Raw genomic sequence first — 107,117 nt, 5'->3', positions numbered from 1 at the left:
CTGGCAGGTGCAGCCCCAGGTACAGCCAAGAGGCCCCGCAAACCCGCGCTTCTCACGGTTGTGCCCAGCGCGAGAAACGCGCCCCGACCCTGAGGCCGGGCCAGAGGGCAAAGGGGGAAACTTTATGTTGAGTTTAGGCCATAGGGGCGCGGCCCATCGCGCCCTACCGTGCCCCACCGTGCCATGTTCCGGGCTGCCTGCCTTCTAAAAGTTCCTGCAGGAAGCAGGTGATGTGGCCTCCCCGACCCGGGCCCGCCCCCACCACTTTGCCGGAGGCGAGCTAAATTCCAGCCGGGGTTCCTAGCAGCAGCTTAGTGGCAGGCGACAGAAAAAGGGCAAAGGCCCCAACTGGCTGGAAGGCAAGCCCAGGGGCGGGACCTCCACGCGGGACGGCACGAGGCAGGAGCCGGCTCTAGGCTGGTCTCGGCCTGGTAATAATTTCACACCACCAGCCGGTCATTGTTCAAAGCACTGTAGACCATTTTACTAATTTAACCCACACGATCGCCGCATTTCCCAGCTGGGCCAACCGGTGCGGGGTTGACCCGAAGCGCCCTGTGTAGCGCTTGGCAAGTATACAGCAGGCACTAAATGGCTGCCGACTGGCTCGGTGGTAATTTTGAAAGTCGGCTTTGTGAAGTGTTGGGGTTGCGGCATCTGCTGGTGGCGCGTGGTATTACAGCCCAGCGCTGGCAGACCCCTTTGGGCTGGGGAGGGTTGTGAGATTATGGCCTGAGAGCCAAGGAGGGCGGTTAAGGGTCCCTAGAGACTGTGGAAGGCGGGGTAGCATAAAAGACAATGGGGGACTGCGGAGGAACTGAAATTTCGAGACCACATGGTTTTGTTGTGCACCAGAAGTTCATTAGAAGAGTTCCTTAATTGCTTCTCAACCCGCAGCGATGGCTCTCCACCACGCGGATTAATTTAACAACTCTAATGATTGCTCTGTGAAATTTGAAGAACAGTGGCTTAAGCAAAGACCACAAGAAAGAAGAATTGAGATCAAAGAGGAGTGTGTGCCATAGCTGTGGAGCAGTTTCAGCTGTGAACCATGAAATGTCCTGTAAACCATTTCAAGGAGTTTGGTTTTTATACCAAAAACAATGGGAAAACACTACAGGTTTTTGGAGCAGCATCTCAGACATGTCGAAAAAGATGTTTTGATCCCTAAAATAATGAGAGAAAAGACCAGAGAGAGGTCTTCTGACAAGTTCAAGATTTTACCAAATGTTGCAAGAACTCTGCAATCCTTATGGTAGTAAAATGCTGGAAAGAAAATTCTGCAATGAAAGAATGTCTAACAGCTCACTATAATGACCCAGCTTTTTATGAACAATACAAAATGGAATACCTGAAGGAAAAGGAAGAATTCAGAAAAACTGGAATTTCTACAAAAAAAAGGCTACAGAAGCTGCCCACAAGTGTGTAGACAAATATTCAGATGACATTCAGGAACTCTAATATTCATGGAAGTCGTTTATAGAATAAACCTTAAACAATGGACTCAAGAATGTGTGTTTGCTAATTATGTGTGTATCCTAATTATGGAAATATTAATTTTATCTGAAATAAAAATCTTTTTTTTTTTTAAGAGACGGAGTCTCGCTCTGTAGCCCAGGCTGGAGTGCAGTGGCGTGATCTCTGCTCACTGCAAGCTCCGCCCCCTGGGTTCACGCAATTCTCCTGCCTCAGCCTGACGAGTAGCTGGGACTACAGGCGCCCGCCACCACGCCCAGCTAATTTTTTGTATTTTTTAGTACAGACGGGGTTTCACCGTGTTAGCCAGGATGGTCTCGATCTCCTGACCTCATGATCCACCTGCCTTGGCCTCCCAAAGTGCTGGAATTCCAGGCGTGAGCCACCGCGCCCGGCTAAAAATTTTTTATTTAAAAAATGTTCCTTAGTTGCTCATAATTTAAGTTAGTTCAAAAATAGGTATAATGTGTACAAACACCACTCTTTGCTTGGAAGCAAGCAAAAAAGTAAGGGGTGCAGATGCGGCCAAAGTTATTTTTCCAAATTTTTTGGAAAGACAAGGATGAGGGATCTTTAAAGTTATTTGTTGAGGCCAGGTGCAGTGCCTCACACCTGTAATCCCAGCATTTTGGGAGGCCGAAGTGGGTGGATCACGTCAGCCCAAGAGTTCCAGACCAGCCTGGCCAAAAAAAAAAGAAAAAGAAAAATTAGCTGGGCATGGTGGTGCACACCTGTGATCCCAGCTACTCCAGAGTCTGAGAATCACTCGAACCTGGGAGGTGAAGGTCACAGTGAGCTGAGATTGCACCATTGCCCTCCAGCCTGGGTGACAGAGCAAGACTCTGTCTCAAAAAAAAAAAAAAAAAAAAAAAAACCACATGCACACACACACATATTTATTGAGTAAGCTTACTCTTTCACACTAAGAAATACAGTGGACAAATGCCTTTTGACAGTTGTGAGACTTTTCCCATCCTAGCGAGGGAATTTTCCCCTGGGGACATTGACAAGGCCCTGGGCCACAGCCATGTCAGGAATGTTTGCTTGGGGGTCAGTTTGCTGTGTTGGTTCATAATCATTGATGTATCTGCCACCATGCCGTGGCTTGACCACGCCACCAGCCGGTCATTGTTCAAAGGATCTAACTCAGCTCCCTTGTTCCCTAGGAGGCAATGGGGCAGGTACACTGGATGGTGCCCCAGGTAGCAGGGTTGGAAGGCTTCAAAGGACTGGATGGCCTGGACACGTTACCTCCTAGAAGTCACTTAATCTGCAAAATCAGGATAAGACCATTTTCCCCATATGACTTGACAAGACAATATTAAAGCTCAAGGTGATGCATGTAAAAAGATTGTGGAAGCCATAAAGCTTTGTAGAGATACATAATCACTGACTCTTCCTCATCTTCCGCCCCATTCTGCTACCCCTGCTTTAATAAAAAACTGTTTTCCCGAAGTCTCCATCGGGCTGGGGCATAAGCTTCAAGGAGCAAATGCACAGACCCTCCACTGACCACTACACAGAGAGTCCCACTCCCCCTCCATCCTTCCAGAACATCCTTGGCTTTCACTCCATCCATCTGAACCTTAACTCTTCATTTTTAAGTTAATCTCTTTTTTTTTCCTTGTTAATCTCTGGATATAAATGTATCTATTGCTTAATACATCGCTTCCTGGATAGAAGCAGTATTTTGTATTCTTCTGATAAAGGAATTTTCTACCCTCTCAGAAAATACTGACTCAGCAGTGTTAGCTAATGGCATTTCTACTTTACTACATTTCTAATTTCTAAATTGTTCCTACAACTTTGGGTGGGGTGAGGGAATAGCTTTTTTTTCTTTTTTTTTTTTTTTTTTTTTTTTTCCCGAGACTGAGTCTTGCTCTGTCGCCCAGGCTGGAGTGCAGTGGCACAATCTTGGCTCACTGCAACCTCTGTCTCCCGGGGGTCAAGCTATTCTCCTGGCTCAGCTTCCCAGGTAGCCGAGACTGCAGGTGTGCACTACCACACCGAGCTAATTTTTGTATTTTTAGTAGAGACGAAGTTTCACCATGTTGGCCAGGCTGTTCTCAAACTCCTGATGTCAGGTGATCTGCCCACCTCGGCCTCCCAAAGTGCTAGGATTACAGGTGTGAGCCACCATGGCTGGCCGCAAAAGACTATATTCTATGATCGTTTTATATTGTCACAGATCTGACGTTTTGGAACGTTATTTTATTTATTTATTTATTTATTTATTTATTTATTTTTGTTTATTTATTTTTGAAACAGAGTCTCGCTCTGTTGCCCAGGCTAGAAATGCAATGGCTGAGCAATCACAGCTCACTGCAGCCTCGGTCTCCTGGGCTCAAATGATCCTCCTGCCTCAGGCTTCTTAGTAGCTAGGACTGCAGGTGAGCCCCACCATGTCCGGATAATTTTTTTTTTTAATTTTTTAATTCTTAGTAGAGACAAGGTTGCTATGTTGCCCAGGCTGATCTCAAACTCCTGAGCTGAAGTGATCCTCCTGCCTCGGCCTCCCAAAATGCTGGGATTACAGGCATGAGCCACCATGCTGGGCTGGAACATTCTTAAAATATTGGAAATTAGGCCGAGTGCAGTGGCTCACACCTGTAATTCCAGCACTTTGGGAGGCCGAAGCGGGTGGATCACGAGGCCGGGAGTTTGAGACCAGCCTGACCAACATGATGAAACCCTGTTTCTACTAAAAATACAAAAATTAGCCAGACATAGTGGCATGCACCTGTAATCCCAGCCACTCAGGAGGCTGAGGCAGGAGAATTGCTTGAACCCGGAGGCGGAGGTTGTAGTGAGCCAAGACTGCACCACTGCACTCCAGCCTGGGCGACAGAGAGAGACTCCATCTAAAAAAAAAAATTGGGAATTAATATTATTGTCAAATTCAGGAAAAGCATAAAGGATTTGGGGTCCTTTGGGATGCAAGGCATAGGAGAGTATCTATGTTTCAACCTGCTGCTTGTTAATGTGACACTGATATTTTGGGGAACATTTCAACCTATTTCAAAGATTTTTTTTTTTCTTGAGAATAGGAAATAATACACTAAAACATGGAAATACAGCTGGGCGCAGTGGGCTCACGCCTGTAATCCCAACACTTTGGGTGGATCATGAGGCCAGGAGTTCAAGGCCATCCTGGCTAACACGGTGAAACTCCGTTTCTACTAAAAAAAAAAAAAAAATTAGCCAAGCGTGGTGGCACGCACCTGTAGTCCCAGCTACTCGGGAGGCTGAGGCAGGAGAATCGCTTGAACCCAGGAAGCAGAGGTTGCAGTGAGCCAAGATCGCACCATTGCACTCCAGCCTGGGCGACAGAGCAAGACTCTGTCTCAAACAAACGAACAAAAAAACACGGAAATGCTGAAGTATACATGTAATATTGGAAACCAGGATGCTCAAGTAAACATATTTTCAACGAATTTATTTTTCCTTTAACTTTTTCTTAAGGATATAGTTTAAATCATGAAAATGCTGATATTTGTCAAATTTGGGCCTATAAAAATGGCAATTTCATATGGTTGAACCTAAAGACTAACAGTATTTAAAAATTTAAAAATAAACATTATAGAATTTCTGCTAAGTGCTAAACATTATGATAAGCACTTCAAACAAGACACGAACCTGCTCTCAAGAAACAGTAAGAGGCCGGGCGCGGTGGCTCAAGCCTGTAATCCCAGCACTTTGGGAGGCCGAGACGGGCGGATCACGAGGTCAGGAGATCGAGACCATCCTGGCTAACACGGTGAAACCCCGTCTCTACTAAAAATACAAAAAAACTAGCCGGGTGAGGTGGCGGGCGCCTGTAGTCCCAGCTACTGGGGAGGCTGAGGCAGGAGAATGGCGTAAACTCGGGAGGCGGAGCTTGCAGTGAGCTGAAATCTGGCCACTGCACTCCAGCCTGAGCGACGGAGTGAGACTCCGTCTCAAAAAAAAAAAAAAAAAAAAGAAACAGTAAGAGGCCAGGTGTGGTGGTTAATGCTTGTAATCCCAACACTTGTGGAGGCCAAAGCAGGAGACTGCCTGAGCCCAGTTCAAAACCAGACTGAGCAAATATAGTGAGACCCCGTCTCTACAAAAAATCTAAAAATTAGCTGGGTTTGGTGGTGTGCACCTGTAGTCCTAGCTACTCAGGAGGCTGAGGTGGGAGGATCACTTGAGCTCAAGAGGTCGAGGCTGCAGTGAGCCATGATCATGCCATTGCACCCCAGCCTGGGCAACACAGCAAGACACTGTCTCAAAAAAAAAAAAAAAAGGAGTAAGAAATAATCACAGATAAATTTGAACCATCTGCATTTTTAAAAGTTATATGCAAAAAGGTAAAAATAATAAAAGTTCAATCATGTATTATGATGCTAGATGCATCTGAAACTGGATAATACAATACAGTTTTTTTTTCTTGAGACGGAGTCTCACTCTCAACGCAATGTCCGCTTGCTGCAACCTCGGCCTCCAGATTCAAGCAATTCTGCCTCAGCCACCTGTGTAGGTGGGACTACAGGTGTGCACCACCACACCCAGCTAATTTTTGTGTTTTTAATAGAGACAGAGTTTCACTATGTTGGCCAGGCTGGTCTTGAACTCCTGACTTCAAGTGACGCACCTGCCTCAGCCTCCCAAAATGCAGGGATTACAGGCGTGAGCCACCACGCCCGGCCATACAGTATAGTTTTATGTAATAAGACAACCTTACATGAAACCTTACTAGAAAATGCGTAAACCCGGGAGGCGGAGCTTGCAGTGAGCTGAGATCCGGCCACTGCACTCCAGCCCGGGCTACAGAGCGAGACTCCGTCTCAAAAAAAAAAAAAAAAAAAAAAAAAAGAAAATGCATAAATTTGGGGTCACCAGAGATATGGATTTGAGTCCTGGCTATGCCGTCTACTAGCAGTGTGGCTTGAAATAAATTCTTAATGTCTCTTAGCAATGGTTTTCTTGTCTACACAATGTGGCTCCTGCTACTTCCCTCCCAGGAATGCTGTCAGAATGAGGAACAATCTATGTAAAGCGCCTGGTACATCCTAAGTGTTCAATGAAAAGTGGCTTTTTTGATCATTGAAATTATTAAATTGTTACATTTGTAGCTCTTGATATTTTTCAAAGCATTCTCACTTATACTATCATTTATCATAACATCTCAAGGGAAAAGAGAGTCTAATTAATGTGATCTGCCTAAATTGGCTGAGCAAATTTAGATTTGGGACTAAGAGCCAGGCATCCTGAATGGTTCCATGCTCTCTCTTCCTGATCACAGGCACTGAAGAAATAAGCTGTATTGTAAAGCTATGTGTCAGCTCAGAACTGTGTCTTCAGTGACAACATAATGAAGACTAGATGTGACCCTTGATTTTAAGAGCTTGATGGTACATAGGAAGGACAGCATCTTGGAAAGCATGTTATAAGGTACAGAAATAGTACAATGGAGAGTGTGTTTACACCTTAACTTCTTTTGGGGAATTGTGAAAGGCTTTGCTGGAGATGTGACATTTGGCCAGAGTACTTCATGCTGAATAAAAGCTTGTCCTGCAGATAGGTGGGAAATGTTGCATGTGGCGACTTTCTGGGGCCACTGTCGTGAGGGTAGTAAAAACAGTTTACTAAGATAGTTGTAGGTAAGGAAAGGCAGATTTATTAGAGAAACTAGGAAAACCTGTTGCAAGGAAGCAATGGGCAGGTCAGCAAGTGAAGAGCTGACTGCAAAGAGACGAAGGCTTGCTGGAGATTTTACGGTATGCTCTTGTGCTGTGTGCTGAAGACAGCTTTGTGCAGTGTTGATAATGCCAAGGTTGCAGTGAGCTAACTTGCATTTTTCTATCAGCCGAGGGTCTGCTGATAAGTTGGGTGCAGGAAGATTGTGAATTATTCGTGAAGGAGAGCTGTGTGTCCTGGACCATAAACAAAGGCTGACTTACAGCTTATCTGCTTTCTCTTTTTGCTTTCCCCTGGTCCCGCTAAGCCTAGCTCCTTTTCCCTTGCTAGGACTCCACAGTAAGGACATTCTAGGCAGAGGGCACACCACGTGGAAAGGCATGTGGGAACCACAGGCAGCCCCACACTGCCGAGACACAGAGCGAGGTGATGTTACTGGGATATGGGGGAGGCGGGCAGGGCCCAGCTTGTGAGAGGGCCAATGGGCTTAGTCCAGGAGTTCGGACTTTATCTTAAGGAAAGGCGGTAGCCATCAAAAGGGCTAAAGCTGGACTGGGCCTTGACTAGGTTTGCTTTTCTTTCTCCCTTTCTTTTTTCTTTTTCTTTTCTTTTTTTTTTTTTTGAGACAGAGACTCTGTCGCTCAGGCTGGAGTGCAGTGGTGCAATCTTGGCTCACTGCAACCTCCGTGATATGGTTTGGCTTTGTGTCCCCACCCAAATCTCGCCTTGAATTGTAATAATCCCCACGTGTCGAGGGCAGAGCCAGGTGGAGATAATTGAATCATGGAGGCAGTTTCCCCCATACTGTTCTCATGGTAGTGGATAAGTCTCACGAGATCTGATGCTTTTATAAATGGGAGTTCCTGTGCACAAGCTCTCTTGCCTGCCACCATGTGAGATGTGACTTTGTTCCTCATTTGCCTTCTGCCACGATTGTGAGGCCTCCGGAGCCATGTGGAACTGTGAGTCCATTAAACCTCTTTCCTTTATAAATTCCCCAGTCTCAGGTATGTCTTTATCAGCAGTGTGAGAACAGACTAACACAGTAAATTGGTACCAGGTAGTGGGGTGCTACCTTAAAGATACTCAAAAATGTGGAAGCAACTTTGAAACTGGGTAACAGGTAGAGGTTGGAACAGTTTGGAGGTCTCAGAAGAAGACAGGAAGATGTGGGAAAGTTTGGAACTTCCTAGAGAGTTTTGAATGGCTTTGACCAAAATGCTGATAGTGATCAGGACAATAAGGTCCCGGCTGAGGTGGTCTCAGATGGAGATGAGGAACTTGTTGGCAACTGGAGTAAAGGTCACTCTTGTTACGCTTTAGCGCTAAGAGACTGGCAGCATTTTGCTCCTGCCCTAGAGATCTGTGAAACTTTGAATTTGAGAGAGATAATTTAGGGTATCTGTCAGAAGAAAGCAGCAAAGCATTCAAGAGGTGATTTAGGTGTCGTTAAAAGCATTAGTCTTGGCTAGGCGTGGTGGCTCATGCCTGTAATTCCAGCACTTTGGGATGCAGGTGGATCATTTGAGGTCAGGAGTTCAAGACCAGCCTGGCCAACATAGCAAAATCCCATCTCTACTAAAAATACAAAGATTAGCCAGGTGAGGTGGTGGTCCAGCTACTTGGGAGGCTGAGGCACAAGAATTGCTTGAACCTAAGGAGGCAGAGGTTGCAGTGAACCAAGATTGTGCCACTCCAGACTGGGTGAGACTCAGTCTCGAAAGAAAAAGAAGAGCGAGACTTGAAAAAAAGTGAGACTCAGTCTCAAAAAAAAAAAAAAATTGTTTTATGTATTCACAAAGATATGGTTTGGAATTGGAACTTCTGTTTAAAAGGGAAGTAGAGCATAAAAGTTAGGAAAATTTGCAGCCTGATGATGCGACAGAAAAGAAAGCCCATTTTCTGAGGGGAAAATTCAACCCACTGCAGAAATTTGCATAAGTAACAAGGAGCCAAACATTAATCACTAAGACAATGGAGAAAATGTCTCCAGAACATGTCAGAGGTCTTCATGGCAGCCCCTCTCATCACAAGCCTGGAGGCCTAGGAGGAAAACATGGTTTCCTGGGCTGGATTCAGGACCCCGTTGCTTTGTGTAATCTGGGGACTTGGTGCCCTGTGTCCCAGCCGTGGCTAAAAGGGGCTAGTGTAGAGCTCAGGCCATTGCTTCAGAGGGTAAAGCCCCAAACTTTGGCAGCTTCAACCTGGTATTGGGCAGGAGTTCGAGACCAGCCTGGTCAGCATAGCAAAACCCCGTCTCTACTAAAAATACAAAGAGTAGCCAGGTGAGGTGGTGTGCACCTGAAATTCCAGCTACTTGGGAGGCTGAGGCAGAAGAATTGCTTGAACCTAGGAGGCAGAGGTTGCAGTGAGCCGAGGGCACCAACTAGTAGAGCTGTGAGAAGAGGGTCACTGTCCTCCGGATCACAGAATGGTAGACCACCAACAGCTTGGACTTTGGGAAAGCTGTGGCCTGGAAAAGCCACAGACACTCAACACCAGCCAATGAAAGCAGCCAAGAGTGGGGCTGTACCCTGCAAAGCCACAGGGTGGAGCTGCCCAAGATCATAAAAACCTACCTCTTGTATCAGTGTGACCTGGATGTGAGACATGGAGTCAAAGGAGACCATTTTGGAGCTTTAAGATTTAATGACTGCCCTGCTGGAGTTTGGACTTGCATGGTGCCTGTAGCCCCTTGGTTTTGGCCAATTTCTTCCATTGGGAACAGCTGTATTTACCCAATGCCTGTATCCCCATTGTATCTAGGAAGTAACTAACTTGCTTTTGATTTTACAGGCTCATAGGCAGAAGGGACTTGCCTTGTCTCAGATGAGACTTTGGACTATGGACTTTTGGGTTAATGCTGAAATGAGTTAAGACTTTGGGGGACTGTTGGGAAGGCATGATTGGTTTTGAAATATGAAGGACATGAAATTTGGGAGGGGCCAGGGGCATAATGATATGGCTTGGCTCTGTGTCCCCACCCAAATCTCGCCTTGAATTGTAGTAATCCCCATGTGTCAAGGGTGGGAGTAGGTGGAGATAATTGAATCATGGGGGTGCTTTCCCCCATACTGTTCTCACAGTAGTGAATAAATCTCATGAGATCTGATGGTTTTATAAATGGGAGTTCCCCTGCACAAGCTTTCTTGCCTGCTGCCATATAAGATGTGACTTCGCTCCTCATTCACCTTCTTCCATGATTGTGAGTCCTCCCCAACCATGTGGAACTGTAAGTCAATTAAACCTCTTTTCTGTATAAATTACCCAGTCTTGGGTATGTCTTTATTAGCAGCATGAGAACACACTAATATACTCTATCTCCCAGGTTCAAGTGATTCTCATGCCTCAGTCTCCCAAGTAGCTGGAATTACGTGTGTGTCACCATACCTGGGTAATTTTTGTATTTTTACTAGATGGGGTTGCACCATGTTGGTCAGACTGGTCTTGAACTCCTGGCCTCAGGTGATCCACCCACCTCAGCCTCCCAAAGTGCTGGGGTTACAGGCATGAGCCACCATGCCTGGCCAAGTTTTGCATCTTAGAAAGATCCCTGTGCAACCTCAGAAACAGGATTAAAGAGGAAAAAAAGGCAAGGAGATAAATCAGAGTTTTGCAATAATTCCTGTGAGGGTGATCAGGGTCTAAACTAGAGCAGGGGAGGTAGAGAGGAGGGTTGGTGATTGAATGTGGAGGGGTTGGGGGATTTGGATAGGGTAGGAAGACTGAGTTGTGTCACCAACCTTGGGGAGCCTACCCAAATTTATTTCATGGCCCCTTCCTTGACAAAGCCTAGTCAGTGGATCAGCCACAAGCTTGGTAGAAATGCAGTCTCAGAACCCTCTCAAGGCCTACTTGAATCAGAATCTGCATTTGAGGCTGGGCACAGTGACTCATGCCTTTAATCCCAGCACTTTAGGAGTTCAAGGCAGGCAGATCATTTGAGGTCAGGGGTTTGAGACCAGCCTGGTCAACATGGTAAAACCCCATCTCTACCAAAAAAAAAAAAAAAAAAAAGAAAGAAAGAAAAATTAGCCAGGCTTGGTGGCAGGCATCCCAGCTACTCGGGAGGCTGAGGTACAAGAATTGCTTGAACTTGGGAGTGAGCCAAGATTGCACCTCTGCACTCCATCCTGAGTGACAGAGCAAGAGTCCATCTCAAAAAGAAAAAAAAGAATCTGCATTTGAACAAGGCCCTGACTGATTCCTAGGCGCCTTTAAATTGAAGAAGCAGAGCTCAAGAAAGCGTTGCTTTCATTCACCGTTTCATAGCCAGCTGGCCTCCAGCACGAGCCGCAATTTGGTAAAGATAGGTTTACTGTAAAGGTGCGGGATTAAAGGATGTATCACAATATATCCGTGTTCAATAGTGTCTGGCACCAGAAGTATCTGGGTAATGGAAGAGCAGCAGGTTTGAAATGTACAGGACTAGCCAAGTGACACAGAGTAGATAGCTGGCAGGAGGAAGCAAAGAGGGAGATTTCTTTGAGCCCCAGACTCTGCTGGTTCATTTCCAAATTCTAAACTTGTAGCATGTTTTCATGTGTAACAGTCAATAAGCAAGACTAATGTTTATTGTTTAATACCTAAGAGTGAGCACATTTTCAACAATGGCTTACTTATTTAAGGGGATTTTTAAAAAATCAACAGAGAAATGACTTTGAGATCTTGTCGCTGAAAAGTTTCCTATCATCTTTGCTCATGTAACTGAGGCAGAACAGGACAAAGCATTTTTAGGACCTGATGCAGCCTTTGAACGGGGGTCCTAACTCTGGGTTTCTGAAAACACCTTTTTATGAGTAAATGTTAAGATCAGGCCGGGCGCGGTGGCTCACACCTGTAATCCCAGGACTTTGGGAGGCCAAGGCAGGTGGATGACTTGAGGTCAGGAGTTCGAGACCAGCCTGACCAATATAGTGAATCCGTGTCTCTACTAAAAATACAAAAATTAGCCAGGTATGGTGGCACATACCTGTAATCCCAGCTAGGGCTGAGGCAGGAGAATCATTTGAACCCAAAAGGCGGAGGTTGCAGTGAGCCAAGATCGCGTCACTGCACCGCAGCCTGGGCAACAGAGTGACACTCTGTCTAAAAAAAAAAAAAAAACCCTAAGTGAACCACCAACAATATGTAAAAGTGCCACCAGAGGGGATTGTCAAACGCTTGAATCTTTGCAATGTGATCAATTAGAAATGGAGTCTCATAGTAGTTTTAATTTGCCTTTTCTTTTATTGCAAGTGAACTTAAACATCATGTTTCTGGTACATATTTTAATATCTCAGCCAGGTGTGGTGGCTCACGCCTGTAATCCCAGCACTTTGGGAGGCCAAGGTGGGTGGATCATCTGAGGTCAGCAGTTTGAGAACAGCCTGGCCAACATGGCAAAACTGTGTCTCTACTAAAAACACAAAAATTAGTGGGACGTGGTGGCAGGCGCCTGTAATCCCAACTACTCAGGAAGCTGAGGCAGCAGAATTGGTTGAACCTGGGAGGCAGAGGTTGCAGTGAGCTGAGATCATGCCACTGCACTCCAGCCTGAGTGACACAGTGAAACTCTGTCTCAAAAAAAAAAAAAAAATCTCTATTTGTGAACTGTCTGTTCAAATATCTTTTTTCCATTTATCTATAAGATTTTTGGACATTGTCAATATTTTAAAGATTTCTTCATATAAATTAGGATTTTTGCCCCTTGGTGATGTATGTCACACATATTTTCTGCCAGTTTATCATTTTTCTTTTGACTTTGTTTTTGCTACAAAAATGTTATGTATTGTCACATATTTATACCTGTCAATATGGTGGATTACATTGATTGACTTTTCAAAGGCTGAACCAGCCTTTGGGATAAACCTTAGTTGGCCATGATGATTTATTATTTTCATGTATCATTAGATTCAATTTGCTAGTAATTTGTTGAGAATTTTCACATCTATATTCATGACAGATATTGGCCTCTAGTTTTCTTTTTCTGTAATATTTTTGGTTTTGGTGCCAGGTAATGAGGACCTTAGCAAACGAATTGGGAAGTGTTTCTTCTTCTTTATAGCCTAAAAGAGTTTGTGTAGAGTTGATATTTTTCCTTAAATAATTGGTGGAATTTGCCAGTGAAGATATCTGCACCTGTAGTTTTTATTGCTAAAAGGTTTGAAATTATAAATTTAATTTCTATAATAGATACAAACTAACCAGGTTATTTCATCTTTCTTAAGCTGTATAATATCATTTTGGCTCTGTGTCCCCACCCAAATCTCATGTTGAATTGTAATTCCCAATATTGGGGGAGGGACCTAGTGGGAGGTGATTGGATCACAGGGGCCAGACTTCCCCCTTGCTGTTCTCATGATAGTGAATTCTCATAAGATCTTGCTGTTTAAAAGTGTGTGTCACCTTCCCCTTTGCTCTCTCCTGCTCTGCCATATGAAGATGTGCCTGCCTCTGCTTCACCTACTACCATGATTGTAAGTTACCTGAGGCCTCCCCTTGCTGCTTATACAGCCTGTGGAAATGTGAGTCAATTAAACTTCTTTTCTTCATAAATTACCCAGTCAGGTAGTTATTTGTAGCAGGACAAATGTCAGAACAAACTAATACAGAAAATTGGTACCAGAGAAGTGGGCCATTGTTATAAAGATACCTGAAAATGTGGAAGAAGCTTTGAAATTGGGTCATGAGCAGAGGTTGGAACACTTTTGAGGGCTCAGAAGAAGACAGGATGATGAGAGAAAGTTTGGAACTTCCTAGAGACTTGTTAAATTGTTGTGACCAAAATGCTGATAGTGATATAGACAATGAAGTCCAGGCTGAGGTGGTCTTAGATGGAGATGAGGAGCTTATTGGGAACTGGAGTAAAAGTCACTCTTGCTATGCTTTAGTAAATAGAATGGCAGTATTGTTCCCCTGCTCTAGGTATCTGTGGAACTTTGAACTTGAGAAAGATGATTTAGGGTATCTGGCCGAAATGTCTAAGCAGCAAAGCATTCAAGATGTGGCCTGGCTTCTTTTTTTTTTTTTTTTTTTTTTTTTTTTTTTTGAGACAGAGTCTCTCACTGTCACCTGGGCTGGAGTAAAATGGCGCAATCTTGGCTCACTGCAACCTCCGCCTCCCAGGTTCACATGATTCTCCTGCCTCAGCTTCCCAACTAGCTGGGATTACAGGTGCACACTACCACGCCTGGCTAATTTTTTTTTTGTATTTTTAGTAGAGACAGGGTTTCACTATGTTGGCCAGACTGGTCTCGAACTTCCGATCTTGTGATCCACCTGCCTCGGCCTCCCAAAGTGTTGGAATTACAGGCTTGAGCCACTGCACCTAGGCCTGCCTGGCTGCTTCTAATGGTGTGTACTTATATTCGTGAGCAAAGAAATGATCTAAAACTGTAACTTACATTTAAAAAGGAAGCAGAACAGAGAAGTTTGGAAAATTTGCAGCCTGACCATGTGATAGAAAAGAAAAACTCATTTTCTGTGGAGGAATTCAAGCCAGCTGCAGAAATTCGCATAAGAAAAGAGGAGCCAAATGTTAATAGCCAAGACAATAGGGAAAATGCCTCAAAGCCACTTCAGAGACCTTCATGGCAGCCCCTCCCAACACAGGCCTGGAGGCCTAGGAGGGAAGAATGGTTTCATGGGCCAGGCCCAGGGCCCTGCTGCTCTGTGCAGCCTCAGGACATGGCACCCTGCATACCAGCCACTCCAGCTTCAGCTGTGGCTAAAAAGGCCCCAGATATGGCTCAGGTCAGTGCTCCAGAGAATGCAAGCTGGAAACCACCAAGCCTTCCACATGGTGTTAAGCCTGAGGGTGCACAGAGGACAAGAATTGAGGCTTGGGAGCCTTGCCTAGATTTCAAAGGTTGTATGGAAACACCTGGGTGTCCAGGCAGAAGTCTGCTATGGGGGCAGAGCCCTCATGTAGAACTTTTACTAGAGCAGTACAGAGGGGAAATGTGGAGTAGGAACCCACACACAGAGTCCCCACTGGGGCACTGTCTAGTGGAGCTGTGAGAAGAGGGTCACTGCCCTCCAGAACTCAGAATGGCAGATCCACTGACAGCTTGCACCATGCACCTTGAAAAGCTGCAGGCACTCAATGCCAACCGGTGGAAGCAGCTGCAGGGGCTGTACTCTGCAGAGCCACTGGGGCAGAGATGTCCAAGGGCTTGGGAGCCCATCCGTTGCATCAATGTGGCCTGGATGTGAGATATGGAGTCAAAGGAGATTATTTTGGAGCTTTAAGACCTAATGATTGCCTTGCTGGGTTTCAGACTTGCATGGGGCCTGTAGGCCCTTTGTTTTGGCCAATTTATCCCATTTGAAATGGGAGCATTTAGCTAATGCCTGTACACCCGTTGTATCTTGGAAGTAACTAATTTGTTTTTTATTTTACAGGGTCATAGGCAGAAAGGACTTACCTTGTCTCAGATGAGACTTTGGACTTGGACTTTTGAGTTACTGGTGGAAAGAATTAAGACTGGTGGACTATTTGAAAGGCATGATTGTGTGTTGAAATGTGAGAAGGACATGAGATTTGGGAGGGCTCTGGGGTGGAATGACATGGTTTGGCTCTGTGTCCCTACCTAAATCTCATGTTGAACTGTAATCCTCAGTGTTGGGGGAGGGGTCCAGTAGGAAGTACTTGCATCATGGGGGCAGATTTTGCCCTTGCTGTTCTCATGATAGTGAGTGAGTTCTTGTGAAATCTGGTTGTTTAAAAGTGTGTGGCACCTTCCCCTTTGCTCTCTCTCCTTTTCCACAATGTTAAGATGTGCCTGCTTCCCCTTTGCCTTCTGCCACAGTTTTAAGTTTCCTGAGGCTTCCCAGCCATGCATCTTTTTTTTTTTTTTTTTTTTTGAGACGAGTCTTGGTCTGTCACCCAGGCTGGGATGCAGTGGCACAATCTTGGCTCACTGCAACCTCCACCTCCCAGGTTCATGCCATTCTCCTGCCTCAGCCTCCCGAGTACCTGGGACTATAGGCGCTTGCCACTACGCCTGGCTAATTTTTTGTATTCTTTAGTAGAGATGGGGTTTCACTGTGTTAGCCAGCATGGTCTCGATCTCCTGACCTTGTGATCTGCCCGCCTCGGCCTCCCAAAGTGCTGGGATTACAGGCGTGAGCCACTACACCCGGCCCAGCCATGCATCTTGTACAGCCTGCAGAATTGAATCAATTAGACCCATTTTCTTCATAAATTACCCAGTCTTGGTGATTTATTAGAGTAATTACCCAGTCTTGGGTAGTTCTTTATAGCAATGTGAGAACAGACTAATACACTGTGGTAGTTTGTGTCTTTCCAGGAATTTCTCCACTTGATCTAAATCCAAATTTTTGGGTATAGAGTTGTTCCTACCACTGCCTTATTATCCTTTTAATGTCTTTAGAGTGTGTATTGATGTTTCTATTAATTTTTCTATTCTTAATTTCATTGATTTGTGTTCTTTATTTTCTTCTATTTGAGTTTGGTTTAATTTCTTTTTCTAGTTTCTTTGTTTTTTACTTTTAAATTTATTTTCTTTTTTATTTTTTTAGACAGGGTCTCACTCTGTCACCTAGGCTGGAGTGCAGTGGTGTGATAATGGCTCACTACTGCCTCAACCTCCCAGGCTCAAGTGATCTTCCTGCCTCAGCCTCCCAAATAGTTGGGACTACAGGTGCACACCACTACACCCAGCCAATTTTTTAAATTCTTTGTATTAGAGATGAGGTCTCATTATGTTGCCTAGGTTTCTAGTTTCTTAAAGTGGAAACTTATATCATTGTTTTGAGGCCTTTCTTTTAGTTTTTTTTTTTTTTTTTTTTTTTTTTTTTTTGAGACGGAGTCTCGTTCTGTCGCCCAGGCTGGAGTGCACTGGCCGGATCTCAGCTCACTGCAAGCTCTGCCTCCCGGGTTTACACCATTCTCCTGCCTCAGCCTCCCGAGTAGCTGGGACTACAGGCGCCCGCCACGTCGCCCGGCTAGTTTTTTGTATTTTTTAGTAGAGACGGGGTTTCACTGTGTTAGCCAGGATGGTCTCGATCTCCTGACCTTGTGATCCGCCCATCTCGGCCTCCCAAAGTGCTGTGATTACAGGCTTCAGCCACCGTGCCCAGCCTTAGGTTTTTTTTTTAAACACCTTTTTTGAAATATAATTCAAGGCTGGATATGGTGGCTCATGCCTGTAATACTAGCACTTTGGGAGGCAGAGGTGGGTGGATCACCTGAGGTCAGGGGTTTGAGAACAGCCTGGGCAACATGGTGAAACCCCATCTCTACCAAAAATACACAAATTAGTCAGGTGTGGTGGCGCACCCCCGTAATCCTAACTACTTGGGAGGCTGAGGCACGAGAATCACTTGAACCCAGGAGGTGGAGGCTGCAGTGAGCCAAGATCATACCACTGCACTCCACCTTGGGAAACAGAGTGAGAGTCTGTCTCAAAAAAAAAAAAAAAAAAAAAAAAAAAAAAAAAAAAAAAAAGGCCGGGCGCGGTGGCTCACGCCTGTAATCCCAGCACTTTGGGAGGCTGAGGTGGGCAGATCACAAGGTCAGGAGATTGAGACCATCCTGGCTAACTCGGTGAAACCCCGTCTCTACTAAAAATACAAAAAAATTAGCCAGGCACGGTGGCAGCCGCCTGTAGTTCCAGCTACTCAGGAGGTTGAGGCAGGAGAATGGCGTGAACCTGGGAGGTGGAGCTTGCAGTGAGCTGAGATCGTGTTACTGCACTCCAGCCTGGGCGACAGAGCGAGACTCCGTCTCAAAAAAAAAAAAAAAAAAAAAAAGAAGAGAAAAGAAATATAATTCACATAGTATACAATTCACACATTTAAAGTGTACATGTGGGCCAGGTGTGGTGGCTCACACTTGTAATCCTAGCACTTTGGGAGGCCGAGGAGGGTGGATCACCTGAGGTCAGGAGTTCAAGACTAGCCTGGCCAATATGGCGAAATCCTGTCTCTACTAAAAATACAAAATTAGCCAGGTGTGGTGGCAGGCACCTGTAATCGCAGCAGACTTTTCAGTGAAACCTTATAGGCCACTCTCTGACATATTTAAAGTGCTGAAGAAAAAAAACTTTTTTTTTTTTTTTTTGAGATGGAGTCTTTCTCTGTCACCCACACTGGAGTGCAGTAGCCTGATCTTGGCTCACTGCAACCTCTGCCTCCCGGGTTCAAGAGATTCTCCTGCCTCAGCCTCTCGAGTAGCTGGCATTACAGGCACCCATCATCATGCCTGGCTATTTTTGTATTTTTGTAGAGACGGGGCTTTACCATGTTGGCCAGGCTGATCTTGAACTCCTGACCTCAGGTGATCTGCCCGCCTCAGCCATCCAAAGTGCTAGGATTACAGGTGTGAGCCATCATGCCTGGCTGGAAAAAACTTTTGTCCTCGAATAGTGTATCCAGTAAATACATCCTTTAAACGTAAAGGAGAAATAAAGACTTCCCCAGACAAACAAAAGCTGAGGGATTTCATCAACACCAGACCTGTCTCACAAGAAATGCTAAAGAGAGCTCACCAGTCTCAGAGAAAAGGATATTAATGAACAATAAGAAATCATCTGAAGGTACAAAACTCACTAGTATTAGTAAGTACACGAAAAACACAGAATATTATAACACTGTTAACTGTAGTAAGATGAAAAGATGAGCCAATCAAAAAATAATAACTAAACTTTTTGAGACATAACTAGTAATATAATATATAATAGAAACAACAAAATGTTAGAAAACAAGAAGATGAGGTAAAAGTGTAGAGTTTTAGCTAGGTGCAGTGACTCACATCTATAATCTTAGCATTTGGGAAACCAAGGCAGGTGGATCACTTGAGCTTAGCAGTTTGAGACCAGCCTGGGCAGCATGACAAAACCCTGTCTCTACAAAAAATACAAGAATTAGCCAGGCATGGTGGTGCACACCTGTGGTCCCAGCTACTTGGGAAGCTGAGGCAGGAGAATTACCTGAGCCCAGGAGTCTGAGGCTGCAGTGAGCTGTGATTGCACCACTGCATTCCAGCCTGGGCAACACAGTGAGACTCTGTTTAAAAAAAAAAAAGTGTAGAAGTTTTATTACTTTTCTTTTTGCTTTTTTGTTTATGCAATTGGTGTTAACTTGTCATTAATTTAAAACAATGGGTTATACCTGCAAGCCTCATGATAACCTCAAATCTAAAAACATACAATGATACACAAAAAATAAAAAGCAGAATATTAAAACATATTACCAGAGAAAATCACCTTCACTAAAAGCAAGACTGGAAGGAAGGAAAGAAGGAAGAGAAGACCACAAAACTATCAGAAAACAAATAACTAAATGGCAGAAGTTAAGTTGTTACTTATTGATAATAACATTGAATGTAAAAGGACTAAACTCTCCAATCAAAAGACATAGAGTGGCTAAACGGATTTTTAAAAAGACACAATAATCTGTTGCCTACGGGAAACACACTTCACCTCTAATACACACTCAGACTGAAAATAAAGGGATGGAAAAATATATTCCATGAAAATAGAAGCAACAAAAAAAGCAGGAGTAGCTATACTTATATCAGGCAAAATAAAATAGAGTTCAAGACAGAAACTATAAAAAGACAAAGGAGGTCTCCTTCATCTCCTTTAGATAGATAGATAGATAGATGGATGGATGGATGGATGGATGGATGGATGGATGGATGGATGGATAGATAAAGGGATCAATTCAGCAAGAGGACATAACAGTATTAATTATATGCACCCAACACTGGAGCACCCAGATATATAAAGCAAATGTTGTTAGAGCTAAAGAGAGAGACCCCAATACAATAATAGCTGGAGATTTCAACACTCCACCTTCAGCATTGGACAAATCTTCCAGACCAAATCAACAAACATCAAACTGAATCTGCACTATGGAATGAATGGACCTAACAGATATTCAGAGAACATTTCATCCAATGGGTGCAGAACACATTCTGCTCAGCACATGGATCATTCTCAAGAGTACACCATATGTTAGGCCACAAAACAAGTCTTAAAAAATTCAAGGCTGGGCGCGGTGGCTCACACCTGTAATCCCAGCACTTTGGGAGGCCAAGGCTGGTGGATCACAAGGCCAGGAGTTTTGAGACCAGCCTGGCCAACATGCTGAAACCCCATCTCCACTAAAAATATAAAAATTAGCCAGGTGTGGTGGCAGGCACCTGTAATCCCAGCTACTCAAGAGGCTGAGGCAGGAGAATTGCTTGAACCTGGGAGGTAGAGGTTGCAGTGAGCTGAGACCACGCCATTGCAGTCCAGATATTTCATATTCATAGATTGGAAGGATCAATATTGTTAAAATGTTCATGCTATCCAAAGTAACCAACATAGTAAATGCAATCTCTATCAAAATACCAGAGCCTGAGCAGCAGAGCGAGATTCCATCTCAAAAAACAAAACAAAACAAAAAACAAAAAATTTAAAAAAATTGAAATGTTATCAATTTTCTCTGACCACAATGGGATAAAAATAGAAATCAATGACAAGAAATTAAGGAAACTATACAAATACATGGAAATTAAACAACATGCTCCTGAATGACCAGTGGGTCAATGAAGACATTAGAAAGGAAAGTGAAAAATTTCTTGAAACAAATGATAATGGAAATCCAACATACCAAAACCTATGAAATATAGCAAAAGCAGTGTTAAGAGGGAAGTTTATAGCTATGAGCCCCTACATCAAAAAAGAAGAAAAATTTCACAACCTAATGGCATATCTTAAAGAACAAGAAGAGCAAGAGCAAACCAAACCCAAAGTTGGGAGAAGAAAAGAAATAATAAAGATCAGAGCAGAAATAAATGAAATTGAAACAAAGAAAATACAAAAGATCAATGAAACAAAAAGTTGGGTTTTTTTGAAAAGATAAACTTGACAAACCTTTAGCCAGACTAAGAAAAAAGAGAGAAGATCCAAATAAATCAGAGATAAAAAAGGAGACATTACAACTAATACTGCAGAAATTCACAGGATTATTAGAGACTACTATAATCAACTCTATGCCAATAAATCAGAAAGCCTAAAAGAAATGGATAAATTCCTAGATACACACACCTACGAAGACTGAACCATGAAGAAATCCAAAACGTGAACAGGTCACTAATAACAAGTAACAAGATCAAAGCTGCAGTAAAGTCTCCCAGCAAAGAAAAGCCCAGAACCCAGTGGCTTCACTGTTAAATTTTACCAAACATTTGAAGAACTGATACCAACCACTCAAACTATTCTGAAAAATACAGGAGGAGGGAATACTTCCAAACTCATTCTAAGAGGCAGTATTACTATGATACCAAAAGCAGACAGACTAATTCAAAAAAAAAAAGAAAAAGAAAACTACAGGCCAATACCCCTGATGAACATTGATGCAAAAATCCTCAACAAAATACTAGGACTGAATTCAACAACAGATTAAAAAGATAATTCATCCTGACCAAATGGGATTTGCCCCAGTGATGCGATGATGGTTCAACATATGCAAATCAGTCAATATGATTCAGTGTATCAACAGAATGAAGAACAAAAACCTCAGGATCATTTTAATTGATGTTGAAAAAGCATTTGATAAAATTCAACATCGCTTCATGAAAAAAACCCTCAGAAAACTGGATATAGGAGGAACATACTTTAATATAATGAAGCCACACATGACTAACCCACAGCTAGTATCATACTGAATGGGGAAAAACTTAAAGTCTTTTCTCTAAGATCTGGAACACGACAAGGATGCCCACTGTCACCACTGCTATTCAACATAGTACTGGAAATCCCAGCTAGAGCAATCAGACAAGAGAAAGAAATAATGAGCATGCAAATTGGAAAGGAAGAAGTCAAATTATCCTTGTTTGCAGATGATATGATCTTATATTTGAAAAAACCTAAAAGACTCCACTAAAAAGCTATTAAAACTGATAAATTCAATAAAGTTACAGGATACAAAATGTACAAAAATCAGTAGCATTTCTATATGCCAACAATAAACAATCTGAAAAAGAAATCAAGAAAGTAATTCCATTTACAGTAGCTACAAATAAAATTAAACATCTGGAAATTAACCAAAGAAGTGAGAGATCTCTACAATGAAAACTATAAAACAGTGACGGAAGAAATTAAAGAGGATACAAAAATAAAAAGGAAAGATGTTTAATATTCATAGATTGGAAGGATCAATATTGTTAAAATGTTCATACTATCCAAAACAACCTGCATATTAAATGCAATCTCTATCAAAATGCCAACATTCTCTGCAGAAATAGAAAACAAAAATCCTAAAATCTGTATGCAACTACAAAGACCCAGAATAACCAAAGGTATCCTAAGCCAAAAGAACAAAACTGAAGGAATCACATTACCTCTCTTCAAATTATACTACAGAGTTGTAATAACCAAACAGCATGGTACTGGCATAAAAACAGACATATAGACCAATGGAACAGAAAAGAGAACTCAGAAACAAATCCATACATCCAAAATGAACTCATTTTTTACAGAGGTGCCAAGAACATACACTGGGGAAAAAAGACAGTCTTTAATAAACGGTGCTGGGAAAACTGGCTATCTATGTGCAGAAGAATGAAACTAGATCCCTATCTCTTGCCATGTACAAAAATCAAATCAAAATGGATTAAAGACTTTAAGATCCCAAATTATGAAACTACTACAAAACAAAATTAAGGAAACTGTCCAACACATTGGACTGTGCAAAGATTTCTTGAATAATACCCACGAGTACAGGCAACCAAAGCAAAAATGGACAAATAGGATCACATCAAGTTAAAGAGCTTCTGCACAGCAAAAGAAACAACAAAGTGAAGAGACAATCCACAGAATGGGAGAAAATATTTGCAAACTACATATCTGATGAGAGATTAATAACCAGAATATATAAGGAGCTCAACTCCATAGGAAAAATGTCTAATAATCCAATTTAAAAATAGGCAAAAGATTTGAATAGATGTTTCTCAAAAGACATGCAAATGGCAAAGTTATATGAAATGGTGCTTGGCAGGGCATGGTGGCTCATGCCTATAATCCCAACAGTTTGGGAGGCTGAGGCGGGAAGCTCACTTGCGCCCAGGAGTTCGAGACCAGTCTGGACAACATGGTGAGACTCCTAACTCTACAAGAAAACAAAAAGCATTAGTTGGGCATAGTGGTTCATGCCTGCAGTCCCAGCTGATCGCTTGAGCTGGGAGACTGAGGCTGCAGTGAGCCATGATCACACCACTGCACTCCAGTCTGGGTGACAGAGCCAGTCTTTTTCTCTTCTCTTCTCTCTTCTCCTCTTCTCTCCTCTTTCCTCTCTCTCCTCTTTCTCCTCTCTCTCCTCTCTCTCCCTCTCTCCATATACATATGGTGTTCAACATCACTGATCATCAGAGAAATGCAAATTAAACTACAGTGAGATATAATCTCACCCCAGTTAAAATGGCTTTTATCCAAAAGACAGGCAATAATGAATGCTGGCAAGGATGTGGAGAAATGGGAATCCTTGTACACTGTTGGTGGGATTGTAAATTCATGCAAACACTATGGAGGACAGTTTTGAGGTTCCTCAAAAAACTAAAAATAAGGCCAGGTGTGGTGGGTCCGCCTGTAATCCCAGCACTTTGGGAGGCCGAGGCGTGCGGATTGCCTGAGGTCAGGAGTTCAAGACCAGCCTGGCCAACATGGTGAAACCCCATCTCTACTAAAAATACAAAATTAGCCAGGCATGGTGGCAGGCACCTGTAATCCCAGCTACCTGGGAGGCTGAGGCAGGACAATCACTTGAACCCGGGAGGCAGAGGTTGCAATGAGCCAAGATGGTGCCACTACACTCCAGCCTGGGTGACAAGAGTGAAACTCCGTCTCAAAGCAAAACAAAACCTAAAAATAGAGCTAGCATATGATCCAGCAATCCCACTGCTGGGTATATACCCAAAAGAAAGGAAATTTGCGTAATGAAGAGATCTCTGTATTCCCATGTTTGTTGCAGCTGTTTTCACAATAGCCAAGATTTGGAAGCAACCTCAGTGTCCATCAACAGACAAATGGATAAGCAAAGTGTACCATACATACACACAATGGGGCACTATTCAGTCATAAAAAGGAATGAGATCCTGTCGTTTGCAACAACATGGATGGAACTGGAGGTCATTAAGTGAAATAAGCCAGGCACAGAAAGAGAAACTTCACATGTTCTCACTTATTTGTGGGAGCTAAGAATTAAAACATTTGAACATGGAGATAAGAGAGTAGGAGGATGGTTATCAGAGGCTGGGAAGGGTAGTAAGAGGGTCAGGTTGGGGGGCAGGTGGGGAGGGTGGGGATGGTTAATGGGTACAAAAAATCAGGGGCTGGGTGCAGTGGCTCATGCCTGTAATCCCAGGACTTTGGGAGGCCAAGGCGGGAGAATCACTTGAGCCCAGGAGTTTAAGATCAGTCTGGGCAATGCAGTGAGATTCCCTCTCTACAAAACATAAAATTAGCTGGGCATGGTGGCACATACCTGTAGTCCCAGCTACTTGGGAGGCTGAGGTGGAAGGATCACTTAAGCCCTGTGATCACACCACAGTACTCCAGCCTGACCCTGTGTCAAAAATAAAATAAGATCTAGTATTTGATGGCACAACAAGGTGACTGTACTCAATAAGAATTTAATTGTATATTTAAAAAGAACTAAAAGAGTATAATTTGATTGTTTGTAACACAAAGGATAAATGCTTGAAGTGATGGATACCCCATTTACCCTGATGTGATTATTACACATTTTATGCTGGTGTCAAAATACCTGCATATACCCTACAAATATATATACCTACTATGTACCCATAACAATTAAGAATTTAAAAAAAGCTTCTGTTCTCTGGATCTACTGTTGGTATTAAAATAGGTATTAGTTTGCTAGAGCTACCATAACAAAATACCACAGACTGGGTGGGTTAAACAACAGAAATTTATTTCTTCACAAATCTGGAGTCTGGAAGTGCAAGATCAAGGTGTTAACAGGATTGGTTTCTTCTGGTCTGAGACTTTTCTCCTTGGCTTGTAGATGGTTGGCTTCTCCTCTCTATGTCTTCACATAATCTTCCTTCTGTGTCTGTCTGTGTCCTAATTTCCTCTTCTTAAAAGTATACCCCAATGACTCATTTTTAACTTAGTTACCTCTTTTTTTTTTTTTTTTTTTTTTTTTTTTTTTTTTGAGACGGAGTCTTGCTCTTTCGCCAGGCTGGAGGGCAGTGGCATGATCTTGGCTCACTGCAACCTCTGCCTCCTAGGTTCACGCCATTCTCCTGCCTCAACCTCCCAAGTAGCTGGGACTACAGGCACACGCCATTAGTTACCTCTTTAAAGACCCTGTCTCCAAATACCATCACATTCTGAGGGACTGGGGGTTAGGACTTCAACATACGAATTTTGGGTGTACTCAATTCAGCTTGTAACAGTATCTGTGTTGCAAATCAGTTGACCATAGACACATGGTTTTATTTCTGAACTCTCTGTTTCATTTCAATTGATCTCTATTTTTTTTTTTTTTTTTTTGAGACGGAGTCTTGCTCTGTTGCCCAGGCTGGAGTGCAGTGGCCGGATCTCAGCTCACTGCAAGCTCCGCCTCCCAGGTTTACGCCATTCTCCTGCCTCAGCCTCCCGAGTAGCTGGGACTATAGGCGCCCGCCACCTCGCCCGGCTAGTTTTTTGTATTTTTTAGTAGAGACGGGGTTTCATCGGGTTAGCTAGGATGGTCTCGATCTCCTGACCTCGTGATCCGCCCGTCTCGGCCTCCCAAAGTGCTGGGATTACAGGCTTGAGCCACCGCGCCCGGCCAATTGATCTCTATTTTATATGCTAGTACGACACTATCTTGATTACTCTTGCTTTGTAGTAAGTTCTGAAATTTGGAAGTGTGAGTCCTCCTACTTTTTTTTTTTAAGATTGTGTTAGCTATTTCGAGACCTTTGCAGTTCCATATGAATTCTAGAAGCAGCTTTTCAACATCTACAAATATGTCAGCTAGTGATTCCAATGGGGATTGCATTCCGTCTGTGGATCAATTTGTGGAATATTGCTATTTTAACAATATTAATCTTTCAATCCATAAACATGGGATCCATTTCCATTTATTTAAATCTTTAATTTTGACCAGGCCTGGCGGCTCATGCCTGTAATCCCAGCACTTTGCGGGGCCCCGGCAGGTGGATCACTTGAGGCCAGGAGCCTGGCTAACATGGAGAAGCCCCATCTCTACTAAAAATACAAAAAAACAGCTGGGCGTGGTGGAGTGCACCTGTAATCCCAGCTACTCAGGAGGCTGAGGCACGAGAATCGCTTGAACCCAAGAGGTGGAGGTTGCGGTGAACCGAGATCTCACCACTGCACTCCAGCCTGGGTGACAGAGCAAGACTCTGTCCCCAAACAAACAAACAAAACTTTAATTTCTTTCAACAATGTTTTTTAGTTTTCAGAGTATAACCTTTGGACTTCTTTGGTTGAATTTGTTCATATCTTATTTTTCTTTATGCGATTGTAAATGGAATTGTCTTAATTTTCAAATAATTCATTGCAATTGTATAGAATTACAATTGATTTTTTTTTTTTTTTTAGACGGAGTTTCACTCTTGTTGCCCAGGCTGGAGTGTAATGGCGCGATCTTGGCTCACCACAACCTCCGCCTCCCGAGTTCAAGCGATTCTCCTGCCTCAGCCTCCCAAGTAGCTGGGATTACAGGTATGTGCCACCACGCCTAGTTAACTTTGTATTTTTAGTAGAGACGGTGTTTCTCCATGTTGGTCAGGCTCCTTGCGAATTCTGACCTCAGGTGATCCGCCCACCTCAGCCTTCCAAAGTGCTGGCATGAGCCTCCGTGCCCGGCCTTTTTTCTTTTCTTTTCTTTTTTTTGAGACGGAGTCTCGCTCTGTCGCCCAGGCTGGAGTGCAGTGGCGCCATCTCGGCTCACTGCAAGCTCCACTTCCCGGGTTCATGCCATTCTCCTGCCTCAGCCTCCTGAGTAGCTGGGACTACAGGTGCCCGCCACCGCGCCCAGCTAATTTCTTTGTATTTTGCTAACTTTTTTGTATTTTTGACAGGGGTTTCACCATATTATCCAGGATGGTCTCGATCTCCTGAGCTCATGATCTGCCCACCTCGGCCTCCCAAAAGTGCTGGGATTACAGACATGAGCCACCGCGCCCTGCCCCAGAAATACAACTGATTTTTGTATGTTGATGTTACATCTGCAATTTTGCTGAACCTGCTTATAGTTCTAAGAGTTTTGTATGAATTCCCTAGGACTTTACATGCAAGATCATGCATCCACAAACATCTACAAACAGTTTTACTTCTTCCACCTTTTTTTTTTTTTTTTTTTGAGGCAGTGTTTCACTCTGTTGCCCAGCCTGGAGTATAGCGGCGTGATCTTGGCTCACTGCAACCTCCTCTGCCTCCTGGGCTCAAGTGATCCTCCCACTTAAGCCTTTTGAGTAGCAGGGACCAACAGGTGCATGCCACCATGTCCACCTAAATTTTTTTTTGTTTTTTGAGACGGAGTCTCACTCTGCTGCCCAGACGCTGGAGTGCAATGGCACGATCTCGGCTCACTGCAACCTCCGCCTCCTGGGTTCAAGTGATTCTCCTGCCTCAGCCTCCAGAGTAGCTGGGATTACAGGCACATACCACTATGCTAGGCTACTAATTTTTAAAATATTTTTTGTAGAGAAGGGGTTTTGCCATGTTGGCTAGCCTGGTCTGTAACTCCTGGGCTTAAGCCATTCACCCTCCTTGGGCTCCGAAAGTGCTGGCATCACAGGGGTCAGCCACTGCACCTAGCTACTTTTTCCTTTCTAATCTGATGCTTTTCATTTAATTGTTTTACCTAAATTGTCTGGCTAATACCTGCAGTAAAATGTTGAAGAGGCAAGAGACACTTCTTATTTCTGATGTTAGGTGGAAAACATCTAGTCTTTCACCATTATGTTAACTCTAGATTTTTCTCAGATGCTCTTTATCTGTTTTTTTTTTTTTTTTTTGAGACGGAGTCTCGCTCTGTCGCCCAGGCTGGAGTGCAGTGGCGCGATCTCGGCTCACTGCAAGCTCCGCCTCCCGGGTTCACGCCATTCTCCTGCCTCAGCCTCCCGAGTAGCTGGGACTACAGGCGCCCACAACCGCGCCCGGCTAATTTTTTGTATTTTTAGTAGAGACGGGGTTTCACCGTGGTCTCGATCTCCTGACCTTGTGATCCACCCGCCTCGGCCTCCCAAAGTGCTGGGATTACAGGCGTGAGCCACCGCGCCCGGCTCGCCCTTTATCTGGTTGAGTTTGTATAGTGTTTTTATCATGAAATGGTGTTGAATTTTGTCAAATGCTTTTTCGGCATTTATTGAGATAATCATGTGTTTTTGTATTTTAATCTTTTGATATGGTTTATTACATTAATTGATTTAAAGACGTTAAACCAACCATGCATTCCTGGATAAATCCCACTTGGTCATTGTATACAATTCTTTGTTGCTGGATTCAGTGTCCTAGTATTTTGTTGATAATTTTTGCAACCATATTCAGAGATATTACTTTGTAGCTTCCTCTTCTCGTGATATCTTTGTCTGGATTTTGTTATTAGGGTAATACTGATCTCACAGAATGACTTGGGAAGTGACCCCTCCTCTTCTGTTTTTTGGAAGAGTTTGTGAGGAATTGGTAAAATTCAGTAATGAAGCCAGCTGGACTCCAGGGTTTTTTGTGTGTGGGCATAGTCTTTTGGATTACTAATTGAATCTTTTCACTTGTTATAGATCTCTTCAAATAGTGTTTCTTCTTGAGTTAGTTTCAGAAGTTTGTCTCTAAGAATGTGTCCATTTAATCTGAGTTATCTAATTTACTGGCATACAATAATTCATAGTATTCCTTCAAGGTTGGTCGTAATGTCCCAACCAAATGTCTTTTATTTCTGATGTTAATAATCTGAGTCTTCTTTTTTTTCTTCGTCAAGCTACTGCTTCTGTGAACAACCAGGGGTGTGTTTTTTCCCTCCACTCCAAATCGAGTCAGCCACTTTCAGCAGTGAAGCTACTTGTTTTTAAGGCTATCCTGCTTAAGTAGAACTACCTAGCTGGTTGAGCTGAGGGGTTGGGAGTGGGGAAGGAAGGTGGCTTCAGGGGATGGGAGTAGCCCCGGGCCAAAATTCTAGACTCCCACTGTTCTTACCCAAGATTATTATTATTTTTTGAGACAGGGTCTCACTCTGTCACCCAAGGGGGAGTGCAGTGGCATGATTACAGCTAGTTGCAGCTTTGACTCCCTGGGCTGAAGTGATCCTCCCACCTCAACCTCCAGAGTATCTGGAACTACAGGGATGTGCCACCATGCCCAGCTAATTTTTGTATTTTTTTGAAAAGGTGGGGTTTTACCATGTTGGCCAGGTTGGTCTCGAATGCCTAAGCTCAAGCCATCTGCCTGCCTCGGCCTCCCCAAGTGCTGGAATTATAGGTGTGAGCCACTGCACCCAGCCCACCAAGATTCTTAACTTTTCTTAATTTGTTGTATGTCTTTGGTTGATTTCTACAGTCCTGAAATGGTTGGTTTTGGCAATTTTGCTGTTTTGTTTTTTGAGACAGGGTCTCTATCACCCAGGCTGCAGTGCACTAGTGAGATCATGGCTCTCTGCAGCCTCAGCCTCCCCCGCTCAAGTGATCCTCCCACCTCAGCCTCCAGAATAGTTGGGACTACAGGTACACCATCATGCCTGGCTAATTTTTGTATTTTTTGTAAACAGAGTTTCACCATGTTGCCCAGGTTGGTCTCAAACTCCTGGGCTCAAGCAGTTCGCTTGCCTTGGCCTCCCAGCGTTGGGATTACAGGTGTGAGCCACTGTGCCCTGGCCAATTTTGCTGTTTTAACATTGCTTTTTGGGGAGAGATTTGCCAAGTTCCTCACTCAGCCATTTATGGATGTGTAATCTTAATCAATATATTAATTCCCACTGCATAGACTATGAATGACTCCTAAAAGTAGATAATTTTCAGACTTGTTTGGACTATATTAATATATTAAATAGGTACTACTTAGTAAGTACCTACCATTGGGATAGCTGTTTTATATATACATATATTCCATAGCCCTCAATATTGTTTTGTGGGTATTATTCCTATCACAAATGAGAAAACCAAGGCTAAAGGAGCTTGTCTGCGATCTTCGTAGCAGAGTAAGAATTTAAACCCAGGCCTTTCTATGCTCTTGCCATTCCACTTTGTCCACTTTTCACTGCTGTCTTACCAGGAAATATGTTCTTGGAATCAATTTATCAATCAATATACAAGTATGGAACACATATTGTGGGATTTCCTGAGTGCTATTTAGCCTCTTTTATTTTGCACCCCAACTCCCTATCCCATTCCAGTCTTCCAAAGTAGGCCCTTGAAGGGCTTGAATTGGGGGTTTTGGGTGGAAGGTTTTCACTAATTCCTCATTCTCTGCCTTTGTTGAAAGCCACCCCAAGCATTCCAAAGGCCAAATATTTCTGGGCTCTTTGTTTTGGAGAGATTTTTACCTTTCATAGTATAAGCCAATCAGAATTATCTTGGAGGTTGGTTAATAAAGTATTATTATTTCTTCACCTTCCTTTAGAGCAATGGTCCCCAACCTTTTTGGCACCAGGGACTTGTTTCATAGAAGACAATTTTTCCACAGACGAGGGTGGGTGGGGGGATGGTTTTGGGATGATTCAAGTGCACTTACATTTATTGTACACTTTATTTCTATTATTATTGCATTGTAATGTAGGAAATAATTGAGTTATATAACTCACCATAATGTAGAATGAGTGGTAGCCCCAAGCTTATTTTCCTGCAACTAGACCGTCCCATCTGGGGGTGATGGGAGACAGTGACAGATCCCTTGCATGTGCAGTTCACAATAGGATTTGCTGTCCTATAAGAATCTAGGCCGGGCGCGGTGGCTCAAGCCTGTAATCCCAGCACTTTGGGAGGCCGAGACGGGCGGATCACGAGGTCAGGAGATCGAGACCATCCTGGCTAACCCGATGAAACCCCGTCTCTACTAAAAAATACAAAAAACTAGCTGGGCAAGGTGGCGGGCATCTGTAGTCCCAGGTACTCGGGAGGCTGAGGCAGGAGAATGGCGTAAACCCAGGAGGCGGAGCTTGCAGTGAGCTGAGATCTGGCCACTGCACTTCAGCCTGGGCGACACAGTGAGACTCCGTCTCAAAAAAAAAAAAAAAAAAAAAAAAAAAAAAAAAAAGGAGTCTAATGCCGCCGCTGATCTGACTGGAGGTGGAGCTCAGGTGGTAATGCAAGCAATAGGGAGTGGCCGTAAACACAGATACAGTTTGCTCATTTGCCTGCTGCTTACATCCTGCGGTGTGGCCCAGTTTCTAACAAACCATGGTCTGCTACTGGCCTGTTGCCCGGGTATTGAGGAACCAACCAGCTCATGACTAGGTCTGGTGATGAAAGTCCTACTTAGGGGCAAAGACCTATGACCAAAATGAACACTGAGCTAAGGAGTTACGGGTGCTGGGGCAGAGATGAATAAACCAGGAAAGCTTAAAGAAGTGGGATTGTAGGAATTGTTGATTCAACAAATGTTAGTTATGCCAGGGGGGTATTTTGGGCTTTTAGAATTACCCTAAGGTCTCTTTCTAGCTACAGTTCACTTAAAAAGGAAAAAAGAATTACCCTAAGGCTCACGGGTACAAAGGATAGGAAATTTTGTGGTCAATAAGAAGTCAAACTCTGTTTAAGAGCATCAGCTAACTCTTTCCTAGTCTGTATTCTGTGTGCACATTATTCAGTCTTTCCTTCATTCACCCAGATTACCCAAGATCTACCTGTGGATTCAGTGTCATGATAGATGCTAGGGATACAAAGCTGAAAAGGATATAGCTAGCCCCTTCCTTCGAGAAAGGAGTGAGGTGTCAGGGGATCACTTTTGAATGTTGAAAGAATGTAAGTTCATCAGCAGTCAAGGCAGGGAAAAGAGCACTCAAGAAAAGGGGCACAGTACAGGTAAGGGCAGATCCTTTAGGGCACAGCATGACTGTGTCAAGGACCTAACAAGAAATGTGGTCTGGCCAGAGCTTGGGAAGTTGAGTGCACAAAGGTGGAACCCTAATGAATCCCAGCATTGAAGGGGTAGAGAATGGAGACATCAAATTTGAGACTGGCCTGGGCAACATAGTGAGATCCCATCTCTTAAAACCAACTAACCAACCGTGGTGGCACTCACCTGTCATCCCAGCTATTAGAGAGGCTGAGGCAGGAGGATTGCTTGAGGCCAGGAGCTCAAGGCTGTAATGAGTAATGATTGTGCCACTGCACTCCAGCCAGGGCAACAGAGCAAACCCTGTCTCTTAATCACCACCACTCTGGGCAACATAGTGAAACCCAGTCTCTATACACAAATCAGCCAGGCGTGGTGTCACCTAACTAGTTCCAGCTACTCAGGAGGCTGAGGCAAGAGGGTTGCTTGAACCCAGGTCAAGGCTGCAGTGAGCTGTGCTCGCCCCACTGCACTCCAGCCTGGGCAATGGAGTGAGGCCCCATCTCAAAAACAAACAAACAAACAAACAAAACACGTGCAGACACCAAGACAAAGATATCAAAAAAACAGTGGTTGGTAGCTAATGCTGCCTCAGTGTCAAATAATAGAGAATGAAAAAGGATCCAATGAACCTGCAGGTAGGATGTCACTTGTACCAGAGCACTTTCTTTGAAATGGTAGGAGGCAGAGGAAATTAAATAAACAAAAGCCCATCTGGCATCTTGTTGAAGTAACCACTATTTCCTCTGAGTCCATGGAAGCACCTTTTATCCAGGAGACTGAAAAGGGTCAAGGAACATTGTCTCCAACAAGAACTATTTGAAGAATAAGACATCTGACTACAGCATTAACATACTTAGCTGAAAAGAGGATCTCTACACTTTTCTTTCAGATTTACCATTCTACAGAGCCAAAGTAAGATATTAAAGCTAAAGAAATAAATATAAAACTGAATTAGCATTGGGAATCACAACATACTGATGACTCATTCTCTCATATGCTCTCAAAGCCCCGGTGTAACGGTAGATGATAGTCCATACACAAAAATGTCTAGAATCTTCCTTGAAATAACATTGTCAGAAACAGTTAATATAATCTGAACAAAAGAATTCTGAAGGCCTAAATTTTCCTCCAAAAGGAACTCTGACAATGCCGTTTTAGCAATTATTTATGGCTAAATACTACAAATCTGACAACCTGAAAAAATCTCCACTTAAATCTTCCAGTTTAAACCTGTTGCCATTCTAATCTTGCAGCCTTTACAATGACCAATCGTTAAATTAATTAAGAACAAATAGTAGGGAATGTTTTCCCCTGCTCCATGCCTCCCCTGCGTTTCCAAATTCAAAGATTGACTTGCAAATTGGAGTTCTGGGAAAAATTAGATGCAATATCTGAGTATAATTGGACAGAAAAAAAAAAAGACACATCATTCTATTAAAAAGATGTCAAAGTGTTTCCTGCAATAATTATAAATCTTTTTCAGAAACTGTGTTCACTCTGGGAGGTGAAAATGTTTTCATTTTAAATACTGCAAAATGACCAAAAGTACCAATTGGTGTCATTAAGGTAGAGAAACTACATTCATGTCAGTTACCAAGACAGTATCTATGATTAAGGGTTTAGACTTTTGGTCAGGCACGATGGCTCACACCTGTAATCCGAGCACTTTGGGAGGTCAAGGCAAGGAGGACCACTTGAGACCACGACAACACAGGGAGATCCCGTTTCTACAAAAAAAAAACCAACCAATTAGCTGGGCATGGTGGTGTCCCTTTGGTCCCAGCTACTTGGGAGGCTGAGGCAGGAGGATCAGTTGAGCCTGGGACGTCAAAACTGCAGTGAGCCATGGTCATACCACTGCACTCCACACTGAGTGACAGAGTAAAACAAAGTATGGACTTTTAAGTCATATGGAACTGTGTGAAGTGTTGTATTTCTACCAATTTCTTTCTAACAGTATTCCTTCATAAGATGACAAGCTATTTCTAATCTCATTTCTCCTACTGTGTAGGTTTTAGGAACACTTGTGTCAGGTTTCTATTTCAGTAACCATAATCACTAATAACTAAGGGAACACAAAAGTCCATCAATGAAAAGTCATCTCTTAACTATGGAAAGCCAGCAGTTAATATACTGGACCACAAAATGAAAGCAAGTGATGCTTCTTCCCTCAATCTAAGAACCTGCAGAATACCAAGACAAGTATTTCAAGAATCACCCAGAAAGGTCAGTTTTAGACATATGTTTAAGGCAGAAACGTTACTTGACATGGGGCTTTTTAGGTAAAAAAGGAAGACATAATATAATTGGCTTAGATCCTAAGAGTTTTTCTTCTCTTTATTTGCAAGGTAAGTTAACTTCAATTATTAATAACCAAAACTTGTGCCTCTGAATTAGATCTATACTCTAGTGAGATATAATCTCATGCACCCAAAGTTTTTGTTGTTAAAAAAAATTAGCCAATAATAAAACTTTTAATGACTGTAGCAAGTTGACACTTTCTGGTTTTCTATCCAACTATTCAATATAGTCTTGTATTTGGTACCACCATTAGAATTTACTGAGGAATAAACAAGACAAGATAGAGAAGCACACAGTGCTTGCTAGATACTCAGTTAAAGTATATGATACTTAAAATAGCATCCTTTCCAGGATATGAAGTTTTACTCACATTTGAAAATATATTCTCAAGTTCTAAACTCTTCACTTTAAAAAGTGAGGGTAAATAGAGTTATTTTCATTTTCCTTGAAAGAATTTGATCACATCTAAGACAACAAAAAGAACCTATTTAAAGGGTGATGGTCCTCTGGCCAGGTATTTATTTAGAAACCACCACTTACAAGTCAAACTGGTATTCCAAAGGGAGTAGTTAAAAACAAAAACAAGAAACATACAACTAATACAATTTCTCTTACTCTTCACTTTTCTTTTTATTATTCAAAAGTCAAATGTTTTTAAATCATCCATCCTCAATTTTGATTTAATGTACCGTCATTTCCCCAAGAAAAGAAATTTCAGAATCTCTTTGGAATACTAATTTCATGTTGCTAGATTTAACAAAACTGTTGAAGTTTTAAATTCCACTCTATTTCCCTGAATTCTCAAGACAGTTGCTGATGTAAATTTTAATATAAAATATTTAGTCACAAAATAGTATTGCTTTTGTATGCACATAGTTGTAAGATTACTTTGCTTTTTGTCAATAAAAACTATACCATCTTTCATAAAACTCTAAACAAATTAAGAACTGTGATGTAGAACAAAAATTACACATGGTAAAACAGGTACCAGCACAACGTTAGGTTATATTACATCAAAAAAAGTTTTAATGGTCCCAAATATATATACTCAACAACTAAGCATACACTCAGGGGAGGAAAAAAAAAAATCAAAAACAAAATAAAACAAAAAATTATGACACAAATGACCACATCTAGAATTCCACTCAATCTTTAATCAAGTAGGGAGAAATCCCCACTTAAAAAAAAAAATCTGCAGTTTGAAGGGCAAAGGGAACAGATAAAAAAGAGGAAAACTTTATATTCGCCCCTCCCCCACAGAGGTTTTCCAAACCTGTTGTAGTTTGACTAAAATGTTCAGAATGTATGATTTTAAAGGCAGGTCTCTTTATACAAAGAAACTGCTGGCATTCTTAACTAGTGAAGAATTATGGCAGAAAGGCCCATTCTTCTGAGTCTCAAACATGGTCCAAGAAAGCGTATTCTGATTGTAGCAACTGACCAGTCAATCCAGAGTTCCACTTACAAAACCCCTGCCCTGTTGGCTTTTTGTTTCCATTTCCTTCCCTGAGAAAAGGGCAATGTGTGGTCCAAGCTGGAGAGCTCAAAGGCTTAAGTCTTTCCCCTAAATGTATGATATCCCCTCCTCCTGCTCCATTGAATTGGCACTTGATGAGCAGAAGTCAAGTGTAAGAGGCTGATCTGTGTCAGTCACATTCACAAGAGACCACTGCATGTTGTTGTGGATTTTGTGTGGGGGAGGGGTGGAGAATCAGTTTTTTTCAACAGGTACTGATCCTAGGCCGTTGCCATTATTATGAATCAAATTTTGCTTTCTTTGACAATGGTAACGTATCTTCCTTATCTTCATCCTCATCATCATCTTCATCATCATCAGGATAATCTACCAGACCCACGAGGCCTCCCTGTTCAGCAATAAGGATTAAAGAACAGAAAACAAAACACATATTAAAAACACCGGTGTTTTATGGCTGGAGAAAGAAAATAGATCCTACCAACACAGTACATTTTTTTTCAAAGTCGGAGTCTCACTATGTCGCCCAGGCTGGAGTGCAGTGAAGTGCAGGAACCCACCTCCTGGGTTCAAGCAATTCTCCCTGCCTTAGCCTCCCAAGTAGCTGGGATTACAGGCGCCCACCACCACGCCTGGCTAATTTTTGTATTTTTACTAGAGACAAGGTTTTGTCATGTTGGCCAGCCCGGTCTTGAACTCCTGACCTCAGGTGATCCACCCGCCTTGGCCTCTCAAAGTGCTGGGATTACAGGTATGAGTCACTGCACCCAACTTAAAGCAAAAACATGTAAGCAGTTTATACTAGCAAATTACCCAGGAGTTAGAAAATGAATGAAAAATATTTCAAGACTTAATAGCACATTAAAAATTTTTTGAACATAAAGTCTAAAATAGTATAAAAATGAGACTGAGAGTGGTGATGCATGCCTATGATTCCAGCACTTTGGGAGGCTGAGGCAGAGGGATCACATGAGGACAGGAGTTCGAGACCAGCCTGGCCTGTTAATTAACATGCTGAAACCCTGTCTCTTAATAAAATTACAAAAATTAGCCAGACGTGGTGGTGCACATCTGTAATCCCAGCTACTCGGGAGGCCGAAGCACAAGAATCGCTTTAATCCGGAAGGTGAAGATTGCAGTGAGCCAAGATCACGCCACTGCACTCCAGCCTGGGTGACAGACTGAGACTCTGTCTCAAGAAAAGGAGGAAAAAAAAAAGTACTAAAATGAAAGCTGCAGCAGATAAAGAGACCACCAGAAATGAGGGTAGACAGGAAGTTAGGAAAGCAATTCTACCTTGACTCTTCCTCATCATTTCATCTGGGTTTCCTTTTGGCCCTGATCCTTCACCAGAAACCACTGCCCCTTGCTTTATTTAGATGCTAAGGGAAAAATTCACATTGCTCTGCTCTCAAGCATGTCTCAGATTCACTTCTTAGCCATTAGGACTCTACAGCTCACGCCAGAAAAAAAAAAAGACTGAATGGGCATTACATGTCTGATTTAGATCACTGATTCCCAAATGCCAGTCTTTTAACTGCTAGTCTGCTAGCCCAAAAATCAATATATTATGTCTCAAAAGAAAAGGGTGGTTGGCCTAAGAAGCCCCCAAAACTGGTTTTATTCGGAGATTGCATGTTCTCTACATTTTTCTTATTAAGATTTTGTTGTTTTTTTTTTTTGAGACGGAGTCTCTTTCTGTTGCGCAGGCTGGAGTGTCATGGCGCCGATCTCAGCTCACTGCAAGCTCCGCCTCCCAGGTTCACGCCATTCTTCTGCCTCAGCCTCCAGAGTAGCTGGGACTACAGATTAGCTGGGACTACAGGAGCCCGCCACCACGCCCAGCTAAATTTTTGTATTTTTAGTAGAGACGGGGTTTCACTGTGTTAGCCAAAATTGTCTTGATCTCCTGACCTTGTGACCCACCCGCCTCGGCCTCCCAAAGTGCTGGGCCCTTGTAAGCCACAGCGCCTGGCCTTGTTCTTTTATATGAAATGTTAGTGACAGTAGATGTTTAAGTTTTCTTAAAAAAATAAACCATAACTGGCAAAGTAAAGTCAGAAGTATCCAAATATTTAGATTATTATTTCCCCACAAAGGCTTTATCTCGGTATTAGGAAAATTTATTCGAGAATAACTGAAAACCTTAAACATTTCTGTGAATGTTCTGACATACAAATTTGAAGTTGCAGTTCTAAAATGCAAAATACCCTAGTGAGAATTCACACTATATTCAGACTTTTGCATTGGTCATAAAAAGACTTTCAGAAATTTCTCAACATTTATATAAGTTCAAGTGGTGGGGGGGACTCATCCTCTAGTTCGCGAATGTTAAATCAGTTCTAGGTGGCAGTAACCAAAGGGAATCTTAGTAAAAATTATTGTTGAGAAAGCTTAAATTGGAAAAAAAGGGGGCAAAATGGGAGTAAAAAATGTACCTTTGTAGTAATAGCTGCCGTCTGAGATGTATTTTTAGGTACGGATCCAGGAGAGCCTGGAGATCCTGGGGATCCAGGTGATCCCGGAGAACCAGGCAGATTTGTTGTAGATGACTGGCTGGTGAGGTTAGTCTTCGTTCCACTGGACAGGGAAAGCTTGAAACTTGGGCTCTGCCGTCCAGAAAGATTTGTTTTCAGAAGCACTTCCTTTTCCTCACTTTCTTTTACTAAAAATGAGAATACTGTCAATAGTTGTCCCCCATACTCATTCTTTTTTAAATTTCCCCAAATGAGGTAACACTAAAATACATTTAACCAGCTTACTCCACTGGGTAGAAACACTGAAGTTCAATTTATAAATGAAGCTTACCAAAACACTAAACAAAATTCCATTCATTGGATCTTACTCCAGAGAAGAAGTGAAACCTTCAGAATCATATTCAGTATCGCTACCCTTCCTGAAATAGTATATTCCTTATTCAACTCAAATTAAGAAAACTTAGTCTATGCCTGCACAACACTGCTATTCAGTCACATCCCATAAAGCAATGGAGTCTTTAAAACCTATGCCATCACACATTCCAAGCAAATATTAACTAATCATTTTGTCAAGAAATAAGAATAAATCTAGAGTGAGAAAGCCTTAATTTTCTCTTGGCCATTTTTTTCCCACATACATTTCTTCCTTTCCATGAATTTACTTATTGGATCCATAATATCATCATCATTTTTAGTTTTGTCAGATGGAGACACTACAGCTTCTCCATCTTCCATGTCATCTTCATCTGTGTTAAACCACATCTCTTCTTCATCTTCTAGTGTTCTGGCATCTCTTCGATATCTATGATTCCTCAAAATGGAACGCATACTACGAGCAGAGAAGAAAGAGTAAATACAATCATATATGGACTTAATTGTACTGTTACAGATGACTTATTAAATTAACATAGGGAATTAACAAGCAATTTACAAATATTAAAATATCAGTGTAAATCCAGGTAGATTAATGTACAAAATTTTAAAGAATAATTTGTAACTTTAGTAACTTGTAAATTTAAAGCAAGTAATATAATGCTCTGATTTTATTTTGAACACATGAAGCCTCACTGCCACTGTTTGGTCTTTTTGTTTTTTTTTCATTATCTAGCTTGATACATGCCTAAGGTATTATACTAACAACCAGCTAAATCTTCAGGGAAACATTTATGCTGACCCTTACAGGAAGCTACAATTTCTATTTGCTATCTGCTGATTTGCCAGTTCCTTGTCAAGCCAAATAATATCAAATAGACAATAAAGCCACTACCACACAACTTGATGTTGAACGAATATGTTTAAATGTATGGTCATTTACCTGTCAAGTTTGGGATTATCTTGCCTTTCTCTTTGTTGTTCAAATCTCAGTTTTAATCCTTTAAATGTCTGTACATAATCTACATCTTCCAGTGCTTTCCAGTAATTTTCAATTACATGAGCAGTTAATGATTTTATATCTTCCTACAGAAAAGAATAGCAATGAAAAAATGATAGGAAAATGTCATTTTAGCAAGATGAGGCTTAATTTAATAAATTCATACCCACCAAAAGTAGCTTAATTTCATAAAATTACATAATCTTAGAGATAGCCAAACAATAAAAAATGGGAATAACATATATTGGCTACTAAAATAGTCCCCAATTTATCTATGGGTCTTTTTTTTTTTTTTAGATGGAGTTTTGCTCTTGTTGCCCAGGCTGGAGTGCGATGGTGTGATCTCGGCTCACTGCAACCTCTGCCTCCTGGATTCAAGCGATTCTCCTGCCTCAGCCTCCCGAGTAGCTGGGATTACAGGCATGCACCACTATGCCTGGCTAATTTTGTATTTTTAGTAGAGATGGGGTTTCTCCATGCTGGTCAGGCTGGTCTCAAACTCCTGACCCCAGGTGATCCACCTGCCTCTGCCTCCCAAAGTGCTAGGATTACAGGTGTGAGCCATTGCGCCCAGCTATCTATGGGTCTTTGGGTCTTTATCTATGGTCTATGGGTCTTTACAAAGTAAATGCCCAGGTCTTGCCCTAGGTGATTCTGATTCTGATGTGTGCGCTGGGTATGTGTATTTTATTTTTTTAAGAGATGTGGTCTCGCTCTGGCACCCAGGTTGAGATATAGTGGTATGATCATAGCTCACTGCAGCCTTGAACTCCTGGGCTCAAGCAATCCTCCCGCCTCAGCCTCCCGAGCAGCTAGGACTATAGACATGCACCACCATAAAGAAAAAATTTTGTAGAGATGGGGTCTTGATATGTTGCCCGAGTTAGTCTCTAACTCCTGGCCTCAAGCAATCCTCCCACCTTGGCCTACCAAAGTGCTAGGATTACAGGCATAAGCCACTATCCCTGGCCATGGACATTTATGTTTTATTAATCAATTTTTATTTTAGGTTCAGGGGTCCATGTGTGTATTTGTTATATGGGTAAACTGCCTGTCACAGGGGTTTGGTGTATAGGTTATTTCATCACCCAGGTAGTAAGCACAGTACCCAATAGGTAGTTTTTCAATGCTCACCTTCTCCCACTCTCTACCCTCAAGTGGCCCTGGTATCTGCTGTTATTCCCTTCTTTACTTCCATGTGTACTCAAAGTTTAGTTCCCACTTCCAAGTGAGCACACACAGTAGCCATGCATATTGTAAAAGCATGTCACAGGCTGGGTGAAGAGGCTCATGCCTGTAATCCCAGCACTTTGGGAGGCCGAGGTGGGCAGATCACCTGAGGTCAGGAGGTCAAGACCAGCCTGGCCAACATAGTGAAACCCTATCTCTATTAAAAATACAAAAATTAGCCAGGTGTGGTCGTGCATGTCTGTAATCCCAGCTACTCGAGAGGCTGAAGCACAAGAATCGCATGAACCTGGGAGGTGGAAGGTGCAGTGAGTCGAGATCATGGCACTGCACTTCAGCCTGGTAATAGAGACTCTGTCCCCACCCCCCAAAAAGAGCATGTTACAGAAAAGTTCTGGAGACGGATAATGGTGATGGCTGCACAACAATGTGAATGTATACTTTAAAATGGTTAAAATAGCTAGTTTAATGTTATGTATTATTTTATCCCAACTTTTAAAAAAGCATGACATCCAGGTACTATGGTATGCACCTACAGTCTCAATTACTTGTGAGGCTGAGATGCGAGGATCATTTGAGCCCAGTTGGGCAACATAGCAAAACCCTGTCTCTAAAAAAACGAACAAAACAAAAAGCCATGCCAGATAAATTTGCACAGCATCAATGAGAACCACTAGCTTATTACATTACTAGAGAATAAGGAGTATTATGAAATTGGTCTTTAGAAATGTGTAAGCTAAGAAAAACACATTCGAATGCTTATCTGTCAAGTGTAGTTTTGCTTTCTTAAAATGATTACTGTGACCATCTTACAAAGCAGCAGTCCCCTACAAAGCAGCAGTCCCTAACCTTTTTGGTTTCATGAAAGACAATTTTTCCACAAACTGGGGTCAGGGTGGGGGACGCACGGTTTCGGGATGAAATTGTTCCACCTCACAGTTAACCCAAGGGTTCATGCTCCTAGGAGAATCTAATGCTGCTGCTGATCTGACAGGAGGTAGAGCTCAGGCAGTAACGCCTGCTTGCCTGCAGCTTACTTCCTGCTGTGCAGCCTGGTTCCTAACAGGTTATGGACTGGTCCTCGGCCAAGGGGTTGAGGACCCCTGCTATAAAAGATTTGTAGCTGCTGAGAGGTAAGACGTAGCTTGAATCAAATCTCTCATAGGCTGGTGCTACTTTTTTTTTTTTTTTAAACTCTCCAAATATTATATAAGGAAGCTTATATATTATATGAGGAAATATTATTATAAGGAAGCAAATATTATATAAGGAAATATTATATAAATAAGCCAAAATAGTAGGTAATGCATATTCAATTTTCTCAAACAATTAAAACGAAAATTCTAATTAAAAATACAGAACCTACCACTCTAATAAATTCAAACATCTCTATTATGGCAGAGTTCATCAGATTGTAGCGGGATCCATTGTTGAGAAATGCTTTGACTACTGGTTCAAACAAAAAACTTTTCATTATATAGCGGTTGTAAAACTCATCTTTTAATCCAATAATCTTTCTCTTAAAACGAAGGGCACCTGAAACACAGAGGCATTGTTGTTTAAATCACATACCACGCTTCCATACTTTAGACTTACCAAACAAAATAAACCATCACACCAAGAAAAACTATTTAACATATATCAATAATTATTTGTGATGTTTGCACTTCCGGAACTGTGAACCTGAAGATAAGGATTATGAAAGTGTTATCAGAAAAATGTCTTCTAAAAGTAGTATATGTCATCATAGAACACAAGTCTTAGAAAGCCAGAAAAATTCTGAAAATAAACCAGTTACTAATGACCAAAATGTAATTTACATCTAAAATAAGAGCTAAGACAAACGAATGAACCTATCACACTACTTAAGATGAAAAAATTCAACATTACCTTTTATATCCACCTTAATAGAAAAAAACCAGTGTTTTATTAGGGCAATCCACTAATAATTTGATTTTCAATTATTTTTGGACACTCTTGGAAATTTTATTTATTTGTAGATGTGGCTGTCGAAAGGCCATAAACCCACAAAAATCTGCATGACCCAAAATTTGCCTTGCCATAGTTTAGAAATAAATTTAGAGGATATTATTTAAAATGTGGTCCTCTATGCTTATTGTAGCGAGTATGCTTTTTAATTTTTTTCTAGTTTTCATTTTCATAATTAATTAGGGTTTAACTTACAGATTAAAAGGTATATTTACATCTTGAGGTATGGGGAGTTACTTAAGTCACCATTCGTCAAGACACAAATATACTCAGACAGCTAGACTTCAACAAAGCCCTCTTTACCTAAATGGAATTATCAGTAAGTTAATGCCCCAGTTATTGTAAACAGTGCAAAAAAGCATACTCACTTCATGCAGTCACATCGTCTTCGGTTGGCAAGATTAAATATTGTGTTTGTATTTTGGTTTCTTTGGAGATCATGGAAGTGGCTCGTTAAATTGCCAATTTGCTATTAATCAAGTCCTTCATGAGCAGGTAGCCAGGCAACCATGCTGACACGGTTTCTGGGTGGGAAGGCAGAGGAGTAAAGCAGCTCAATTTTTCTTTAGTTGGCAGAAAAGAGGTCCACAAGTGAATGCCCAATTAGGTACAGTTATTAACTGCCTTAACAATGCAACTTATTTAAGAGTGTATCTTTCTTAAGAAACACTCTGGGCAGGGAGTTTCTAAATAGTTTATAGAATAATTGCATTTTGTTTTTTAAACTACTGAATATTTTTAAAAACATAATCATGGTGAACTAAGACATTTTAAACACTAAGAGGCATCTTTCTGTGTGATAAGTCAAAGCCTAACAAGGGTTTATTTTCCCAAAACAGTATTTTCAGTTTGCATTTTTAAGCTTATTTGACAAAGGAACTTACTGAGGCATTTCTGTTTGTTAAGAATAAAAATCAGTACTTTAGAGCTCATGCTAACAGACCACATTTTAAACTTGTAGTAATTAAGGCAGGAGTATTACTATTTTAAGAATTTGTACTCCAACTTTGCGGGCTTTGTGGAGACTTGTGTCCTACCATAACACACACACAAACACACACACTGACCCCTCTTGTCTGATTGTAATTCCTAGGTGAGTGAAAAACTCCTTTCCTGAAATTCACTAAGACAAGGGAATGCAGATGGGCACCACCGCACTTCTTTAAGAGCACTTCTATCCAGAAACTGCTGGTGTAGATAGAATGAGGTTCTAGTGGTCTTTTTGTTTTGGTCCTTATTTCCATTTGCGCTTACATTTTTGTATTATTACCACTCAAATCCATGCCTTAAAAGAAACCTGCATCAAAAATATCCAACCACTATTCTTTGCTGTTGAGTAAAAAGCTGCTTTCAAAATTTTACCAGTAAGATCTAGGAAGTCAGGTCACTCAAAGTAGAGTGGAGAAAGCTTTTAGGACAGGCCAAGTTGGCATTGCCACTGGATTTTCAATGTAAAGCACATTCTGCTTCCACTCACATCTCTAACCTTCATTAACATTTCCAGGAACCTCATGTACTTAGTTTCAACCATCTCAAAAAAACATTATTTATCTGTACTTTATAAAACGTGAGATTCCATGTAATAAATTTGTGACTTTTTACTTTGTAACTAATGATAGTTGAATAAATGCCTCTACAATAAAGCTTTATTTCATTCCTTTTTTAAGATTTCCATGTTTTTAATAAGAACAACAAAACACCCTCAAACAACATAAAAGTATGAGCTAAAGGGCTATAATTTAAGATCCAAGGAACTTAATAAGGCCAAGGAAATTGACAGATCTGACACCTAGCCTATAAAGACTGAGTTTAGAAAGGATTGCTAGATACACCCACATACTTAACTAGCTGTCTTTAAATATGACAAAGTATACTAATTAAGCAGCAGCAAATATAAAAAAAATTAAAAGCTCCCGAAATTCCCAAACTGTTACATTTAACTGCTCATTACTGTCTACATTTATGTATGTGCATCTAAACTTAAATATCAATAAACTCTCCCTTAAAAAATACTACACCTAATACTTCAAAGTATACTTTTTTCAGAAGAACCACAAATATCTTAAATTTTCTCAAATTTATTTTAGTTCTTAGATAGCTTTGGTAAAAACTCCTATTGCATACTGTAAAGCCAGTTCTAAAAAGCTTGTTCCTAATGACAGGCATCTCTGTTAGGAAGATACTTATATATCAACCCTGGGAAGAGAGGTACACCAAGAAGTCATTTCAAAGAGTTAGGTTTAATGATAACCTGACTCAGTTTGGAAAATATCAACAACGAAACATAACTAAGATTTTGCTAACATAGTTTCGAACAATAAACTTTCATTTACTTAAAAGATTCTCTCCATAGTTCTCATTAGATTTTGAGAAATTTTCTTTGTAATACTGCAAGCAAAATAATGAAATGAGGAACTGAACTAAAGAAAAGTTCTTTCCTTTCAGCTGCATTGTCCTGACTGTCTTTAAAAATGACCAAGTAGGCTAGGCGCGGTGGCTCACGCCTGAATCCCAGCACTTTGGGAGGCTGAGGCAGGTGGATCACGAGGTCAGGAGTTCAAGACCAGCCTGACCAACATGGTGAAACCCCATCTCTACTAAAAATACAAAAATTAGCTGGGCGTAGTGGTGTGCTTCTGTAATCGCAGCTACTCAGGAGGCTGAGGCAGGAGAATCGCTTGAACCCGGGGGACGGAGGTTGCAGTGAGCCGAGATCGTGCCACTGCACTCTAGCCAAGGTGACAGAGTGAGACTCTGTCTCAAAAATAAAAAAAAAAAGACCAAATATACTTTGTCCACATTTTTTTAATCCAACTAACATCTTAACTGTGTAGTCAACCAAGAACGCAATACTCTCCCATGACCAAGACACAACTCAAGTTACCACTTGTGTGAAACTTTTCATCTGCCTCATTAAACTGTAACGAATTATTTCCACTATGCATCCAAACACCCTCAATATAGTGCTTATTACGGTTGCATTTTGATTTTCACATGACTCTCTTCTCCCAATGAACTGATTCCGTTGATGGCCAAGTCCAGGTCATAACCATCTTCATTTTCCTAGTACACCAGATGTAAGACAGTAATCAAATCTAAGATGTCACTGATTGAGCTACCAATTATAATGACATGCCATGAATCCATTTATGCTAGAGGTTGCAAATTTTTTTTTGTAAAAAAAAAAATCAGACCTGGGTGATGACCTTGAGCAGGATATAAATAACTCCCACAAGCTTAGCATTCCAATAATGGAACACTAGGCATAAATAGGTTAATTGTAAGACTCATCTTGATTTCAGAAATAATGTGTAAAAATGCACATTTTTTGAATCAATATAGTAGTGTTTAATATGTTCGGTAAAATGAAACTAAATTTATTAATTTATTCAGTTTTTCTATTCTGTTCTCAAATTCCCTTTTCCACACTTGAACAAAACTCTACTGTCAACATAAAAGAACAAGTCAAAGAGCTATAAGCTCCCCCTCTAACCTTGGCCTTGGTGTTCTCACTTTTTCTATGATAGGTATATGAGAAAAATGAATATAATATTGCCCTGATAGGAAGTTTAATGCATTTTAAAAGAAATCAACGTTGCTTTTATAAAATTTATTATTTTTCTTGGGTGGGGAGACAGTCTCTCTCTGTTGCCCAGACTGGAGTGCAATGGCGCAATCTCAGCTCACCACGACATCCGCCTCCCAGGTTCAAGCGATCCTCCTACCTCAGCCTCCCGAGTAGTTGGGACTACAGGCATGCACCACCACACCCAGCTTTGTATTTTTAGTAGAGACGGGGTTTCACCATGTTACCCAGGCGGGCCTCGAACTCCTGACCTCAGGTGATCTGCCAGCCTCATCCTCCCAAAGTGCTGAGATTACAGACATGAGCTACTGCGTCTGGCCATTTATTTATATATTTTAAATAAATTTTAATTTATAATTATTTTTATAATATGTAATTATATGATTTAAGGATTTTTAAAAAAATCAATTAAGCAAAACAATTAGAAATGAAGATTAGCAAAAACGGATATATATTCAGGCCTCTAATTAGTGCATGACTATGACTGCTTAAAACAACAACAACAAAAAACACTGAAACTTACCTTTAAAAACCAAAAGGCAAAAATTAAATTACCAGCAGAAATCTCTTACAGAACCTCTAGGGTGCCCCTAAATTTGGTCTAACAACTTACCAATAAGGACCACTTACATACGGAAACTCATTACCTGAGATGTCTGGCTGTTGCTTGATAAAGAACATTCTGAATTAACCTATTTTCAATTCAGAAACATAGTTTTCTCTAACAAACTAGGGTCTTAAGAACATTGTGAAAGTCAATTTTTGAAAAATTTATGTCTAACAACAATCTTATTATGAGACTATACTGCTCTAAAAGAGTCTACAAACGTTTTCACAAATGTCCACCTAGTACATATTTTAGGCTTTGTGGGCCACATATGGTCTCTGTAGCATATTCATTTCCCTCTTCTCAGGTCACCTTTTAAAAACATAAACACGTTTCAGCTTGTAGGCTGTACAATCATAGGCCACGGGCTGGATCTGGCCTCAGCTGTAGTCTGCCACCCCTGCTATAAAATATCCAAGGTAAAATGATCAATGGTGCTGTTTTAGTAATGGAATATAACACTGTAGATACATTCTACTCCCTTACTGTATATTGAGTAAGAAGAGAGTCAAGAAAAACACCTGCTCAGTGTGGCAAACCAGCATAATCAGTGGCAGAGCTAGTATTACGTTATGACCCAGATCTCCTGACTTGTAATCAGTGGTCTTTTCATTTGGGCAATAAGATGTAAAAATATCAACAACATGACAATATACAAAGATGATAAATAATTCTAACACTTACATAATGCCAAGAAAGCATGCTTCGAGGCCATAAGAACTAGCACTCTCCGGAGGATATCCTTATTAATAATGTAGTTCTTTATGTGGTAGGTATGGTGCTCCACACAAAATGTTAACAATTCCAATACAAGTGCCAATAGTTGGGCAGTCTGAAAATCATCTAAAAGAAACCAAACACAACTAATTATATTTAATGACTAACATTTTTCCTTCTAAAATATAAGAACTCAAATTCTAATCAGGTAAAATCCCTTCTATTAACCGAAATATATTAATTTTAGGGAGGAGGAAATCAGCATTTACCGAACGCCTACCATGTGCCAGGAATGATGCTTTACTTTTTAAATTTAATTTTAACAACCCTACAGGGAATTGGTTTCACATTATGAGCCTATTAAACTAACTAGACCCAAGTTGGAAAAGTTAGTAAGGCAGAGTTAGGAAACAAATCTAGAGTATCTGCCTTATTTCAAAATTCAAGGAGCCTCTACCAAGTATCTTAGCATGTTCTCCAACAGATACACTATATGAGGTTCTGCCAGACACCGTGTCATCTTTGGTGCAATTACTCTGTCTCCGTGTTCCCTTGATTCCACAGTGTGTTTTGTGCCTCCTTTACTACTTGTAATGAGTCTACACTGAATTATAATAATTGAATTATCTTTACTCCTCACCAGGCAGCAAACCTCTGAAAGGCTTTTTGTTCATTCCCCCACATTTGGATTATAACACAGTCACTGCTTCCACAAAATCACAATGAGTTCTCATCTTAATAAAGGTTGGAGGAATAGAACATGTGGTTTGGAAAGAAGCCTCAAGCTTTACCCTAATATGAATAAAGCAGGTAAGAAAAATGGACATTCACATTTCATGGACTTAATTCTGGAGTTATACAAAAAGTAAATTTAACATGTATTTTATGTGAGTGCTATAAGTTAATTATGTTATAGTAAGAATTCAAGGCTGGGCGTGGTGGCTCACACCCATAATCCCAGCACTTTGGGAGGCCAAGGCGGGCAGATCACTTGAGGCCAGGAGTTTGAGACCAGCTTGGTCAACATGGTGGTAACCCCACCTCTACTAAAAATACAAAAAATTAGCCAGGCATGGTGGCGGGCACCTGTAATCCCAACTACTCAGAAGGCTGGGGCAGGAGAATTGCTTGAATCTGGGAGGCAGAGGCTGCAGTGAACCAGTGAGCCGAGATCACGCCACCGCACTCCAGCCTGGGCAGCAAGATTCGGCTCAAAAAAAAAAAAAAAAAAGAAAAAATTTCAAACAACAAAATAATATATTTACTTCTAAAGCTTAACTAAGCAATTTCCGAATGAAGACCTAAAACTACCTCCTAAATTAAACACACACACACATATGCGTTAAAGCTCTAATGAATAAAATGCAAAAATAACAAACCTTAACATATCTTCAATATAAATAAAAGTAGCTTAATACTGTGCAAAAATTCTAGCTCTGTCTATACATCTGGAATATAATTTAAAATGAATTTTTTCATAGCTACTGCCTTCTATTTCACCAGTGTAGATGCAAACTGAATACAAATATTGTTCAACAAAAAATTATCTTATTTCTTTTACATGTTTCTGTTATCTGATTACAGTACTTTTAGGGAAAAAAATTTTTTTTTTGAGACAGAGTCTCGCTCTGCTGTCCAGGCTGGAGTGCAGTGGCACGATCTCGGCTCACTTCAAGCTCTGCCTCCCAGGTTTACGCCATTCTCCTGGGACTACAGGTGTCTGCCACCACGCCTACCTAATTTTTTTTTGTATTTTTTTAGTAGAGACAAGGTTTCACCATGTTAGCCAGGATGGTCTCGATCTCCTGACCTCGTGATCCATCTGCCTAGGTCTCCCAAAGTGCTGGAATTACAGGTCTTTTAGGGAAATTTTTATCATGAACCTTTCTTTTCAAAATACATTATTAACACTCCAGGTTGCTTTTGATAAAAACAAACAAACAAACAAACAAATTGTTAAGACCTCTATGTTAACCTGATGGTTTGAACTTTTAAAGACTACTACTTTTTAAAAGGTGCGTCCTCCCAGCCTCTACCTCCCGCTAACTGCGTCCTAACAAGATTACTTAACACCAACTTTGAATTCAGCATTCAAGAACAGAGAACTTAACTACCAACCTGAATTATCTTACCTTTACTAGGTTTGTCTTCTGTTGTATTCGCTAGTAAAGGAGCAGTGAGAACATGCATACAGTGCTTGTAGAAGAAACCCAGAAATTCAGTCTTTTCTGTTTTCTAAGGAATCAAAAACATTTCCATGAACTTTAACCGCACCGGTTCCCACCAGCAATACACAATATACTAGCTATGAAAAAGAATAAAAATGCTCATGGCTTACATTGGCAGTGGCTAGCATGTTTTCCGGGTCAACTAAAGTTCGAAGCAGGCCCATAAGTTGGACTGCTCCTCCAAGTTCAGGATCTGTATCACAAATCATATGTTCTATAATGAGGTTGATGAGCAAAATATCCTGGAGAGAAAAAACAGACATACTCAGAATCACTTATTATGAAAGAATGGAAAAATCAAAAACTAAGACACATACCACAGCATTATACCTAGGCTCAAGGTGTTTTGTTAACTGGAAAGTGAAATGTTTAACTCAGTTATCTGATAGGACATATGACTGTTTCATTCCCCAAAGTGTGGTACAGGGACATAGCCCTAAATATAAATTTCTTGTCTATTATCTTTAAATTCCTCTGATTAAAGCAAAAGCAAGGTTTTAGTTTGGTGATAATAGATCTTTACAACTTTCTAATAACGTAATCTACCTTTTGAAGAAAGCCAGTGGGTTTTATGACCATAGCTTTAACAGTAAGAATATTTAGGTAGGATTTACATCATCATTCTACTTTCATTGCTTTTATTTTTATGTTATCTTATTTTATCTTATTTTATTTTGAGATGGAGTTTCGCTCTTATTGCCTAGGTTGGAGTGCAATGGCACAATCTCAGCTCACTACAACCTCCACCTCCTGGGTTCAAGCGATTCTCCTGCCTCGGCCTCCCTAGTGGCTGAGATTACAGGCATGCGCCACCACGCCCAGCTAATTTTGTACTTTTAGTAGGGATGGGGTTTCTCCATGTTGGTCAGGCTGGTCTTGAACTCCCTACCTCAGGTGATCCACCCACCTGGGCCTCCCAAAGTGCTGGGATTACAGGCGTGAGCCATCGTGCCCAGTCTATTGCTTTTATCTTTACAGAGTCCTTCTATTTATGGCCAATGATATATGTTCTCCATTTGTAAAAGTGACATAAAATTTCCTTTTAAAATAAATTTAGGAAAAAACTATCTGAATGTCTGAAATTGGAGAAAATGAGACTATGGTATTTAGAGAGTGCAGAGAACAAATGGATTATACACATTCTAAATATCAAAGAAAATAGATGGCTGGTTTTCCTGAGGTCCTATTATGACTGGTATTCCTCACCTAAGTAGTAAGATTGAGAGGGATTCAGTGAGAAAATCCCTGCTCTTGCCTATGTGTATGCAAAGGCAGGATGGACAAGGGATAGAGAAAATGGAGACAGTAGACCGAAATGATGATCAAGAAGAGTGGGAATCAAGAGTCCTATTGACTGAAATGTTATTCTGCTGCAAAACAGAAAAAAAAAAAAAGAGTCCTACTGTATGTATTTTGAGGTATATCCATATATGTTCCTATGTTCAGCTCATGGGTTAAGGGGACCAACAAAAGCCTTTATTTTCAATAATACAGATACTTCGGTTGTAGCAGAATTTTTTTTTTTTTTTTGAGATGGGGTCTGGCTTTGTCACCCAGACTGGAGTACAGTGGAGCAATCATAGCTCACTGCAGTCAAACTCCTGGTCTTAAGATACCCTTCCTTCTCATCTTCCTGAGTATCTGGGACTACAGGTGCATGCCACCATACCTAAGTTTTAAAAATTACTTTTGTAGTAAAGGAGGGTCTTGCTATGTTGCTGAGGCTGACATTAATATTTTATAAAAGAAAAACATGATATAACATTCAACAGTTCAAACTGGTGCTTTTTTGCACCTACCCTGCACTATAATTTAAAAATAAAAATTTAAACGTAACAGTTACATGGCATTCCATTTTTTTGACATCACAATACATAAAATAGGATCTTTTCAAAAAGTAAGACAGTCTATTTTCTTATTTTGTAAAAATACCACAGGCTGGAATTCTAAACAGATTTTTTTTTCCCTTAACGGTGCCTTTTTCCCCTCCTCCCTTTAGAAGAACCTAAAGGCAGAATATCTTATTCATTCTTATGTAAAAAGTTGCTTCCAAATTGTTATAGGGGAAGCAGGAAAACATCAGAATCATTGGTTCAATTATTTTAAAATAAAGGAGAAGAGCACACACATTTAGTGCTCTCACATGTCACGCACTACATGATCCAGGCGCACCCTTCACATTACCAGGATATATTCTCTATCACTTTAAAATATGGTATATCTCAGATGCTAACATGTGAGTGTTTGTGAACAACTAACAGCTTGTTCTCCATGGCAAGGCAGTAAAGAAACAGCACCCTACATATTTTAAGGGACTGTGCTACATTTCTTCATTCTTGATGATTTTGAGAATCTACCCTAAAGTCAATGTTTCCCTAGGTAACTTATTTATAATTCCCCAGATACAAGAACTGATTGACTAAATGATTTAAATAAGACAACATAGCAAGTTGACTTCAGAATTAAAAAAAAAAAAAAAAAAGTGACATTAACATTTTAAAAGGCAATTTAAACGAACATAAATAATTTCTGTAGGACAAATTGATAAACTGAGACAGGAACCAATTTAGGGGAACAATAACTCATCTGATATTATGGCTACACTTTTCCCAAACAGCAACAATTTAAATCTTAAAAGTGAATAATAAAAACAGTTATAGCTTCCTATGTATAAATACTTACTATTAGTACAAATAATATTTACCTTGCTGGTTATTTTTTGCTCTGTTAACTTCTTACTTACATCATCATTCTGTTGTGCCTCCTGCATGACAAACTCTCGTACCATGGATGGATTATATTCAACCAAGTATGAGAATATATCAGTAGCAGCACTTCGCACCTGTGTATCATCCATGCCCTGCAGAAAAAAAGCATTTATTTCTCCTATAATTATAAAAATATGGAACCTATAGCTATGTAAATATCCAAACCTAACAAAACATATGAAAAAACCGTAATGTAAAAGAAAGGTCAAAGAAATTCTTCTGCATATAAAACTCTTATCGTATGGATAAAACTATATTTTCTAAATCATGTATTTTTGTTTGCCTTTCTATTTTAACACTTCAGCTAATAAGCTGCAAAGCTGACAAATTATCATTAAATTATGGAAAATTCCTTTAACTGCATTCTTTCAATACTGTGTGAAAACTGTCTAACATTGCAATTTTATAGCTTCTTTAACTTAATGAACTACCCAGCTAAGATGAAATATTGGCTATAATAGAATATTTGCATGTTACATTAAAAATATTAATTTTGGGATTAAAAAATGGTAATTAAAAATAAGGAGACACAAAACTTACAAGGATGACTTCTAAAGCTGGTAATATGCCCATGTTTGACAAAGTCTTGAAAAAAGCATCTCTGTTTTGAGGCTGTAGCGTTTGGGAAAACGCACAAAATTCTTTTAAAAAGTTAACCTGAAATTAGAAAAAAGGATAAGTGATATAAAAAGTTTTATTTATTTATTTATTTATTTATTTATTTAGACGGAGTCTTGCTCTTGTCGCCCACACTGGAGTACAACGGCACGACCTTTGCTCACTGCAGCCTCTGCGTTCCGGGTTCAAGTGATTCTCCTGCCTCAGCCTTCTGAGTAGCTAGGACTACAAGTGCCTGCCACCATGATTGGCTAATTTTTGTACTTTTTAGTAGAGATGGGGTTTTGCCATGTTCGCCAGGCTGGTCTCTGACCTCGTGATCCACCCACCTTGGCCTCCCAAAGTGCTGGGATCACAGGCGTGAGCCATCAAGCCCAGCCAGTGGCTTTATTTTTATGCCTTTCATAGTATCTAATTTCTTACCAATTCCTGTCTTTTTTCCTCATCTGTTGCTTCATCTGTTAGTTGTGCAAACAAATCTGTCAGAAATTTTTCATCTTCCTGTGAAACAAAGGACAAATGCAATTATGTTAATGCTAAGATTGTACTAAAATATAATTTCAGGACGCTTTAATATAAATGGCAATAACTGAAAAAAGGAAGGTATTGGCAATGCTGTTTTTTTATTTTCTTAAAAGAAAGAAAAACCACACTATTAAAGTATAAAATTCTGTCAAGGTTCTATTTTCTAAGCCTATTTAAAGGCCAGGTAGTAAATATTTTGAGCTTTGTGGCCCATGTGACCTCTACTACGAGTACTCAAACCCTGGTCCAGTAGTATGAAAGTAGTCACAGACAACTGTAAATGAATGGATATGGCTGCATTTCAATAAAATATTATTTACAAAAATAGCAGGACCAACACTTGCTGACTCCTCACTTTCATAGGTTTTATAACCTTAACTTTTAAAGGGTAGGTTCTACAACCTCTCAAATGAGAATGAAAATGAGGACAAAGCTACTTTAGTGTTTTAAAGATACAGAGAATGACTCAATTATTTAAAAAGCAAAATTTAGAACTTTTTGTTTTACTTCATTTTAAAATTGAGACTTGGATTTTAAAATTCACCCAAGCCCAATTAAGGTGGTGGAGTCTTCATGATTGCCCGGTCAACGCTTCTCATCTCTATTTTTTCATCGAGATCCTGGCTTTTGTTTTGTTTTGCTTTTTGAGACAAAGTCTTGCTCTGTCACCCAGGTAGAGCACAGTGGTGCCATCTCAGCTCACGGCAACCTCCGCCTCCCAGGTTTAAGCTATTCTCCTGTCTCAGACTCCTTAGTAGCTGGGACTACAGGCACACACCACTACACCCAGCTAATTTTTGTATTTGTAGCAGAGGCGGGGTTCTGTCATGTTGGCCAGTCTGGTCTTGAACTCCTAGCCTCAAGCAATCCACTGGCCTGGGCCTCCTGAAGTGCTGGGATTACAGACATGAACCACCATGCTCGACAAAGATTTTATTTAAATTACATACTACCTCAGCTAGTGGAAGTAGATTCAATACCACTCCATCCCTAGACATGCCTCACTCTAAATACACATACACACGGATGTGTATACAAGCTCCCAATAGATTACTAGCTCCACATTCACTGTTGTGAGTGCTCTAGAAAAATCTTCTGTGGCACTAAGTTAGTTCGGTTATTCCCACCTTTACTTTTTCTAAAATGTCGAAACAGGTCATACCTCACTAATACGATCTTGACCATGTTCGTTACCCAAATGGCATCCAATTTCAAGACACTCCCCAATACACTATATTCTACCAAATGGATATCAAATGGTTAAAAAAGATATTCTCTGAACTGCTGCAGTTGGGGGTACAGAAGGAGAAAATAAGAATGTTTATGGTACTACAAAGGAAGCAGTCAGTGTTAAGAGGGCGTGATATTATGTGTGCATGGGGCTACACAAAGTGGGCAGGAACCTGCATTAAACTATACCTCAATCACTTCTTGCCAAAACATTTGTAAAATGCTACAGCCTTCACAGCAGCACTTTGGATAGAAATGTCCAGCATCAAGAGAAACAGACGTATTGGCAGCCAATATTTTACACAGCATATTGCAGGGAAGCAAAGATTTAACAACTTGAAATTATTCATACTTAATGAATAAAACTGGCATTTTACATGTACGAAGACCAAGAAAACACAGAAGTGACAAATCCCCACATAACAAAAACAGAACCATATGGAGCTGAAGAAAAGGATCAGGAGAACTCAGTATTTTAATTCATACTTTTCCTTTTTTTGGCTATCACTGGCTAATACTTTAGAAATACAAAATTTTCTAAACAGGAACAGACATATGATTAAACATACTGCTTTGTATGTAATGTGTACTATCAAGCAGCTCTTACTACATTTATTGTCTTCCTTTCTATACTTAACAAATGCAGGTTTCAAATAATTATTTTATTTATACACCTGAGGTAAAGTCTTAAAAGATCTTCCAAGTCATATTACACTTATCTGCAGCGGTGCGACCTTGGCTTAATGCAACCTCTGCCTCCCAGGTGCAAGTGATTCTCCTGTCTTAGTCTCTGGAGTAACTGGGATTATAGGCATGTGCCTCTGCATCCCAGATTCAAGCAATTCTCCTGCCTCATTCTCCTGAGCAGCTGGGATTACAGGTGTCCACCACCACGCCTGGCTAATTTTTTAGTAGAGATAAGATTTCACCATATTGGTCAGGCTGGTCTTGAACTCCCGACCTCAAGTGATCTGCCCACCTCAGCCTCCCAAAGATCTGTTATTCTTACAATATCATAGGCATCAAAGAATAAAAAACAACATGGGTGTGTGTGTGTGTGTGTGTGTGTGTATACGGGTGCAAGTAACAATTCTTTCTTTGTACTACATAAACTTATTGCTTTGTTGAGATAGGATCTCACTCTGTTGCCCAGGCTTGAGTGCGGTGGCATGATCATTGCTCACTGCAGACTCGAACTCCTGGGCTCAAGCGATTCTCCCAACTCAGCTCCCCAAGTGGCTGGGATTATAGGCATGCACCACCATACCTGGCTAATTAAAAAAAAAAACAAACATTTTTTTTTGAGACAGAATTTCACTCCTGTTGCCCAGGCTAGAGTGCAATGGCACTATCTCAGCTCACTGCAACCTCCGCCTCCCAGATTCAAATGATTCTCCTGCCTCAGCCTCCTGAGTAGCTGGGATTATGGGCGCCCACCATCACGTCTAGCTAACTGTTGTACTTTACTATTAGTAGAGACAGCCTTTCGCCATGTTGGCCAGGCTGGTCTTGAACTCTTGACCTCAGGTGACCCACCCGCCTTGGCCTCCCAAAGTGCTGGGATTATAGGCATGAGCCGCCACACCCAGCCCCAGGCTAGTCTTTAACTTCCGGGTTCAATCGATCCTCCTGCCTTGGCTTCCCAAAGTGGTGGGATTACAGGTGTGAGCCACTAGGCCCAGCCTACGTAAACTTCTATTTCAGTTAGAATAGATGCACACACTGGGATGACACAGTAAGAGGTTTTCTAACTTTGAGGGTGTTACAAACGCAAATTATTGTCTAGCTCTCAGAGACTTCCACTCTGTTTTGTGCAGAATTCACCATACTGCACCCTAGAGGATTGTGATGCAAACACCCTAAAACACCAGATCAGAGAGACTGGGCATACTATAAGAAAAAAAAATCTACATTTTAATAAGCAATTATCCACAGATACTTTAAAAAATTCCCATGAATCTTACATCATACTAAACACTTTCTTTACATGCCTGACCTCAGTTAATTTTCAGACAACTTTACAGGGTAGGCATTAATGTCACCATCCTTCAGATGGGGAAACTGAAGCTTTAAGAAGTTAAGGCTGTCCAACTCATATAGCTACTGAGAGTTTTTAAGTGACAGACTGAGCTGAAACTCAAATTCACATGGGTTCATGGGTTTAACTCACCCACAGGCACACTCCTTAACAAAACGTGGCTTTTGGTAGGGATACATGCAGTTATCATTTGCCTCCTCTGCTACATTTCCTAGACCCTGAAACTGGACCCTTACTGTATCATTTTCTGGGATTTTACAAATTCGCCTTAAATTTTATTTTATTTGGTAGAGACAGGCCACAGTGCCTGGCCCACAATTCTCATTAGAATTTATATTCTGTATTTAGTGACATTTCTCTTGGCTTTGTGCTTCACTCTTTCCTCTTCCAATCTCTTCTATTCTATGCATAATTCATAGAGTAATAACCCCAAAGTTCAGCATTCAACCACTTCATTAATGTTATCCTCCTGTAGTTGAGTATGGTGGCTCACACCTGTAATCCCAACACTTTGGGAGGCTAAGGTGGGAGATTTGCTTGAAGCCAGGAGTTTGAGACCAGCCTGGGCAACAAAGTGAGATCCATTCTTTACAAAAAAAAAAATAATGTTAAAAGGTGGGTATGGTGGCATGCATCTGTAGTCTTAGCTAATTGGAAGGCTGAGGTGGGAGGATGGCTCAAGCCCAGGAGTTCAAGGTTGCAATGAGCTATGGCTGTGCCACTGCACTCCAGCCTGGGCAACAGAGCAAGACCCCAACTTTATTTAAAAAAAAAAGAAAAAAGTCAGGCTGGGCCCAGTGGCTCACATCTGTAATCCCAGCACTTTGGGAGGCTGGGTCAGGCAGACTGCTTGAACTCAGAAGTTTGGGGCCATCCTGGGCAGTACGACAAACTCCATCTCTACAAAAAATACAAGAATTGGCTGGGGGTGGTGGTGCACACCTGTGGTCTCAGCTACTCAGGAGGCTGAGGTGGGAGGATTGTTTCAGCCAGGAAAATGGAGGTGGAGGTTGCAGTGTGCTGAGACTGCATTACTGCCCTATAGCCTGGGCAACAGAGCAAGACCCAGTATCTAAAAAATCATCCCCTTGTACCATTTCTTCAAACTACATTTATCACACTTACCTCTCCTACCCGAGATACAGTAACCTTCTGGTCTCACAGTATTATTATATATTATAATCTCTTAAAATATCTCACAAATACTTAACTTTATACATTAACAAAATTAAAACTTAATATATGTATTTAAAAGGAGCAAATTGTTTTTGCTGCATCTCTTGAAGTATGAAAAAAGGAATGATCTAACTCACCTGCAACATGCCAACAATCTCTACCTTATTGAAAAAGATAAAAGAGTGAAGTGTTGATAACATGTTTTCTTCAAAGACTGAAGGAGTTGGTAGAACCATATCTTGTATATACTGAACTCTGTATGTCTGATGAATTTTTTGTTTCAGCTCAGGATCTGATATGGGAATCACTTCTTTAAACTTGGCTGTTTTCGTTAGAAATTCCCTGTGTTTTCGTGGTTGTGATAAAGCAGGATCATATTCTAAACATCCAATGACGTCCATTATACATTCTTCAGAGAACATAACTTCAAAAAGAGCAGTTCGATTCAAGAGGAAGATGCCTTTGATAATTTCATACAAGTGGTGTAGTCCTTCAATATTTTCCAAATCCTCACACACATGAAAAAGCTCCAGGAGCTTTTTAATATAACCCTCATTTTCTAGTGCCAGCGCAAGTTTTTCACGACGAAGAGGTGAAGGTAAAGATGATGCCACAAGTTCTGCAATTTCTTCAAGGCGACTTAATTCACAAGATGGCAATTCTAAGCCTGGTGATGACATATCATCAAAACGCTCCTCTTCAGATTCATCCACAAGGTCCTGAGTGATGTCCACGGAAGGGTCCTTTCCTTGAACCTATGGAAAAAAAATTTAATTGCTGACTAAATATATAACAACTGAATAGCAAGCCTAAATGATATTCTAAGATGAATACAAGAGATGCTGTAAGAAACCCATAATGATAATTTTCAAGACAAAACTGCCTATTTTTCTACATTACATTTCTCCAAATAACGTATACTTTCAATTTTAAGGAAGTTAGTCAAAGTTCAAAAACAGACTGAGCTTCCTTATAAAGCATGAGGTCTGCTGGCAAGAACAACTTTCTAGGACAGGCTAAACTAAGTGAGACTGTTATGAAACAGACCTCTGCAGACTCACAACAGAAGCCTGATGCTAAAACAGCCACTAACATCTCATATCCCTGGCCCTCTTTTCCAGTAGACCAGGGCAAGTCTCAGCAACAGTGCTAGGACTGTGCTAAAGGATAGCTGCCACCACCAAGCTCTTCAATATTTAACTCTGAGGTGACGACCGAACAAACACCAAATATCATAACGTTATGATCACAGAAAATATATATAATTATAAGCAAAAAGTAAAATACTTAACATCAATTGATTGTAGAAACCAAGGGCCAAAGAGCATGAACAAACTGGCTTTGGACCAAAGTGAGTCACTGATTTGCTATAAATACTGACAGCCCAAAAATAGGATTTAAAAAACACTAGGCAGAATACAAGAGTACCTACATAAAAATGAAGCCACATATAAAGTAAATACAACCTATATGTAGTACGAGTTATCTCCAAAAAAGGTCTGCTGAAGGTTAAGTAACCAAACCACGAAAATATTTTCCTTTCTACACACCCTAACCTGTAGCCTTCAGGATCCCTCTAGGAGCCCGAAAATCTGTCATAAAACCTAATTTTATGCCACTGGAAGGGCTCTTATTATAAAAAGGTAACTTACATTAACTACATTTTAAAGTAAGGCATTTTTTTGTAACAAAAGGTCAAGGATAAACTTTGAAAGGAAACCAGTTTTGTTATTGTGGCACTACAATTTGAGACAGCGACCACTAAAGCAAGTAGAAGGCCAAGTAGAATGTAAAGGGATGAAAAAAATTAGACCTTGTATGAAAAAGCCAAGAAGCTTAAATTGCTTAGTGTAATAAACAGATGCATTGATAGACACTAGAAGAGATGATGACCTGGAATACTTTTCTTGAAATGTGCTGCAAGGTGATATGGTCTTGACCTCAACCAAGTGGACAGCAACACTGAAAGGAGGCAAGTCAAGTCACATTCATGGCTTGTACCTGACATGGTCTCACATTGGCTCTGAATTTGTTAATTATGTAAGCTCTCATTATAATTTTAAGTTCCTAATATCCAAACCATGATTTTACCACAGAAAAATGTTAGATTTTGATTAGCAAACCAAATGAAAAGAGAGGAGTACCCTTATTATATTAAAAATGCCATCTTTTTGAGTTCAGAAAAAAATTGGTGAACATGGTTCAAGAAACAGAAAAACATTTAACATCTCAGAGAGCAAAATGTAATGACTTTCTTGGATCTAGAAAATGATTGAGAAGTTCAGACAGAACCCATAGTGACTGAGAAATGACACCTTGAACATAAACTATGTAAATGTTGAAAGGGAATACCAGAAAAGAATATAACGCAGTTAGTGATAAAATTATTATAGAGAAAGCATGCAAGTACTACTATCTGTGCCCCAACTTTAGATGACGGAAAACTTTATAGCATTCAAGACCGAACAAAGGTAAAGATCAGACAATCTTAAAGGAGAGACAGGCATGACAATGACAGATCGAGTTCAGGTTTGAGTTGCACACTGGCATAAAGGAAGACCGCATCCAGAGTGGGACTGTTTGATTCAGAAACATGAAACAGAGGAGAACAACATTTGTCTGAATAACAGATGCTATTAACATAGCCTGAACTCATTAAAGTCACCTCTCTCTCTTTGGGAGAACTCTACAAGACAAAATCTAGAGAAATGTGCTATAAATAGAATTGTTGGACAGAAAGCAAAGAAGAACTAAAAAGATGGATGGTATTCAGATATAAATGTTAGTCCTTTCATGTTTCAGAGAAGGGACAGCTTAACAGACAGCTTAATGTATGAAAATCACAGCTAAGTAGAATATATAGTTGAAATAAATTCCACAAGTTAAGAAAAAACTGTGCTAAGGACACTAGATCTTCTATGAATGCTATGGCTGTCAAACTTCAGGGTGCATCAGAATCACCAAAAGCAGGGGGCGACAAACTATAGCCGAATTTGGTCTGCGCCTGTTTTTGTAAATAGAAGTTTTACTAGAAGACAGCCCCTCCATTCATTAATGTGCTGTCTACGGCTACTTCCCAACTACGATAGCAGAGTTGACCTAGCTGTGACAGAGACTATATGGCCTGCAAAGCCTTAAATATTTGCCATCTTGTCCTTTAAAGAGAAAAGTCTGGTCTACAGGGCTTGTGAAAACAGAATTCCTAAGACAGGATTTTAAAAAACAATTATTGGACACTACTTGCAGTTTTTGATCCAGTAGGTCTAGGGTCGGCGGGAGGGGAGCTGGTCTCAGAATTTGCATTTCTGTCAGTTCCCAGGTCATGCTTGTGCTGCTGGTTTGAGGGCCACACTCAAAGGAATTAAGGAATCTGGTGAAGATTATTCTCCAGATAAAGTAAACATGGAGATGGAGAAATCTTCTCTGGAAAGAAATGGCCTAAACGAGTGTATACCAAGAGCCAATGGCATCAGCAACTAGAGCACATACAAATGCAAATTCACAAAAGGTTGCGATTATGTCACTAGGGAAACTCCAGAATAAATTAAGAACATTCAAGCCTAGAGGCAGAGTAAGGCTGAATCGTCAGCCAAGAGCCATACTGCTCAAGACAAGTACAAGGGTGGGTTTTCTTTCAAGAGCCACAAGAAGTTATAAACAAAAGAGTGATGTGATCAGACTTGCATTTTTAAAAAGATCACCTAATCACTGTAGCTAAAATGTTGATTTAGGAAGATCAGTCAAGACAAAACCAATAAACCAGGCAAGAAATGATGGTGGCTTGGAAAACTATAATAGTAAAAATGAAGATAAACCAATGGATCAAGATTTATTATCGAGATAATAAATGGGGGGACTGAATGGATAAAAGCGACGATTGAAGGATAAACATGATCCACAAGTTTCTGACTTCAGCAACTGGATGGCACTTAGAAGAAGATGGGATAGATGTACGTGGGAAGGTTATGTTTGGTTTTGGAGTACTAAATTTGAGATGCTAGTGAACACACAAGGAGAAAGTTTCAAAAAGGCAGGTGGATATAAAACACTGGAGTTCAGCAAAGGTATGAGCTAGAGAGTTTAGTGTCAATAAATTATACCTTCCTTTAAATCAAGTTCAAAGCAGCAGTGAATTCAAAAGATCAATCTGAAATTTATTTAAACTCTTGGGCATTAGTTGAAAGCATGGCGAAAAATAAACACTTAAAGAAAGCATGTTGATTTTTTATTTAAAAAATTACCTGACATATTTTCTCCCAAATTTCATCACATCCAGCTTTTTCTTGAAAGCTAAGGGCCAAGTCATAATTTTCTGCTTCAGACCACACAATCAGAGTGTCCTTTGGAAACATAAAAGGAGTCTGAATGATTAACATACACTATCACAAACGAAAATGAACAAACAAAAGGAAATAAAACTGTGCTCATTTTTACTTCTTGCAACACTAATACTGGCAATTATCAATGTCTTTCTTTTTCAAAACAATGACTTTTTACACTTCACTTCCCCCAATCTATAAAACAAAAATAATGTTTCCTTAAGGACAACTTAAACCAATATATGGAATATATTCTTTTCATGCACTGCAAAAGATGAAAACATACCAATTACACTAACACTATCCAATCATACTGACTTGTATTTTATGCTGTCATTAAAATGTCCAAAGAGGAAATCTAAGTATAAAATAGCTAGGGCATGTTAGGACGATAGGGTTAAAACAACTCTTTCTCTCTTCCCTCTATTGTCAGCAGGTGTTTTTCACCAGGGGCTTCTGAGATCCACGAAGCCCTTGAAATTATTGGCTAAATTTGTAGTATGTGAGCATTTACCTGTACATAGGTTCAAAAAAAAAAAAAAAAAAAAAAACACTTAGCGAAGTGCTATGGTTCAAGCAGCAGCACACTCCTAGCACCTACCACACTTTCATTCCTACTCAGAACTTCTTAGTTTTTTGATGGAGGTCTTGTCATGTTGCCTAGGCTGGTCTTGAACTCCTGGCCTCAGGCCGTCCCGCCTTGGCCTCCCAAAGCACTGGGATTACAGGCATAAGCCACAGTGCCTGGCCATCTAGACAGAACTTTAATGAAAATTTAATGAATAGTTTGACAGTTTTTATTAAGATGTAATCTCAGCAAGACACTGCACATACAATACTGAGACCATTTTATATTCCTCATAGTACCAACAGCATATATTCTACGATATGCATGGTATGATAAAAATATATGGCTGGACGCAGTGGTTCACGCCTGTAATCCTAGCATTTTGGGAGGCCGAGGTGGGCGGACCACCTGAGGTCAGGAGTTTGAGGCCAGCCTGACTAACACGGTGAAACCCCATCTCTACTAAAAATACAAAAATTAGCCGGGCGTGGTGACGTGTGCCTGTAATCCCAGCTACGTGGGAGGCTGAGGCAGGAGAATTGCTTGAATCCAGGAGGCAGAGGCTGTAGTGAGCTGAGACTGCGCCACTGCAATCCAGCCTGGGTAACAGGAGCAAAACTCTGTCTCAAAAAAAATATAAAAAAATAAAAAAAATTAAAGAGTCAAACTATTTATTAAGGCCTAATATGTTCTTTTGGCAGGGTGTGGTGGTTCATGCCTCTAATCCCAGCACTTTGGGAGGCCAAAGCAGGTGGATCACCTGAGGTCAGGAGTTCAAGACCAGCCTGGCCAACATGGTAAAGCCCTGTTTCTGCTAAAAATACAAAAAAATTTTAGCCGGGCATGATGGCGGATGCCTGTAATCCCAGCTACATGGGAGGCTGACGTGGGAGTCACTTGAACCTGGGAGGCGGAGGTTGCAGTGAGCCGAGATTGTGCCGCTGCACTCCAGCCTGGGTGACAGAGTGAGAATCTGTCTCAAAAAAAAAAAAAAAAAAAATCCTTTCAAATCTTACCGGCAATAAATAAATATACATACTCTTCGATAGCAATCAACCATTTCAAAAAAGGGCCCTCTCATTGACAGCAACCTATAAATCATCTCATACAAGAAATACTGAATGGTACTAGGGAGAGTCACATTTAATGGCTAACTTCCAAATCTGAAGGGCTATGCCACTCGGTGTTTTTTCAAGCTGGTACAAAGAGAATTTAGAAGAGTAAAGTTAGATGGATTGGAGTATGGTATAAAGAAAAAAATAATTCAATCTTACTAGTAAGTAACCAAAAACAGACATGCAAAACCTGACTGGGCATCCATCGGGATGACAGTGGTTCCCGTATTGAGGAGGAAACAGGACTAGCTTAAGGTACTTTTAAGGACCTGTGATTCTACTGCAGCAGTTTCTAATCTTTCTCACTAGCAAGGACTTCTGTTTTTTTTCTTTTGAGATGGTGTCTCCATCACTCAGGCTGCAGTGTAGTGGCACCATCATGGCTCACTGTAGCCTCTACTTCCCTGGGCTCAGGTGGTCCTTCCACCTCAGCCTCCCAAGTAGCTGGAACTACAGGCATGTGCCACCATGCCCAATGTTTGTATTTTCTGTAGAGGTGGAGTTATGCCATGTTGCCCAGGCTGGTCTCAAACTCCTGGACTCTAAAAGTGCTAGTATTACAGGTGTGAGCCACCACTTCTAGCCAAGAACACATCTCAATATAACACAAATGGATTCCATGTTTAAAAATGTGTCTAAGCGAGGCACAATGGTGTATACCTGTAGTCCCAGCTAGTTAGGAGGCTGAGGAGGGAGGATTGCTTGAGGCCAGGAGTTGGAAGCCGCAGTGCACTAAGATCACACCTGTGAACCAGTACTCCAGCCTGGGCAACATATCAAGACCCCACCTCTAAAAGAATAAAAATGAAAAATTTATCTGCTAAACTGCATATTAACTCTGTTCAGTCATTTATACAACTGTCAATCAAGAGACCAGTAGTCTCGCTGGACTAAAGTGCTGCCAGTCAGAAATAAATAAATGAGAATCTGATTTGGTTGTGCAGTATTACTAAGTCTATAATTTTTATTCAGAATTTTGGAAAATACCTCAAACTCCCCTTTTTACACTATCTTATAGGACTTCCAGCTATCACAGATCCCAGGCAGGCCATCTGATCCAGACTGAGTAGCAGTTCAGGCTCAAAACTATTAACATTCTAAGATTAACATGCCAAAAATTAGTAAGGTTTCATTTTTAGTTTACCTTTATAATTCACCAGAACAGAACAACGGGTAGAAGAATTTGCAGCTAATCTATAATTCTGGCAGCCTAAATACTTTACAAGGTTATCTGCTCAGTAGATACTGAGCATTTATTATAAGGCTCCATGTAAGACAAAATTAAATTACATTATTTTCCGTCAAAATAGCATGGAATGAAAATACTAAGAAATTTAGGAGGTAAAGAGGCCACAGTATAAATTCTAATACCACCATCTATGTAGCAGGTGATGCTTAAAAAGTTAGGTAACCTTTCTGAGCCTCAGTTTCCTCATGATCAGGATGGGAAAGATACATCCTGTTATGAAAACTAGTCATAATATAGACACTACTTTTTTTTTTTGAGTCGGAGTCTTGCTCTGTCACCCAGGCGGGAGTGCAGTGGCACCATCTAGGCTCACTGCAAGCTCCGCCTCCCAGGTTCCCGCCATTCTCCTGCCTCAGCCTCCCAAGTAGCTGGGACTACAGGTGCCCGCCACCATGCCCGGCTAATTTTTTTTGTATTTTTAGTAGAGACGGGGTTCCACTGTGTTAGCCAGGATGGTCTCGATCCCCTGACCTTGTGACCTGTCCGCCTCGGCCTCCCAAAGTGATGGGATTACAGGTGTGAGCCACCGTGCCCAGCTGGTACTACTTCTTAGTGATGAAAACAAAGTTGGGGGAAAATAACAATCATCTTGGGGGTGCGGGGAACAACTTGCCCAAATTAGATGGCTCCTAAAACTCTGATAAATACTTAGGATTATCAGCTCAATAAAGACTACTAGGATAAGCCTAAAGCCAATAACACATTCTGCTGTAATGTATATTCAGAATCATTTGGAGGCTGATGCTTAAGTCAGGGTATAGCCAGACATATGCTCTTAATTACCTATTTGACAAATCTAGTAAGTTTATAAAATTTTAGAAACTGCTCTTGTTTTCCTTGAAGATTCCAAATGCAACTTTTCTCCAAATTATCTTGCTTATCACCCAACAACCTATAGGCTGAGACACATGAATTTGTTCACTAATTCTCAAAAGTTTCAATCTTTCCTTTTTCTTAAAATGTGCTTTTACTCTTCAGCTGAATACAACTTCAAAATATGAATTTAATGTATTTCAGTATGGAGGGATCAAAGCCAAAGATTCCAGGCTCTCATTTTTCCATCAAACTTAAATTTTCTTAAGAATACTAAATGCAACACAGTATTATATCAGACTATCAAATTATCAAGAAAATATATTGTATGAATGTTTGGTGGACAAATAAATCACAACTAAAGATATTTAGGAGTTGATACCAGCATTCCTATCCACTATTTGGGTGATGTCAAACAAGTCACGACCTTTACGCATCATCTATGGGAAAAATAAAAACAATACCAACTTCTTTCTAGTATTTTCAAGATCAATGATGAAGCAAAGCACTTTAAGAACAAGCTGGTAATCTTCTTTCTTTTAAATTAACTATTTTGTATCTGCATCTTCCGGGCAATGAGGGAACTGATCTTGACTTCATTGGCTATACAGAGCACTCATCTTGTATGTGTGTGGGTGGACATGAAGCGCAGGCGCGTGTGTACTGAATGAATACCATTTAATAACAGCACTAGTTGATACTAAGTGAAAGATTTACTTTCTGATATTTCATCGCATATTAGAAAGGCTTAAGAAACAGTGTATTTTGAGTACACTGTACTGTTAAGTACAGTTATCTTCAAAACTGTAATATCATAGTAAGACTCTATTCGGGAATCTGTAAAAGAAATCAGATTCATATGACAGAGTCCTATCTACACAGTACTGCTGTAGAGGGAGATACTGATGTTCCTTCTGCATTATCATCTACAACAGCAAAAGAAGGAATTTTCACGTTTAACTGTGTTAGTAGCAGCTTATCACACCAATGGTCACCTTTTTATTAAGGTAAAAACAAGGAAATTTTAGGGCTCAGTTGCTATAATAGGTGGAACACAAACTCCATTTTAACTTGTGGCAAGCTTTTTAAATTTAAAATTATTGTGTTAAACACTACAGGAACTGGCAGAAATCCTATTTTAGAATTTCACTGGCAAACTGTTGTAATCTGTTCTAAATTTTTCACTATAAGCAATCAGATTATAAACTTTCATTTACTCAAAAGGAAAATATGCAAGATAAAACACAACATCTTCAAAATTGTACCTGTTGTTTCTGGTATGCGGTGTTAGGATTTATTTTGGACTCTAAAAGTAGAGAACCTAGGAAACAGAAAAAGACATTCCATTATGTTACTATAAAACAGAAAAATTGTATTCCCTTACATACATACATATTTCCTTAAATTTTTTTTTTTTTTTTTGAGACAGGGCTTCCCTCTGTCGCCCAGACTGGAGTGCAGTGGAGCGATCTCAGCTCACTGCAACCTCCGCCTCCCATGCTCAAGCGATTCTCCTGCCTCACCCTCCCAAGGAGCTGGGATTACAGGTGTGTGCCATCACACCAGGCTAATGTTTTGTATTTTTAGTAGAGATGGGGTTTCACCATGTTAGTCAGGCTGGTCTCGAACTCCTGATCTCAGGTGATCCACCAGCCTTGGCCTCCCAAGGTGCTGACATTACACCTGTGAGCCACTGCGCTTGGCCTCAAAAAATATTTTTAAAATTTTTTTCATTTTTTGTAGAGATAGAGTCTCGCTACGTTGCCCAGGCTGGTCTCCAACTCCCGGGCTCAAGTGATCCTCCCACTGCCCCCTCCTCCCAAAGTGCTGGTATTGCAGGTGCAAGCCACTGTGCCTGGCCATATTTCCTTTTTTGAACATTTGATGCACACTCAACTTCAGTTATAGAAAAACTATTATTATTTGAGACAGAGTATCACTCTGTTGCCTTGGCTGGAGTGCAGTGGCATGATCTCGGCTCACTGCTACCTCCGCCTTCCGGGTTTGATTCTCCTGCCTCAGCCTCCTGAGAAGCTGGGACTACAGGCATGCGCCACCATGCCCAGCTAATTTTTGTATTTTTAGTAGAGACGGGGTTTCACCATGTTGGCCAGGATGGTCTCCATCTCTTGACCTTGTGATCCGCCCACCTCAGCCTCCCAAAGTGCTGGGATTACAGGCGTGAGCCATTGCGCCTGGCCTAGAAAAATTATTTTTAAAACAACGTAAGTTTAATTACAGTAATTTGTAACCTAAGAAATGTTTTTCTGAGACAGGGTCTCGGCTCTGTTGCAGTTGCGCGATCTCAGCTCACTGCAACCTCCACCTTCTGGGTAGCTGGGATTACAGGGGCCAGCTACCATGCTTGGTTAATCTGACGAGTAAGGACTGGGTAACAATAGAAATCTACCAATTTATGGACAGCAGAAGGTAATTAAACAGCACAGTGTGAAGTCCGATGATCTGGGTTAAAATCTCCGATATACTGTATGACTTCCCATACCCCTCTTCTCTTATCAACCAGTTCTAGTTTATACCTGCAAGTACTACCTGAAGACAAACTCTGGCCTAAAAATATTTGAGAAAAAGCAGTTTTCTCTGCAACCGTCTCTCATATGGAGCTTTCATTTCTTCTCGTATTACACTTAACAATTGCTTTACCCATTCCAAATAGTGGCTAAATGGCTGAGTGTTCTTAACATTTCCAAATTTAGTTTGCTTTTTCATCAAAATTCATTTGTTTTACAATACTGTCCAATATTGATTTACTGACCCTTCACTACTGTGTGCTCAGAACAGTACCAAATAATACCGAACATAGTAAATTAACCAAGCTCTGATAACTCAATTTGTGTTATGTCCTATGCACATAAACAGCTTTCCACTTCACACCAATCCTCCCACTATGTCTAGGACAGGTGACCTAATTAATCCAAAATCTCTTTCTTATCCTTTGAGTACTTAAACATTCTCCATATTATTTTTTTCCACCTTATTCCCTACAAACCCCATTTCTTTGAGTTTTCTTTCTTTACAAAAACTGGTTTTGGCTTAGGAGGCTCAGATAAGCATTCTCACGTTTTAGAGAAAATACTGTTTTAATCTTCTTCCTCTTTTTCCAACTTTTGCCAGATTAATCAAAACACATTTTCCAGTGCCCCTTCAATTCTCTTTATGCTCAATTTTCAAGATTTTATTTTGGTAATTAAGAGCTGTGCTAGTGATACATTCATAACAAGAAAAAGCAGCAGGTGACCAGGTACGGTGGCTCATGCCTATAACCCAGCACTCTGGGAAGCTAAGGTGGGAAGATCGCCTGAGGCCAGGAGTTTGAGAACAATTTGGTCAATAAAGGGGGACCTTGCCTCTGCAAAAATAAAGTAACAATAAAATAAAATAAAAATAAGAAAAAGTAGACCGGGCTTGGTGGCTCACGCCTGTAATCCCAGCATTTTGAAAGGCTGAGGTGGGCAGATCACTTGAGGTCAGGAGTTTGAGACCAGCCTGGCCAACATGGTTAAACCCCATCCATACTAAAAATACAAAAATTAGCCAGGCATGGTTGCAGTGAGCTGAGATGGCATCACTGCAATCCAGCCTGGTCAGCAGAGACTCTGCCTCAAAAAAAAAAAAAAAAAAGAAAAAAAAAATTAGCTGGATGAGGTGGTGGTGCATGCCTATAGTTTTAGCTACTCAAGAGACAGGCAGGAGGATTGCCTGAGCCCAGGATCTCAAGACCACAGTGAGCCATGATTGTATCACTACACTCTAGACTGGGTGATAAGAGATCCTGTCTCAAAAAACAAAGGCAAGGTGCAGTGGCTCATGCCTCTAATCCCAGCACTTTGAGAGGCCAAGATGGGAGGACTGCTTGAGGCTAGCCTGGTCTCAACAGTGAGACCCCATCCTATATATTTTTAATACAAAATTTTAAAAAAAGTATAAACATCTCCAACTATCTTTGTAGTCTTTCATTATTTTAATTACTAGAATAAAAATGGCATTCTATTATTCTCCACGGAAATAATAAACTATATACAGTACATTATGGATCAATATTACTTTTTTTTTTTTTTGAGACGAAGTTTCACTCTTGTTGCCCAGGCTGGAGTGCAATGGTGCGATCCCGGCTCACCACAACTTCTGCCTCCCGGGTTCAAGCGATTGTCCTGCCTCGGCCTCCTGAGTAGCTGGGATTACAGGCAAGTGCCACCATGCCCAGCTAGTTTTGTATTTTTAGTAGAGACAGGGTTTCTCCATATTGGTCAGGCTGGTTTTGAACTCCTGACCTCAGATGATCCGCCCGCCTTGGTGGGCAGGTGGGTCACTTGAGGTCAGGAGTTCGAGACCAGCCTGGCCAACATGGTGAAACCCTGTCTCTACTAAAAGACACACAAAAAATTAGCTGGGCATGGTTGTGCACGTATTTAAACCCAGCTACTCGGGAGGCTGAGGCAGGAGAATCACTTTAACCTTGGAGGCGGAGGTTGCAGTGAGCTGGGATTACATCACTGCACTCCAGCCTGGGCGACAGAGACTCTGTCTCAAATGAAAACAAAAACCAAAACCACAAATGAGATACCATTAAGTACCCACTAGAATGTCTACGATCAAAGACAAGACAACAACAAGTGGTGACAAGGCTGTAGAGAAATGGGAAGCTTCATACATTGCTTCTGGGAATATAAAATGAGGCATCGATTTTGGAAAAGTTTGGCAGTTCCTCAAAAAGTTAAGCAGAGTTACCTTGCAATTTCCCTCCTCGGTATATATCCAAGATAAATGAATACATGCCCAGACAAAAACATGTACATTTATATTCATAGCAAGGTTATTTACAACAGCAAAAAATGAACAGATAAATTCAATGTGGCACATACTCAGCTACACAGAGTAATGAAAACCTAACACATTACAATACGTATAAACCTTGAAAACACATGAAATTAAAGAAGCCCATCACAAAATACCACATGTCCATATAGGTAAAGTTACATATATACACACACGCACGCACACACACACACACACACATATATATATATATTTTTTAGATGGAGTCTCACTCTGTCGCCCAGGCTGGAGTGCAGTGGTGTGATCTGAGCTCACTGCAGCCTCTGCCTCCCAGGTTCAAGCAATTCTCCTGCCTCAGCCACCTAAATAGCTGGGACTACAGGCATGTACCACCATGCCCGACTAATTTTTGTATTTTTAGTAGAGACTGGGTTTTACCATGTTGGCCAGGCTGGTCTCAAACTCCTGACCTCAAGTAATATGCCTGCCTCGGCCTCCCAAAGTGCTGGGATTACAGGCGTGAGCCACCGTTCCCAGTCCAGACAGGTAAATTTAGAGAGGGAAAACAGATTAGTGGTTGTTTAGAGCTGGGAGGAAGTGAAAGTGGGTAGTGATTGTTAATGGGCACATGATTTTTTTCAGAGGAGACGTGGTGATGGTTGCAAACCTGTGATTATATTAAAAAACAATGAATTGTACATTTTGAATGGGTGATTTATATAGTATACAAATGCTGTTTTAAAAAACCAAAAAAACAGGTAATGTGCAGCCTAGGCAATATAGTGAGACCTTGTCTCTACAAAAAAATTTTAAAAATTAGCCAAGTGTGGCAGTGCACGCCTTTAGTCCCAGCTGCTCAGGAGGCAGAGGTGGGGGGATTGCCTAAACCTAGGAAATGCAGGTTGCAGTGAGCTGAGATTATGCCACTGAACTCCAGCCTAGGCAACAGAGCAAGACCCAGTCTCAAAAAAACAAAACAAAACAAAACACACACAAAAAGGTAAACTGTAAAGCATAAATATTCATACAATGGATACCATGAACAATGTGGCAAAATTAACCTATCATTAGGCTAGCAGTTTTCTCTGGGTAGGATCGTGACCGGGGAGGAATATGAAGCAGGCTTCTAGAGTAATGGTTATGTGGTTTCTTCAATGGTGTACCGGTTATTTTTTGAAAATTCATCAAATTGAATACTTATGATTTGTGTACCTTTCCGATGTATTATACTGCAATTCAAAAGATTTTTCTAAGTTTAAGAAGTCAAAAACACATAGCACAGGGGATTGAGGTTGTTATTCAAGTTGTGCTTTCAAGAAACACACGCCTGACTTTTACAGTCACTAAAACAAAAAACATGGCAGTGCAGTGGTATGACATTGTCAGTCGCCTAATACCTAATGGCAATTATTTCTCAAGTACCAGTCTCTTTGACATTTTCTTCAAAACTCTCTTAGTAGTGTTTACAGGATCAGACTAATTAGAAAGTGGGGGAAAAAGGTTTGACGTATTCCCTTCCAAAGTTCTGGCTAAAACAAGGACACACTATAAGTTTCTGGGGTTGGGAAATGTTTTTCTGGACCATTCAGGATATTAGAGGAAAGCATCCCCTGAAACTCTCTTTTCAATCATATCACATGGTTTTGGTCTAGGAAGTCCAGCTCTGATTCCCAATACCATATTCCCAAAGAGATAAGTAGGCTGTAGACGCTAAAACGTGGGAAACAGTCTTTTAACTTGAGGGCTCAGTAAGACAATAAATAAAAGACACAATACTATATTTACTCCTAGTCTATTAGGTTTCTCTCCATCATCTAATAGGTTTTATTGAGCCAAGTTATACACTACACCAATCAACTATAAAAGATCCAGTTCAGTGTTAATATCAATTAACACAATCCTTCCCCCCAACAAGTTTGTTTGTATTTTGTTGCTATAGCTACAGCATTAGGCACAGTAATTCTATCCTACTAATGTATGGGTATGGATGGGGTATAGAGTTCAACTTTAGGAGAGGGATTTACTAAATAACATGGTAGCAGAGATGACAGGGGAGAAATGATGATCCTTAGCAGAAGATCTCAGCAACATTAAGGGGAGGCAGAGAAGGTTCTAACTAAGAACAACACGTTTCTGATAACAGTTACGTCTAGTGGAACTCAGTAACTGAAGCACACTCAAGACAGACTCCATTCACCCCAACTCATTTGAGAAACACATCTACCCTCTCTCCAATGAAACAGATTCCCTTATTTCCCAAGAGGAATCTTTTACTTACACACACACACACACACACACACACACACACACACACACGATACCTTTTCCCACACATCTGAGAAAGACATTGTAACAAAGACCAAGGAAAGGAAATCCTACACTCCAATTCAAGAAAACTCCAATACTGAGACTTGAGAAAGATCTCCCCACTTCCAACCTGAACTATAAGAAAGGAAATACAGAGAAAAATGAAAATCAGGAGTGCTCAAGCCAAGCTGAATGCATCAGTACTTCTAATTAAATCTGTCACTGTGGAAGCTATCATTCCTAACAAATTCTCCTGTCTACTAATTCATATATGCACTTGGACTTTCTCAAAAACATAAGAAGTCCTAAATACTCACTTAGCAGTACAAAGACTGAAAATTGAATCATCTTCACCTACCCAACTTTTAAACACATACTACTCTTTGGGCCAACCATTCTTCTCCTAGGAAATTACCCTACACCCTCGGATAAGTGCCTCGGTATATGGATAAAGATTTCATTAGCAGAGTCTGTAATGGCAACACACTAAAAACAATCTATACCAGCCGTTCTCAAAATGTGATTTGGGGACACTATGGGGCCTGCAAAGTCAAAATTATTTTCAAAATGATACAAGGTTATACGCCTTTTCCACCACCAATTCTCTCAGAGTCTACACTGATACTGCCAAAGATTCAATGCAGAAGCAGATGAGAATCTTCCCGGTTTTTTAAAAATTAGGCCAGATGTTGCAATTCGTAAAAATAGGCCAGGCATGGTGGCTCACACCTATAATCCCAGCACTTCAGGAGGCTGAGGCAGGCGAATCACTTGAGGTCAGGAATTCGAGATAAGCCTGGCCAACATGGTGAAACCCCATCTCTACTAAAAATACAAAAATTAGCCGGGTGTGGTGGCCCATGTCTGTAATTCCAGCTACTTGGGAGGCTGAAGCAGGAGAATTGTTTGAACCCGGGAGGCAGAGGTTGCAGTGAGCCGAGATTGTGCCACCGCACAGTGAGACTCTGTCTCAAAAAAAAAAAAAAAGATACTCTTCTCATTAAACTCTTATTTTAGAAAAGTTATTTCTTCCTTAATGTTATTTTGTTAACATGCTATGTTAAAACATTATTTTTTAAACATTATTTTTATTTTAAACATTAAACATTATTTTTAAGTGATTTTTTTCCAAAAGTCTGTTTTAATTTCTAATATGGTAAATATTGATAAACACAATTCAAATGAACATTTGGGAAATCCTAAATTTAACAGTATAAAGGGATCTAGCTGGGCGTGGTGGCAAAGGCCAATGACCCCAGGTACTTGGGAGTCTGCTAAGGGAGGGTCACTTAAGCCCGGCTAATTTTTGTATTTTTTTTTTTTTTTTTAGTAGAGACAGAATTTCACCATGTTGGCCAGGATGGTCTCGATCTCTTGACTTCATCCACCCACCTTGGCCTCCCAAAGTGCTGGGATTACAGGTATGAGCCACCACCTCCAGCTGAGACCCCCATCTCTCCAAAAAAAAAAACCAAACAAACAAACAAAAAATTGCCAGGCATGGTGGTGCAGGCCTGTAGTTTCAGTTGCGTGGGAGGCTTGCTTGAGGTCAGTAGGTTGAGGCTGCAGTGAGCTCTGACCACACCACTGCACTTCAGCCTGGGCGACAGAGCGAGACTCTGTCTGAAAAAAACAAAATAAAAAATAAAAATGAAAACAAAACAAAGAAAAAAGAGTCTAAAGGTATCCTGAGGAAAAAAGTTCGAGGAACGCTACACTGTGCCACCAAGAAGATACCGTGTGAATAAGTACAGTGGAATACTACGCTACTTTTAAATGAGATCTGTGTATCCTGACATTAATTTATGTCCCAAATACACTGATAATAGGTGTTTACAATTAGGAAATGGGAAAACAATGTCAAAAGGAGAAATGCCGCTCAGAACATCACCAAGACAAGTGCAGGTAGAAACTGACCAATAGCAAGAAAAAATATAATGAAGGCCAAGGCAGGAGGATCACGAGGTCGGGAGTTCAAGACCATCCTGGCCAACATGGTGAAACCCCATCTCTACTAAAAATACAAACATTATCTGGGCATGGTGGCGTGTGCCTGTAATCCCAGCTACTCGGGAGGCTGATGCAGGAGAATCGCTTGAACCCAGGAGGCAGAAGTTGCAGTGAGCTGAGATCGCACCACTGCACTCCAGCCTGTGTGACAGAGGGAGACTCCGTCTCAAAAAAAAAAAAAAAAGGCCCCTCCCTGCTTCACATCTTGGTTCTTCCTATAAAATGAAATGTGAGGGCCTTTCTTGTAGGGTGTTGCCAACCCCCACCAAAACACACCACAATACTACACTTCTGGGGATTAGAGATAATGATGGCTGGTAGTACAGAGTAAGGTATCCTTCTAACAAAGTCTACATTAGAGAGAACTCAGCAAATATTTTTAAAAGGAAAGATTTTGCATAAAAATTATAGATTTCTTGCTGGGTGCAAGTTAATACAGCAAGATTTGTAGTTTAAAAAAAAAAACCTACCTCACAGGGCTGCCACGAGCATTAACTGAAATTTTTAATTCAAGTGCCTGTTCCAATATAAAGTACATAACCAGCACTCAATACTTTTTGTTTTTGAGACAGAGTTTCGCTCTTGTCACCCAGGCTGGAGTGCAGTGGCACGATCTCGGCTCACCGCTAACTACGCCTCACAGGTTCAAGCGATTCTCCTGACTCAGCCTCCAGAGTAGCTGGGACTACAGGTGCGCACCACCACACCAGGCTAATTTTTCTATTTTTAGTAGAGACGGGGTTTCACCATATTGGCCAAGATGTTCTCGATCTCCTGACCTCGTGATCCGCCTGCCTCAGCCTCCCAAAGTGCTTGGGATTACAGGCATGAGCCACCGCGCCCGGGCTCAATACTTGTATTTTTAGGGCACCATCATACAATCTTCACTGTTAACACTGTACTGTTGTATAGCAGGAAAACGAGTATTAATAATGACCCATAAACACATTATGAATAAGAGGTTAACCAATATATTCATTTACTGTTTAGGAAAAACATTCTAGTACACATTTAGTCAACATTCCATAAAAAAATTACTGACTTTTAAAACTTATGATAGGCCAGGCATGGTGGCTCATTACTGTAATCTCAGCACTTTGGAAAGCTGAGGTGGGTGGATCACTTGAGGCCAAGAATTGGAGACCAGCTCAAGACCAGCCTGGGCAACATGGCAAACCCTGTCTCTACAAAAAATGCAAAAATTAGCCGGGCATGGTGGTATGTGCCTGTAGTACCAGCTACTTGGGAAGCTGAGGCAGGAGGACTGCTTGAACCCGGAATATTGATGTTGCAATGAGCTATGATCGCGCCACTGCACTCCAGCCTGGGTGAAAGACCGAGACCCTGTCTCTAAAATTTAAAAACAAAAAAACCCAAAAACACCTTCTGGTAAACAGTTTTTATTCATCTGGAAAATCCACTTGTTTAGAAGATTTAACTTCCTGTTACTGAAGAAATGAGATAGTATACACAATTCCTGTAATTTTTATGGTTTTATCTTCACTATCAACCAATTAGACTCAGGTAGCAGGAAAGTAATATGGGAGTGTTTTGGTTTAAGTAACTTTGGTCTTCGCCACAGCCCTGATTCGGATAAATACTGAAGGATTTCAGAATGAACAGCTACACCCTTGTCAGCTTCTAGAGTATATTGTCCTTATCAATATTCAAAGCTTAAGGCAGGGACTTATGTACTATGCCTCATTAGTAGAGAGAAAGCACCATCAAAAATGAGTTAATGCCAGCCTGGGCAACATAAGGTGACCCCGTCTCTACAAAAATAGAAAAAATTAGCCAGGCATGGTGGTGTACACCTGTGGTCCCGGCTACTCGGGACGCTGAGGTGAGAGGCTTACTGGAGCCTGGTGGTCAAGACTGCAGTAAGCCCTGATCACTGCACTCCAGCCTGGGCAACCGAGTGAGACCCCGCCTCAAAAAAATAAAAGTCAGTGGGGTCCAAAATCTTATGTAGGTGGGAGACTAAAGTATGCTTTAAATCTCTAACAGGCATATGCTCCAAGTCCTTTTTTCCTGATTTTTTTGGGAAAAAATTTAAATGCCTCATTACACAATGGCATTTAAAAACTAAAATGGGCCAGGTGTGGTAGCTCACAGCTATAATCCTGGCTACTCAGGAGGGCGAGGCAGGAGGATGGCTTGAGGCCAGAAATTCAAGACTAGTCTGGGCAACACAGTAAGATCCCACTTCCCCTCAAAAAATTTAAAAATAAATCAACTGTGTGTGGTGGCATGTGCCTATAGTCCCAGCTACTTGGGAGGCTAAGGCAGGAGGATCACTTGAGTCTTAAGAGTTTGAGGCTGCAGTGAGCTATGATCGTGGCACTGCACTCCAGCCTGGGTGACAGAGCAAAACCTTGTCTCTAAACAAACACTTTTCAAAGTTAAATACTTCCCCTTGTACCAAAACTGAGCTCTTCTTGGTAAATATACAGAATGCTTGGCATATACAAGATTCTATACTACTGACTTAATTGTTCATTTCTCTCACAGCCCTCACCCCCAAAAGCTTTTCCACCCTATGTGTTCTGACCTCCTTTTCTAATTATAGTAGGGGTAGAGGGAGACCCACCTACAACGAACATGGAGTTCTATCAAGAGGCAGAAACAGCACAGAATCCCAGTTTCACCATTCGCTAGCAGTGCTGCCTTGAACAAAAACATTTCTCCATGTCTCATTTTCTTCATGCCTTAAGTATTAGTGAGAATTTAACCTGTTTAACTCTGTAAGATGTGAGTCAGAGAACAGATAAACTATACTGAAATGTAAATAATACTTTATAAAATTCAAGGTAAAAACTCAATGTAAGCACACTATCCTGCATGCCTTGGCAAGTAATTCATAATAAAGAGCACAAATATGATTATGGCTAAAGACACTCTTCAGTGTGTGGAGGAATTCCAACTTCCTTACATTTCTTTCTTTTAAAAATTTGTTTTTAGAAATAGGGTCTGTCACCCAAGCTGGAGTGCAGTAGCACAACCATAGTTCATGGCAGCCTCAAACTCCTGGGCTCAAGCAATTCTCTGGCTTCAGCCTCCTGAGTAGCTGAGACTACAAGTATGTGCCATGTGACCGGCTAATTTTCCAACTTTTTGTGGAGACAGGGTCTTGCTATGTTGCCCAGGCTGGTCTCTAACTTCTGGCTTTGAGCAATCCTCCCCCAGCTTGGCTTCCCAAAGTGCTGGGATTACAGGTGTGGGCCACTGTGCCCGGGCTCTCGCTCTCTCTATATTTATATATATATACACACACACACACACACATAAATACACACACATATATATATATTTTTCCTGATACAGGGTCTTTCTTCATCAGTCAGGCTGGAGTACAGTGGCTCAGTCACAGCTCACTGTAGCCTCGACCTCTGGGCTCAAGCAATCCTCTTGCCTCAGCCCCAAGCGGCCGGAACTACAGGTGTTTACCACCACACTTGGCTAATTTTAAAATGTTTATTTTGTAGAGATGGGGGTCTCACTTTGTTCCCCAGTCTTACATTTATCAATTGGAAAACTGGCAGGTGGATGTGGTAAAAATCATAATGGTGAAAAGTAGTACAGTGGGGCAGAGGGAGAGAGGGTATTAGGAAGAACAGCTAATGGATGCTGGGCTTAATACCTAGGTGATGGGTTGACCTGTGCAGCAAACCACCACGGCACACATTTACCTATGTAACGAACCTGCACATGTACCCCAGAATTTAAAATAAAAGTTGAAGAGAGAAAAGCAGTATAATGATTTGACCACAAAGGGGGAGGACAAATAAGGTATGAAATTATTATCCTTACTTCAAGTCAACAGACACAGCATACACTGAAGTAATTAAAAATAAAAACAAAATTATCTGAAATGGAAGATGGAACTTTGCAGGTACATGGCTATCATAAAAACTGAGAGAAAATAAGGTAATCTATCTTCATTAAAGAAAAGCACGGGCTAGGTGTGCGGTAATCCTAGAACTTTAGGCAGCCAGGTGGGAAGGATCACTTCAGACCTGGAGTTCGAGACCATTCTGGGCAACACAGTGAGAACCTCTCAAAAAATTCAAAAATGGGGCCGGGCACAGTGGCTCACGCCTGAGCCCAAGAGTTCAACACCATCCTGGGCGACAAAGACCCACCCCCTTCCAAAAAAAAAATTTTTTTTTTAAATTACGCAGGCGCAGTGGTGGGCACCTATAATCCCAGCTAGGCAGGAAGATCAACTGAGCCCAGGAGTTTGAGGTTACAGTGAGCTATGATCCTGCCACTGCACGACAGCATGGGCAACAGAGCTCTTAAAAACAAAAATTAAAAAAAAAAAAAAAAAAAAAAAAAAAAAGAAAGGGCAGGGTGTGGTGGCTCACCTGAGATCAGGAGTTCGAGATCAGCCTGGCCAACATGGTGAAACCCTATCTCTACTAAAAACACAAAAATTCACCAGGCATGGTGGCAGGCACCTGTAATTCCAGCTATTCGTAAGGCTGAGGCAGGAGAATCACTTGAACCTGGGAGGCGGAGGTGGCAGTGAGCCGAGATTGTGCCATTGCACTCCAGCCTGGGTGACAAGAGCGAAACTGTCTCCAAAAAAAAAAAACCGAAAAAACAAAAAACAAAAGGGATGTGTTCTTCCAACCAATTTTGCCAGCAGAAACCTGCTGGATGAGGACGCAATCCAAGAAATGGGCCCAGAAGCTTAGTGGGACATCCCTTTTCCTCTAAAGCAAGTTAGGCTGAGTGCCAAGTTTACTCAGTTTTGGAAGGGAAGGGCATACAGTACTTACCCAGACAGATCTGCTCTGTAATATGAAGACCACAAGTACTTCCATTTATAAATTCCCTTCTGTGATTTTTAGATGAGCATATAAGCTCCCCTAACAGGAACTGAGCCTACAGTTGAGATAGCATTATCGTAGCTTCCCCTTCCACAAAGATAGACCCAATAATGAGAAAATTTTAAAACTACCCAGCCTTTCTATAACCATGCTACAACTATATACATTATAAACTTCCCAAACACTTTGTCATTACTAAGTAGTGTTTACAGTTTAAAACGAATTGCCTGAATTTGAATCCCAACTCATACCATCTTAATAGATGAATGACTTTGGACATGTTGTCATCGTTTCTGAGAGAACTTACTAAAAAAAAGAAATGAGGCCAGGTATGGTGGCTCACGCCTGTAATCCCAGCACTTTGGGAGGCTGAGGAGGGTGAATCATCTGAGGTCAGGAGTTCGAGACCAGCCTGGCCAACACGGTGAAACCCCGTCTCTACTAAAAACACAAAAATTAGCCATGCAGGATGGCGGATGCCTGTAATCCCAGGCTTGAGGCTTGAAGCATGAGAATCCCTTGAACCTGGAAGGTGGAGGTTGCAATGAGCCGAGATCATGCCACTGCACTCCAGCCAGGGCGACAGAGATTCTGTTAAAAAAACAAAAACAAACAAAAAAAATCCATCATTTATTTCACAGATATGCAAAAGCCCCATCACCCTATCTCTAGCACTGACCAGTTTCTCACCAAATTAGCTGACAGCCTATTTCTAAGGTAGATGATTAACACATCACAAAAACTTAATTTTATAGAACATAAAATATTGCAAAAGTGTTAAGAATCAAGTATTTGTTTTGTTTTAAAGAAATAATCTGAAAATCAACAGATTTTTTTTGGGAAAAGCTACAAGTAATTTAGAAAAAAAAAACTTCAACACAACCATGACTAGGTCTAGCCCAAATACGGAAAAGCGCAATAATTTTAAGTTTCTATTGGACAAATGACTCAGTTTATGGAAAATCAGAAATACTTTCCACTTTGCTCATGACAATAAAAAGAAAATATCAATCATCCTATGATGGAGAATGGAGCAAGCACACAGTAATGGCTGACCCCAACTAGCACTCAACACAAAAACATTCATGTAAAGCTTGTAGACAAACTACAATTGAGATTTTTATTTGAGAATCAGTCTTGCTCTGTTGCTCAGGCTGGAGTGCAGTGGCGCTGATCTCAGTTCACTGCAAGCTCCGCCTCCTGGGTTCATGTCATTTTCCTGCCTCAGCCTCCTGAGCAGCTGGGACTACGGGCGCCCACCACCACACCTGGCTAATTTTTTTTATGTTTTTAGTAGAGATGGGGTTTCACTGTATTAGCCAGGATGCTCTTGATCTCCTGACCTTGTGATCTGCCCGCCTCGGCCTCCCTAAGTGCTGAGATTACAGGCATAAGCCACCGTGCCCAGCCGAAAATATCTTTAGGCTGAGAGTTATTTTCATTTTCTTTAAAATACAACTTCAGGCTAATAGAGCAGCAAATGCAAGTAGACAGTAACATGGGGGTTTAATAGGGCTAACAGCACTAACTAAATCAGAGCACTGTTGTGAGAATTATGTAAGTCAATGTAAGTAAATTGCTTAGAGTTTGGCACACAGAAGGTACTCAGTAAATTTTGACTTATTATCCCTACTTAGATGTTGGAAGAAATGTTAATCATCAAACTAATTACTGACAATATCTCACAAGTATCCTGGAATTTTTTCTAAGTCCAGGGTGCGTGTGTGTGTGTGACAGGGTCTCCCTCTGTCACCCAGTGCAGGGGCATGATCATAACTCACTGCAGCCTCCACCTCCTGGGCTCAAGTGATCCTCTCACATCAGCCTCCAGAGCAGCTAGGATTACAGGACCCTGCCACCGCACAAGCTAACGTTTGTATATTTTGTAGAGATGGGGTTTTGTCATGTTGCCCAGGCTGGTCTCGAACTCCCGAGCCCACGAAATCTGTCTGCCTCGGCCTCCCAAAGTGCTGGGATTGTAGGTGTGAGCCACCGCACCCAGCCTTTTTGGATTCAGTTTTCCTTACAGCCTAAACTTACAAGGCACATCAGTAATTGAGTTAAGCTATCTCCCTGCTAGATAAAGACTAAAGTCATTTTGTTTTAGTCATTTAACCTCCAACCTGCGAAATGGAGGAAGAGAGATTTGTGGCTATTTCCAAAACGGTAAAAATATAAATGGAGGTTGGGCGCAGTGGCTCACGCCTGTAATCCTAGCACTTTGGGAGGCCGAGGTGGGCAGATCACCCGAGGTAAGGAGTTCGAGATCGGACTGGCCAAAACGGTGAAACCCCATCTCTACTAAAAATACAAAAAAATTAGCCAGGCATAGTGGCACATGCCTGTAGTCCCAGATACTAAGGAGCTAAGGTAGGAGAATTGCCTGAACCCAGGAAGTGGAGGTTGCAGTGAGCCGAGATCATGCCATTACACTCCAGCCTGGGCGACAAGAGCGAAACTCCATCTCAAAAAAAAAAAGTATGTATGTGTATATATATATTATATATACTATATATGTACTATATACTGTATGTACTACATATTATATATACTATATAAGTACCATACGCTATATGTACTACATAATATATATACTATATATGTACCATATACATGTACTATGTATTATATATACACACACAGAAAAAAGTTTTATATTAACATACAATTATATTAACATAGAATTATGCAGAAGAGCATATTTCTGATAGTATGACATTAACCTTTTATGCTTAAAAATATCTTAAAGGATTTTTTGTATAATGAATCAAATTAAACCCATGATGTGAAGGTTATATGTATTATTTTTAACATGGAGTTCAAAGAATTGATCTCAAATCTACACATGCTTTCAGCCGGGATGGTGGCTCACGCCCGTAGTCCTAACACTCCGGGAGGACTAGGCGGGTGGACTGCGTGAGGTCAGGCATTCCAGATCAGCCTTGGCAATAGGACAAAATCCTGTCTTTATTTTTATTTTTTTGAAAGTAAAAAATTAAGAAGAAACCTACAGATAAATCTACTAAAAGCCCATACCTTCTAACATACTATGTAAAGTTTGCCAAATGTGTGAATGATCTAGAGTAGGTTATTACGTGAGTCACATACAAAATTACACTAACACTTGACATTCAAATTGTATTTTAAGTAGCCAATAATAACTCAGGCCCAGAAAAATACACCCAACATTCAAAAAATTTTAAATGCCCCCAAAAGGAAATAATTTCTCTCCAGATTTAAGTCATTTTGGGTAACCTTATAACCTGTGGGCAATATACTCTAGATTACCACTTTCAATTTAAATAGAACATCAATGTTCCCAAAGTCTTCAACTACAGAAGGGCTAGTCTTGTTGGTTTTTTATGGAATTGGAATTCTGGGTAGAGTCCAACTGAAGAAAATTCCTTGAAATTAGTCTGTAATAATTCAGACACAGAATCACTACAATCATAATAAACTGACCTCGTTAGCAACTGTAAAATATAAACCAATGTACCAAAAGAGGTGGAAGAGAACTTACTTTCACGTTTGGAAGTAACAATTTGACAACAGTTTTACCCCACTTGAATATTTTAAGTGAAATTCACTGTATATCTCCAAAAACAGTGGCAATCCCTAGAGAGAATAAGTCTTCTAAAATATGAAACACTCAGAAGATGTGGAAAAAAGAAAAAAAGGGAAACACTTATTTTCAAACAACTTAGTCTTTGAACCTTGAGGGTTGTTTCAAAATGTGTGAAACATAAACACTAGGGAAGATCCGAAAGGTTTTAAAAATTATCTGCCAACTTCTCTGCACCTGTTAACGAAATTATGAACACCCATTTAAGCAATCAAAAAAAAAAAGCTCATATAAAATTATTCCAAACTCGCAAGATGTTTATATAGCGAGCTACACACAAAATTCTGCATTACTATAAAAAAGACAACCAACACTGGTGAACAAAAATCTCTATCTTCTCAAGGTAAAGCGTTTTCTCTTAGTGTAGAGTTGCCAGATCCAGTGTTGCCAACCTCCAACGGGATCAGAAACATGTAGCAAAAAGACGTTTAAAAAGAAAAAGAAATCACAGCAAAATGTTCTTCAAATTATGAAAGGTCCAAGAACTTTCTTAGCTCCAAGCAAAGTTTCATGCCTGCTTTACAGATGGGTGAACTAAGGCAGAAGATCGGATTAATCAGTGTCTTTCTCAAGGTCACTCTAGTGCAAAAGAACAGTACACTCCGGACTCCCCATCTCAGGTCCTCGACCTCACACACTCCAGGGCGGCACAGCTCAACACGCTTGGCTCTCTTCGTACCCAAAATGCCACCAGGCACTCAGAGAAAGGAAACATTTCAGGCGCTCTCCGGGGAGCTCCCGCAGGACTGGGGTGACTGGGGTGACTGGGGTACCTGGGGCCCGCCCTCCCCCGGGGTGGCTGCCGTCCCCAGCCGTCCCTCCGTTCTCGTGGAGCGAGCGCCATGCCCCGCAAGAACCAGGGAGGCGGCCCAGGGCCGTGGGGGCTGCGAAGGGCCCGCCACGAGGGGCTTCACTTACCGTCGCTCTCAGCCCTGACAAGCAGGGACATGCCCTTCAGCCGCTCCACGTAGCCAGACGACACATGCCCGGTGCCCCGGTCGTCCCACTGCCGGTCCTCGTTGAGCGTGTACACCTTCACCCGCCGCCGGGTGTCGGTCATCGTGCCGCCCGGGAACCGGGGCGGGGGCCCCGCCAGTAGACGCCCAGGAAAGGGGTCCTGGAGAGGCGAGGGGCGAGGCGTGAGGGCGCCCGCGAGCGGAGGGCTCCCCGGCCTCACTGCCGCCGCTGGGCGCCGCGGGGCCGCGCCGCCGCCTGCATGGCCCGCTCCCGGGACCGAGTTCTGGGCCGCCGCCTTTCCTCGCCTCCGGCTCCCCGGCGCTATTGTCCAGGCCCGGCGAGCCCGGCGCCCGGCAGCCCCGAGGGGGCCGCGCAGCGCTTCGTAGCCTCCCGCCCCGCAGCGCTAGGAACTCGGGGCTCCCGTCACTGCCCTGCTCCCGCCTCCGCCATGATCTCCGCGAAGCAGCTTCCCGCGCCGCCGCCGCCTCCTCAGGCCGCTGCCGCCGCCGCCATATTTTCCTTCCTTATACCTGGCCCTGCCACCGCGGCCAGTGGCTCCCTTCCGCTCCCTGCTTCAAACGTCAGAAGCCGACAGGCGCCTGATCCTTCTGCAAATGCTACCACTGCCCGGGAGACTCTGAAGGCCCCCGGCCGCCCGACCGCCCCGGACTAGTGGAAGTCGGTTTCCCTCCGCCGCCGCCTCTTCCGTCTTCCTCACACAGCCAAAACCGCCGCCATCTTGGTTCGCCCCTCAAAAGCGGCGCGCGGGGCCACCCAGGGAGCAGCTGCAGGGGCGGCTCGGAGCCCCACCATTTAAAGAGACAGCAGCGAGACCGGGAGCCTTACTGCGGCGGAGGCTTCCGACGGAGGCGGGAGGCGGGCGCGGAGTTGCCGAGGTGGCGGGAGCGCAGGGAGCGGAGGAGGCGGGACGCTGACTGCGCCGGTGACAGCCCGAGGCTCCCTCGCGCCTCCCTGCACGCACCGTCGTGCGAGCGCGGGGCGGTGTGTGCGTCCGTCGCGCTCTGTGTTCGTCATCAGCCCCGCTCCAGGATGCGCGAGGGGCGTGGATCCGTCTGCGGCCTCTGCGAGCGGGCCCCGGCGTCTCGGCCTCGGGTCCGCCTGCCGCCGCCTTCTCTTGTTCCTTCCCCTGTCCCTGGCCTGCGGACGCCGGGCGGCGTGGGCCCGGGCCCCTACCCGCTTCCGAGAGCGTTTTCCCGGGGCCGCCTTTGCGGCTGAGTCGGGCGCTCGGGACCCACCCGGCCCCTTGCAGACTTGAAGGAATGAAATGGAAACGCTTCCGGGGAAGGTCGCGGGTGTGGGCGGCTAGGTTGGCGCAGCCTTGGGAGCCGCCATGGGTCGCGGACTGGCGTGGCCAGTGTGGAAACTTGGGACTGTTTGCATTTTCTGGGCGTGGGACCGAGTCCGAAGTGACAATTCTAAAACTTCACCTTACAGCCTAGGCAAGCCCCAAGTGCTCCATTCCTTCATCCCCATCAGAACTGTCTGCGAGCCTTGTCGGAAAGGAACTTAAGGCGCTCACAAAAACAAATGCGACACTGCAAAATCGGGAGGAGTAATTCTCAGCATTAGGTAGTCCTGTGCTTTGAAGAGCTACTTGATGTCATGTATTGCTAATCTTCACAGAGGAATAACATTCTGTTTCCTATCATGCAGCTCATATGCCACTATTTTGGTGGCTTTTACCATTTGCTAGGCCTGGTAGGTCGGGCTTGTCCGCTAGGAATATAATGCGAGCCACACACGTAACTTTAAACTTTGCGGTAGCCACAAAAAGCACGAAGAAACTGATGAAATTAGTGTTAACGTTTCAGTGCGGTATTTTCAAAATGTTATTTCAGTAATCAAATTATTAAAGATATACGTTCCTTATTAACCTTACGATGTCTTTAAAATGTGATATATTTTGTCCTTCCAGCAAGTCTCTGTTGGGATACTGAATTTTCATCAGAAATATCTGTGTTTAGATTTTATTGGAAAAAAAATTGTTTCTGAGACAGGATCTCTCTCTTGTCACCCACCCTGGAGTGCAGTGGCTCAGTCTCGGCTCATTGCCGCTTCAACCTCGTGGGCTCAAGCGATTCTCCCACCTCAGCTTCCCAAGTAGCTGGGACCACAGGTGTATACCACCACTCCCAGTTAATTAATTAAGTTTATTTTTTTTTTCGGTAGAGACGGGTTTCACTGTTGCCCGGACTGGTAGAGTATATTAAATTTACAGTTGAGAATGTAGATTCACATACTCTGTTATTCCAATCATACTTAACTTTTCCAAAAGCTGAATCAAGTGTCAATTTTTAAATTTAGCTGGGCGCGGTCACTCACGAGGTCAGGAGTTCAAGACCAGCCTGGCTGACATAGTGAAACCCCATCTGTACAAAAAAATACTAATTAGCCGGTCATGGTGGTGCGTGCCTGTAGTCCCAGCTACTTGGGACGCTGAGGCAGGAGGATCTCTTGAACCCGGGAGGCAGAGGTTGCAGTAAGCTGAGATTGTGCCACTGCACTCCAGCCTGGGCAACAGAGCAAGACTCTGTCTCAAAAAATAAAATAATAATTTAAATTTAAAAATCAAGTAAAAAAATTCAGCTTGTGAGTAGCACTAGTCAAAATTTGAAGGCCTGGTAGCCACATGTGTCTAGTGGCTACAGTTTTGGAAGATTCGAGTGCTTGACATTGCCAGGAATCTTTTAAACCTGCAATGTGGCTGGGCGCGGTGGCTCCCACCTGTAATCCCAGCACCTTGGGAGGCCAGGGCAGGCAGATTGCTTGAGGCCAGGAGTTCGAGACCAGCCTGGCCAACATAGCAAAACCCTGTTTCTACTAAAAATACAAAAATTAGCCAGGCATGGTCCCAGCTCCTTGACTCTGAGGTACAAGAATCGCCTGAACCTGGGGAGGTGGAGAGTGCAGTGAGCCGAGATTGTGCCACTGCACTCTAGCCTGGGTGTCAGAGCAAGACTCTGTCTTTAAAAAAAAAGAAAAGAAAAAAAGAAACCTGTAAAGTATTGGTGTTACTATACCCATCTATTAGGAAGGAAGCTAATAGCATGAACAGGGCTGAGGGGTTTCTAGGATACAGGACTTTCAGTTTTAAATTCCTTTAGAAGTTGGGACCTTCCTCCCCAGCAACTTAAAATATAAAGATATAAACAGGGCGTGGTGACTCACAGTTGTAATCCCAGCACTTTGGGAATCCGAGGCTGACGGATCACGAGGTCAGGAGTTCGAGACCAGCCTGGCCAACATGGTGAAAACCCCGTCTCTACTAAACATACAGAAATTAGCAGGGCGCAGTGGCAGGAGCCTGTAATGCCAGCTACTCAGGAGGTTGAGGCAGGAGAATTGCTTGAACCCGGGAGGCAGAGGTTGTGGTGAGCCAAGATCACGGCCATTGCACTCCAGCCTGGGCAACAAGAGTAAAACTCTGTCTCAAAAAAAAAAAAAAAAAAGGCCGGGCGCGGTGGCTCAAGCCTGTAATCCCAGCACTTTGGGAGGCCGAGGCGGGTGGATCACGAGGTCAGGAGATCGAGACTATCCTGGCTAACATGGTGAAACCCCGTCTCTACTAAAAATACAAAAAACTAGCCGGGAGTGGTGGCGGGCGCCTGTAGTCTCAGCTACTTGGGAGGCTGAGGCGGGAGAATGGCGTGAACCCGGGAGGCGGAGCTTGCAGTGAGCCGAGATCACGCCACTGCACTCCAGCCTGGGAGACATAGCCAGACTCCGTCTCAAAAAAAAAAAAAAAAAAAAAAGGTATAAACGAGTGCTTGAAAGACCAGTCGGAAACTCGCTGTTCACAAACAAAACTGGAAAATTATGAAAACAAAGCAATAAAGCAATCGCTTTTTCTTTTTTCTTTTTTTTTTTTTTTTTTTGAGACGGAGTCTTGCTCTGTCGCCCAGGCTGGGGTGCAGTGGCCGGATCTCAGCTCACTGCAAGCTCCACCTCCCGGGTTTACGCCATTCTCCTGCCTCAGCCTCCTGAGTAGCTGGGACTACAGGCGCCCGCCACCTCGCCCGGCTAGTTTTTTGTATTTTTTAGTAGAGATGGGGTTTCACCGTGTTAGCCAGGATGGTCTCGATCTCCTGACCTCGTGATCCACCCGTCTCGGCCTCCCAAAGTGCTGGGATTACAGGCTTGAGCCACCGCGCCCGGCCGCTTTTTCTTTAAAAAAAAAAAAAAAGGCAACAATTTTTTTTTTGTTTATTTATTAATTTATTTTGAGATAGAATCTCCCTCTGTCGCCCAGGCTGGAGTGCAGTGGCATGATCTTGGCTCACTGCAACCTCCGCCTCCCGGGTTCAAGTAATTCTACTGCCTCAGCCTCCCAAGTAGCTGGGATTACAGGCGCCTGCCACGATGCCCGGCGTGGAGGCAGGGTTTCACCATGTTGGCCAGGCTGGTCTCGAACTCCTGACCTCAAGTAATCCATCCGCCTCAGCCTCCCAAAGTGCTGGGATTACAGGTGTGAGCCACCACGCCTGGCCAACGATTTCAAGTATTAGGGCATGAGAGCAATTTTGTCAATTTTTGATGCAATTATGACATTGGTAAATTTATTCGTATGCTAATACTTATTTGATCCCCAAACCAAACGTGAAATACTTTGTAGAAAATAATAAAGTAAATGAAAAAGTAATAAATGGAATAAGGTTAAAAATTATAGTTTATGGAACATACCATAAAATATTAGATTTAAATGAAATTTAATACAATACAATCTTAACAGTTCTATCAGTCTGGATTCTACCAGAGAAACAACCAGTAGAATACATCTACACAAAGATGGAGTGAGTTATCTCAAGACATTTGTTTACATGATACTGCAGTCTGGGTAGGCAAGTCTAAAATATGTAGGACAGGTCAGCTGCAGAGGGGAAACTGAGGCAGGAGCTGACACTGCAGTCAACAAATTCTTCTTCCTCAGAGAAACATATTAGCTCTTTTTTTTTTTTTTTTTTTTTTTTTTTTTTTTTGAGACAGAGTCTCACTCTGTCGCTCAGGTTAGAGTGCAGTAGCACAATCGCAGCTCACTGCAACTTCCACCTCCCCAGGTTCAAGCGATTCTTGTGCCTTAGCCTCCCAAGCAGCTGGAACTGTAGGCCTGCGCCACCATGCCCTGCTAATTTTTGTATTTTTAGTAGAGATGGGGTTTCACCAAGTTGGCCAGGCTGGTCTCGAACTTCTGCCTCAAGTGATCTGCCTGCCTCAGATTCCCAAAGTGCTGGGATTACAGGCTTGAGCAACAACACCCAGTCCTGATTTGCTTTTAAGGCCTTTAACTGATTGGATGAGACCCACCAAGATAACCTGAGATAATTTTCCTTTAAAGTCAACTGGTTGTGGATGTTTAATCATATCTACAAGTACTCCCACAGCAATGTCTAGATTAGTGTTTGTTTGAATAACTGGGTGGTATAGCCTAGCCAAATTGCCAGAAAGGCTGGGTGTGGTTGTTCATACCCATAATCCTCGCATTTTGGGAGGCTAAGTGGGAGGATTGCTTGAGGCCAGGAGTTCGAGACCAGCCTGGGAAACAGCGAGACCCTATCTCTACAGAAAATACAAAAATTAGCCAATTATGGTGGTGTGTGCCTGTGGTTTCAGCTAGTCTGGAGGCTGAGGCAGGAGGATCCCTTGAGTCCAGGAGGTAGAGGCTGCAGTGACCCAAGATCATGCCACTGCACTCCAGCCTTGACAACAGAGTGAAACTCTGTCACTGAGAAAAACAAACACATGCAAAAAAATAAATTGCCACAAAACTGACTTATAATAACTTAATCATATTCCATGCACAAATCGTGATATGGTTAAGAAAATACCTAATGGAATTCAATAAGGGATGTTGCAAATCACAAAAGGCTGAGAGACGCTGTCTTAGTGGTCAAGCATGTAGAGGATGGATCACCAGTCCAGGTCCTGCCTCTTAGCAGTTGTGTGACATTTCCAAGCATCTTCAGCTCTCTGTACCTCAGTTTCCTCATTTGTAAGATAGGAATAATGTTAATTTCTAGGGCTGTAAGAAATAAGAAACTGATTCTTCATTCTTCCTGTGCTGTAAATATAAAGCTTTCCCGCTGAACCTTTTTACCTTCACCTACATGCATAACATAGATTTGTAAAGTATGTACTGGAAGGAGCCTGTTCAGTACATAGTATCTGTACCTATTTATGTTACTTACCTTGATCCATGTTGCATTCATCATTTTATAATATTGCCTGCCTTAGGTTTAAAATCCTGGAAAGGTCAGCGACAAGGCTGCTGGCTTGTATGCTGTCCATATCCAGAAGGTGCCACCCACGTAGATGAGCTCTGTGTTTGCCGGTGAAGATAATGGTGTCTGTATGGTGAAAAGGGCATGCCACCAGAAGTTAGAGGAGTTGAGTCTTTATTTTGGTTCAGCCACTAAGTTGGTGGTCTAGGATAAGAACTTGGCCTTTTTTGACCTTAGTTTTATCATCCTGATAAGATGACTTAAAATTTTTTAAAATTTATTTTTATTTTATAAATATATTTTTTATTGACACATAATATTTGTAAATATGAGGTACAGGTGATATTTTGTTACATGCATAGAATGTGTAATGATCAAATCAGGGTATTTAGAATATCTATCACCATGAGCATTTATCAATTCTGTGTGTTGAGAACATTTCAAGTCCTCACATGTAGCTATTTTGAAATGTACAATACATTGTTGTTAGCTATAGTCACCCTACTGTGCTACAGAACATTGTAACTTATTCCTTCTGAAACCACCTTTGCAAAATTATGAGAGTAAAAGAAATCTGACATAGTCGACTCCATCTTGCATCTGACCCCCAAGCTGCCCTTGGCCATTCCTGGACATAGGCCAAACTAGCTTTGGAAGGAATTCAGTGTATAGTTTAATTTGAAAACAAGGACATTAACAATTCCTCCCTAAAACTAACCCCTTTCTTGCTCAGGGACAGAAAACTGCATTTTTAAGAGTAATGAAAGGCCACAAGAATAGCATTATGGGAGGGGCATGAACTCTGCTAAAATGCAGGCAAAATTTCTATAACCCATAACTGCTCAGGAGTCCTGTGGCCAGAGGTCACAAGACTTGTGACCTTTCCAATTGCTCCTATAGATAACAACAGTATTGTTGAACCTAAGATTGTTTTTTCTAAGATGTTTTTCAGACTGACCCCACCCAGACTCATGACTCATGACTCAACTGGTCCTGTGACCCCACCCAGAGGCGGACTTACACACACCTTTATGATTTCATCTTCAAGCAGTCAGCAGCACCCATTCCCTAGTCTCCTGCCCACCAAATTGTCCAGAAAAACCCTAGCCTCTGAGCCTTCAGGGAAACTGATCTGAGTGATAACTCCCGTTCTCACAGGTGGATGGCCTCTAGTCAATTACACTCTTTCTTTACTGCAGTGCTGTGGTCTCAGTGGATTGATTTTGTCTGTGCAGCAGGCAGGAAGAATCCCTTGGGCGATTACATTTCTATTTATTATAACTGCATGTTTGCATGTTTGTATCCCCCTTTTCTTCTTTTAGGCAGAGTCTCACTCTGTCATCCAGGATGGAGCGCAGGGGTGTGATTTCAATCACTGCCTCAGTCTCCTGAGTAGCTGGGAGCACAGGTGATCGCCACCGTGCCCAGCTAATTTTTGTAATTTTTTTAGACACGGGGTTTCTCCATGTTGCTCAGGCTGATCTCAAACTCTTGAACTCAAGCGATCTTCCCACCTTGGCCTCCCAAAGTGCTGGGATTACAGGCGTGAGTCACTGTGCCTGGCTGTTTGTACTCATTAATTAGCCACTCTTTGTCCTAACCCTCAACATCCTTCCCAGACTCTGGTAACTATCGTTCTACTCTGTACCTCTATGAGATCCGCTTTTTTAGCTCCCACACCAGTGAGTGCTTGTGATATTTGTCTTTTTGTGTCTGGCTTATTTCACTTAATATAATGATCTCCAGTTCCATCCATGTGGCTGCAAATGACATGATTTCATTCTTTTTTATGGCTGAAAAATACGCCATTGTGTAAATATACCACATTTTCTTTATCCATTCTTCTGATGATGGACACTGTTGTGAAGAATGCTGTAATAAACATGGGGATGCATGTATCCCTTTGAAATTGTGATTTCCTTTCCTTTGGTTGTATGCCCAGTAGTGGGATTGCTGTATCGTTTGGTAGTTCTATTTTTAGTTTTTGGAGAAATCTCCATGCTGTTCTCCGTGGTGTCTGTACTAATTTACATTCCAACCGCAGCGTATGAGAGTTCCCTTTCCTCTGAGTCCTTCCCAGCTTCTGTTATTTTTCTGAAACGATGATGATTTTTAAGGACACTTCTAGCTTTCAGATTCTGTTAAGTGTGCAATGATGGTTGTAAGAACAACAGAAATCACTAAATTCTCCCCATAAAGGTGGATGTCAATCTGACCACACATGAGCATTTTTATGACATTCGTTAGAATCTTACTACAAAGCACCATGCTATATATATATATATATATATATGAAAATAATCACCAGAGAAAATACTCAACAAAATAGGTATTCCAACAATCATCTCACCCATTTTTGTCCTATTTTCTTTTTTTTCTTTGAGATGGAGTTTTACTCTTGTTGCCCAGGCTGGAGTGCAATGGCACGATCTTGGCTCACTGCAACCTCTGCCTCCTGGGTTCAAGCGATTCTCTTGCCTCAGCCTCCCAAGTTGCTGGGATTACAGGTGCACGCCACCACGTCGGGCTAATTTTTTGTATTTTTAGTAGAGATGGGGTTTCACCATGTTGGCCAGGCTGGTCTTGATTTCCTGACCTCAGGTAATCCACCTGCCTCAGCCTCTGAAAGAGCTGGGATTACAGGTGTGACCACCGTGCCCGGCCTTTTGTCCTATTTTCATAAGTTATGTACATACTTAATTTACAATGTAATATTTGTGATAAAATTATTAAAGAAAAATTCATGACACTATTAAACATGATAAGGCAGACTTTATTCAAAGGGAGCCATGGTGATAGGTATAGGGACGATTGCAGTGGGGTCTCATAGTTGGGGAAAGAGATTGGACTCAACTCTGTCTCCAACAAGGACGAGTGAGGATTTATCACCAAGGAGCGAGGTGGGAGTGGGTGGAAAATTACTAAGAAGAAACATGAAGGATAAGGGGTTTCTGGCTAAACCAACTTGATAGGTTTATTGCTAAAGGCAGTTCAGCGTGATAAGATGTGGAGGCTGGTCAGATATAAGCGTGGAAGATTTTTCACTAAACCAATTTATCAGGATTCTTGCTCAAACTGAATTCAATAAGGACAGAGAGAGAAGCCCAAGATTGAGCCTAGTGCGGGGAGGACTCAGAGGAGCCTCACTGAGGTTTTGGTCAAAGGAGAGTCTTTGTCAAATGTTGAAGTTTCCCTTATCCTACCCTTAACATAATGACATTGGGAACAAATCAGAAAAGAAACATAATTTTAGATAAAAGCTGGAGCAGCCACAAACTAACAGCTTAGAACTCACTACCATTCACAATTCATTCCTTTGTACATAGAACAACCTCACAACGTGCTGACAGGCAAGCATTCCTAGTTAACAATAATCAAAACAAATGGGAAATATATTTGTAAAGACCAAAGCGAATTAAAGAGATTCCTTAAGTCTGTCTGTCATTCAGCTAGCATGCTTGGGAATTATTCAAAATACTGCTAGGCTTGGTGCAGTTGTCCGTGCCTACAATCCCAGCACTTTGGGAGGCCAAGGCAGGAGGATCATTGCTTGAGCCCAGGTGTTTGAGAGCAGTCTGGGTAACAAAGTAAGATCCTGTCTCTATTAAAGTAATAATAATAATAAATATATAAAATGCTTCTGGAGGGCTGGGCGTGGTGGCTCACGCCTATAATCCCAGCACTTTGGGAGGCCAAGGTGGGTGGATCTCTTGAGGTTAGGAGTTTGAGACCAGCCTAGCCAACAGAGCCAAACCCCATCTCTACTAAAAATACAATTAGCTGGGCGTGGTGGCATGTGCCTGTAACCTCAGCTACTTGGGAAGCTGAGGCAGGAGAATCGCTTGAACCCAGGAGGCAGAGGTTGCAGTGAGCCGGGATCATGCCATTGTACTCCCACGCTCCAGCCTGGGTGACAGAGCAAGATTGTCTTTTTTTCTTTTCTTTTTTTGGTAGAGACGGGATCTTACTTTGTTGCCTAGGCTGGTCTTGAACTCCTAGACTTAAGTGATCCTTTTGCCTTACCCTCCCAAAGTGTTAGGATTACAGGCATGAACCACTGTGCCTGGCCTAAAATGGCAAATTTTATGGTAAGTATGTTTTACCATGACAAAAGAAGTCTACACTTTAGAAGCTGAATTCTGGTGGTGATATTAAAGACAGATTGAAGAAAGTCAAGAACGGAGTCCGGGAGGCCTGCTTGGACATGATGTCCTAGCCAGCAAGAGATTCTCAGGAGGGCGTGCACCAGCACCAGGGCAGAGTTTTGGAAACAGAATGGTGATGACAGAGCTATTTTAGATGTACAGTCAAGAAGAATTAGACCACTCACTGACCGTCGAGGTGGGGAGGAGTCATAGATTTCTAATATTTCCAAGTCACATGACAGAAAGAATATGGGAAAGGGAACACAAAAGAAAATTTGATAGAAATAAGTATAATTTACAAAATAAAGAATACGAAAGCGGTTTTCATTAAAGGATTGTGAAGCAATCATTGCCTCTTTATCTAGGTGCAGTGTAGTCAACTCTGTTCTGTATTATTTGCAGGACCAAAGTTCATTAGTGGGGCTAAGAGCAAAGTTCCAGATTCAGATTGCACTCTGCCATGCTTTATTCTTTTTTTCCGGAGACAGAGTCTTACTCTATTCCCCAGGCTGGAGTGCAGTGGTACGATCTTGGCTCATTGCAACCTCTGCCTCCCTGGTTCAAGCAATTCTTGTGCCCCAGCCTCCCGAGTAGCTGGGATTACAGGTGCCCACCACTACGCCTGTCTAATTTTTGTATTTTGAGTAGAGACGGGGTTTCACCATGTTGCCCAGGCTGGTCTTGAACTCCTGACCTCAGGTGATCCGCCCGCCTCGGCCTCCCAAAGTGCTGGGATTATAGGCCTGAGCCACCACGACTGGCTGTAGTCTTTCTATCCCTAAATGTGTTGACATCAAGGTACAACAGATAAGTCTATCAGATGAGTTTAAAGTCTGTTTTAAGTTATGAAATGTATTATACATACACAAAAATATATAAACACATTGTACAATTTATTAAATAAGATGAACTGTGAATTGCCATCTAAAATAGATCTTTCTTCTTGTTTTGTTTGTTTTTTGTTTGCTTGAGACAGAGTCTCATTCTGTCACCCAGGCTGGAGTACAGTGGCGCAATCTTGGCTCACTGCAACCTCTGCCTCCCAGGTTCAAGCAATTCTCATGCCTCAGCTTCCTGAGTAGCTGGGATTACAGGTGTGCACGACTGTGCCAGACTAATTTTTTAATTTTTTGTAGAGAGGAGGCTTTACCATGTTGGCCAGGCTGGTCTCAAACTCCTGACCTCAAGTGATCTGCCCCCCTTGGCTTCCCAAAGTGCCAACCCCCGTGCCCAGCCTCAGATAGATCTTTACCAGTATCTTAGAAGTACTCCGTGTCACCTTTCCTTTCCATCCTCCATCAGGAGAATCACTTGTTCCTTTGTTTTTGTTTTTAGTGTTAACTCCAACATATGAATTTCTGGTGATGGAAGTCCTCATCTGCACATATCTTCTCAATGAAACTGGCGATGAACCCTTCCGGTACAAAAATGAAGTGGACTAGGCCTCCAGCCGTGGAACCTCTCCTAGCTCTTCATCCCACTCCAACAATTTCCCCTCTCCCAGTTGTCCCAGTTGTGACTCAAAGGGTGGCATATCAAGGTCTTTAAATATATATATGAATTTCTAAACGATATGCTATTTACATGTAAAGAACCAAAAAACAGGCACAAAATTAGCTGTGTAAAAAAAAAAAAAAGACTACTGCCACTGTTAGAAAAAGACTCAGTCATTGCTATAGACTGAATGTTTTCATCCCCCAAATTTCATATGTTGCAACCCTGATTGCAAAGCTGCTGGTATTTGGAGATGGGGCCTTGGGAGATCATTAGGTCATGACGGTGGGGGCCCTTGTGATGGAATGAGTGACCTTATAAGAAATGTGAGGGTTTTTCCTCTCTGTGTTCTCCGCCATGTGAGGATATAATGACATGCACAAACCAGGAAGTAGCCCTCACCAGACACCAGATCTGCTGCTTGATCTTGGACTTTCCAGCCTCCAGAACTGTGAGACACTCAGTATATGGTGTTTTGTGACAGCAGCTTGAGCACACTAAGACAGTCATAGTCTGGGTAACTGCCTGGATTCAGTTTTCCTCAGAGTTCCTAAATGCCCCTTCTGGAGAATTCAGCAGGCAAAGCTGAGTGAGTCCGGGGAAACAAAGACTTCCCCTTCTGGAGCATCTGCAGGTTCCCCTTCTGGAGCATCTGCAGGTTCCCCTTCTGGAACATCTGCAGGTTCCCCTTCTGGAGCATCTGCAGGTTCCCCTTCTGGAGCATCTGCAGGTTCCCCTTCTGGAGCATCTGCAGGTTCCCCTTCTGGAGCATCTGCAGGTTCCCCTTCTGGAGAATCTGCAGGTTCCCCTTCTGGAGCATCTGCAGGTTCCCCTTCTGGAGCATCTGCAGGTTCCCCTTCTGGAGCATCTGCAGGTTCCCCTTCTGGAGCATCTGCACGGCTGAGCATGGGGAGGGGAGAGGTCAGAGGAGTGACCACTTCCTATTTTCTACTTTCAGGAGATTTCTCAACTCTTCTTTACGACCCAACTATTAATTTCTTTTTCTTTTTTTTAGAAACAGAGTCTCACTCTGTTGCCTAGGCTAGAGTTCAGTAGCATGATCATAGCTCACTGTAACCTTGAGCTCCTGGGCTCAAGTGATCCTCCTGTGTCAGCCTCCAGAGTAGCTAGGACCACAGGCCTGTACCACCACACCTGGCTAATTTTTTTTTTTTAATTTTTGTAGAAATGTGGTCTTGCTGTGTTGCCCACGCTAGACTCAAACGCCTGGTCTCAAGTGATCCTCCCACCCTGGCTTCCCAGCTTGTGTGGAACCACTACACCAAACTGAATTTTTCATTTTTTAAATTATACTTTTATTTTCCAAGATCTCTATCTCTCTTTTGTTCTCTAAATGTTCCTTTCTTTCCTTCTTTCCTTGTCTTTCTTTCTTTCTCTTTCTTTCTTTCTTTCTGTCTCTCTCTCTCTCTCCCCCCCCCCCTCTGTCCCTCCCTCCCTCCCTCCCTCCCTTCTTTCCTTCCTTCCTTTCTTTTCTTTTTGAGACAGAGTCTCACTCTGTCCAGGCTGGAGTGCAGTGGCACGATCTTGGCTCACTGCAACCTCTGCCACCTGAGTTCAAGCAATTCTTCTGCCTCAGCCTCCCAAGTAGCTGGGATTACAGGCGCCTGCCACTGCACCTGACTAATTTTTGTATTTTTAGTAGAGACAGGGTTTCACCATCTTGGCCAGGCTGGTTTTGAACTCCTGGCCTTGTGATCCACCTGTCTCCACCTCCCAAAGTGCTGGGATTACAGAAGCCCCTGCATCTGGCCTGTTTCTTTCTTAAAGTATTTCATTTTTGTTTTATGGATACCACATCTTCTGTCTCTGAGGATATTGGCAGGTTTTTAGAAATTTTCTTTCCTTCTTTCTTTCTTTCCTTCCTTCCTTCCTTCTTTTTTTTTTTCTTTTGAGACAGGATCTTGCTGTGTTGCCCAGGCTGGAGTGTAGTGGTTTGATCATAGCTCACTGCAGTCTCAAACTCCTGGCCTTAAGTGATCCTCCTACCTCATCCTCCTGAGTAGCTAGGACTACAGGCATGCACCACCACACCTTGCTAATTTTTAATTTTTTTTTATGGAGACAGAGTCTCACTTTTTTTGCCTAGGCTGGTCTCAAACTCCTGGTCTCAAGCAATTCTCCTGCCTTGTCCTCCCAAAGTGCTCAAATTGCAGGTGTAAGCCACTATACCCAATCAAATTTTTCATTTTTTAAATTATGCCTTTTAACTTTTAAGATCTTTCTTCTGTTCTGTGAACATGTCTTTCTTAAAGCATTCCAATTTTGTTTTATGAGTACCACATCATCTGTCCCTGAGGATACTGATTGGTTTTTTTAGAAATTTTCTTTTTTTTTTTGAGACAGGGTCCTGCTCTGTTGCCCAGGCTGGAGTGTAGTGGTGCAATCATAGCTCACTGCAGCCCTGACCTATGGGCTCAAGTGATCCCCTCACCTCAGCCTCCTGAGTAGCTGGGACTACAGGTGTGCACCACCACATCCTGCTAATTAATTTTTTTTTTTTTTTTTTTTAGACAGAGTCTTGTTCTTGTTGTCCAGGCTGGGTGCAATAGTACGATCTCTGCTCACAGCAACCTCTGCTTCTGGAGTTCAAGTGATTTGCCTGTCTCAGCCTCCTGGGCAGCTGCGATTACAGGCACCCATCACCACGCTCAGCTAATTTTGTGTTTTCAGTAGAAACGGGGTTTCTCCATGTTGGTCTCGAATTCCTGATCTCAGGTGATCCGCCTGCCTCGGCCTCCCAAAGTGCTGAGATTACAGGTGTAAGTCACCATACCCGGCCAATGTTTAAATTTTTTTTTTTTTTTTTTTTGAGATGGAGTCTTGCTGTGTCGCCCAGGCTGGAGTCCAGTGGCGCAATCTCAGCTCACTGTAAGCTCCGCCTCCTGGGTTCACGCCATTCTTCTACCTCAGCCTCCCAAGTAGCTGGGACTAGAGGCGCCTGCCACCACGGCCTGCTAATTTTATATATATATATATATATATATATATATATATATATTTTTTTTTTTTTTTTTTTGAGACGGAGTCTCGCTCTGTCGCCCAGGCTGGAGTGCAGTGGCGCGATCTCGGCTCACTGCAAGCTCCGCCTCCCGGGTTCACGCCATTCTCCTGCCTCAGCCTCCCGAGTAGCTGGGACTACAGGCGCCCACAACCGTGCCTGGCTAATTTTTTGTATTTTTAGTAGAGACGGGGTTTCACCATGGTCTCGATCTCCTGACCTTGTGATCCGCCCGCCTCGGCCTCCCAAAGTGCTGGGATTACAGGCGTGAGCCACCGCGCCCGGCCTATTTTTTTTTATATTTTTATTAGTGATGGGGTTTCACCGGGTTAGCCAGGATGGTCTCGATCTCCTGACCTCGTGATCCGCCCGCCTCGGCCTCCCAAAGTGCTGGGATTACAGGCGTGAGCCACCGCGCCTGGTCTTTAAATTTCTTTTTTTGTAGAGACAAGGTCTTGCTTTGTTGTCCAGGCTGGTCTTGAACTCCTGGTCTCAAGCACTTCTCCCATCTTGGCCTCCCAAATCACCTCCCGGGATTGCAGGTGGGAGCCACCACACTCAGCCAGAAATTTTTCCTAAGAACAGTCTCTGTTTCCTCCAAGTTACTCTTCTACTTGTTTGCTGTTTGGCATCGTCTTCCATGTTACGGACTTTTCTCAAATATCTGATGGTCCTTGGCTGCCTACTCATGTTTAAGAACAGGGCACTTCGGAGCCATTTGGAAGCTACATGAATACGTTAGATTTATCAACTGTGCATGCATTGATCCGGCTGGACCATTTTGCTGAGAAACATAATGATTTAACATCTTTAAAACGTTTTTCTCTGTGATCAAATTCTGCAGAGAAAAGTATGCCAACTGCCTGCATAGGAGAGGCAAAAGGCTTCTCATCAGCCCCAAGATTTAATGGCAAAACTTTCACCTTTTAAAAAAGTAGTCCTTCTTCATACTCTCAGACTCACCTTACTCTTATTCCAGGCATCACTGCAGTGACCAGAGCTGTATGGGCACTCATCAGATTCACACAGATGCACCTTCACAGCCTCACCACAGTCCTGTGTTGCATGCTTCTCACCTCCCTCCCCGGGGCTCCTCTAATGCTGTAGGTGGTGATGCTATGAGAACCTGCTCTTTGTCCATGAAAGCATAACCCATAAGTGCAGGATAACTAACACCCCATCAGGTCCACTTTGGATTTAGGAACATTTGAACTAATGGACAGATGCTATCCCTTTCTCTCCACTAGACCAATGCTTCTGAGGGCTCAAGCAATCATCTACCCATGGCAGTGACCGTCTTTGCTAACACCTCAGTCAACTGACTCCTCCTCCTGGTCTGCAATGTATTCGTCTTTTTTTTTTTTTTGAGACGGACCTTCACTCTGTTGCCCAGGGTTGGAGTGCAGTGGTGTGATGTTAGTTGACTGCAACCTCTACCTCCCGGGTTCAAGCGATTCTCCTGTCTCAGCTTCCCAAGTAGCTGGGATTACAGGCATGCACCACCACACCCAGCTAATTTTTGTATTTTTAGTAGAGACGGGGTTTCACCATGTTGGCCAGGCTAATCTCGAACTCCTGACCTCAGGTGATCCACCCACCTCAGCCTCCCAAAGTGCTGGGATTACAGGCGTGAGCCACCACGCCCAGCTCTTCCTTGCTTTTCTCCATAGGATCACACTCCCCAACAGAAACTCATTCTCAAGACTTTGTCTCAGCCTCTGCTTTCTGGGATCCCTTAGGTAAGACACCCTAACGTCAGCTATACTTGATGTCCTCCAGCCTATGGCTTCCATGTGTGTGCTTCTCAAGCAAACTCATCCAAATGGACTGCATCCAGGTGAAACTGGCCTTCAGGATCACATGTGAGGCTGAGCCTTACACTGGGAACAGGCCTGTCTGCCAGAACCTCACTCAAGTCTTAATGCTCAATAGAGGTTCTGAAAGACATGGACTGTCTCTCGTTCACTGTTGGATGCATAATGCCTCCTGATTCATTCCGATATCAGCTGAATGAATGAGTGAATCCATTTGCTAGGAAAAATGCTGGAAATGACCAAATGCTAATATAATGACCAAACGCATTAGTCGTTGTTCCTCCCCTGGTTTATCTTGAGAGTGAATATTTCTGCCCAGGTCAATACTCTACTCGTGCCATAATTTTCCTCATGGTAGATCAAAGAGGGCTTCTGTATCAGGCTGTTCTTGCATTGCTGTAAAGGAATACCTGAGACTGGGTAATTTATAAAGAAAAGAGGTTGAATTGGCTCACAGTTCTGCAGGCTGTACAAGCACGGTGCTGGCATTTCTGCTTGACTTATGGGGAGGCCTCAGGGAGCTTTTACTCATGGTAGCTTTTACTCATGACAAAAGGTGAAGTGAGTGCGGACACATCACATGGCAAGAGCCAGAGCAAGAGAGAGGGCGGGGGAGGTGCCACACACTTTTTTTTTTTCCCCAGGCAGTTTTTCACTCTGTCTTCCAGGCTGGAGTGCAGTGGTATGATCTCAGCTCACTGCAACCTCCACCTCCTGGGTTCAAGCAATCCTCCAGCCTCAGCCTCCTGAGTAACTAGGATTATAGGTGCGCACCACCATGCCCAGCTAATTTTTGTATTTTTTGTAGAGATGGGGTTTCACCATGTTGCCCAGGTTGGTCTCGAACTCTTCAGCTCAAAGCGATCCGCCTGCCTTGGCCTCCCAGAGTGCTGGGATTAGGGTTGTGAGCCACTGCGCCTGGCTGCCACACAGTTTTAAACAATCAGATCTCATGTGAACTGAATGAGCACTCACTCATCACCAAGGGGATGGTGCTGAGCCATTCATGAGGGATTCATCCCCATGATCCAAACACCTCCCACCAGACCCCATCTCTAACACTGGGATGACATTTCAACAAGAGATTTGGAGGGGAAACTGTATCGCATAGCTTTATCGCATCCGAACTGTATCGCATAGCTCCCCCGTGTCTGCTTGGATCTCTGGGGGCCAAAAAGAAGCCTATGCTTTTGGCCGGGCACGGTGGCTCAAGCCTGTAATCCCAGCACTTTGGGAGGCCGAGACGGGCGGATCACGAGGTCGGGCGATTGAGACCATCCTGGCTAACACGGTGAAACCCTGTCTCTACTAAAAAAATACAAAAAACTAGCCGGGCGAGGTGGCGGGCGCCTGTAGTCCCAGCTACTCAGGAGGCTGAGGCAGGAGAATGGCGTGAACCCGGGAGGCGGAGCTTGCAGTGAGCTGAGATCCGGCCACTGCACTCCAGCCTGGGCGACAGAGCGAGACTCTGTCTCAAAAAAAAAAAAAAAAAAAAAAAAAGAAGCCTATGCTTTTTTCTTTTGTTAGCCATGTTGTCCTATGTGTACTAACAGCTGGGAAAACCAAAACGCCATTTGGACTGTTCCAAATTCCCATCAATACCAGGAGAGACTCTAAAACTGATAGATTGGGAACAAGAGGGTTCACAGCATGGATCTGGGATCCTGTATCACACCTGGGATCATCTCATCTCGATTAGTGGGAGGAAATTAAGATAGAGGCGAAGGGGCTATCCTCTTTCTACATTTTTTTTTTTTTTAAACGCACTACACCAATCTAAGGGGCTACCTTCTTTAAGACATGCTGGGGTAAGAGCTGCAACACTTACTATGTTGCAGTGGGCTCTAGGTGAAAAACGATCATGCTGAAAGCCTATTTAGTTTTCCTTTCTCTGGGTTGCCCCAGTTCCTTCCCTGGGCCTCCTCTCCTCGGCTTCTGCTCTTGACTATGACTTTTCGCACCCTCTTGCTCAGCTCTGGTGTTTCTTCATGGCCTCCCAGGATCAGTCTTGACTGAGAATCTGCCTCTTGGACCATGAATTCTCTCCTTTCCCATACTAACCGTGTAAGCCTCTGCTCTCAGCTTTAATCCGTCAGTCCTAGCATAGAGGGCCGGGAAAACAATGCTGACCTTTAACTGCTGCTCAGAGAAAACACAGTGTCCCCATTTCAGTGGTTGAAGGAGGGTCCTGTTTTCATTCTTTATCATCATCTCTCCCTTCACATTTTTCTTTGATCCAACTTCAAATAGAAATTTTCAACCTGAGAAAGATGATTGGAAAAAAAAAAAGCAATAATATTATAAGCACAAGTTAAACTAAACTAAACAAAAACTTCAAGGCCACCCATGTTAGGGAAAAAAAATGATACCACTGATTTTTTATAAAACAAAATACATGTGCAGTCCCTGTAAGACTGTGTAATAAGATCTGATCTATACTTGACAAATCAAATATTGGAACCAGAGTCAGACATTTAAGATCTAGGCTGTGCTCAAAAATCCATTTCAGATCAGGTGTGGTGGCTCATGCCTGTAATCCCAGCACTTTGTGAGGCTGAGGTGGGAGAATCGCTTGAGGTCACGAGTTTGAGACCAGCCTGGACAACAGAAGGAGACCCCCATCTCTACAAAAAATAAAAATAAAAATAAAAAATTAGTTGAGCATAATAGCACAAGCCTGTAGTCCCAGCTACTCAGGAGACTGAGTCAGGTGGATTGCTTGAGCCCAGGAGTTTGAGGCTGCAGTGAGCTATGATCATGTCACTGCACTCCAGCCTGGCTGACAGAGCAAGACCATGTCTCAAAAAATAAAAGGTAAATACATTTCATATAGTCATTGTATCTGTTAAGTAAAGAGTTTTATAATATGTAAAGAGCATATCAGCAGACGTTTTTAAAAAACACATAGCATTTAGATCTCATCCATTCCATCCATGGAAAATGTACTACTACTGCCATTACTTTGAGATTGGAATCCATTCCAATGCAAAGATGCATTCTAGTTACTATTACTCTGTAACGAATTCTCTCTAAACTTAGTGGTTTAAAGTAGGCATTTTATTTTGCTCCCAATTTTGTGAGTCAGGTATTGGGGAAGGGTTTTGCTGGGCAGTTCTCATTTGAGGCCTTTCATGTAGTTGCAGTCAGATGTCAGCTGTGCTGCTGTCATCCGAAGGCTCAACTGGGCTATGAATGTCTAAGATGAAGCACTCACATGGCTTGCAGGGGATACTGGCTGTTGGCTGGGAGCTCAGCCAGGCCTGTCTGCCAGAACAGGTATACATGGTCTTTCGGAGAGGGGAGTTAGACTTCTTATATGGTGGCTGTTTTCCCCACAGAAAGCATTGTAAGAGAACCAGGCAGAAGTTGCATGGTCTTTTCTGACCTGGCCTCCAATGTCACACAGCATCATTTGTGCTTTATTTTACAGGGTACAAAGTCACCAAAGCCAGCCCAGATTTAACAGGAGGGAGTAGAGACTCCACTTTTGATGGGAGAAATGTGAAAGAACTTGATAACAAGTTTTAAAATCACCTTAGATGATGTTAACCCATAGAGTTATAAGGAAAGAGATTGCATTTACAGCCAATAATACAAGATAAATTTCGGAGAGGTTGAGGTAGGGTGTAGATGAAAAGAATCAGTTCATCTCAATTCTTTATTAAATTTTAAAAAAAAATTTAGACACGAGGTCTCGCTCTGTTGCCCAGGCTGGAGTGCAGTGGCATGATCGTAGCTTGCTGAGTCTTGAACTCCTGGGCTAAAGTGACCCTCTTGCCTCAGCCTCTCAGTTCAGTCTGCTGAGCAACTGGTACCACAGGCATGCACCACTACACCCGGCTACTTTTTTTTTTTTTTGTAGAGACAGGGTTTCACCATGTTGGCCAGGCTAGTCTTGAACTCCTGGATTCAAACAATCCTCCCATCTCAGCCTCCCAAAGTGTTGGGATCACAGGTGTAAGCCACCGTGCCCAGCTCCTTATCTCAATTCCTAACAGACCTCACAAAGATATTGGTCTGGTTTGGAGGATAACTGGGCTCCCCACGGAATGTTCTGCTTTCTTCTCGCTGATGCAGACATATTTGCCCACACTGGGAGTGGCAGTCGGGGGTCATGGTTATAGGCAGCCCTATACCTCACCCTTCTAAATTTAATGTTCAGGAGTTAAAAGCATTTCTCACCCCATGACAATCTGAAAAATACAGGCAGTATATTTGAATGACCTGGCTTTTCTCTAAGTACTACCCTAACCACTGTGGTTGGGGGGTAAGGTATAGAATGTTTGCATCATTTAAGGATAAGCATATTCTTCTCAAACACAAGAGTTAGAAAGATTATTTGAAATGACAAAAATTAAGTCACAATCATATACATTTGATTTGATTTTAAAATAGCTAAATACAAATTTTTAATATTTACATATTAATGCCATCATCCTTGGCTTCCTATTCTACCTGGATTGGTTTTCAAAGGTGGAAAAAGAAATTGAGAGTAATGAATGCATGAATGTGTTTGTACATTCAGAAAATACTTATAAGTTATTTCCTTTTTGCCAAAAGACAGATAGTCTGAAAAGATGATCTGTCACAAAGAACACCCTGAAAATAAGAAGCCCTTTGTGATCTGCATGTCAAAAATATTAATCTGGGTACATTTCGGGATTGGGGGGTCTGTAGGGTGCAACACATAAAAGAAAATGCAGATTTAACATGACCTAAAAGGGATCTGTTCTACTCAGATGAGAGCAGGGAAGATGCACACAAACTTTTGCTCCTGACAGCCTTTTCAAAACTTAGGCAGATACGAATTTTATTTTATTTTATTATTATTTTTTGAGACAGAGTCTCACTCCGTCGCCCAGGCTGGAGTGCAGTAATGCGATCTTGGCTCACTGCAACCTCTGCCTCCTGGGTTCAAGCGATTCTCCTGCCTCAGCCTCCTGAGTAGCTGGGACTACAGGCACATGTCATCACGCCCCGCTAATTTTTGTATTTTTAGTAGAGACAGGGTTTCACCACGTTGGCCAGGCAGGCTGGTCTCGAACTCCTGACCTCAGGTAATCCACCTGCCTAGGCTTCCCAAAGTGCTGGGATTACAGGTGTGAGCCATCACGCCTGGCCTTTATTTTAAAAGAGAAATCTCTATTTGTATTGCAAATTTTGATATTAGACACAACTCAGAGTTCTTAAGAAAAAATCTAAGAAAGAACAAAGTCACGGCTATGTTAGAAATGTTATTTTTCTCATTTTATAGAAGAGTCTCAGCAAACATCCAAATCAAAAGACACTGAGGGGCTGAATGTGGTGGCTCATGCTCTAATCCCAACACTTTGGGAGGCCAAGGTGGGACAATCACTTGAGCCCAGG

The 107,117-nt window shown here is 42.0% G+C and overlaps 1 protein-coding gene and 1 pseudogene across 2 annotated transcripts; one reads left to right on the top strand and one right to left on the bottom strand.

Moving 5' to 3' along the window:
• The first annotated feature begins 514 nt into the window (after positions 1 to 514).
• LOC126959704 (COX assembly mitochondrial protein homolog) lies at positions 515 to 1,495 on the top strand (annotated as a pseudogene).
• A 33,576-nt stretch (positions 1,496 to 35,071) lies between these two features.
• On the bottom strand, positions 35,072 to 85,653 carry PPP4R3A (protein phosphatase 4 regulatory subunit 3A). Of its 2 annotated transcripts, none has more exons than XM_050799045.1 (15): positions 85,004 to 85,653; positions 67,783 to 67,838; positions 62,695 to 62,793; positions 58,591 to 59,208; positions 53,908 to 53,985; positions 53,407 to 53,523; positions 52,803 to 52,958; positions 50,209 to 50,340; positions 50,003 to 50,105; positions 47,838 to 47,996; positions 42,338 to 42,507; positions 39,727 to 39,869; positions 39,050 to 39,240; positions 38,373 to 38,599; positions 35,072 to 36,325 (listed from the first exon to the last, which is right to left on the bottom strand). In XM_050799045.1, the coding sequence occupies exons 1-15, from the start codon at positions 85,143 to 85,145 to the stop codon at positions 36,215 to 36,217; spliced, it is 2,502 nt and encodes an 833-aa protein (XP_050655002.1). In that variant the 5' UTR covers positions 85,146 to 85,653; the 3' UTR covers positions 35,072 to 36,214. The 2 variants fall into 2 exon arrangements, with proteins under 2 accessions (XP_050655002.1, XP_050655003.1); XM_050799046.1 differs by having other exon boundaries at positions 52,842 to 52,958.
• Between the last annotated feature and the right edge of the window lie 21,464 nt (positions 85,654 to 107,117).

Source organism: Macaca thibetana, chromosome 7 (assembly GCF_024542745.1).
Source record: "Macaca thibetana thibetana isolate TM-01 chromosome 7, ASM2454274v1, whole genome shotgun sequence".
NCBI lineage: Eukaryota > Metazoa > Chordata > Mammalia > Primates > Cercopithecidae > Macaca > Macaca thibetana.
This window is presented reverse-complemented; position numbering and strand designations above follow the sequence as displayed.

Excerpts from the sequence above, each read along its gene's own strand:
- PPP4R3A (XM_050799045.1), bottom strand. The coding sequence starts at position 85,145 with ATGACCGACACCCGGCGGCGGGTGAAGGTGTACACGCTCAACGAGGAC. Across the intron at positions 53,986-58,590 it reads AGATTGTTGGCATGTTGCAG|GAAGATGAAAAATTTCTGAC; the intron begins GTGAGTTAGATC and ends TTTGTTTCACAG. Across the intron at positions 39,241-39,726 it reads GATAATCCCAAACTTGACAG|TATGCGTTCCATTTTGAGGA; the intron begins GTAAATGACCAT and ends CTCTGCTCGTAG.